The following is a 136,823-nucleotide window of genomic DNA, read 5'->3' on the forward strand; positions in this document are numbered from 1 at the left end:
AAAGCCCCAGTGCGTGTGTGAATTGGTGATTTGTTAAGCAATTTGCCGGCTTCGTCGTTATAGTGCAAAATTCAAATTCAAGTGTTCAAAATACCTTTTTTTATTTTTATTTATTTTTCCAATAAAATTCATGGGCTTGTATTCGATATGGTAAATGACAAATGAAAATCCTAAAATATAAAAATTACAGAGGTATCAAATTATAACGTTGAAGTAAGTATCTATGTTGTATGTATAATACTTGTGTTTAAGTAAATCAATATCATACATGCATTATGTTTCAGTTGCTCCATACCAGTTTCTCACGCAAATCACTACTGGAACGGTAAGAATATTTGGTTGGTGTAGAAATTGTACGGATGTGCATCGGGCGTGTCACTGAGCGTGGGTACGCGCATAAACTGATTTGGATCGAACCCATCTTAATTAATGATTACATCCAATTCATCCCACAATCTCTAACCACTACTACACAACTGAGAATCTTATACTCCGTTCCATCATTCACATTCATTACGAATGGAAATTCTCAGTGTCTAAATAAAATAATTATACTTAGTGAAATCATAATCCAGGCGTGCCGATCAAGACACGAGCCCCACAGGTCGTAAGTATACCTGCCCCGAACTGGAACCGAACCCAACACAATCCAATTGTGTTACAAGAATGGCGCCCGAACAGGGACTCGAACCCTGGACCGTACATGTAAAAAAAGTAGTGATTTATGTGTAGAAACGTAAAGGTATAAGGTATCTGACTCGTACTTAGAAATTTTCTGCAATTGTGAAAAATGGATGCAAGTAACGTTAAGTCACTTTTAGAAGCAATTAAAGCTGAAATGCAAACTTTGCACGAGTCGTTAGAAACTAAAAGTGTTGCTTCTAATAAAGAAATGCAAAATTTACGTGAATCGTTAGAAAATAAAATAGAAAAAGTTGTTGAAGAAACTAATAACGTACGTGAGTTTTTAGAAAACAAAATTGAAAAAGTTAACGAGTCTTTAGAAAGCAAAATTGTTGAGATCAATGATTCCTTAGAAAACAAGATGTTAGAAATTTCAGAGGCAACAAAACAGCAGATCGACGATAAACTTGAGGTGCAATTAGAAATATTCAAAAAAGAATGCGTAGGTAGATATGAACAAATATCCAAAGAAATAGATGAGAAATATGAAAAGGTTAATGATAAATGTGAGAAAATATGGGGAAAAACAGTTCAGAATTATCAGGAACTCGAGAACATTACGGTCGATTTGGGTAAATGTGAAGAAAAGGCGGACCGAGCTTTTGAGAAAATTGAAGCAATCGAGGGGTCAGTAAATAAGATTGAAGATAATTTAGAAAATAAAGAAAAAATGCTAGTGGGATTAAGTGATACGACCCACAAGTTAGAAAGAAATGTCGTTGTATTGCACAGTAGGGTTGACACTTTGTCACAGAACACTATCCCTCCCGGTATTGATATTGTTAGCATGAACCAAAATATTGCTTTGATAGGTGACAGGTTGTCAGGGTTAGAAATCAAGGTAGATGAAACCCAAACGAAGTTAAGCTCATTGACTGAACATGCTAGCAGAGAGGGGAGTGAACGTAACTGGCGTAGATTAAGTACATCCGGTGATGATAGGAGTAGCCATAAGTCAAAATACAGCAGTAAGGAAGAAATTAGTAGTGACAACCAAACAGATTGTAGTTCTTCGACAGCTAGTGAGACAACAAAACTAAAGAAGCGTATTAAAGTAAGAAAATCAGATAGGGGTGACGTAAAAAGGGCAAAACGACGAATATTGCGTCACGGTGACATCGAAATGTTCCCGAAATTTTCTGGTTTAGAAGATGACGAGTCACCAACTTCGTTTTTAGAGCAGTTTAAGATCGCAGCGCACGCTGTAGACGTACCTGAATCCCAATATTTAGATGTATTAGGGTTTATTTTTACCGGCAACGCTCGTGAGTGGTACAAGTCAAAATTAGGTACATTTCGTTCATTTAAAGATTTCACTAAAGAATTCAAAGCCCAGTTTGGTTCTGAACAAGTCATCGCAAGCAAACTCTCAGTGTTGCAATCGCAAGCGTTCAATCCGAAAACTGATGGTACGGTTACGGATTTCGTTCACAAAAGGTTCAATAAGATACGGGGTTTGTCACCTAATATACCGGATACTTTCATCGTAAATACGATTAAACAGTTGATCCCTATTTCTTACCGACGACAATTAGCGTTGTTCCCAAATTTAGATTTCAGTTCATTTTTGACAGCCATACAAAATCTTGAAGCACTGTATTATGACAGCAGAAATACTAACGATAGAAACAACTTTCATGGTAGAACTGTACGTGTCAATCAGGTAGACGAAGTGCAAGGGAATTACGAGAATTTTAATAAGAGGGGAAATTATGGTAATGGAAACCACAAAAACTCAGGTAAAGGTAAGTTTGACGGACCCAGAAGAAAGGGAACTCCGAACAAGAGAAAGTTCCATTGGAACAAAGGTAAAAATGATCACAGAAGGAATAATGATCGCAATGAAGGTCAGGGTAATAATCGTAGTAATTGCGAAGATGATCACGAGTATGAAAATTCAAATCAAAACGAAAGAGTGAGCTTTGTAAATAGTAACCATGATGAAGGTATGAACCGAACACAGCCAATGTCTACATATATTCAATCTGCACCACAATTTCCGTATTATAGCCCAAGAGCTATGTTTCCACAAAACAAAGATCAACATTTAAACTAAAGTTGCTCTCCAACGCGAGTGCGGTTGGCAGAGTTGGTAATGTAAATGGTAAGTTTGGTACTGAAAGTCAAAATGCACTCAATGATTCGCAATGCGAGCTTATTGTAATTGGAAAAAATGTAGTAAATGTAGTAAGCTGGGACACTGATTCATCTGAAAGTAGTGATGAAGAACAGAAATTTAATAGCCAAGCTAGGTCAGCTGAAATAAAAGTACATATTTTAAATCAACCGGTAGTAGCCTTGTGTGACTCTGGAGCTTCGGTTAGTATTTTGTCGTTAGAGACATGGAAACGTATAGCGTCAATCATATCACACCCTCACTTGCGACCAGCTCCACATATTTTGTTGGTGGATTTTTCAGGTAAGAAAAAGAAACAGGTGCAAGGTGAAACAATATTGTGTATTGAAATAGGGAAAGTTAGTTTTGACGTACGTGTGCTAGTTGTCTCTGATTTGAATACTGAATGCTTATTGGGTAGAAATTTTCTCACACAATCCAAGGCAAGGATAGATTTTGGTGATAATTCTATTACGGTTGAAAAGGAAGGAGAAATTGTTAACGTACCTATGCTAGGTGGTCAAGCTGACAACATAAAGGTTACAAAAATTCTGACTAAAGGTAATGTACAGAAGAAGGTAAATTTTGTATCCCAAGTTGGTATTGAAGCTAAAATGAATGTTACTAGCGACAGCGATGATGAATCAGAAATTTTATTTGAAATTGGAAAGATAAATGTAGAGTGTCCCATAGTAAATAATTTGGTCAGTGAAAAACAAAAATTAGAAAAAGAATGGGTTAATCATGTTGTTCTTTCTGATCAAGCTTATAATAAAGTTCGTAATTCTTGTAGTAATGAAAAAGAAATGAAAGTGTTAAATCTAGAAGTTGCTAACGAAGATAAATTTTTGTTTGATTACTATTCACAGCAAATTTCAGAAATAGACTGTGAGATCGAAAAATCGCATTGTAAATCGTTAGATAGAGCTGCAGTTTGTAATACATTTGATAGTAAAGTCGAAAGTGAATTTGTTCCAATTTCAGAAATACGGGAAAGGGTTATGGAAGCACAATTGTTTGATTGTGAGAAAGAGAAACTGTTCAAATTGTTGTTGAAACATAGGAAAATTTTTAAAAATATTCCCGGACGTTGTACCAAATTTGAATATGAAATTGAGGTAGACACTGATCAACCTTTGGTTAAAAGGCAGTATACATTACCATATAAATTTAAAGAGCATATTGATTCGCAAATCGATGAGTGGTTACAATGTGGCGTAATAGAATCTTGTGTGTCAATCCACTCACACCCAATCTTTTGCGTGCCAAAGAAAAACACTAGTAAAATGCGAGTAGTGGTAGATTTAACTGTTTTGAACAAGCATGTAAAAATAAAACACTTAAAGGTAAATAAAATTGATGATCTGTTGTTAAAGTTTCAAGGTGCTAAATACGTATCAAATATTGATTTAGTAGGAAGTTATACACAAGTTCCAATTTCTGAAAATTGTAGAGATTATACGGCATTCTCGTGGAATGGCAAAATGTATAGATTTACATCTATCCCTTTTGGATATGCAAATGGAGGTGTAGGATTAATGGCTTGTCTTTTGGTTGTTTTAGGTTATGCATTATTTGATAAATTAGTCACATACATCGATGACATTTCTGTACCAACATTTTCTTTTGATGAACAGTTAGAAATTTTAAATTTGTTGTTTACAAAATTAGAAGAAGCCAATATGACTGTAAATTTAAAGAAATCTTCATTTTGCAATACGAGTTTTCAATTTCTTGGTTTCGTAGTCACACCTGAAGGCGTGAAAAAGGATCCGTCGTATGTAGAAACAATTCGAACATTGCCTCGTCCCAAAAATGTAAAGGAACTTAAGCGAGTGTTAGGTTTGTTCGAGTGGTGTTCTAAATTTGTATATCATTTCGCTCATTTAGCCAATCCATTGTTTGAACTTCTGAAAAAGAATAAAAAATGGGTTTGGACTGACGAATGTGAGCAAAGTTTTACTCAGTTAAAAGCATCGTTAGCTGAAGAAGTGTTGTTAAATCATCCGCTGTTAGATCACGATTTTTGTTTAGTGACAGATAGTTCCTTGGTAGCAGTGGGGAGTATATTATTTCAGGAAGTTAACGGTGAAAAACACATACTTGGTTTCTACAGTAAAACTTTGAATAGTGCACAGCGAAATTTTACTATCACAGAATTAGAGGCGTATGCAATCGTTACAGCCGTACGTAAATGGGGACATTTATTATATGGCCATCATGTGAAAGTTTACACAGACCATAACTCATTAGTGTTTTTGAATAAAATTCGCCATTGGAACTCTCGTTTGGCTCGGTGGAGTCTTGAACTACAGGGATTTAATTTAGAAATAACGCACATTTCAGGTAGTGAAAATGTGGCTAGTGATGCATTGTCCAGGATAGTTTTAGCTCCTCCTAGTGAAATTTTGGACATAAACAATTTGGAAGTACTTCCATCATTCTTCAGAAATCTCACACCAGGAGAGTTAACCGAAAAACAAAAGGAACATCCTGAGTACAGTAAAATCATTAAATTCCTAGAGAAACCAAATGATCCCTATAGTAAGATGCAAAACAGAAATGTAGAAAAATTTTACAAACTAGAAAATGGTATATTGTTGTATAAGAACTTTCACTTTCCTAATAGTTGGAGAATTTGCATCCCGCCATCTTTAGTAAATCTGGTTATTGAAGAAATGCATAATAACCGTGGACATTTCGGGTGCGAAAGAACAGTAAGCTTCATCAGCGAGATCTGTTATTGGAAATCTATGCGGCGAGACGTGATGAACTATATAAACGATTGTCTCGAGTGTAAACGAACTAAAGTCGATACTCGACCCCCGGCGAGACCTTTAGAAACCATACAGGTGAAAGGCCCTAGGAGATTAATTTCGATTGACATTATCGGACCTCTTGTGCCATCTCCCTCAAAGTGTAAATTTATACTTTCAGTTCTGGACGTCTTTACTCGCTACCTTGTTCTTTATCCGATCCGGAACGCTACTACGAAGTGCGTAGTTAAATGTTTAGAGACATTGTACTTTGTGCACTTGGGAATACCTTCAGCTATATTGGCGGACAATGGTAGTTGTTTTATCTCTAAAAACTTCAAACAGAAAATGGAAGAATATGGTGTTAAGATATTTTATTCAACGCCTTACCATCCGGCGTCGAACGCAGTTGAGAGAATCCATCGGGAGACGAATAGGTTGTTTAGACTATTTTGTAAAGATGATCATGGTTCTTGGGAGAAATTTATACCACAAGTCGTTGTGTTGCTGAACTATTCTATATCTAGCAGTCTTGGCGCGAGTCCAGCTAGTTTACATTTGAACATACATTCTGAAAAACCTATCTTCGAACATTTTGGCATTTTTACGAATGATACGAACGAAAACGATAATGAAAGTTGGGACAATAAATTGGTAATGGCAGATTTTAAAAGAAAAGAAGTGATCCGAAAGCGAAATGAAAGGTATAACTCACAACAGGAGAGTAAACACAAAATACAGGTGAATGATTTGGTTTTTTTGAAACAGACAAACTTAAGTTCCGCAACAGACAAGAAAATTTCCAAATTTTTCAATGTGTTCAAAGGACCCTATCTTTGTGTTAACAAACCCTCCCATTCAGAAAAGGTGTTCGAATTGTTAGATCCTTTAACTGGTAAATCAATTGGTTCACATTCAGTGGATAGACTTAAGGTGTGGAAACCTACGAAACAAACTCGTAAAATCTGGTTAGATTTAGCAGTAAAACATAGTTCTGAGAAATACCATGATGTAATTTCAAACGAATTTAAAAATTCAGATCTAGAAAGCAGTGTTGAAACTGTTCTTTGCAATGCATTAACCACAACACCAGTATGTTTATCTCAAAGTGTTCAATCCAAAAGTAATAACCAACGAATACATAAAATATTGGAGAAATTGCTAGATATTGATAAGTATTTGAATTTTCTGTACTGTAAAAATTTATGCTCATCTGATGTATTGGAATTTGCGTTAGTAAATCTACAGAATCCTTATGTGGCACTAAATGAACAAGTGCAAGGAATGTAAAAAAAAAAAAAAAAGTCGTTTCATATGATATATGCAGGCATCTGTGACCCGCTATGCGACTTCCAGATGGCCGTTGATATTTCTTTTCCAAAGCAATGGAAAAATTAGCAAAGAAATATGCCAAGTCATGGAGATGAGGTCCCCCCCCCTTATATGTGTATTGGGTAATGTAACATGTTTTTAATGCTCGGAGTAAGCTATTTTGGTAAATCCCATTCTTTATTATTTTAAGTTTTTAACCTTGTATTCTTTAATTCGGCCTCATCTCGGGGAGGTAGAACAAATAATTTATTGTGGGTAGGTTCCTTCGAAATTTAGCCAGGCAGATCCCGTCGAGTGATCAGAGAGAGTCATAACTAAATTATTACGTTGTTAAAAATTTAGCTGTGAATCTTTAAGGCGCCGATAATTTTTATTAAATCTCGACAAAACGTATATTACTCAATATTGTGTGAAATAAAGTTTTTAATATGTAATATGTTTTAAAATTTTGTTTACGAATGAGAGATTTCATTTCATATATTCGTGTTATTGTATTATTGTATTGTGTTTAAAGTTAATTAACTAATTAATAGTGCTGTTTAAATGTTATATTTTAAAGGTTTGAAGAATGGAAGTATTATATTATTAGGAGTTATTCTGAGAATTAGTTATAAGGAAGCATATATTGATGAAAAGGTTATTTTTGCATTTCATGTGTCATTTTTCTCAAAATATTGAAAATTTCATGTGTTTAGTACGATAAGAATATTTAGTGTAAGATGTTAAAGTACGAGTCAGATACTTACAAAAAAAAAATTGAAAATTTTGATTTAAGTAATAGTGTAAGAAATATATTGGTTTGATGTTAATAAATAAAATATGAATAGGATATAATATAAAACGAAAATGTAATAGATAATCAATATTACTCAACTTATATTGAAATATTGTCTTATAAAAACAAATGTAATCTTATATTTACACACACACACAAAAAAAAAAGCCCATCTACGTTTGTGTAAAGTGTTAGTGAACCGTAATGAATCAAACCTTAATAACGGAAGAAAGAAGAGGAATAATAACCGGAAAAATAACTCTAAGAAGAGGAAACCTAAGGTCCCAGGGTTCTGATAATCTTCAAAGAAGATCATCGTCCATGTCGCACGCCATTTGTGAGCGTGTGGCCCCCCCTCACTCCTATTCCATTTTAAATTCTCCCAGTTTTCCTTGGCTGAATTGGAATGAGGCCGCATGGATTATACGTCGACGCAAACTTTGTGTTAGTTTTATCCTTTTTATGAGTTGGCAATGCTGTGAGCAGTAACTTGTACTTCCGGTTGACCGAACAAAAGGACGTGATGTGGTGATGTTCCAAAAAATAGTGCCGTAATTTCAAAAGCCATCCTAAGTTGTTTTTATTCATTTCAGAATTTTAAGTATAATATGTTAATGGCAAGATTATTTATCACCCGTGATCCATATTTTGGTTAACAATACTGCTTATAGATATTTTTTTTAAAATAATCCTTTGGTGTGATTGGAGTAAGCTAACCGACGCTAGAAGAAGAAGGCGGGAACGGGGTGCGCGAAAATGGATGCAGCCATGAATAGAAGAGGTACTTGGGACAGCGTCAAAATCCTAAGTTAATTCACCAATCCTTTGTGAAATCGCATCAAAATAAGTCGAAGTGAACTGCAGAAATTGTGTTATTTTATATTTCAAGTAAGTTTCAGTGAAATTCTACGAAAATAATACAAAATGCCTCAAATCAGCTCCAACTAAGTACGAGCACACCTTTTTAGTTTTGTGACAGCGTTGTTGTTCAGCTCTAAACAACAAATCAAATATTGAATTTCACTCATGTTATGATAAAGGAACATGGGTAAAACAAGAGATCAATATATTTTGTAAATTGTCAATCAGTGGAAACATAAGCCAGTACATTGCCAACTACGCAGCTGAATAATGAGAATAGAAACTATGTTGGAAAACAGGACATCCCTTCGAAGAAAAATGGGAAGAAGATTCTAGAAAACTGCCCTCCAATACATCTTTTGGCCTCCCCCTTCCTTTTTCAAAATCTCCAAAGCCCCAGTGCGTGTGTGAATTGGTGATTTGTTAAGCAATTTGCCGGCTTCGTCGTTATAGTGCAAAATTCAAATTCAAGTGTTCAAAATACCTTTTTTTATTTTTATTTATTTTTCCAATAAAATTCATGGGCTTGTATTCGATATGGTAAATGACAAATGAAAATCCTAAAATATAAAAATTACAGAGGTATCAAATTATAACGTTGAAGTAAGTATCTATGTTGTATGTATAATACTTGTGTTTAAGTAAATCAATATCATACATGCATTATGTTTCAGTTGCTCCATACCAGTTTCTCACGCAAATCACTACTGGAACGGTAAGAATATTTGGTTGGTGTAGAAATTGTACGGATGTGCATCGGGCGTGTCACTGAGCGTGGGTACGCGCATAAACTGATTTGGATCGAACCCATCTTAATTAATGATTACATCCAATTCATCCCACAATCTCTAACCACTACTACACAACTGAGAATCTTATACTCCGTTCCATCATTCACATTCATTACGAATGGAAATTCTCAGTGTCTAAATAAAATAATTATACTTAGTGAAATCATAATCCAGGCGTGCCGATCAAGACACGAGCCCCACAGGTCGTAAGTATACCTGCCCCGAACTGGAACCGAACCCAACACAATCCAATTGTGTTACACTAAGTGTTGGCTAAAGGATTAAACAGAAGCAAATGAATGCTTCGGAAGGAAGGAGGAAGTGTTAGGAATCGGTAGCTCCATGTTTCTTTGTGTTAGGAATAACGTGTGATGATATGTATTTCGTCACGGTACATTTCATGTTTTCCTATAAGCATGAAAGGAAACATTGCACCATGCGTTTTCCCGAGTACGAGAGACCGTGCTACTGACGATACTTAACACTTCCGAAATCGCGCTAAAGGATTCCGTGTTCATTGCTATCAATACTTATCGTTTGCCTACTTTGGACCAATCATAAAATCAGAGCATATCTCAAAATTTGGTTGATGGCATGTCTGGGAATTTCACCCTGCAGGGAATAATCCGTACACCCAATGAACATTAATGAAATATACATTTTTGGATTGCGTATGCGTGACTTCCTTTACGCTGATAAGGACCACCATTCACAGTTTCTCGAATTAGAAATAGGTCCTGTTGAAATTTGGCTTTTTCGCTCTTTTGGACAGCCCTAGCTCTGAAACTATGCACTTTTCCCCATAGGTCCATATGGACTTGTTCTCTTATTTTGATATGAGGAATCACCTCTTAAAGTTTGTCGGTATAGTTCATTAACACTCTGTATATCATATATATATATATATATATATATATATATATATATATATATATATATATATATATATGTGTGTGTGTGTGTGTGTGTGTGTGTGTGTGTGTGTGTGTGTGTTTGTTTGTTTGTTTGTTTGTTTTCATCATAATTCTATCCTGCCTGACCAGTGCTGTAGTACTAAAATTTTCAGAGGGTATATGCTGTTTTATGATCATCTATGATTGTCATAAAAGACATAGAAGGCATTTTTTAAAGGAAACGCATGTATTAATTCAATTAAAATATAAAGGATACATTACTGTTTTATAATCTAAAAGCATTTCATGTCATCTTCTTGATAACACTTCTAACTTAAATCACCACTTCCAAAGACTCTCATCAACCATTCACGGTACCATTCCATCCATTCCATGAGCTACACTCCTCCGTTCCATGGCTCCGGGTCCATGCGTCTTAAAACCACAAATCCATTTATCATAAACAAGCCATAGCAATGTTGGCATTTAAAAAAAAAAAAAAAAAAAAAAAAAAAAAAAAAAAAAAAAAAGCAGTCCACATCTAAGGTTTATTTTTCTACTGTGCTCAATCCCAGGTTTTAGATGCCGGGTAATTGGCCCGGCACAACCCCCAACCTGAAGGACCAGGCTGACTGCAGTTCCAAAGAAGTGGGCGATGGAGGCGCTACATTCCGACGCCAGGTTGTCATTGAAGTCATGGCCCAAATAAATAAATTTAAACGAAACAAAAGTAGAAAGTACTATACACTTTGAAGCAGAAGGTACACTCTAATGACTACGATTAAGCAGAGGGTATACGGCGTATACCGCTGTGTACCCTCGACTACAGCTCTGTGCCTGACAATGTTAAACGAACTTCCCACATATAGTACTTACAGTCTGAAAAAGAATACTGTTGGGGTAAGCTATTGGAAGTTAGAAGGGGATATATATATATATATATATATATATATATATATATATATATATATATATATATATATATATATATATATATATATATATATACAGTAAAAGTTCCTTTATGCCTAAGCGTATAGCGTACATGCTTTCGGCATCGGAGACCCAGGTTCGGCCCCCAGCGGGAGCTCATGTGTTTCGAATTCTACGTTAATTAGTAGGTCCACGTCTCACTGCTGGACAGGACGTTGAACTCAAAATCAACTCAATTGACCCAAACCCCATCGTCATAGCGGGCGATAAAGGATGAAAAATGTCTCAAGTAACTGAGATTAGTGTCTAACCCAGGGCGCCACTGCCGACTAGAAATTTAGAACTGGCGGCCAGTGTTCAGTAGGAACGGTTTCTGCCTAAACTCACGGAGCTGCGCAGTTTGTTTCGCGTGAAAATAATTGTCACTGAGTGAGAGAACACATGGAATGTGAAGTCTTCACACCGGACATCGAAAGTGAAGTCTTCACAATGTTGTAATTCGCCTCTCCTTTCCCACCCTCAATGGAAATGGTTTTGCTTCCTGGTGCGTCAACACGAGAGATGTAATCTCTTTCTTTGTCAAACCAAAGGCCGTGGAAAGGGGAGGGGACCTCTCATAATTTGTATGTGAGAGATACTGGCGACCATCATTTTTGGATTGGCGAGTGCGTCTGACTTTGAAATTTCGCGCCCTGGTCTAATTCATAGTTTGGTTTCGTCAAGCTATTACAATCGTAATGGCATCTAACGCCACGTTTTGGCATGACCGAGGATGTCACCTGGATTTTGAATTTACAGGGGCAGCATCGAAGGCGTTGCTCACACAGTTCTAAATATTATAATGTATGTATAAGTGTATATTCCAGCGAAACTCCGGAATGTCTGGAGCAACTTTTACCAAGCGTGGGAGACACATTACTCTCAATCTAAGAACAAAATATTGTAGTAGTCATATATCCCAAGGGATGGAAGTAGGTAGGAGTGACATGTAAAAATAATGTAAAACGACTGTTCGTAGAGTGTTATCCATAGTTTTCTGAATAATGATGTCCCAATGGTGTTTACATCCAAATTCCTCCCCATCTTCACAGGATGAGGAGCTGGGAGATCTGACAAATAAAATGTTAAAAATTGCTAAAATATTTGTCGAATTGATAGTTTTCGGGATCAGGAAAGTGTTTCTAATAACTTTGGAATGTAGTTTGTACCCACTTCAAGATAGGTTTTTTAATCGTATCAATTTCTTACCTTAAGAAGATATTACCATCTCAATTAATATATGTATTAAGCCAACCTTCGCAATCGAGAAAAAATTGTATAGATGTATGTTTCGTCTTTTAAATTATATAAGACATGTTAACATCAAGAATGGAGTGAATCGATGGGTCAAATGAGTCAAGATTTGTGAGTGGATCAGTGGATCGTGAGTCAACAAGACGTGTCCACTACGAAATATCACTCACCGTGATTCACATTGACCCATTATGCTCAGTGCATTGCAGACAGCATCTTCTGAACACTGGTGAATTTGTCTATGGTTTACCTTCAAGACTTCCATTTTCTTCTTCTTTCGTTTGGTTCTAATGAGAAAGGAAGTTCAGGCACTTTTGAACTTTAATATTTGCAATCGTAATAATAGCAATAGGATTTATTACTTTTCTTTTGAGATGCAGCCTGAGAGTTTTTAGAGGAGCTAACTACTGGAAAAAATTGCTTTATTACAGTATAATCTCTTTAGTCAGTGGAGAGGATGGTGTGAATCATGGGTCAGAGTTGATGATGATAGGTTTTAGTAGGTCGGAGTTGATCACAATGGTTCAGAGTGGTTTATAGTAGGTCACGGTGCGTAAATGGGCCACGTTGGTTGGTGGGCCATCGTGGATTACGGTGGGTCACGATGGTGGTGGGTCAGTGTGTTGTGAATCAAGTTTACATTGATCCACATCATCTCTGGTTAACATTGTACTAAAGAGGAGAAATTGCGAAGGTACGAGTCGGCCATTTTGCTCAAATTTTGTACATGGATAGTACCCCACCAGAAAGCAATAAATCTGAAACGGTTCACGATACCACTTCATACAGAAGTAGAACTTGAAATAGAGGGATTTGTCTGATTGGCTAAATTAAGACTCTCAATAATGTACCCTTCTACAAGGGAGGTTTTCTTCATCGTTTCCGTGGCGAAGTCGGAAGATTATGTGGCTAATAAACGTAAAGTTGAAAGTTGGCGCCTACCTCGGGGTACTTGCTTTATATAAAAAGAGAGAGAGGGTGTGTTTTGTAGACTCACTTGAACATAAACAAATCACGCATATAGACAATTTAATATATTTTGGGGGAGTAATTTTGTGGTTCGTTGACATTTCGCGTCTGTGCCGCTAGTGCTAAAATTTTCAAAATGGAACTGGTGCCACCGCGGATCGTCGCTGCAGAGCCACCAATTTTTGACGAGAGGTAGATAGTTGGTCCACCGACACTTACAGCTTGGGGTAGTGAACGATGTTTTGCCTTCTAGACTTCATGAATACCGCGGTGGGCAGTCGGTAGCTTTTAGTGTTCCGATACAAACCGTCTATCTTTTATGTTTATACACGGTGTTGTTATAATAATAATAAAATAAATTGTAGTAGTAATAGTAGTATCATTGATAAAGAATAATTATATTATCTATGTAGGTTACTTGAAACTACACACAGGATTTGGCTCATTTTGGTTCGACTCGACCCAAATCCGAGTCGAATTTCAAAGACAAGTCGCTCGTGTCCATTCCTATCAGTGGGAGCTTAATCGGAGTCAAGCGAAATCGAAAGTGACACGATTTACCTAAGCGACCCAGAAAACTATTTATTCGACGCTAACATCAATCAATTTCTAGCAATCTTATATGTATCATCCTCCCATTTAGCATAGCTAACCCGACAGTACTCTTTTTCAGACTAAGAAATATGGTTAAAATTACTTTAGGCATACATGAATTACAGATAAAAGAGAGAAAGAGAGAGAGAGAGAAATTAAGGCATTACCACTTCTATATACAAAAGCATATCAGAGTATTGAAGTGAAACTCTATGTAAAGAAGTTCCATTGTGGCTTGCTTTCAATCTCTTCACTTGAGCTTTACGGTTCATGAATTTCTTACGTGACAGTTTGGTGCTAGCTAGTTTTTTGTCTTGAACCACCATCCGATTTTGGATATGCTCTACGTCTCTAACCACATTTGAAGAACGTAAATCACATGCTGTAATGCCAATATTGAGAAGTTATCTGTGTATAAAAATAGCTGCGAATAAATACACTACATAACTTATTTATTGCTATTACACGATTTTCTTAATTTGTATTTAATATTCACATATAACATACCGACGTTCTGTCAATACCTCAGATGTTATATTTAAACATATTACTTATATCGTGAAATGTAATTATTTTACATTTTTTTCATGCATTGAGGAAAATAGAACATCATAAAGATTTGATTGAACGGGTATCGAACTCACGACCTCACGCATGAGTCACGCTCGTGGTTTACCACTGAGCTAACATAATCTCGCTTGAGAAGCTGTTTCTAGTGAAATATATCTGGGTTCATTTTTAAATGTTCTTTTCCGTATGGAAATCACAATGACGAAACGAGAGTGTGAATACATAGTTTTGATTGAATCATTAAGTATTTCAATCAATGTTACTTTTTTTCTACACTTAATACAGGGATGCAAATAACCACTCGCCCGGGGCGAGGGTTCATCGGTGTGGGCGAGTATTTAATATCATATCGAAGGTACTAAATGATTTCTATTGTGGTATGTGGTCTAGTAGCTTGTTTATTGGGCGAGTAGAAAGTTTGTTTCTTATTTGCATTCCTTACTTAATACCATTTTAACATGTCCCATTATATTGAACAGAAGAGAAAACATATCTGTACAATTTTTCCCGGTTGTTAAGGTTGGCTTGATGGTTCGAACAAGCAGCTTTAGTTTCCGGTTTTTCGAAGATACCCGAAATTGGATTTCAAGCTCCTCCATGGCTCGCTGCTGAATGGGGCGTTAAACTCAAAAATCACCTCACCTCACCGAGGTTGGATTTCGAAAGTGTTCGTCTCAAAACAGCAAACATCATATCGCTCAATCTGTTTGGATTATGGTATGTTTTTATACGTGTAAAGTCAGTATAACAATTCATTCTTTACTGTTTCGTATGTTTTAATATTCATTTATGAAAACTGTTTTTAACCCTACAATGGTTGGGCGGAAAAAGTTTGATAAACGGTCGGGCTGAGTCTGAGACACCCAAGAAAATAAAACTGCATAATTAATTTGTAAACGATATTTTAAAAATAAAAACACGATATTTTAAAATAAAACATATTTTTATATAATTACAAGTATTTCTAAAACAGAAATAAGCATTTCAGCTCAAAACTTGTGTTTTCGCTTATTTTTAAAAAAATATTTGTAATTGTTTACATATTTTTGTTAGTAAATTATATGAGCTTTTCTAGAAAATTATATAAAAAAGAATACTTGCTTAAATGTTGTTATAGATAAGTAATATTGTAGATTATATTAATACTTGTAAGTTTGTTTAACATAACCTAAGGCACCACCTATGTAGAAAGGTACTGAATGTCAGGGGGTAAAGTTTTTTTTTTTTTAGTTTTTATTGTTGGTAAGATGGCGGAGTGGGTGGAGTTTCCTTAGCAGCGGCAACAGATAACAATTCTTCACTCTTATCATCTTCTTCACCACACTCACTATTACGGTCACTAAATCAAAATCAGGATATGCATCGGAATCATCCAGTTCACTTTCATCATCATATAAAATTCTATGACTTTCATTCACAGAAACTGTTTCACGCTTCATTGTTTTCTTAAGTTGCTCAAAATACCAACTGAAATGTTGTTCGTATAGGTAATCTATTATATAAAAGAGAACGCACAAATCCTTTGTTAGCTCATCACGCTAATACGGCTGAACCAATTTCTTTCATTTTTGGGGGGTTATTAGGATTTGGACCCTAGATGGTTTTTATCATATCACTTTAATTTTTAATTACCAGTGTCTTGAGATAATTGACCATTCAAGTGTCCATAACGTACAAATCCTTTGTTAGTTCATCATAGGTATAAAAATAAACGTATTTATATGCAACCCGCATGACCGTGTCACTCGGCGGGTTAACATAAATGACAGGCGCTATAATGTTAACATTTACTGCAATTTGAAAGCGAAAAAGTAAAAATTATCTAAGTAACAAAGTTTATTGCGTTCCGGGGTGACCGCAGCGAAGCGGGGCGGGTTAACATAAATGACAGGCGATATAATGTTAACATTTACTGCAATCTTCTATGGTTTTTATCATATCACTTGAAAGCGAAAAAGTAAAAATTATCTAAGTAACAAAGTTTATTGCGTTCCGGGGTGACCGCAGCGAAGCGGGGTGAACGCTGCTAGTCACAACTAAAAAAGTAAACTTCCTGCAAAATTCTTGACACTAGCCAAAAAGGTACGTGAACGGTCGGGCTGTGTCTGACAGGCCCACTCGAGGTTCGGAGCTCTAGTAAAAGCAAACTAACAATAAATCAAACTGGTCTGCAACACAGCGTCTCTTAGCGTGCGTTTTAGGAAGGTATACGAAGTTACAACTCAAACCGATTTAAACTTTATTCAAACCGCTAACTTTATTTAAACTTTACTCAAACCGTTAACAGTTGAAAATTTTATTTAAAATATAAGTAGATGGATCTCACAGACCCGGCCCGACCGTTCTAGGGTTTATTTATTTATTTATTTATTTATTTATTATTATTATTATTATTATTATTATTATTATTATTATTATTATTATTATTATTATTATTATTATTATTATTATTATTATTATTATTATTATTATTATTTAGTGTTTAACCGCAGACGATAACGTCGTCTCTTCGGGAGCGATTCAGATAGACATTGGTTATGATTTATCACATATATGGGCTATGAGATTTAAACTAGGGTTTATATTATTATTATATTTCTCGCAAAATTTTAAGATTTCTTTCGCGAGTCGTTAACCAATTCGTTCCTCACAATAGGCGTGTCGTGCAAGTAACCAATCACATATCAGATACTAGCTTTTACCTATTGCTCCTTGCTCACAGCTCAGAGCATTGTTAACTATGGATATACGTACAGCAGTAATTTCTTTATGGGAGTTGGAAGGGTATTCTGCAACTGCAGCTAGCAGGCGTGTAGAGTATTCCTGCCTCTAGAGGAAGGCGATCGATTCGGCAATATGGTGCTACAGGTCAGACTGGTAATTACGCTCTCCTGGTCGTCCTCATGTGTCTACCGAAGCGGAAGATGCGAGATTATAAACGAAGCCCGGTTAGACCCACTAAAGGCGTCTAAACAGATAAGGGAAGCTTCTCTCTTTCCTGGTAGTAAGTAGACAGCTCTGCGAAGGCTTCGTCTTGCTGGGTTACGTGGCCGTGTTGCTGCTTGTGAAGGAAAAGCTCTCAGACGAACGCAAAATTTACCGTCTCGCGTTTGCATATGCGAATGAGAGTTGCAACTGGGAAAACGTAGTTTTCTCAGATGAATACATGTTCACATCATCAAATGAGGGACGCCGTTTTGTGTATCATCAGAGAGGCACCCGATATGACCCTGGATATGTGGCTGCTTGCAATCGCAGTGGCCATGTATCTATTTCATGTTGGGGTAGGATTTCCAGTTGCGGAACAGGAGAGTTTCACAGAATTGAAGGACATCTGCACAGTGCTCAGTACTTAGACACTACGAGTAATATCATGGTGCCATCTGTACGAGTACTTCAGCCTGATGGTGTAATTCAGTTCCATTAAGACCAGCCGCCAATACATACTTGCCGTGTGGTTCAAGAATGGTTCGAAGGACAACCTGAGATTGATTTAATTGACTGGCCTCTTCGTGGAGCAGACCTCAATCCCATGGAAAATATGTGGGCAGAAGTGAAGCGTGCTCTGACAGTTGGCCTGAGACAGATCCACCAAGAACTCGGGATGACCTGTGGGACCTTGTTTCCGAGACGTGGCTGGAGGTAGGGGAAGGAAATAGATTTGTCACCCATTTAATAGATTCCATGCCCAGAAGAATGGAGCGTCTAATAAATTCCATAATCTTGGACACAATATTATTGTCCCCACCTTAACTCCCGAAAACAGTCGTTTCGGGGCTACCTAATCGTTTCTGTAAATACTTCTAGGACTAAACTATTCCTTGTATCCGATTTTTGTGCGATTCTACTAGCAAAAAAATCACTACAAGCTTTGAACTCAAGACTTCATGATTGGCAATCCCGTACTCTACCAGTGAGCTAACATGAACACACAAACGGAATGTGAAGAAACACAACTTCGAATTTCCGGTGTTTGATGATACTGATACTCATATCCGTTGCAAATGTTGTATTAAACTTGGGATATTCTGCAACACACACACACACAAAGCGAGAGAGAGAGAGAGAGAGAGATGAATATACAAAAACATCAGAGTATTGAAATGAAACTCTATGTAAAGACCTTCCGTTCTAAAGACAATTTTCAGTTTCTTTACGTGACTTTACGGGGATTGGGAAAAGTTTTGTGTCTGGAATCCAACGGCTTACCACTGAGCTAACAAGTACTCTTTGCAACCTGATTCTAGCGATGTATAACGGGCTTTTCAAGGCAATGACATTCATATCCACTGCAAACGCTGTTTTTGTTCTACTTTGACTTTTATTTTACTACGCAGGCGAGAGTTGTTCTATGTCTTAACTTTCAGCATTCTTTTGCATATGAATAGGTTCTTTCACATATCTTTATTTTATTTTATTTTATTTTATTTTATTTTATTTTATTTATTTATTTTTTTTTTTTTTTTTACGTATAGAAAGCTAAATGACAAACAAGCATTGCTGAGATTAATACAAGATTTCGAAATAGTGTACCATTAAGTATTTCAATCAATGTTGCTTTTTTGTCCTACACTTGGTAACAAGTCTTATTATATTTAAAAGAAGAAGAATATATCTGCACAATTATTCCGGATTCCAAAGTTTTGCTTAGAGGTTCGAACCTGGTTTACTTTTTTCCGAAGATACCCGAAGTTGAACTTAGATTTTTTTTTTTTTTTTTTTTTTTTGCCTCAAAACAGCAATAAAGAGGGCGACAACTTTTATGAGATCTGTGTACATATTACAAAGATAAAATCTGTGGTGATTGGAATGAAGCGGTCGGTGTCAAATATAGAACTAGGAGGGAAGAAAGAATAGGTGACTAGTTTTCGACACCAAGTAATATTGTTAGTAATATGAAGTCCGAACGTGAGGTGGAAGCAAGGACAGGAATGGCAAAAGAGACCTTTAGGAAGAAGAAAAATCTATTTTGCAGGACATTGAATAAAAAGCTGAGGAAAAGACTACTAAAATGCTTCAAGTGGAGCAATGTATCGTGTGGGTCAGGAACATGCACATTACGCGAAAGTGATGATAAACGACTGAAAGCTTTCAAAATGTGGGTGTGGAGAAGAATGGAGATAATCAGCTGAGTTGAGCGGAAAACGAATAAGTAGGTGTTACAAACTGAGAAGGGAGAAAAGGACAATTTTATATATTACTTAAAGAGGAAGAGAAACTGGCTGGGACATTGCCTAAGGAGGAACTGTATCATGAAGGACGTGCCAGAGGGTATGGTGGCAGGAAAGAGAGGGAAAGGGTGAAGTTAACTAAATTGATGGACGGTATCAAAACAGAAAAATTGTACGTGTAAACTAAGAGATTAGCTGAAGACCGTGAAGTATAGAAGCTTCTTAGTTGAGCAAGTGACTTGCAATAATGGCAGAACATCCATGATGATGAATGACTTAAAAGTGAACAAGTTAATCATGTTGAGTGAATATTATATATCGGGTGTTAACCCTTAACAGGAAACGTAATTTTTTCTCGCTTACAGGAAATGTGTGTCTGTGGGACACGGACATGTATAAAGCAATATCTTTTTTAAAAAATCATATGTGTAATGTAGATTAATTAAACTTTATATTTTGTACTGCGAGGAAAATATATGATAAACAAGAATTACATACATTAATTCGGTTCTATTGGCATATAAATTCAGAAAATATTTCAATATCTAAATAAAAATAGTACATAAATTTAGAAAGTGACAAATTTTAAGTTAGTATAATTCTACACATTACTACCATGCAAATATGCTATTTGTCCACATGTAGCTACTCTGTCGAAATGTGCTATTTGTCCAAAAGAGCTTGGAAACGTTTGACGGGCATGGTAGCTCTAAATAGAGGTCGTCCGAAAGTGTCTTGAAAATGGTGAATACATGTCTTCGTATCCTGATTTACAAATAGAACAACATTAGGAGAGCAATAAGGGCTTTATTTTCAGATAAGTCAGTAGATCTATAGTTTGACTTTATTCTACTTCAAATTTCTTTCGACCTTCTTCCAACTTCATATTGAAATCTTTTCAATTATATCATCACATAAGGTAGACCAAATATCAACTTTGCTAGGATTTTTTCCCCAAATTTCTTACATGGGTGGCTATACCAGGCATCCCTCTTACTACGTTTTGATGAAGAACCCTTCGGTTTCTTAGTGGTTCATTTGAATTCCAAACAAACCTGTTTTTACATCTGTATCTAAGGCTTTCATTATCAAATGAAACTTGAGTAGGGCTGCTCACATTGACACTTCTGTTACTACTTGACCTCACACCTTGCACTGTATCAGAATTAGTATCGCCCTCACTGTCAGTAGGTAATTCTTGACTTTCGGTAAAAAATGAGGGATCTTAATCACAATCTACTGAAGACAGTAACATAAATTCCTCCTCCACTTTCAGCACTTTTGGAATTTTTGCCGTAGAATAACGATCTGCTGTATTTACAGTTTCTTTCTTACACTTGTTTCTCGAAGTACTAGGTCTATATTTTGCAAATACATAAAATCTCATACAAAGAGTATGTTTAAAGAGTTCTATAGATTCTCTTTCATGGTAAATAAAAGTCAACCACAAAACCTTTTGAAAGAAAAACTGTCTCTTCAGGAAGTGTGTGTCCAATAAACACGCAAAAATATAGACGATAACGGAAATGCGTGCCTCTCAGACACCGTAGGTTTTCTAAAATCATCTATAAATGTTCACTCAGACATTAACGCCAACAATGAACTACTGCAACACACGTACAACTAAATAATAGGAAGGTACTGAGAAAACCGATACATTGAGTGAATCAGTGTTGCCAATGTAATACAAAGAAGAACCATACGTGTCTGACAGACACATGTTTCCTGTTAAGGGTTAAATATATATTGGGTGTTTCAAAATAAGTGTTACAACTCTTGGGAGGTGACCCCTGCCAATGAGACAAGAATAAAAGTTCTTTTGAACTTTCGGCTATCAGACATAGTTTCGGATCTACTAGGTGCCGAAAGCTTGGGAAAATGACTTTCGGACGTCAATAGTTCGGAAACTATCCAACGTAAAGAGGGCGGGTAAAAAATTCACTGAAGAAATCATACCTGCATACCTGCTGTATTGAAATGAAATCTTTGAGTTTTACGTCCCACGGTTATGCCGGTTAGGCTAAAGGAGACTGTGATTATGCTGCTGTATTGAATTGTGCATGTTTCACAATCCTACCATAAACGTGCAAAGGATTTCTCAAAGGAACGTACAGAGTCCCGGATAATCTTCCAAATGAAAATTGGTCTAAATGGATATGAATTGATAGGGTTTGTACCAGGTAACAATAGTTCGTTTGTATTAAGTCAATATTTGGAACAAATACAAAATGGCGGACACCTTCATGCCTGTTGTGTGTGGTTGCATAATCACCGGGTATGGATGCTGGCCAACAGTGACGTTCTGAGCATTAAGTGTAGCGAATTTGTACTCAAATGCTCTAGAAAGTCATCTGGAATGTCGGTAAAGCACAACACATGAAGCAGGGTGATTCACATGTGTGGAAACGCGTAACGAAAAATGCGCAGAAATGCACTTATACCAGTAAGTACGCCAGAAATTTTTACTTAGGGGGGTGTTCAAAATAAAAGGGGGGGGTGCTCTCAGAATAGTGATATAATTTTTAAACAAATTCAAACAAGAAAACAGTATATCTCGTTACGCAACTATTGCATTATTATTATTATTATTATTATTATTATTATTATTATTATTATTATTATTATTATTATTATTATTATTATTATTATTATTACTAATAATAATAATAATATCAACTCTTTGCAGTGGTAGGTGCAATAAAGTAAGTTCACACATTTGAGCATTTAGTATTATTAAACTAAGTAATACAGTGAAACCTCTCAAAACGGACATCGGTGGAACCGATTATTTGTCCGTAAATGAGAGGTGTCCCTAAAAGGTAGGATTCTCTCTCATAACACCACATCACACATATTTATAGCATGGAAAAACAAGAAAGTTTGTTCTCTTACGAAGATATCCACTATTGAGAGATGCCCGTTAAAGTGGTTCCACTGTATTAGAAATTAACCTCCACTATTTTACCTAGTAATTACATATGAATTGATTACATACGAATTATTGTAGTCTAATTATTTCGCGAAATTCTGCTATTATTTCAATTGATTCATACCAGCACGTTTTGTGGGTGATTTTTTTTTCAAAAAAAAAAAATATATTAATTGGGAAAAAATTCCCTCGTCCCACGCTGAAATCACATTCGTTTAGTAATTAATACTGTACATAGTTCCAATTTCATTTGATTTAATACTCTAACCCTGTTGTTAACGTTAATTGTAATATTATTTGATCTCTTAATCTCCGTTCCTGTCCCTTCCTGGCTACGTTATTGGCTCTGAATATCTTTCATAAGAAATTTATTCATTGATTTAGTTGTTTTCCAGAAATCCAGTTTTTCAATTTATAAATATGTTGTATCTTTCTGTTTTGTCTTCTTTAATATATCCTAATTTTAATAATCCCAGGGCTCATAGTGATCTGATCTCTTGTAAATAGTTGAAAAGTGACCAAAAATGGCCAAAAGCACACAAAAAAAGTGACCAAAATCTCACTATGCCCCTTTTTCCCTTTGTCAATTTCTCCATCACCTTTCTCTTTGTTTGTCCGTTTGTTTCTTCTTTATTTCTTTTTGAGCTTTCTCCTTTCTTAGGTTTTCAAAGTATGCTTTGTAGTTACGGTAAGCAGACTTAGCAGATGTAAAAAGCTTCTGAGTAAGTGGAACCAGTTCTGGCCTATTTACGAATTTCTTCATCCCAGACATTATATTTTACTTCGCATTAAGAGGTCTCAAAAAAGTGAAATATTCAAATTCATCACCTACTATTAAGAAGAACATACAAGAAGCATACCACAAGACGAACATGATGAACCACACAAACACACACACAACGTTGAACGGAACGTTAACTATTACGAGAGAAAACTAAAAGATTATTATGATACAAGAAAAGAATACACACAGAAGAGTTCTTAACCCCACCTTGAGAGCTTAAGCATCCACCAACCGTCCACTGTGCTTTAGAAAGAACAAAAGCTGAAGTGAGAATAAAGCTGACTGTTTCACATGTGGCAGCAAGTTCTGAAGTTTTCAGAAGAGTAATGAGTAACAAATTTCTGCCTTTTTCCATTTTTTTATATTTTTCTTAGAAAACTGCCAATACAAAACATAAATCGCACGAAAAAGTCACTTTACCTCTCAAAAATGTAACTTTTAATGACAAATTTGAAAAAAAGTAACTTTTAGTGACCAACTTGAAAAAAGTAAATTTTAGTTTAAAAAGTGACTTGTTATAAGCCCTGTTTCGCTCAATGAATTTACCTGAATAAAAATATACTTTACAAAAATTAAGCTAGCGCCAAATGCGTTCCTGCATAACACGAGACTCAGTCTAAAAATATATATAATTCTTACTTCGATCGATCTCTTCGTTTCTAAAAACCTCTTGACTACACCCTTGTAACGTCCGTTCGTTGATACACCACTTGCAGAGCAGGCTCGAAACCAGCCACAGAGCTTTGGGGTCCATGAATATGTTAGTAGGAGTCAACTCATTAAAAATTCTCTTATAAACATCTAAATTGTGCTTTTGTATTGAGCTCTGGACTGGACATGAAACATTTAGGGAGGGCCAGGCCCTCCTTAGCCCCCTTCTGGTTACGAGCCTGTTCCAGAGTAGCACTTAACTGAATCTGGTGTAGCCTTATTACTATATTGTCACATTTTTCCTTATTGAGGAGGAGGTAGGTGAATGACCGCTCAAGACGTTGCCAATTTCAGTAATCTGCATCTGTCCATCAATCTCTTTTCTGTTTTGTCAATTGTTTCCAGCGGTCTGTTTTGTCAATTGTTTCCATCGAAACAGCGCCCGAAACAATGAGGTCATGTGGTTCTCGAAGCCGTACATGAGAACGAGGTCGCTTCGTATTTTGAATTGATATAAATAAATAAATAAGAATATTGCCTTCTTTCCTAAACGCTAAACCTTTTTTAACTTGATGTAATAAACAACCTATATGATACTGACTGATACAATTGGATTTGGGGGAGTATTCCTTTTCCATCCAGGGGTGTGTGTAAAGAAATTTGGAGGGGTGTTAGGGGGGTGTTGGGGGGGTGTAGATTACTCCTTGACTTATACTCAATAAACATGAGCTCAAAGCGTCGGAAATGTAAGGAATAGCATCAAGAACATGAAAGCCATTGCCAATTCACCAATAATATTCCCTCAAACCGATGCAATATGATGGGAACGGTTGCATACCAATAAGGATGCAACAATTGAGGCCAAGTTGAAATTGTGCAAGGGGACTCACAAAGAAACTGGGGAAATCAAAGGAATGTCACTAGTGGGATAGCATGATCGATATTGAAATGTGGCCAATGCATGTGTTGATATCGACATGTAGCTAATGGACAAATGTCAACATGTCCCACTACTGCTGGGACACCGTCCCACGTGCGAAAAATAGGAAAATAACTATTCGGGTCTTGAATATAAGGCCGTGGGCCCTCAGTAGGGTTGGAAATTAATAGTAATTACTGTGAAAATTAATTGCAATTGAATTATTTCTCAATTTTAATTGCAATTGAATGACTGAATTTAATTGTAATTATTTTCCACAGCAATTACTTTCAATCGATTGATTAATTACAATTGATTCTTTGCAATTAAATTTATAGATTAATTGTTAATTCAATTGAAATTTGCCCAACACTGAACCAAAACACACTATTTTATTTGGGTTGTTGGATTGGTGCCAGTCCTTTTCAGAAGCGAAGTTATACGAGACATAAACATACAAATTAAATTGGGATCCGAACCACATGAACTCCGCCTGGAATCGAACCTGGGTCTCCTCCGCAGAAGACACGTGCGCTAGCCATTTAGTCTCGAAGGAGTTGAATTGTTGTATTTGGTTTGATATTTAGAAATTGATAGCTCGCTTTTTTTTGTTTGATTTTTTAACTTCTCTTTTCACGTCATATCTACCACCTAGACATCCTTATTCCTATCGAGAATCGAATCTACTGCTAGCAGCTCTTGTTTCAAGTGTATACGTGCTTCTTTAAATGTGTATAATAATTTGACTCTTGAGAACACAAATTAGAACACCTACGTGATTAGAAAATAGATAAACAGTCCCCGAATACGCATGACGACATTGAATGAATGGAAAGAAGCAAGCAAAGAGAAGTAGAAAAGCCATGTACAACTTTTATTTTTAGCCACTGTTGTGCCTATTTCTCTCCGAGGAGCTCAACAGAGTAAGGGCATTAGTACGAGTACAGCTGACTGACTACTTGTGTTGCTGCCAATTTTACCGAAGAAACACGTGAAACCCAACAAAGGCAGTGAGTGATAATGGATAGCAGAAATGAAAGTGATGAGGTTTTAGAGCTTTTTCATGAAGGTAAGTGATAATTACTTGAAATTATTATTATTATTATTATTATTATTATTATTATTATTATTATTAAAATGACGGGTATTCAGACCGACTGAACAGTATGCAACCTGAACACAGTAGTGTTGTTTGGGGTGTGTAACTTTAGGGGCATCTCTGACACGCAGCCATGTATAACAGCCGGCCCGCCTAACTCTGTCTTGTGGCCCGCTGGTCAATTATTGAATATGATTAATAATAATAATAATAATAATAATAATAATAATAATAATAATAATAATAATAATAATAATAATAATAATTATTATTATTATTATTATTATTATTATTATTATTATTATTATTATTATTATTATTATTATTATTATTATTATTATTATTATGGATAGATTAATGACTAATTATACAAAAATATAACACGTCCGTCATTGTAAAATAAGAGCAATATTGAGTATCCACAAGTTAAGATTTGGTAATATTTTTGCTATTTAATATTGTAAGCACTTGATTTTCAAAGTTATAATCTCGCAAATTGATATTAGATGAATGCATTTTCGCACATAAATTGTTTAGTTTACGTGTACTGTACGATTGATGGGTTCGATTAAATCTTTTCTGTAGTTTAAAGAGCACAAATTTAAATTATATCCATATATTTATCCGTTATGAAATGCTTATGGAAAAGATAAGTGGGAATATATTCTTTCGTCCAAGAAAAAAAAAAGTTTGAAGCTCGTGTCCAAAGCTGAAAAGGTGACGTTTTACCTTGAGGCGAATCACAGGTGATTAAGAGTTTCCCTTGTCTTCATTATGAGGAAATAAAGAAGAAATGGTTATGTCTCACTTATTTCACGATGACAACAAACTATGTGTATCCGCCACTTGGTGTCAGCGTTAGAAAATACAAACAATGTTTTGGAACATCTGCTTTCATTTAAAAAAAAAAATCCAGAACATAATAAAATAATTCATATACGAGGTGCTACCCAAAATATCCGAGATTTTTTCCCGGTCAAACTAGTAGCAGTATGACATTCCGCCGTTAGATGTCTCGAAGCACTAGTATTAACTACTGCACCACGAAGTTGCGTCATCTTTGGCGCATTCAGTTCTGAGTTGTAGTTGTCCGTGTTAAGACGGTTTTCAGTCCTTCTGCGATTTGTCAAATTGCTGGCGTTAAAGAGCAACGTATTTGCATCAAGCTCTGTGTCAAGTTGAAGAAAACTGCAGCCGAAACCCACGGTATGCTGAAAGAGGCATTTAGTGAGAGTGTGCAGAGTCAAGTAGGAATATCTAAGTGGTTCAAGCGTTTCAAAGAATGCCGAGAATCTGTGGAAGATGACAAACATTCTGGTCGACTGTCAACATGCACAACACCGGAAATGATTACAAAAGTGCGTGATATGATTTGCAAAGACAGAAGGCAGACGATTCACGTCGTACGATACAAGTCAACGAATTCTATTCGATGAACTGAACATGAACTGCACCGAAATTTGTCCTTCGCTTTCTCAGCATCGACAAAAAAAAAAAAAAAAAACTCAGGGTTCAGACGTGCACTGAGCTGCAACAAAGAGTTCGAGAGTGTCCAAACGTCTTATCCAAAGTCATTACAGGTGATGAATCTTGGGTCTATGGTTATGACCCGGAAGCGAAGCAGCAATCATCAGAATGGAAGACGCCATCTTCTCCAAGGCCGAAAAAAGCTGGACAAGTTCGCAGCAGCATCAAGTCGATGCTGATAATTTTTTCGACATTCGAGGAATTGTGCATAAACAGTTTGTTCTACATGGCCAGAATGTCTATGGAAATTATACTGCGAGGTTTTGCAGAGACTGAGAGATGTCCGGCGCAAACGGCCACAGCTATGGCAAACGAAAGACTGATGCTGATAACAACGCGCCCGCGCACACCTCGCTCGTTGTGAGGGAGTTCCTGGCCAAAAACATGGCAACTGTTCGCCACTCTCCCTACTCACCTGATCTAGCCCCATGCAACTTCTACCTGTTCTCGAAGATAAAACTCTCGATAAAAGGGTGACATTTTAATTCCATTGAAGACATCCAAGTGGAATCGCAACCGGTCCTGAATACCTTTCACCCTGCGAACTTCCAGGAGATTCCAAAAGTAGGAACACGTGGGATCGTTGCATACATGCCAGAGGGGACAGCTTTGAAGGTGACGGAGGATATTAGGACGTAAATATAGTTTTCTGAGTTTTACAATGACATTGTCGGATATTTTGGGTAGCATCTCGTAATACTTAATTCTTGAGGAAAACAAAACATTTCACTTCTTATCAGTCGCAAATGAAAAGGTAGAAGGCTCTTTCTGTTCTAAGAGTGACTACTTCGAATCTTCAAACTAGTTCTACGAATAAAAGACTTTCCAAATGAGGAAAGCGAAAGGCAAAGAAACTTGCTATTTTGAGACCTAATAATGTATTCTCAAACCATGGTTATCGATCTCCAAATCGGATAAAATTTATTTTACCAACCCGAACTAAATTTCCTGGAAGAAGGCTTAATTATTTTCAAAACTACTTTTTACTGTTCACACCTTGGACACTGATAGAATCTACTTGTAAGTAGAAAATAAATATTTTCATATGTAAACTCATTGTAACAATAATTGGAATATGCAAAGAGGGTTTCCGAGTTTTAACCCTCCTTCAACAAGATATTATGTGAGGAATACATATTTGCCATCATGGGCGGCGATTAGGGGGGCAAGAGGGGGCAGTTGCCCCCCCACTTTTTTGAAGTGACGCCCTAATTTATATAGTTTTATTTGGAAATGTAAACAGGGTGTCCATACAATTTGGAGAAAGGATCTCTGACTTTTCCCTGGCTTTCCATGACGAAAGTTCCAGATTTTCCTGACCCCTGAATAACACAAAAATATAGAAAAAAAGAAAGAAACTCAAGCCTCCACACTCCCCATAGTTGGCCTTCTTCTCTTCCGCTTCTGTTTCTTTCTTTTTTTCAATTTCTTTCCAAAGGAATGTAAATTTACAAACATATGCATTAGGCCGATATTGATTAGGCCTAAATATTACACAAATTGTAAAGTTACAAACGAAAGTGTGCAGTATACAGAGTACTTAAGATATGAAAAAATACACATTATAATACCAATTACAATATTATAATATTGCCTATAGTAATAAACAGTTCATACATGATTTTACTGATTATTAAAAAAAAAAAAACATACACACACATTATGTAACACATACTTTTGCTGGTGCAGTTGTTAAATGCAACTCATTTAGAAATTTGTTTCCATCCTTTCTCGCATAGTTTTTTTCTCATTGATTTGAATATCCTTCTTGTTGTCTCCGCAGTTTAATTTTCGCTTCTTCTTCCTCCAACACCTTTAGTTGTTGCTGAATCTTCCGTTTCTCCCTCCTCTTCTCGTCTCCAGCTAGGGATGCGCACGAGACAACATTTATGGCTGTCTCGACTCGAAAATGTGCTATAAAAGTGATGTCTCGACTCGAAAAATATATATTTTTCTATTGGAAGAGCCGTGTCTCGACTCGAATTTTGTCAGGAAAATCCTGTCTCGACTCGTCTCGTGCACATCCCTATCTCCAGCATTTATTTCTCTTGTCTTTTCCAAATACACCTGATATTGTCTCATTGAACTTCTCACTGAATTTATCACACTTCTTGTAATGATTAATCCTGATGATCCACCTATTCTCATCACAGAATCATATATGATCCGTTGAGCCACCAGAGATTCTTCTTGTAAGTTGTCAACAATGAGAATTTTAATTATTGTGAGACCACTTTCAAAAAATGCGTTTCTGTGAAAGAAGATAAGACACAATTTCATTACTGACCGTAAGTCAACAAAGTTGTTCCCATTTCCTAAGACTTAGTAAAAAACTCATCAAGTCCAATACAATCTCTGTCGTTGGCTATGAATTCACTCGAGTGTTCCTTAAATTCTTAAGTCTGAGCTTTCACTGTGAGTTGTAGATACTATTTCTTCGCGTTCTCAGCCACTTGTCCAGATATCCTCTTGGCACCATGCAATTCTTCTAGAACAGCGTCTACCCTTTTGAGCAAATATGCCAGGATGCAGTTCGATGTGTTTCTCATAGAAAATTAGTCTCAACTACTATATCAGATAACACTGACTCCCTCAATATCATCATTGAGAACACTAGATTTTGCATCCATTAACAATAAAGAAATCAAATTTATTTTATAAATTCAGTAATTGAACAATGAACCTAAATCGATTTTTCCCTGACTTTCCCTGACCAATCTTCCATTTCCCTGACTTCACCTGATACATTTTTACTTCCTGACCTTTCCCTGACTTTCACTTATTTTCCAGAATGTGGACCCTGGTAAATGTTTTGTATGTATTACTCTTTCATAGAAAAAATTGTGAAATATATTTGCCGTTGCGTGAGTACATATTGGTTATTTGTCTTCCCGTGGAGTTAAGAAAGCTACAGGAATTGCGTTTTAATTATAATTCAAAGCAATTAATATTGCAATTGCATATTTCCTTAAATATCATAGCATATGCTTGCAGCACTTACTGTAATTCATTTTCTAAGAGTAAAAACATTCATTTAATGACATGCGTGGAATTAGAAGTATAAGTTGTTCATTAATTTCCAGTTTCAATATAACTTCTGCAAAACAAGCGTCATTATTCATTACTATGATTAATATTGTCCCTTCTATTTATTTGTTTTGCAAATTTATTAAATAATCTAATCACACAATTTTCCAGACAGAATTTTAAGATGTTCATGAACTAGAACTCAAATCTCTTCTTACACTTTCGTTGTTTAAGAGTATAAAGGGTTAATACCTACCTGTATTGCCATGGGCGGCGATTAGGGGGGGCAAGAGGGGGCAGTTGCCCCCCCCCCACTTTTTTGAAGTGACCACTTAACTCTTTTAAATTATATCATCTATTTTTCGGTGATAGGCTAGAATTTTCATTATTCGATTTAAGAAAGTACCAAAAAAGTTTTTTACTTGTTTTTTTCTGAAGCCTAGAGGCATTGTAGAACATGTTACATATGCTTTCACGCCTTTCTGCGTCGAGACTTAGTGTGATGACGTCATAACTAAAAATATTTTTATGATTTTTTAATTACTTTTTGCAGGGTTTACTTTTGCACTTAGAAGATTAAAATTTTGCACACACATTCAGTGCATCCCTTAATATTTTCCAGATTATTTTCAGATTTCTGCGATAAAACAGTGGGGTCCAGAGGGACAAAAAGGTAAAAAAAAAAAAGGATATATTTTTAACAAATCACTTTTTTCGCGATTTTTCCTCCTCAGATACATGATGGAGACATGTGAGTGGTACCGTTTGGAAGGCTGTTCTCTTCTAAAAAGAATGATGTACGAACCATGATCCTAGTATAAATAGGGATGTCTCAGGGAATTTTTACCTGAGATCCTTTTTTATACGGGAATCTGGATTATTGTAGAAATATTATTTTTGGCGGGCTTCTTTTGCAGCTAGAAGATTTAAATTTTGCACACACATTTAGTACACCCCTTAGTATTTTTCAGATTTGTTTCAGATCTCTGCGTTAAAACAGGGGGGTACAGAGGGGCAAAAAGGTAAAAAAAAAGGATATACTTTTAACAAATCACTTTTTTCGCGATTTTTCCTCCTCAGATACATGATGGAGACATGTGAGTGGTACCGTTTGGAAGGCTGTTCTCTTCTAAAAAGAATGATGTACGAACCATGATCCTAGTATAAATAGGGATGTCTCAGGGAATTTTTACCTGAGATCCTTTTTTATACGGAAATCTGGATTATTGTGGAAATATTATTTTTGGCGGGCTTCTTTTGCAGCTAGAAGATTTAAATTTTGCACACACATTTAGTACACCCCTTAGTATTTTTCAGATTTGTTTCAGATCTCTGCGTTAAAACAGGGGGTACAGAGGGGCAAAAAAGTACAAAGAAGGAATATTTTTTAAACAAATAATCCATTTTTTCATGATTTTCCCACCTCAGGTATATAATGGAGACATGTGAGTCGTATCGTTTGAAAGTATGTTCTATTCTGAAGGGAATGATGTACGAACAATGATCATAGTATAAATAGGGATGTCTCAGGAAAATTTTATATTACATACGGGTCATCTGGGGCATTGTGGGAATGTTCTTAGCTCATTGGTAAACATTTTCCCGCACTTAGTTTTCAAGATAGAAGCTTGAATTTTTTTATATACATTTAGTACACCCCTTCGTATTTTCCAGTTGATTTTGAGATCTGTGCGTTAACAAAGGGGGTCCAGAGGGAATCAAAGTATGAAAAAATCAGAAAAAATCCAGATTTTCCTCAAACTTTCCCGCCTTAGTGACATGATAGGAAAACGTAAATGAAACCGTTTGAAAGGTTGTTCTATTCTGAAGAGAATGAGGTACTAACCATGATCCTAGGATAGATAGGGATGATGCTGTAGCTGATTGACTGAAATTCAATAATTTACCTTTAAAAAGTCATAATTTAAAATGGTTAATGTATATAGTTGCATTTGGAAATGTAAAGTTTTTGCATATATTACTAGTTCATAGAAAAAATGGTACCATATAATATTTGTCGTTGCGTAAGAGTGTATTGGTTATTTGTCTTCCTTTGAGTTAAGAACAGCTACAGGAATTGCGTTTTAATTGCAATTCAAAGGAATTAATATTATAATTGCGTCGTAGCATATGCATGTAGTATTTACTGTCTTTCATTTTCTAAGAGTAATAACATAAATTTAATGGCAAGTGTGGAGTTAAAAATGTAAGTTGTTCATTAATCCCCAGTTTCAATATAACTTCTACAAAACAAGCCTTATTATTCATTAGTATGATTAATAATATCCTTTCTATTTATTTGTTTTACAAATGTTATTAAATAATCTGATCACACAATTTTCCAGACAGAATTTTAAGATGTTCATGAGCAAGGAATCGTGAGCAATTAAGTAAATTACTCTTGTCAATTTACTTAATTAAATATGAAACACGATATACGGTATTTTAACTGAAAAATATAGTATCCTATTAGTTATACAACTTTTCGTCATACAAAGTGTTAGAAACAACGAGGAACACTAACATTGATATACACATATTCAGATCATATCTTGCCCCCCCCCCCACTTTTAACGTCCAATCGCCGCCACTGTGTATTGCTCTTATGAATTTACTTAATAAAATAGAAATACGATATACGGTATTTTAAGTGAAAAAAGATAGTATCCTATTAGTTATACAACCTTTCATCAAACACTATTAGAAACAATCAGGAAATCTAACATTGATATACAATTGTTCAGATCATGTCTTGACCCCCCCCCCCCACTTTTACCGTCCAACCGCCGCCACTGTTTGCCAGATTAAGATAGGCATATTCCCACCGATTCAATGGGAACATCTTAAAAAGTGGAACTTACCAGATTAATTTGACATTGCATCATATTTCTCATTTAGAGATGCTCTGATGCGACGTGAAATAGAGAAAGTAAAAAGAGGAATATTACAACATTTTGCGTGCAGTGCATCATTCAGTTCCGTGAGAGAGGATGAAGAAATGTACACCAGATTCATATCTTCGAAATGGACCACACATGTTCAATTGTCTTCAGGTCCGGAATTGGGTGAGTTAGAAGAGGTTTTCAATTAAATCTTGATGTTCCTCAAACCACGCCCCAACAGTTCCAGCTGTGTGAATGATCACATTATCGTCTTAGAATATGATGTCATTGCCCAGAAACAACAATTGGACCATAGGATGCACATGGTTCCCAAAAGTGGCAATATACTTACAGGCAGTGATGCGATGGGTAAGTGTAATTATAGGGCCCATTAAGAAACCAGACTATTGTGGCTCACAGCATCACAGAGCCGCAATGCTTTATGGTTAGGCGAAAACACTGCAGTTCTTATGCTTCTGTCGGCGTTCGCCATTCATAAACACCGCCCATGAATTGAAATAAGGTGAGCGATGAGTCATTCGACCATATGATACGTGTCTAATCATTAACGGCCCATGTTGCATATTCGCGGCACCATTTGTGTTGTGTTAAAGCATGATGGTTCCTTATTAGCGGTTTTCCCCGTTCAATTCGACTCCCTATGTTCATGTCATGTAACTTGTGGCATTAATATATAAAGGTAACCAAAAAAGTTCTGACGCTTTTGCACCTTCGAACATCGATATGTCACCTAACACGTACTGGACAATCAAAAAATAGTTCCTCTCATCGACGACCTTCTGCCTACGTTCTAGAAGGCCATGGATTCCATCTAGTAGAACTTGGTGGGTAGTGAAGCGAAGAAGGTATCAAATGCATTTTGTACCTCTACTAGGGATTTGAACTAGCGTTCTCTAAAGTGATTGTCCAAGGAATGGAACAGGTGCTAATCAAACGTGCAATGTCCGGGAGTATGGCGGATGCAATACTGTTTCTCATCCAAGAAGCAGAATGGTGTCCCGGATCATCCTAGCCATGTGTGGCTTAGCGTTCCCTAACAGCACGATTACATAGCAAGCATATGCCTATCATGTTCCCTCAGATACACGGGAATGTGTCCAGTATGTGCCCTATGTACCTCTGAGAGAGATATCACATGGATGGCAAATGATACTCACAGTCTATGTCCTCCCCTAGGCACATGCCTGACATGTATCTGGGAAAATTGCCTAGTGTGTTCTAGGTATGTTCTTCATGCCGTAAGCGTCAATGAACCACAACATTACTCCCTTATAATATATTAAATCGCCTATATGCGTAATGTGTTTGCATTAAGGTGAGTCTAGAAAACACTTTAAACAAGTAAAAAAAAAATGTACCCGAGGATGAGCGCGAACTACTAACCTTTGGATTACTAGCCGCGTGCTCTTCCGACTTGGCCACGGAGACGATGAAGAGGACTTCGCTTGTAGAGGCATAAATTGTTGAGGTCCTATGAATTTGGCTAATCAGAGTGCTCCTTTAACCGCGTACATTCGACGATAACCGTTTGGGATCAGATGAAATCTGCTCGCCATGTAATTTTATAGCCAAATGACGAGTGTCTATTTGTTTTATTTCATGGTTCTTCCATATTCACTTTCAAATAATCGGCGACAGTTGCCATCTAATAAAGTTGGTGCGTTTGTTACTTCTAGTACACAATCACTTAGAATGTCCCAAGTGACAACATAAAAACAAATGATTGTTAGAATGCGAAACTGAGCCAAGTATATAAATGCTATATTTGTGGTATATAGCTGCTAATGTCAATTAGGTGTAACAAGCACCTAAAACTGTAGGTACCTGAAGTACATACTTAGCACATGAATATCATATGTGTCAAGTGTCGGGTACCTAAAAAGTAGCTGGGACACCTAAATGGCACATGCCTAGCACATCTTCTGCTGTTAGGGTTGTCCTATAACAGAAGGACCCTTTTGCGATTCAGAAATGGGGCTCCAGATTTTTGACTTTCTCTTGAATATTGCTCAACTGCTGACAGTACACAGTTGCATTAATGCTCTGACCAGCTGGTAGCAGTTCCTGATGCAAGATGCCGCGAGCAGTCCACCAAACACACAGGAGAACCTTCTGGTGCAATGCTGGTTTCAGCTTTTTGGAACCGGTACATTGGATGCTAACCAATGATGACGGCGCCGTGGAGCTTCATACAGAACCCACTTCTAATCATATGTCAACATCCTGTCCAGAAATGGATCCTTCCTCAAAGCAAAGAAACACAGGTGTCTGCTCTCATTGCCTTCTGACCTTGAGTCAAATCATGTGAGACCCATCGACCCAACTTGTAGCGTTTCCCAAGTTGATGGGGGTGCTGCTAAATTGTTTCTCCACTTACACTGAATTGTAGTCCCAGTTCCTCAATTGCTGCCTGAAGATATTCATTTTGTACTTGTGTTGGTCTTCCGGCACATGGTGTGTCTTTGAATGTTTCGTCACAGTCCTTAAATTTGTTAAAACACCGCTGCAATGTCCAAGTAGTCACGATACACTCACCAAAGGCTTGGCATATCTTCCACCCTGCTGCAGCGGCGTTAGACTCCACTTTGAACTCCTACAGCATACGCCCTTACGATGCACTGTGGAGGTCCCATGTTCACTCTGTCCTTACGCAAATTTGTGGTGTAACTGAACTGCCACAACCAGGTAGAATGTTGGATATACCCACACGAACAACTGACCTTCGCCTTGAGGGCCAATTGAACACATACCTTCATAAAAGTGATAGAACTTTCTTTGTTACCTTATAGTTTCAGGAGTTTTGTGTATACAGATCCTAATCAAAAGAAAACACCTGGAATTTGAAACATATCAGGTGTCTTTGTATCCAACAGTCAAGTGAAGTTCAGGGCTGTAGGTAGCGATGTATTAGGGCAAACTCCATACTTTATAAGGAGCAGTAGAACGATAGTGTATAGTAAATTATACAGACTCTGATTTCCAAAGAGGGCAAATGTTTGGAGCTCAGTTATGCCATGCAAACGTGACGAAAGTGGTAAGTGTGTTGGGTGTGTCGCAAGAGACAGTGTGCAAATTGATGACGACTTGCTAAACTCTTGGCAAAACAATATCGACGAAGTGGAACAATGGTGGGAAGAAAACCCTCAGTGACAGGTCTCGCCGAACATTAAAGCGGATTGTTAATCAGACCCTTCGTACGGTCTAAGTGATACGACGGTGTATCAGGAAAATGTTGCCACAGTTCCATAACATGGTTTGAAGAAACGTTTGGTCTCTGTCCTGACTCCTATCTTCACATTCTTGAACAATACAGGTTCACAGATGTTCAATTGCGTTCAAATCTGGGGATAGAGGGAACCATCCTATACAAATTAGCTCCAGATGTTCACTTAGACACTCTCGTGTTTGCCAAGAAGTGTGAACAGCACTGTTGTCATGCATAAATACATACTCTTCCTGTTCAGAGAACTTTACTTCTAAAGAAGGCAACAGGGGCGGCGATATGAGCTTCGCCCCCCCCCCCCGCAAAAACTGAACAAAAGGCCATGTGTAACTTGAACTTTATTTACAGTTTTTATACTATTGTACCATTTTACAATGTTAACACTATTACCAATATGATTACAATTACTACGAATAATAATAATAATAATAATAATAATAATAATAATAATAATAATAATAATAATAATAATAATAATAATATAACCACGGTTAACCGAACTAAAGCAGGGGAATTATTTCGGATAACATTTTTTTAAGTCATGGATATCTATTACGGGGCCATTTTTTATTCATCTGAAATGTTTTGAAGAACAAATAACCTGAAAACTCTCTTTGTAGGCTACACTTATGTTCTTTATTAAAGTTAAATTTAAGGAGCTCCATAGTCTAGTAGTTAAAGCGTTGGATTCATGTCCATATCATCCTGGGTTCTATCCTTGGCTGGAGTACTCCACATTTTTGGCGTCCGCCCAGCGTCGTGAGGAAAACTGGCAGGAGCGTGATGCAATGGGCTGACCACCTGTTCGTCACTTAGGTGGATGCAGGTCCACCAGTCGTTAACATATGGCGTTGAGGCCGGCTTAGGACTTAAGGTCTGTTACGGCAGTGGTTTTAGTTTTTAGTTTTTAAAAGTTAAATGAAAATTTTTAGGACTAAGTACATCTATATGTAGTTAGTACTGTAATAGTTTATCTTTATATAATATGAATTAACCATAGCCTAGTGCGCTCTCGTCCTCGCGATTATTCCCGTGCAGAAAAGTACATTTTTTTTGATTAGCTATTTCGGTTAATTCGGGTTTCGGTTAACCGGGATTATACTGTAACTACAGCCCACACAGAGGAAAATTAAAGTAGAATATTTTTGTGTACTCATATAAAATATAGTACAGGGTTTTCATAAAGTCTGGACGGATTTAATTTGCTTATAATTTTCATAAAAATGCTCATAATGAAATCAAATAAAGTGCAAACGGTAGCGGAAGGATTAAAATTTTAGTTGGCAACACTGTTAGATAAGCGGCAACTCTGAACACGTTGAGAGGGAGGGCAAGGGTCAGTTTCTTACCAAATTCCATCCATTGTTGTTTTCAATTGTTGTTGCCTCATTCCGGAACTGGAGGCACGTGGAATCCAGAACGACATTGTGTTCCAACAGGACGGGGCACCCTCTCACTATGCAATCAAGGTGAGACAGTTCCTTGACGAGAAATTCCCTAACCGATGGATTGGCCGCGGTGGCCCGACCGCTTGGCCGCCAAGATCACCCGACCTTACCCCCTGCGACTTCTGGCTTTGGGGTCATGTGAAAGCGGAAGTTTATGCAAAGAAGCCAAGTGGTTTGGAGAACTTAAAGGACAAAATCAGGGCGTCTGTGACTGGCATTTCGGATCAAACACGGAGGAACTCTGTGAGTGGATTCCAGCGCCGCCTACGCGAATGTGTGGACGTAAATGGCGCCCAGTTGGAGGTGTGGCGGTGAATGAACTGAGCTGATGCAGATTGCAGGTAAAAATTTAATCCTTCCGCTACCGTTTGCACTTTATTTGATTTCAATATGAGCATTTTTATGTAAATTATAAGCGAATTAAATCCGTCCATACTTTATGAAAACCCTGTACTCTCATTTCTAGAATAAAAGGGAAGCGAAACTCTTCTTGTATCGTCACACTGGAACACGCAACACACAAACATACATGATAAAACTAAGGAGCGGTGTTGTAAGCATCACTATCACTATATTTCACTTCCAATAGAACACAACATTTTTAAGAGTTGTTTACACGATAAGCCTTCGATTCTTCAGGAGTAAGAATTTGTCTATTATTGAGGTTTATTTTATTTTTTTAATGTTCGGTGCTCAAAATGGCAAATGAACGCAATCTACCTTTTGTCATGGTGCACTATAAATATAATTCTCGATAATTTTTAATTTTGAAAAACTTCTCTCTGCTGCAGCAGTTGTGACAGGAAGTGTGAGGTAGAGTTGAAAGGCAGTAGTCAAGTCCCACAAACTACTTAGTAAGCAACTGTTTTCTTCAATTAACAAAGCTGCCAATGTCTCGAATTGTTTCCTTGGTAGATATTTCCGACAAAAATAAGCAACGGAGTGTTAATACTTGATCTAAGAGATTCCCCGAAATATTGTCCTTATACTTGTCAAAGAAAGCTTGAGTTTTCTCTGCAATCTGATCACAAGTCAGTTCTTTCAAGCACTTGGGTGCCAAAAATGACAAATGTTCAAGTATGACATTCAGGCTACTGAATTTGTTTTTAATGTGACTCAGGAAAATATTAAGCACAATGTTGAAAACGGATTTTTTGAATATCTTTAATGGATCTTTAACAGTAGAGTAAGAAAAAATTTATAAAATGTTTTTACTTTTCGTACACGATTTTGTCTCATGTTACACTCTATATTTCAGGTCTTTGCAATTACACAAGCTTCATTCAAGAATTCTGAAAATTTTCTCATAAATATGTTAGATTGGCATGCTCTCGTTCCAAAAAAATGTGAGCTCTTTCAAGGTCAGCATTTTCACTTTGAAGTAGTTTCGATGTTATATTGATCTTTTCCATGATTTTACTTTGTAAGGTTAGCAATAAGATGAACTCAAAATGTTCTAGTTGTTTTCGTTGCTTGTTCTTGCTCTTGGATTTTCGACCTCCACAATTGTACTTTACTCAAACATTTCGTTACAGATTGAAAGTTATTTCTTATGGCAGTAGACAATCAAAGCGAGATGCCCATCTTGTAACACACAACTTCTTCAAAGCTATACACATTTTATTGTCTGCGGCTGTTTTATTCAATTCTTGCCAACGGGACAAACTTTCACTGACAAAAACGTATAATTCTTGAAGAATATCAAATCGCTGAACCTCAACAACATTTGACACACGGGCGGATCCAGGACGGACTTCTGAAGGGGGCGGTGGGTTGTAATACTGCTACTTAGCGCTACTTTTAAGAGCTCCAAACTCTGAAATGGGTTTTTATTTATATATATAAAATAAGGTTTCCTCTTCTGGCGGGGGGGATTGCCCCCTTGATCCGCCACTGATTTGACACAGAGTCATTCAAAACAAGATTTACATTGTGAGCAGCACAATGAGTAAACTCCGCTTTAGGAACTATTTTCTTTATTCTCATTTGTAGACCATTATATACCAGACATACTGTAATCGCTGCGCCATCGTAACTCCGGCCTCTGTACCTATTAATGCCTATTCCATTTTCTTCAAGAGTCGCTAACACTTTTGTTCAAATGTTCTACTATCGTGGGTTGCTACTTCCCAGAATCCTAAAAAAAAAGACTCTTTAATATGAAGTTTTAACGGCCCTTCCGGTAAGTTTTCAAACATAACAGACCTAATGACAATGCTTAAGGCCTACCGCTCACTGGCAACATTTTGTCGGGCAACTATCTTGTTGCTCTGGCTAAATGCATTAAGTCTTATGGGAGTCCGCTCACTGAGGCGACAGCGACAGAAAAGTTGCCGAGGTGTCGCCAAGCAGGGCGACAGCAGGGCAACAGCTCGGCGACGGAACAGTTGCGCAACATCTAAAAATGCATTGAGTCTTATGGGAGTCCGCTCACTGAGGCGACGGCGACAGAAAAGTTGCCGAGGTACCTCCAAATAGAAAGGTAAAAAATAAATGTTTTCTACAAGTTTTTTCACGTAACAGTTCGTTCCGCGTGTAGCGCGTGAAAAGAAGTGTTCGCAATGGAAACTAATACATTCTTTGATTAGTGACTAGCATGTCTTTAATTAGTGATAAGGACTATGAAAAATTAATTGAGGATATAGAGAAACGCTCAGCGTTAAAGAAGAAACATATATAAAGAAGAAATTATGGAAGGAAGTATGTTTCGCTGTTATACGAAACTAGAATGAGCTTTCCAGCCAAGAAAAAACAACACAGGTAGGTACATTTTTCGATAATGACATATCGCTGTCATACTACACACTACTACTTTCATTAATTTCCCACAACTAGAAAAAAATACATATAAAATTATCATTTTCAAGTTTCTTTCCATTTCAAATATAAAAAAGAAGAAAAAACTACTGTATAAAAATGGCCGATTTTAAAACGTGAAGAATACGCGGGAAGAACGAAGAAAGCCAATTTTTATTTTATGGCTATACGTAGAACATTGAGAGTACAGTTATTGTACAGTGTTGTCGGATTGCCGCTTTTGTTAGTTTCGCTCTGTTAGTTATTTCCAGTCGTTTTATATTTGCGTTATTCTTGTTATCTTTTGATTCGAATAATTGTTCCCGTTCGTATTAGCTTACACAATGCTGTTATTTTTGTCACTCATTGACGTTCAGGGACGTCATTTAGGGGGGGCAGGAGGTACAATTGCTCCCCAAGAGTTTGAGGAATACATATACAGTGTGTCTATAAAAGAACTCCGGGGTTTTGAGGCAAAATATTTTAATTAAGTAAAAAAACGTACATACATGTGTTATACATGATTGGAAAGCTTACATTTTCAAGTTTTGTTTTTAACCATTTAATAAAGTTCAATATGAGTCCTCCGGGGTTTTGATACAAAATAAGTTAAAAAAACGTACATACATGTGTTATACATGATTGGAAAGCTTACATTTTCACGTTTGTTTTAACCATTTAATAAAGTTCAATATGAGCCCCGTGAGTGGCACGGCACACATCGTAACGGTACTCTATCTCTTGCCATGTCCTGGCCACCATAGCGCAAAGCGCAATCCACACGGCACGGCACTGATTCACTAACTACCGCAGCCGCTACGTCGTCTCAAGGTCAACGCTCCGCAGCGCTGCCACCTGTTGATAAAAACATTTCCAATTAGTATGACTAAAATTTGTTGAGCTAGTCGTTTCAGAGAAATTAACTAAATTTTGCTCTCTTTTATCGTTAATAAGATATGAATTTTTAAAACCCCGGAGTTCTTTTATAAACACGCTGTACTTTAATCAATTGTCTACTAATATACTAGTACAAAACGTGTGAAAGTCTTATGTCTGTGGTGCTCTTGCCCCCCTCAAGTGAAGTCTGAAATAACGCCCCTGTTGACGCTACCTTCGAAAGTTTATTTAAATTTATTTATTTAACCATTGGAATGGGCGGTAGTTTTCTTTTATGTCCGAAACCAGCGATTATGTGAACTGTTCCGGTTGCCGATTATGTAAATTGTGATATCAAATGCTGGGCAACTTTTCTGTTGCCGTCGCCAGTGAGCGAGGGTATGGTAACAAAACTGTTTTGTCTCCGTGAAGTTGCTGACTGCAGGCGACAGCGACGAGATAGTTGCGCAACTGTTTTGTCGCCAGTGAGCGGTAGGCCTTACTGGTCCTTTTTAGAAATATCTTGTGTAATATCTACAATCACACACACACACACACACACACAAAAAAAAAAGGTTGTTAGGTTTATTTCTGCTGTTATTGCATTCAGTACAGATTCTGACAGCAGCTTTATGATCTGATTCTGAATATCGTGATGCAGATATTTAATTCGTGTTTTCTCGTTCGTTATATGAGCTGCTAGTAATGAGTCATATCTTGAAAGCAAATTAACAATGTTGAAAAATTTCCACTTAAAGATTCAACTGCGTGTTTGTTTTCTCCGTGATCCCGAAATGGAAACACACACAACGCCAAAGCCCGCAATATATCAACAATATGTGTTAACATGTCTCTCCATTTTCTCCGTTTATTCGAACATCAATTGTATCACTTTTCTTCCACGCAGTATATGTTACACTAGCTTCTGAGAATTCCTGCTTTCGTTAACTTTTTTTTTTACTCAGTCCTTTCCAGTCTCGAATAATACAATTTCCCCATTCACTCAAGTCATTAAAGAGCCAACAGGGTTCAGAGTAGATGGTATCTAAAGTAGGAGAATAACACAACCAGAGCCTTTCTTTATATTTTGTCCAGCTCTTGTTTTTAGTAAAGTAGTATTCTTCACGGAAGGATCGATGAGTATGCGGATTTCGCGGGAAAGGTCCTTTGGGTTTACATGGTACAAGAGCCAGAATAGTTCTTTTTTGTTTCTGGTGTAAGTGATTCTTGATATAAACATCTATCACTGCCGGTTAATCTATCCCTAGTAACAGGTTTCGAAAAACTTTTCATTTTCAAGACTTGCGCCTGAAATTGACGCACCACTCACACTATCATTTGCGGAAACACACACTTACTCGTTATTTCTGCAGCTTGAAGTCACTATATCTTCAGTATTTTGCTGCGAAGAATTACTAGAAGAAAACGCTTTACCACTGTCTGTCAATGTCGAAGTTTTTGTTGTTGGTAAGAAAACTGCATCGATTTTTCGTAATCGTTTGCTGGGCTCCTCCTCCTGATTAAGCTTACGTTTCTGAGCCCCGCTTAAATACTTGCGTTTTTCAGACATACTTGAATAAAACATTTTTGACAATTTCAAAATATATATTGTACTGTACAAAACAGTACAGGCAAAGTTCTGTTTCTGATGAAAATCTAAAAGACTCCGTTCAAAATTATGTAACAATACACTTCGAAAGTACAGCGGGGGACACTTCTAAATGGTACACCTTAGCCGTAAATCTCCATATGGCTGTACCATTTAGAAGTGTCCCCCGCTGTACAAGCCTCGATGAATGAGTCTCAATTGTTTCGCTGTTAATAACTGATAAAATTAAGTATCCGATTGCAAACGTCTGAGATAGAAAAAAAAGGCAATTTCTGAACTGTTTGAGAATTTGTGGCATCAACTTAAATTTTACAAATACAGCTTTGTTGAAGGCTCACGTTCTCTCTCCCTCCCTGTCCTCCTCCAGCTTAACAATCTAAAGTTGTTTTTGCCGCAGCTGATAAGATGGTTTGGAGGACTGGCAGCAAATGTATGAGTAAATCAGAGAGCCTGTTGTAAATTTTACAAGGGGTTGATGATGTTGCTAACTACACTACAATTTATTATAATACACGGTAATTGTAGTCTAAGATACACGATAACGAAAATATGGCATAATAGACTAATAAAAATGTTACACTGGAAAATAAAATCTTTGGAAAGTCGCAAAGAGCAACCTGGCATTCATGTTCAGTCATACCTCATTATTTAATTCTAATTATTACTTCATTATTTAATTTAGTGAAACTGTTAGAATTAGATATAGGCTGTGGAGAGACGCTTTCAAAATGCATTAAAATTACAAATGACATGTAAAAGGTGCCTTACTGAGCGTACTTTGTAGGGGCCCCCTCAGGTCCGCCCCCGCACCGCGGGGTCTGCAGGGCCCTTATCGCCACCACTGGAAGGCAATGACGTAATGTCGAGGATATTAACGTAAACACTGCTGTGCCTTCTTCCAGAAACTGTAACCAAATCTTCAGGACCAGTAACTGTCATACGTATATCCCCAGAATTTTGCTGATATTCGTCCTGAACATTAAGTTCTGATAATATTTTGTTCGGCATACCTGGCTCCGCATAATCTGTACAATATAACTCTGTCTTGCTGATTAGACTTGAGAACCTTCTCGTCGGTTCAGATGACTAAGTCCCAATATGATCGGGTTATGTTCTGTGCCCATTCCCTTGCTAATTTCAATGAGGATAGTCTTCATAGCGGGTTTTCAACAGTGTAGATTAGCCTCCTCCAATAATATTTTCCTTATTGTTTCGTGAGAACAATTATATTCCTAGGCTTTGTCCAAAAGGATAGACGTGTGGCGTAGAGGTCTATTTCTTACTTCTGTAACTAACGCTTGATTTTGAGCGACCGTTGTGACTTCAGGCCTCTCATTTCTTGGCCAAGATGTGAACCATTCACCACCTTCTTCATGTCGTTGAATCCATTTCTTGATTGTTTTCTCATCGCAGTCCAAATCCCTATCGCCCTATGATTTCACCTCGCACAGCAACAGACAGTTCACAATTCTTGAAGCAAGTAATTTTGACATCTTGTTAGAAATTAGTGTTGTGAATCGTATCAGAAACGTCAGTAAGGTGGATTTTTCTTTTTCTACTGTGCATCCACGATGAATTTTCATGAAAGATAATAAATAATCCTGATAATTTATATAATTATTTAAATAATTTAAATGAATGAATATTAATAGAACCTATAATAATAACATCGTCAAAGTAACGAATACCGTCACGCTGATTTCTAATCAAAATATTGCCTGTTGGAATGTCAGTTTTTAAATGTATTAAACGTTATTCCTTCCTATAATATATTGGCAACTTATACAACAGAAATAGTTGAAGCAGTATCATTTTATTATTTATAGGGAAATGGAAAGAAATACTAGAAATGTATAATGATGGATATTATGAAGTGAAATTCATATGGATTCGCCCGTCAGAAGAAAATTTGAAATATATAGAGAATCAAGTAAGGAAATGTAATCTTAACCATATAGTGAGCATTGGATGTGGCAGTGGTCTTTTTGAATGGCTTTTGCAGAAAGCTACAGGTAAATATATTACACTTCCTTTTCAGGTTGTTTTTGATTCTTTTTCCTCTCATAGCGAATTAAAACGTAAGTTGTGTCTAATTTACTGACCACGACATTTCTGTGGCCACCAATGAACCTATAAAAGCAACCAATACCAAATTTAACACAAATAAGTCCTTCATAATGTCCCCAATATACCTTCTAAATATCATGTTAATATCACCATATTTACTATATATTTTCACGAAAAAACATATACGATATGATATAAATTTGACCACCACTGAAACTAAACTGGCAACTAACAAATGATCAACACAAATAAGACATTCACCACCGTCAAAATATCCGCCGAATATCTTATAGCCTGTAATTATCATATTTATTATATCTTCACTATTCGAATAACAAATAATTGTTCAAGTCATTATTCGAAAATTATTCAAATCAGTTTTCGAATAACAAATATTTTAAATCAGATTTTGGATAATAAATAATTATTTAAACTTTTAACTTTAGAATTCAATCAAACGATTATATACACTAGCTTCCATATGCGTTAATGACCTTTTTCCATTTTTCTGATAGAGAGAGAAGCATCTACATATTGTATTTTCATCGACGGATTGGATGGTAAAATAATTTTCAGAATTGAAAAGAAAACTTATTGTCGGAAGACAATTTTAAATATCACTTTCAACTTGCTTCACTGCTATGAATTAGCAAGTTGGCGAGATTTTATTTAATTGTCCTGCGAGGATTCTTCTGAACTTAATTCCCTCTATCGAAGAAAAATCTTTAATTCCGTGGTATCTTTTTCTTTAATATACATAAAGCAGTTTACTTTCACCGTTGTTCATTGTTACTAATTAGCACCAACCACATATTGATTCAGAGTTCATTTTCGTGTGACGTTTCTTATAATCATGTTATTTTTCTGAAGAAATTATTTTCACTCTAGAAGTGATTGCATACATTTGAAGAGACTGTCTTCTTAGGAAAAACGTTAATTTTCCTAAAATATTAATGCTATTTTTTTGTTTGAATTTTATAAACAAACCAAAAGAAAAATATACTCGATTTTATACTGTCAATTAAAAAATTACATCGATTACATGAATCTGAACTTCAGTATCTCTACTTGTAATATGTTCCCAAGCGTCTAGAGCATCTACTGACATTCAGATGAATATAATGAAGCTAGATATGAGAATATCAAATGTGTGTGTACATTTGGGAAGCCCTATTTCTCGGCTTCCGAGCTTTTTTGAGCCTCACCCCAAAAATTGTATCCATGAGAAAATAGTGTCCGAAGTGACCACAACTTTTGAATACCTTTACAGTGTAAGGCAAAGTACACTCATGCTCATTAAATCTTGCCCGTATATTGTAGTTCACGATTTTTCGCATTTATTACATTTTTCCTCCCACTTTTGCCTAAGTTGAGGGCATAGTAAATGAAGATGATAGAAAGCATTATTGTGTGAAAATACTTTCAAAAGTATTAAAAAATAATAAAATTAATCTGAATTGAATGAATCCTGGCAATCGCGCTTTCGATGGATTTTCGTAGTAGAGAAAAGAAAGTCAGAATTTATATTAAAGAAAATGGGTAAGGGACGGAAAGGAGTAAAATGGTTTACTCCTATTGGTTTAAAACTAGTGTCTAGAATGTCTTCCAAACATATATTAGCTTCTGTAATCATTTCGTATGCAAAAATGGAAACATACAGAAAAACTTTTCTTTTGAGGCTCAGAGCGACGCGCTACGGTTAGAAAATCTAAACGTATGGCAGAAAGTAGGAAGCTCATTTAACGCAATCCCCGTGGGTAAGTGAATAGAGTGAAAGACTATAAACTCGCATAGTATTTTGGCAATACTCTGTATAATACTATAATAATAAAATAACTTTTGTTAAGTTCTTCTCTTAGTCTACGTATCTACTCAGCACAGACTTGTAACAGCTTTTGTATGCTTGCTTCTCCTGCCACCTCATTGCAACTTAGAATTCAGATAACCAGAGACAAAGAATGAGTCAGAAGCACAGGCACGACTCATTATACAAAACCACTTGCAAACTTAGTACCAAAGGTGTTATACAAACAATGCATAGAATAAATTGTCGTTTCCAAAGCAGCCGATGACAAATTACTGTAGTTAAGCTTTTAAAATTTTCAACATGTTAAAAAATCTTTCCTTGGGAAAGTATACTAAGCAAGAAGTGCGATCAGAATCACAAGTTTGGCTGAGGAGAAAAGCATGATTTATATGCTTAATACATAAATTTTCCAGGTTTAAGTGTGCGGAACAAGAGCACTTCGAAAGGATAGTAGAAATATGAGCTAGAACTATACTATTCTAAAACAGATAGCAGTGTGAAACATTGATATTAAAAGACTACAACAACATGTCATAAGCAACTTTTTCCCCCCCTAGTGTGATATATTCTCAACATTTCATTAAATTTCTTGGGTTATGGATTACAATATTTTCCGTATCTATTCTTTTTCTAAAATGTGTTTTTAAAATGCCTATTCGCAACATGCCTAAGAAAATCGAAACTGAAAACTTATGCCCCTCTGTGGCCAGCTGGCTAAAGTTTGTGACCGCGGAACCGATTCCCGATGGGAGCTAATTAATTTTGATCCAGCGTTAAGGTGTGAATATGATGTCGGGGAGAAAAAACCTAAATGAACTCAACCGAACTAAAAATGAAATGTTAAGGTATCGAAGATATGTTATTAATATTGGATTGGTGCGGCTAAAATGTCCAAATGACAAGTGTCACTTTCAAAGGTGAAAATTATGACTATTACGTTCCTCCGTAGCAGTTCGTTGTGAGACGCGGTGCACCTTGCTGGAGATCCGCTGCAAGCTTGCATCTACGTTTGGGTAGACGAACTTCGTGCTCCGATTTACGTATTAAGCTGTCACTCAGTGCAACTTCTCAGGACTTATTCACATTTCAGTCTAGTGCATATCAGTCTTTGTGTCCCTTTAGTTTCGTACCACTTTAAATGAATACTTTAGGTTAAAGTACCGTCATTTGATAAGATGTAATAAAATATCAGGCCAAGTGTCTCTAGGATCCAGGCTTGGTTAACTAACGAATTAAAATTACAAAATTAAGATATGCAACTATTGAACTCCACAATCACTGTAGCTTATCTTTTAAGTTTAAATGTCAAGATAACACGGGTACTTTTCTTCGTTAGCACCCAGAAACCATGAACTTTTAGCAGGAACATAGCAGCATAAGTACAGCTGTTCAGTGCTGTTATACACATATATCCGTGTTCACATTTTGGATCTTCCAGTGGAAATCATTAACGATGAACTCAGCGCAGTCATTCAACCACATGGGCAAGCGGTAAATATCACGGAAGAAATGTCCAATATGCTACCTTTTTCAGTTCAAAATGGCAATAGACTTATGTAAATGATTTTAGAGAAACATATTACCTCCAAAATTATAGTTCGTCGTTTCGTGCTAGTGTTATCTATCAAGGTCAACATCCTACGTGTTTTATTTGCCTGGCGCTTACCGGTGTTGCAGGCGCCTGTCCAAGGAAAGTTATACCCCAAGTAATTTCTACTTCTGCAGCCAATGAATTCATATAACTGAACTTTTCAGTGGTAGATGCCGACTTCCCCTAGTTACTGTTCTTCCTCATACGATTTACAATTATCAATAGTTTCTACTGCCTAACCAATGGTCTTAGAGAATCCTCCGTCAAATCCAGCTATTAATTTACAAGATGAGTCTTCACTAGCTGCTTATCAAAACTGGATCTCTTCAGTGAGCTGTAACCGATAAGCAGAGTAAAGAAGAGATCCCCCAATGACAGATCCAGGAAGTTTTCAGATACTTATAAACGGTCCTGACACCTGATTCCTCGCCCGACTGCTTGAAATTTAAAATTGTTAGCCCACAAGTAATTTCAAAATCACCTGTTGGCTCGAGCCTCAGTTACAGCCAGTGCAAAATGAAAACGTACAAAAGACGAAAATGAAAACTTTCAGTTCTATGTCCCACGGTTATCTCTACTGGCAAAAGGAGACAGTGATGAAAAATGAATGAAAATGGTGCAATGAATAAAGTGAGAGAAACGGAAGAACCCCAACAAAACTCAAGAACACGGTGTTTATCAACCTCAAAGCCCATTGACGCCAGCTATGATCGAACCAGGGACCCCACGCACCAGAGATGAACGCTCTACCAAAGCCATAGTGCTATAAAAAGAGGAAACCAAAAGTGTCTAAAGAACAGAACATAACAAGTGTTCTATCCGTGTGGTCTTCTAGTAGTGAATTCCCCCACTCCAGTGAATGTTGATAACGTAAGCCAGTTGAATTTGTAAGAAACCATGTTCCACATTATTATCTTCCCGCTATCTTACACATTACTGACACGAAACAACCAACACAAAGAATAGCTTTTGATCTTGTTTTCTTCTTTCAAGATTATAGGGTTCAAAGACTACTGTTAATTCTGAATCTATGGTAACATTTCCTTCATGGTGACGCCAATCGCACAACTTTATTATTTACATGGATAGCGATTGTTCTACTGCTTAAAATGATGTATTTGTGAGAAATTTTATAAGTTGTTGCTTTTCTTTGTATAACACTACAGCAACAGCGCTTTTGGTAGTTCAATTAAGTTCTCGCAATTACATAATTTTAAGCACTGTTGCAAACTTTACCACATTTTTTCATATCTCCGTAACGGTTAAAGTGATGTAAACGGCATTATGATCTTAAGACTATTGAAAACCATCGATGTAATTTGACGTGATAATTGTATAAACATTTTTTTTTTCGAAGTAAAACCTTTTGAAGAAGTCAAAATTTCAATTTATTGTGACTTTGGTCCTATTTACTTAATATCCTCATATCATGATCATACGAAGGTACTTTAGATGTGTAACGCAGAGGCCTCCAAAATTTTTGGTGTTTGTGATATTGTAGCATCCTTAGTTGTAACACTAATTAATAAATGTTGTAAGCTTTTAATTAAGATGTTGATTTGAAAAAATAATCTGATGTAGTGACATTTGAAAAAATACAGCTTTATGTTGGGTTGACAACACTGTTAGTCTGGTGGTGTTGCAGAGTATGTCAAATAGTCCCAGCTGATGATATTTGTGCCGTACAAAATATCGAGGTTTCTTATTTATTAGTTTAAAAATAAAAAGTTTATATATATATATATATATATATATATATATATATATATATATATATATATATATATATATATATATATATATATATAGAGAGAGAGAGAGAGAGAGAGAGAGAGAGAGAGAGAGATCAATATAAATAAAAGAGTTTGTGTCTGTGTGCGGCCTGGGGACCATACGAAGCCCCAGACCAAGACGAAGCGTTTTATTCAAAATTTGAACCAGGAATGTCTCAGAGTGGGTCGTTTACCGGGACATGTAAAAGTAGCAGAAAATGACCGATATTAGTGTCGAATTCATAGTTTTTGCGGTCGCTAAGATCAATGGTGAGACTCGGATCGCATTACCAAATTCACCCCATTCGGCTGCGGGCCGGGATCACCGGGGAGGGATAACGACAGGTAAAAGTAATCCAAAATGACCGATATTAGTGTCAAATCCATAGTTTTCGCGGTCGCTGACATCAATGGTGACACTTCCATTAACGATGACTTTCAAATTCAGCTACCATTGTATGGAGGTCACCGGTGGGGGGAGGGGGATACGATACATGTAAAAACAATTCAAAATGACCTATATTAGTGTCAAATACATAGTTTTCGCGGTAGCTGAGATGAATGCTGATACTCCTATATTCGTCGACTTCCGAATACTGCCTCCATCGGCTGGGGCCCAGAGGCATTTTCAAAATCCGAACCAGGGGGTATCAAGAGGGAGTTCAATGGGATATGTAATAGTAGAAAATGACCGATATTTTTTTCTTTCGTTGTTCAGTTTGTTTACATAGATATTTTATCTGACTCATGCGAAGAATGAATATTTCAGCTAATATACATACGAACCCTTAAGTTTCAAGAATAAGTTCCATGTTCGTTATTCGGAAGTGATAATCTTCTGCCTTCAACAATGAATTGCCACAATTTAGAAGTCGTTCGTTCACACTGTGTTTATTGATATTTGTTTTCAATATAACTGAAATACTTTCTTCTTGACAGGTCTCCGAGTAACAGGGGTAGAAGTTGACCCTGGCTGGTGGAATTCCAAATATGCTCCTCCTACATTTTTGCCACTTTACTTTGTTAATCGTGACGAAATAATGAATATCGAACAAGACTCTGCTCTCCTATTTTGTTACTTCAACAACGAACATGTGTTTAACAGATATCTGGAGCACTACCCAGGTTATTGTTTAATCATAATTGGACCAGGTGAGGGCAGAGGAACACACTGCAATCCAGAACCATTCCAAATTCAAGATCACCAGAACTGGGAACTCACTAGTTATCAAGAAATAAGGGAAACAAAAGACTTCATTGCAATATATAAAAAGAAGAACATTATGAAACACTAGTACAACAATTGCATTTAAAGCACCAAAAATAAACACAAAAAAGTGAATGAAATGTTAAAATTATTTCAGGAACTGGATTCTTACACCAAAACGAATGTCGAGAAAAGAAGTACAGAAACGTGGAAAAGTTAGCTCTTCCTAGTTCTACTAATATTTTGATAAATATTATGAGATCACTTACTTTTACATTCCTATTGGGTACGTCAATGTAAACTTACGTGGGAAATATTACTTACTATCATAGGAAATATTACCATCAAAAGAACAGATTATATTATAAACAACGAATACACCACCACTTACTTGAGTTCTTTTATTGCAAATTGATGGGTAACTCTTTCGTGTATTTCATTGTTCATTAGGAAGCACACAATAGATTCATTTAATGATCTGACATAGATTAAGTATCAGGACTTTATTAACCTGATAATTTGGTAAGAGAATTTGACTCAACAAAATGTACAAAATTGATCAAGAAAAAGCACAACTCCATAATTTCATAAATTTTATGTTAATTATTTGTTTTCGTTGATCAGAATTGAATAGTTTTATTATTTCTTTCAGTGTATATAAAATAAAAATACGGTTATGTCAACTCATGAACAGCAACAACAGAGGAGATAAAAATCTCTTGAATTTACACTAAGTTTCATTATGTATATGTAAAACAAGCTTGACATTTTGATGTTCATATTATATATATTTATTTACAGCATTGTCTGTGTATTCTGTTAGAAATATGTTGCCGCCCATTTATCTAGCATAGCTAGGCGGAACTATTTTACAAGTAGAGAAAGGACAGGAAGGCTAAAACCCCTTCTCACGTGAAAATGATACATGAAAAACTGGAAAAGAGTTGAAAAGGTTTGTTACACAGATATTCACTTGCATATTCCTCCGATACATTTCTCAGTGTCAGATGCCAGATCCTTCAGAAAAGTTACATTAACGATAAAGCCTGTCTCAGACGGGACTGAAGTAAGGCTGCGATTCACGATCTAAAATTCACCCTTACTTAACGATCGTGTGAGGAGTAACTGGCCCCTAGTTCAGGTTGAAATTTTCTGCTGTCTTTATTTAGATCCTGACTTGGAAGAAATAGAAGCAATTTCTATTTTCTTCTGGACTTGCATACAACTACCAATCAGAAAAGAGTAGCGCCTGACGACATTCAACTTCATTTCTCGCTGTAATTTCAAAAGAATGCTGCCTGGACAAGAGAAGCATTAGTAGTATTATTAATAGTCATACGAAAAATATGGTTTTTTGTATAACATGAAGCACGATTTATATTATTTTAAATAAATGCAAGAATAAAGACCTTAGAGAAGGTATGCAGTGAAGGTATCCGCCCGAACACTACAGGTGTGAACAAATGTAATTACATCTTTTAAAACAATAAAAATAAGTGAATTAAGTATATTGAGCAATTTGTATACCAAAGAAAATGTAACATGTAAAAAAGCGTGCGCACCACTCGAAATAATTGTTCAAAAAAATTAGAATTCTTTCACTAATTACCTTTTATTGTTTTCTAAATGATTTATGCTGGGCGACATGAAAATATCCACATGCATAGTTAAAATTCAAGGGGGTATCATAAGTAATTGTTGAAAAATTATAATTCTTTTACGATATAAATACAGCGTCCGGATGCATGCATAAAAGCCCAAAAAACACAAAACAACCTGCGCTCGGTCGCCACTAAAAAGCACGAATGCTATCTAACAGAGTCATAGCAGAGCGAAGCTGTAGGGCCAGAACGTTAGCGAAAGGTGTCTCTGAAGGGAACAGGCGCGTCAGCGAAGGTGGGTATCCGCGTAAGCGAGGGTAGTGAAAACGAGTGGGTTTTGTCAATGATACGAGTATCAATAGCATTTGTCATGGTTTCATACTAGTAGCGTTCCACTTGTAAACAAAATACAACTTTTGTAAACTGTGCAGAAATTCACCATCGGTGGAAAATAATTTCTATATACGCATCTTTCATATCAACTCACTTATTTTATCCATCGTAAAGCACTTGTAAACATAAAATTCAGATGTGATGCGCCAAAAACAGAAACAATGAGAGTTAATTGTCATCAGTGTTATGTGGCTTTCGTGAAATTTTAGGAAACAGTTCTACAATGCTGGCACAATACAAAAATTCCGGGTGTAGTGTATAAGATGGATTCCTGGCGCGGTATAAGTTTACTTTATGGACTATGTGGGCATTTTTTGTGGGTACTGAGCTGAGCAGATACACTCAGTACCTATACTAGAAGATTGCTCTTTCTTCTTTATTTTAGCTTTCCGCACCTGATAACTGGCCTCATTTACATATTTGGACAAGTAATTTGATTTTCAGTTCTACAATCTGATGGATCCAAGGATCTACAGACCATTTTTCAGCTGACACAGACTCCCCCATGTTCGTATCTCGCTGCTGAATTTTAGGAGTTACTAATTTCAATAGCGTATGGAATTCTGAAGAATCCATTCTGTAGATTTTTTTTTAAAGGAACGAGGATCTTCTGTAAGTAGTTCATTATTCACCATTGAAAATACGGTGCTTTTCTGTGCATTATTGCGGCGAAGAATTCACTCCCTGGTCCACCAGCTCCTCTTTACTCTCTCTCTCTCTTTCTCTCTTTTCTTTGGGGGAGGGGGATTTTGTGTCAGCAACAGAGCAGATATCGCTGCTATGGCTATTTCATCCTCTTCGGATGAACTCATATTGTGAAATAGAAAAACAATAATATTTACGATTACGACAGTTGATTGCCCTATGCATAACACATTTTTCGTCTGTTTAATACAGCGACTACGAGAGGCTCTGATAGTAAAACCTATTACTCGTCTACTAGTTTCTTGAGATTTCTTTTATGGTCAGATTTCCGAGAAAATCAAAAGGATATGAATAGAAATGTTTTCATTCAGTATCGCTTAACACTGTGTTGATGGTGCCGGCACGAGAATAAAATAGGGAAATGATATACATGGTATACTCTATGAAGGAAACGGGGGTGTTTGACGGCGAAAGATCTAGCTGAGGCACAAGGCCTGTTACTTTGTAGGAAGACGTCCTGGTAACCCTGTAAAGGAATACAGAAAACCATTCTTGCCTTCCCTCTCACCACCTCCTTCGCCCAGTGCCAAAACAAACACAACAGCAGCGCCACTACAAAACAAATGCACAGAAGGATCGTCTGAGACCCCTACATCACCTAAGTATAAAAGAAATTGCATGGAAGCTTGAGTTAAGCAACACCGTTAAGTTGTAGCCTGGGTTGAAGCCTTAGTTCAGATCCGTGTGAGACGGACTTAACGCTTATATAAAGCAACAAACTATACAAAATACTGTTTTGAATTTTATCTGTATAGTGAAACACAGAGCTTAAAATATTAAATACAGGGTGGCGCAGGGAAACAGGAAAATTTTAATTAATATTGGGTCCACGAATAAACTTGGTAAAAATGCAGAACATTTAATGATTAAATGTACTGTAAAAGATATACCATTTCTTATTGTAAGCAATGGTTAATTATGTCTTAAAAGTAACATCAAGACGGTATGTTATATATTCTAGCATACATTTATCGAGTATTTTACCATGGACTGTCGGTATTGTGTGACGTAGCTCCGTCCTGTTGGAACAACATAATTTCGATATTCACATATGAGAAGTTTTGGAACCTATTCTTTGCACGCTATAACAATTAACTGTAGCGATACTGCTCGTTATTGAAAAGAAGGAGAATGCTGTTGTCGATGACAAATAAAGTAACTTCTATAGTCTCTGGTCAGGGTTGGCTGGTTTAAACCAGCTGGTTTTTTCAAAAAAAAAAAAAAAAAAACCAACTGGTTTAAACCAAAAAACGAAAAATGTTCGTAAAAGTGTAAGTGTTTGTAAAATCTTGATGAACACACATTTGTGGGTTATCACGTTTCACTTCCGTATATTATTCGTATTATATTCAGACCTAAATTCCCCATTCATTACTCAAAAAGATTATACTACAAAAGCAACTTTTTTTTATATAAGTTTATAAATGTTTGTTCTGCGATTTTTTTGTAGTTATTGTTGTGTAATTGCAATCAAAGAAAAATTCTAAATATTGTTTCGTTTCAATGTTTACCATTGATAAAATACATCGAAATGCCGTACTTTTGTGTGTGTGTGTGGGGGGGGGGGGTCATACAGACCCCACGAGAGGCATTTAGTGGAATGAGAAGTATCTTTGGTATATATTTATGTATAAATGAGTCTGAGCCAAAGTGGACTCAAATAATTCGTATCTTTATACACTTTTCTTACTGATATGCAAATTAAGTCGTTGTATTTCTTTATTTTGGACCAATAAAAGTCGTTGTTAACTAACTTGAACTAAATTAGTTTTTCTGTACTCCGTAGTACTTTGAAATTGTCCATATGTAATTCTGTATAATGGTTTCACTTGTGCAACTGTGTATCTTTTTGTCCTTCTGAAATGACTCTTGACAGTTATATTAAGAAGCATGTAAAGATCAGTACAACGTATTTTTATCAGGATTCCTTCGTGAGTGAGTCGGCAGACGTATTGCATTTGTGGCCAATTAGTCCTGGTTCCGAGTTCAAATGGAGGACAATTTCTCTCGGATGTAACTCGAGAAGCAGTTTTTATTCCTCTTTAAGCTTATGTGACCCCTTCCAGCATAACCCGGCTGTTGCATAATAACATCAAGGCGAAACAAACTTATTTCTGTCCATATATGATATGAATATATAGAGCAAATTATTTAAACCAAATAAACCTGGTTTAAACAAAAAAACACTTGGTTTTAACCAAAAAAACCGTTTTTTTTTGGTTTTTTAAATAAAAACCATGGTTTTTGCCAACCCTGTCTCTGGTGCACAGGCTGTGCGCATAACACCCAAGGACGACTTCTATAAGACTGAATCGGTTTCTTCGAAATTACAAGAAATGACGTTCTATCCGATTGGTGCGAAATTCCCTTTGCGCAGCTCTCGCATTATTGCCATTCTTAAAGGATTTTACAGTGAACGCTCGTTCCGCACCACTCTTCAATGTTCCATTCTCACTAACTGTAGAGTTTTAATCAACATCACATCGTTACCAAACAACTGGTGGCGCGACAATGTTGGCAGGCTCTAGTTTCAAATTTTCGAGTTTTCCTGCGTCACTCTCTATATTTCTAGAAAAATTATTTCAGAGCTCTGGTTACATATGTGAATTATGCTCTGATATAGAACAATATACCTAAAATAAGTAACTAAGGATATTAGAATTGCTCCACAAAACAAAAATAATTAACTTCAAATTTCTTTGAAAGCAATTAACCTATTGAAACAACCAATAAATCAAAATAGTTGACAGAAAACTTTTTCCTTTGTAATTTAGTATTTTAGAAATATATTTTTCTCCTTTTTTTTAATTAATTCAACTATAATTTAAAACTTTCGACAATTATGTAAATAAGAAAAATATTCATATTCAAAGTCTAAAGTTGTCCGTTATATCAAAGTATATTTGTTCCATTGTTAAACCCTTCATTTAAGGATGGTATTTCAAACATTTTCCAACAATAAAGCTGATACTCATAATCACAACCTAGAAATTTTAGAGAAAATATTCTTTATTATTTTCCAATAGTTTACGTTGGATCCTTCTTTGCTCTGTTATATTTTAATTGTTTAAAACTGGAAATTGGAACACTGTGGACTATCGAATAAAGTTATTATTATTTTTTTTCAGATTAATATGGCATAATTTTACCTTTGCAACGTATTTCAATAGTCGTTATGAGTTTATGAAGAATAAATCTTTATTGCGTCGGAAGAAAGAAACATCACTTTAAAAAAAACTTTTTAATTTCACTGTAAACTATACAGTCGACACTACACTGTTTCACACATTTATTTCTATTTATTCATTTATTTTCACCGAAACTTGGGATACAGCTAAAGGAAACTGCAATGTATATAAGGCTGTTTATAATAAAAGTCTTTATTATTAACAACTGATGATCTGTGTTTTTGAATTCTCCATCTTCCGCCACTACTTCCTCTAAGACAATAAGTGAAGACTGTACAACATTTATAATAATATCCGTATTCTGCGTATACGCAAACAATGTCACATTTAACCACAAAGTAAGTCTTGAACACATCAAAGCAAATTGGTTCACTTAAGGAATACTGGTCATTGCTTTTCACGGATACCACAATGGTCATCTATTCTTGCCCACTTTCTTGGTTACCCTGATTTGTCGTAGCAGCTTGTGCCAAGAAGACTGGAGTTCCTCCACCTGATTGACTCGCCACCTGTAAATGAAATGCAACCCAATACTTTTCTTTTGCGTAACATATTTAAAACATCTAAACATACCACTATTAAACAAAGTTAAGAACAGTGATTCTGGAAGTTAAAAACTCTACAATATTATTAGTGTTTAATGGAAAAATATTTCTCTATAGATAAGATACATACCAAGCGATAGACTTTATTAACCCCTTGCGTCCCAGGTGTCATTTTCCTATGTGCGTGCTGTAAATATCAGGTTTTCATTTACTGTTAAAAACCTGTCTAGTCCGTTATATAGGCATAGTTATTGTGAACGCGTGAGGAGAGCATTCACATTACTGATAAAAAAAATTTAAAAAAATGCATTATGGAACACGCACTGAAAAAGGGAAATTTTGATGTTCTCAAGGGAATTTATGCTGCTTCGGGTTGGCAACAGAGACCGGAGATCAAAACAAAGTTTTCTTTTATTTTTCCGATCTCAAAGTTGCTAATTGATTATCGTCAAAACAAGCACATGTGTATTGCAACTGAATGCTCAATTAAGCCTACCATCTACTGACAAGGAACCCTAGGTATCTATCAGAGCCCGATTTTCACGAAACTTTGTATATGGAGAGAGTACCTCGGGAAACTCGCACAGCCAAAATTGTACCTGCAGAGTCCAAGACGTTGGGACACTAGGGTCCGAGAAAGATCAAAAGTGGAACCTCAGTACATTAAGGACATGGTGAGAAAATGCACGTTTTTCTTTAAAACTAACTATTGTAGCAACACGAAATGAGCATACATGGATACGAGATCGTCGATATGATCTGTTAAAAGTTATAAAAAGAATATCCGCCATCTTGAAACTGGTGTGATTGGTCTAAATGAGAAGAGGGTAATCCGATGCATTAATTTTAACGTAAATAGCCACAAAAACCTGTTGGTGAAGTATGTTGTTGGATTACAATATTCTTGTGCTTCTGGTCTGTTGCTGAAGTCTGTTGTGGTATTACATTATTCCTGTGCTTTAGGTACAAGATGAGCAAAGTGTATCTTATGACACTCAAGCAGATGCAGATTATGGAGCGCTATGAGTGGGATCAGTGGAACTAAAAAACCGATAGAAATATAATTTTAGCACTACATCATTTATGTCACAGTCACCATGTTGTGGATGTTGTGATATGACGGGTTCAATCTTCATAATAATGTCATGTTTGACATTAACTTGTAACTTTTTATTAGACTTGACTTAATTCGAACAGAAATCAGAACGTCATATCAGTTCACCTATAGCGCTCCACACCCTGCATCTGCTCGAGTGTTATGAGATACGCTTTGCTTCTCTGGTACCTAAACCAGAAGCACAGGAACAATGTAATCTCACAACAGACTTCACCAACAGGTTTTGTGACTATTTATGTTAAAATTAATGCGTTGGATGACTCTTCTCATTTACACCAATCACACCAGTTTCAACATGGCCTCTTTCAAGATGGCGGATATTCTTTCTATAACTTTTAACCGATCATATTGACCATCTCGTATCCATGTATGCTCATTTCTTGTCGCTACAATTATTAGTTTTAAAGAAAAACGTGCATTTTCTCACCATATCCTTAATGTACTGACGTTTCACTTTTGATCTTTCTCGGGCCCTAGTGTCCCAACGTCTTGGACTCTGCAGCTACAATTTTGGCTGTGCGAGTTTCCCGAGGTACTCTCTCTATATACAAAGTTTCGTGAAAATAGGGTTCTGATAGATACCTAGGGTTCCTTGTGAGACAAAACTTTATTTTTGTCTTTTCTGTCAGTAAGGTGCTGTCAAATAAGGAGAAACAGTTGAACTACCTCTTGTCTTGCATCCACTAAATAATTTCATCATCTCCAGAATTAATACGACTCTTAATAATGGATACGTTTTCATGACATTCTCATGGATGTCACTGGTACGCAAGAAGTTAAGCTGAACGAAATGATATACGTGAATGTAAAAGCTGATGCGTAGTTCTCGAGAAAATGGATCTTTTCGTAAACTTAAAAATCGATGCTGTACGATAACCATGTCACCTACTGAGATGAAAGTGATACTGACATATACACTCATTAAGTACTTCATTATGACACTAGCACGACGAGTGCACAGTAGGATAATGAGATATATCCTAAAACAATAATTAGCTTTTAAAATTTAATTTCTGTTTTACTAAACTAATCATATATCAATCGATAGACCACACCGAGCTCAACAAAATAACACGCTATCATACATATTATTGCTTGTCTTTTTTTAACGATGACACATATACTACTTGTAATCTTTTTCACAATATTTTCAATGTATCAAAAAGAACGCCTTCAAACTTGGGATAACTTTTAAATGAACAAGATTACCAGGAAGGGTACATATAAAGGAAAACGGATATCTACATGGTTTAGCAACAGAAAATAACCTATACAAAAACAAATGAATCCTGTCTAACGTTTTCGACCAGAAATTTCTCTTCAAGCAATCAAGAAAACAGAAAATTAATTGTAAAAGTAAATATCTATTCACGTGATGGTGATAATGCAAACCAACAATGACAGTCACAACAGCCAGACTAATACAGACGTTACAGAGGGGAAGAAAAAAAGGAAAAATTATGAATTGAGCGATTATGCTACTTTTCTTCCCCCACTCCCCTTCGGTTGGAAAAATCCTACGAGTGATAATCAACAAAGTTCATTTTCTTTTGTATATACTTCTCTTACTGCTGAAATATGCAAGTTATTTATTACGTTGTATTTTGTTTTGAGTGCCGAAAGGAAGTTAAGCTTGTGCTCAAAAGGTACAGTCTTGTTCAAAAACAAATCCTGACCACCACCTTGTTTAGAAGGCGATATTCTGACAATCGTAATAGAAAATTCTAATACTTTGGCTTTAAATAAAGAACTCAATTAGCCAAAGCAAATCCACGTTTGTTTCATTTGACTCCAACTGCAGGTAAGAGTATAGGGCATTTCAAAGAGAGAGATTGGTGGCCAGTTTTTTTTTTTTTTCTGTACTTTAGGCGCATACTTGGAATGTCTCTTTGAATACACATTTTTCTAAACACCGAATGTATTCCATAGTTAAAGAATTTACCTAACTTCAAAAACTGTACAAAAACTGTTAATCACAATAGTAATAATTAAATATCACAATTAAATAAATGTCACGACCACTAGAAAACTGTACATGAGCCCAGCTCTGGGATTTATGTTTTGTTCGCACGACTTATTCTTGAGGAAAGCGTTTACTGTTTTTAAAGTAAGCTTTACCGCGAGTTCATAATATCTAAAACAAATTTGCCTGAAAGTTACTAGTATTCTTCATCAATAACGAGACTACTGACCAAGTTTATAATGAGCGAGTGACATACAGGCATATTTCTCAATTATGAATATTTCAACACCAATTAGAAGTCAGAAAATTCTTTCTTTTCTTCTCTTTTTAAATAAATAAATAAACTTTTAAAAAGCTATAAAATGTCTTCTTTGATTATTGCAGTATTTTGAAAAATGTGAATAAGGGTAGGACTAACAAGTAACACTGCAAATGCATATACGATATATCCTGAGCGTATAGTAATAGTAAAGATTCATTTTGGAGTTTAAAAAGCAGCCCAAAATGCTCTTTAATGCGATCTGTGCTAGGAATTTACATCATTTAATGACTTAAAGACAAAATCTATGACGTTGTTTTCATAAGGTATTAAAACCAATATTTAAAGATATACATGAAAAACCTCAAATATATCTGAAAAATCAGATACGTTTATCCATAGACTAATCAGTATACATAAAAATATAATAAGGATTAACTCCACAATAACAATAAAAATATTTTCCTTATTATTAAGATAATTAATTTTCATACTCGTTTCGTCACGGTATCGGTAAATATTTTTATACACAAGTAAATTTACAATAACTATTACACAGGAATCTGCCCAGAGGTAATTAAATAACATCTACGTGAGTATATATATATATTTCTTTTTAATCTTCCTTTTACAAGAATTTCCTTCAGAAATATTCTACAAATTTCAAATTAATGAGATTTCATCCCACCGCTGCACAGTGGTACATTTTCCCAAATTCCTGGCCAAAACCTTAAAATCAAAATCATTAATTTAGCTTTCAATGTTATTATAAATTGAAGAGGAAGGATGTGGCTTTCAACTTTTATTATTATTATTATTATTATTATTATTATTATTATTATTATTATTATTATTATTATTATTATTATTATTATTATTATTATTATTATTATTATTATAGGAACATACGGAACCAGAATAACCTAAACATCCACTTCAGTCAGCTTGAAATAATCTTGTGAACGGTTATTCTGAAATTTTATTTTCCTAAAGTTGTAATATTTTAACGATTAGTGCTAGAAAAGAAAACCACAACATGGATTCAATTCCCGGAAGTTTGTAGAATACTTTAGTATGATATTTATTGAGAATTACTAATAACATTTAAATAAAAAAATAATCATTTACCTATATATGTGTATTATGCAATGATACATCTTGTTATTAATTTTCGCACAGCTTTAAAGTTACCGATCCTGCACGAGCGAGTAACACTGTGGCTCAAGTTTTATAGAATGGGTTTTGTTATTTATGATTGCAGTCAAAACTTCTGCTTTTAGCTGCCATTTTACGAGTAATTGTACATATTATTAGAAACTGTGCAGTTAGGTTTACGCCAGTGTGTGCTAATTATTTGAATAAATTGTGCAAGAAGTGCTTTTATATTTTATTTACTTCCACGATCAGAAGCAGACATACAACTCTAATAAGGAAAGAATTATTTTATGTTATGCAAGAAAAGACAGCACTAAAATTCAGAGGGAAATGCAAATTTTGAGGGAATATATAGTTAGGCTACCCGGGTCAGAACTGAAACACTCTAGAGACAAAAGTTGGGTTAAATCATTTGATATGCGATTTTAAAAGTAGACAGCAAAAGGCAAGAAGAAATACACAAACATTTCTTGACAAGAACCAACAATGGCTGCAAACGAGCTCCTTATCAACGTTGCTGAAAAGCATCAGAGAGGTGGGCGTCCAGCGACTGGGTTTGAGGAAAGTAGCGACCGTTCATAAAGGAGGAAAACAGTAACATTGCGAATAACAATAACTAAAAGTGAACTTGCATATGCAACGCAAATCATCGTATGAACTGCAGGAGAAACCGAGGTTGCAAATTAGTAAAGGGCATTATTTTTACAACTCCGAACAGAACTTCTAAGTTCAGAAAGTCATATAGAACATCGTCGGATTCCATAGTCCCATTAGCAGGTTAACCCTCGAGTAGTCGCGCCGCGGTCAAAAGCACCGCAGGGAAATTATTTTTTATCGTGTGCCCACTCTGTTTGTCCGACAGACTCCACCGTCTAGCTAATCTTACCCCTCACCTTCCCGAACATTCCTGTTCAATCACTCCCTTATCCGTTGTTTAGTTTAACTACTAGTGATTGTTTAATGACTCTGCGGTGCTTTCCACCGCGCGCGACTAACCGTGTAATGTTTTTTTCTCAGTGTTTCGCTCTGTACGTGACCTTTGCTTTAGAGATGTTTTAAGCTTTATAAACATAAATATTACTTTAATGGATGGAAGAGAAGTCAACAAAGTTAAGAAACTGATACCAAGTGTGGAAAAAGAGGAAATTAGAAATGAACAGCTTAAAAGAACGGAGGGAAATGTTAGGAATGGACTATTCGGATAAATTATCCGAGATGATCTAGTGTCTGAGGATCTAGGGTCTGAGGAAGATCATAACAAAAAAAGAAAAAATGTAGAAGTGAGGGAACACGAAAGTGGAAGTAAGGAGTCTGCGAGCGAGTCTGAAGATTAAAACGCACTCACTTTGGCGCATTTATTTAAACTAAACAATTCTGGCTATTTTAGCCACCCTTTTTAAAATATACTCAAAACTTTTAATTTACGATTTTAAAGTCTAAATTGTTCTAAGCGCAACGGTTATTTATCCAAATTTATAAATAAGTATTTTCCAGGAACTTGCAGCAGTGCCACTCCGAACAAGAAACCTCAGCGTATCTTACATACTATACTATTAAGTGAAAAAAATGCTTATATGTATATATATATTATTATATCTAGCTTATATTATTATTCGTTTAAATTGAAATAAAGCATATCTCTGAAAATCTATAGCTTTTGGCGTTTATTATCTTCAGATGTATGATGCAGCTTATAACAACGAACTTAATTAGCAAATTTATTACAAAATCTTATATATAAAAGAGAACGCACAAATCCTTTGTTCCCTCATCACGCTAATACGGCTGAACCAATTTCTTTCATTTTTGGGGGTTATTAGGATTTGGACCCTAGATGGTTTTTATCATATCACTTTAATTTTCAATTACCAGTGTCTTGAGATAATTGACCATTCAAGTGTCCATAACGTACAAATCCTTTGTTAGTTCATCATAGGTAAAAATAAACGTATTTATATGCAACCCGCATGACCGTGTCACTCGGCGGGTTAACATAAATGACAGGCGATATAATGTTAACATTTACTGCAATCTACTATGGTTTTTATCATATCACTTGAAAGCGAAAAAGTAAAAATTATCTAATTAACAAGGTTTATTGCGTTCCGGGGTGACCCCAGCGAAGCGGGGTGAACGCTGCTAGTTATGAATAATTTATACCCAGGTCCAAGATTACAAGATTGCATTAAACAGATTTATTATGAGTCATGTTAACATAATTTATCTAAGTTTCCAGTCATGTAGCCAATCTGTTCAATAAAACACCTTTCCTGCCTTCAATGCATGCTTATTCATTTATTTGTATGTTTATATATCCTATGTTGGAATCTATGCCTGTCTTTCTGCATTCAGTTAAATTTCTGAATCGAACAATAAGAAGCATCCCTTGCTAATTGATAACAACAACTTAATACGCCTTTCACATTACTTTCTTTATGAATTATAAAGATTTTAAAATAGTGAGCTCGATAACACAGAAATGTCTGTTTTTAGCTAGGAACAATTAATTCATATTCGTTCTAACATAAACAGAATCATTAACATTATTTTTATACATTTTTCTCTTTCTAAGGAGCAATATATTCATATTTACTTTCAAGCATTACAATTTTTTTTTTCACTTTAGTTATGTCTACATAACAATAGTACAGTTAATAATAAATAACGTACCTAACCTAATATACTATACCTAACCTAAATAATTTAACCTATCTAACTTAACCTATTCTTTTGTTATAAAACAAACAGACTTGGATCTATCACTTTTACATACAATAATCAAATGCTGCTCTTTGTATTGGTTTTTATATTTTTATCACAGTTAAGACCGGTCCTTAGCAAACAATTATTGATTGCATAACCAGTGCATAGATCACAGGCATCATGCATAGATAGCATAAAAGGGCAAATAAGAGAAGGTGATATTGCTGCGCTGACTTTTAATACTCAACTTTTCTTTGTCTCAATTCCTGATCAATGGAAACTACTCTATTGAGAACGAGCTGCAAATGTGAAATATCAATTCGACCTACAATGATCCGGTAAGTATCGTTACCCTACTTCAATAGTTTCGTTATGTAGTCTCTTGTGTGCCATTGTAATTTCTTTTATCGCTGGATTATATATACACATAATTTTGAACATGTCCCCCTTATAGTCTGATCAGATATGTGCGACCGCGAATGTAGCTTAATTAGCCATAGTAGCACCACATACTTCCTTTAAACTTGCAAAGGAACACATATAATGAAGAATATATATTGAAGAATTTCTAGTTCACTTTTAAGAAATTAAAATTTATAAGAAACAGGTTCTTTCAGAAACATTACCAAAGACGACGATCTTCATTTCTTATGACAAATCTAAATTTATATTACCTTCATCATCCACTTGACCCTTTTTAAAATGTCCAAAACACTGTTAATATCGAAATAACTTTTATCAGGTTGAGTTCAAATCCAAATATATTCTTTTTGAGGAAAAAGAATTAGATTTTCTGGGTCAGACGACGAACTATGTACGTTAATTTATATTCTTCATAACTGCACTTCTATTGTCACAAACAGTATAATTATGGTAATACGAAATCTCATGGAGTATAAATGGAGTATAAATAAATTCATTCAGTTGAAGCTATGGACTATTTACTCGACTTACATTATAAAATGTATATCAAATTTGTGTACATTCGCTTGAACATGTTAGCACTATACTTAGAATTTACTTTCTATGGCCACACAAAATAGCTTTATATATATCTGTATTTTTTATAGAATGCAACGGATATCTATGGATAATGTATACATACGTACGACACATTATCCATGCGACGCAGGTCAACACTAATGGCACACAAGTAAACATCTTTTTGGTTAGCACAGGTCAACATTATACACACACCAAATAAATAACATTAAGTGCAGGTCAAAATTAAACACGCCAAGATAAACGAACTCATACCTAACAATAAGCATATTTAAACTCATACCTAACAATAAGCATATTTAAACTCATACCTAACAATAAGCATATTTAAAATTGATTTCAATGATACGATTTGTTTTTACCAAAAGCAGATCGTAACAAGATCTCAAACCCAGAAATGACCAGCGATTCCCCGAATGTAGTTAGAGCAGGAGAGGACAAAATAAGCGCCGACGAAGTGTAAAACAGTGTAAATTTGAAGATAACCTAAAATAATTCAATGAAGTGCTGTATAGGTGAAGTTTGAAAATAATAGGACCGTAAAATAATTCAATGTAAATTTGATTTTATTTCAATTTAGCGCCCCTTTCAGCATCAAGGCTATGTAAGACGTAGACCTACTACTTAACGTGGGATCCGAAACACATGAGCTCCCACCGAGAATCGAACCCGGAAGTTCAACGCCAAAGGGGCGTATGCTAACCGCTTAGCTACGAGTGAGCTATAATTGAATGTAAAATGCGCTTTGAAGCTTTGTTTTATTGTTGTGTGTATATAGTATTTATTTTAGTAATTTACTATTGCATTTCTAATTTTAGACGAACCAAACAGTTGACAAAAAACAAAAGATCATCATCAGAATTAGAATTTTCAATAAAACCAGTGCGTAGATATCTATCTAAAGAAATATGTAACAAAAAACATTTTATTCTAAATAAATAAAAAAAAAAACAAAAACAGTATATGTCTAATAGTAGGCTCCACTAATAGTTACTACTGTAAAAGTTATTATAATAATAAATATTTTAATCCCTCTTAATCAGAAAATATACAAAATTACGTTTCTAATACAAGAAAAAAATGTTTAAAACGATATTTGCAACACATTATGTTCGTGCGGTCCTTTTGACCGCACGCGACTACTCGCGTTACTTTTTCAGCGCGACTTCTCGAGGGTTAAAAGGCATTGTCAGTTATTGTTGTCAATTCTATAAAACTTCCTTATAACCTACCCATGAAAGTACTAATATTATTGTTACAAAAATAGGATACATAGAAAAACAAATAGATGACCTAGAATCTTCAGTTATAAATTTTGATGGTGACCAAATTACTGTTACGCATAAACTTCTAATTACTTTTTAGTCATGTATTTTTTTAATTTTAAAACATTGGTTTTCTTTTGGTTTGATTTATTTTGCAACCCGCATATATTATTTCAAACAGTGATTTTATTGGTATATAATTATGTGTGTTAAATGTATATAAAATATATACGTGTATTTAGTATTTTGATAGTACATTATGACCATTTTCAGTTCATATTGAAACAGTACAACATTATTGATAGCTTTACCTGAAATTAAGCTCACACACTTATAGTTTCACATTACCTGGAAAAATTAATATCATCAGACTTATTCTACTACTCAACCAAACCACTACAACGATTTTAAGCTTTTTTTAATTATGTACTTAACAACTGAGTAGCAAAAATATGAAATTATATGCAATTAGAGGTTTTGGCCAGGGAATTGGGAAAATGTACCGCTGTGCGCTGTCTAAATTAGATGCTTTCAGGTATCAATGTTTTTACTGTTCAGTTGTACTAAAGATTAATGTTACAGATCTCAAGTGATAGTGCAAGTAAAGAGCAATTTAATTCTGTTGTTGAGTTTTAACTTCATTTCGGTATTTCTCACATCAATCTATCGTGTCGCTCTTTCAAACTTCTGACATATTTTGAATTTTGTTTTGTAACATGTCCTAGCGCATGTATCACTACCTGACTACATGCATGGATACTTAAGAATATCTTAAATACCGTAGACTTTACTGATATAATGTATCACATGTACGAAACAATTTCTCGATCATTCAACTGTTATGATCTTTTTTCAAGTGCAATAGATGCCTGTCTTATAATACAATGTATGCAGTTTTGATCTCGTAGTTGGTCTACCTTACTTGAAGTATTTTGAAAGCATGATGATCAAGCGGAGGACAATTCAGCGATAATTCTACATACTGGTGTTCAAAACGTACCTCTGCTCTGTAAAGTAACAATCTCACCTCAATATATTTACACTTCAACTTTTTAAGTAATTACTACTATACAAATGTACCAAATCAAGAAGACGTGTGTTCTGTTGATAAAGCAACAGTCAACATAAAAAGTTGATTCAAAAAATAAAGAATAATACAAACCCCTCCTTCCCAAATTAATCTCTCCACTTTGTGAGTTCCAGAATTGTCTCGTCCTTCGCCAAAATCCTACAAAGGGTGGAAAAGAAATGGGAAGAAAGCTAAGGTGAATACACATTCTGCTTAACAAAAATAAAAGATCGTTGGTAAACTGCTGTACAACACAATAATTTATTGGGTAATTAAGTTTTTGAAAATATAAAAAAATAATAATAATAAATTATGTAATTAATAATTTGTATATGAGCTGCATGCATATTATACTTTGTTGCGCATGATACTTGAAAAGCATGGTTGTAATCTATTTTATAGGTACAGAAGTTAACACTGTACAGCAGAATTACATGCCATGCGCTGAATAGTAAAATAAAAGACATAAAACAAAACAAAAATATCAATAAATAAAGTTATTTAGAAATTCCGAATCTTGTTTGCATTTTCTTGCATGCTTTCTACTGAAAATCGTGAGTAAGATTAAAATACCTACCACTACTATCAAAGAGCTATTTTGTTAAAGCTAAGCAAACACATGAGCTCAATTTACATAGCTAAATGTATTATAATAGCAAGTGCACAACGCAACAACACACACGCACACAAACAAATGAAATGCAAAGAAATACGAAAAATTTACTTACTGAATTAGATGACGTTGAAATTGCTATAAATTTAATTTAAATGTCCAACAATGATGATGGTAATGAACATTTTATAAATTCTTACTCATCTTTCCATAATATTGGATTCGTCAACGCTTCTATTTTATACTTAATTCAAATTTTAAAATAATTTTTAAAAAGCTATTTCCCAGCTAACCAACTCCAACAACATTCTCACTTATGGCTATAAGTTTTAAAGAACCTTCCCCATTTTTGTTAGGTACTGAGCTCAAACGTATCAAAGCAAACTTTTTAAACGAAAAAAAAAAAAAAAAAAAAATCGCTACAATGCAGATAGATATACTTTTAACAACTTTTGGTTCAGCCCCTATTGTTGTACTTTCATGAGTCTCATCTCCTTTGCAAAGTAATTGACTATTGATTTGTAAATACACACACCACTTTATATATATATATATATATATATATATATATATATATATATATATATATAATCGTTTAGCAAGAGTATGTTTTGATTCTTTCCTTTTCTGACTTTTATAATAGAATTGAAGTCAAACTGCTATTGAAATTAAGTTTATTGAACAGTCTATCAGATTATGCAATTTTGAACAGTGTCTAAATATTTTCTAAGTATGAAACAACTAGTAAGTCAAAAGTTTGATATCGTCCTTGCTTTTCTACTATTTTAACAATAACAATTATAATAATGAGACACTTTTATTTCTTTCGCTACATTATTCGTTTTCTACTTCCTTTTGAAGTATTCAAATTAGCAACTTGGTATTAAAATGCAGCTGCATTTCAGTAAAACAACAGAATTCATGATGCAGTAGATGCATACAATATTCCATGATAGTTTTTAGTTTCTGATGCCCCAGTATGGCCGACCAAAACTATTTAAAAAAAATGCAATTCCATATTACTTTTTTCTTCTTTTTCTTGTATGAAATACGTTCCGAAGCACTATTCTTCTCCCTCACACTAAAATTTTAAATTACTTGTATGGATGTTCTATCATAAGATAGGTTTTAGCCCATTTAACCAAATTAGGGACGCTAAGCCAATAGAACAATGACGATAATGACTAGTTCCTTTTCCTGCGATTCAGAATGGTAGACAGAACATTAGAAATTATGAAACAATGAAGGGGAAGGAATTTCGCAAGTACAGAACTAGAATTAGGGATATCACTTACACGAAAATTCAGTATGGCTTCATTGCATATGTAAATTAATATTCCTCTGATAAACAGCCTCTAATTTCCTGCGTATAATGTTCTTCATTAATACTTACCTGAATAATCTGTGGCTGTGACTGACTGGAAACGACAGTAGGCTGCTGAATAGCCTGAATGGGAGCTGTTTGAATTATTATTGGTTGGTTTGTTCCTCCTTGTATCTGCATCCTTATCATCTGCAACTGAGCTGGGGTTAGTTGTATCTAAAAATAATCAAAATTACATATACATGAGTTCTTCACAACTTAAATCTCTTGTTTAAAAAAAGTAAGAAACCTAATTGTTTCAGTATATTTAAATTGGTACAGTTAATAACGAGAAATTGCACTTCATATAAGAATTCTTCACTACAAAATCACATAAAGCTCTGTAGAAAAAGCAAAATGTTACATACAAGACTTAGTGAATATCATGGTTAAAAAGAACAGATTATTTCAGGTATGAGTAAAAATTAGTAACTTCTTTTAGAATAACAACAAACAATATTAGCCGACAATTAAGCAACTGGTTTTAGAATTCAATGATTGGCTCTAAGTAAGTAACTGCTGGTGTATCACGTAATGAAAATTTAACTTATTGAAAAAGATATATGAAAATGATTATAAAGAAAATATGCTTCAGAAGTTAAATAACACTGATATATTTTAGCAAATTCTATTGTTACAGGAAATCATTAAAAGGTTAACTATTAGTCGGAAGAATATTGGTTATTCTACCAAAAATTGTCCAAAAGTTTACTTATATTTAATAGATGTTTAATATTTGCCGCTAATTTACTATTTTTCGTAATCGATCAATTGCGTGTGTTCTTCGAATGTTCTAAGGTATATATAGTCAAATTGACAAGTACATTTTAGCCTACAAAAGGTAATAAAACCTTTGTTTTTGGCATGTTGTATGCACCTAGACATTAGTTAAAAACTCAAGCTTTCGACCTTCCAGACCAGGATAACTCCGGATGATCTGAAAACCCTACATTTTCTGACGTTAGTCAGCTTTTACGCTATAATTCTTTACCCTCAAGTCCTGCGAAAACAATTATTTTTACCTTTTTTATAAAGCATTACATTTACTATAATCTGCATGTTGTAAGGTTTTTCTAAACCTCTTAGATGTGGAAATACTGAAAAAATAAATACGCTAAATTGTGGTTTTCTAAACTCAGAGACTAAAAAGCGCACAATCTTCATATTTTACGATTATTGCACAAAATTCCTTCATTTTCTGATATGAAATAATGAGCAAAAATTGATGAAAAATTAACAGGGTTCATATGATATATCAACATTATGACTTTCTACAACAGCAGTGAAGTCTTTATTGTCTTCATCCCCTTGAGACAAAATTAGATTAAGTAGAGCAAACTGGATTGAGCCATTGGAGAAAATTACTGTTCACAGTGTCTGTCAGAAAAAATAGCGAGCAGTTGATTCTGGCTTACGTTCGTCGAGGAGGTAATATTAAGCACCCTCCCCAACCCTGAATTAATTCGATCACAAATTCCAAATTTGACTTCAAATGTGCTTCTTCTGTGAAACGGAGATTATTCAAGAACATGACAGGTAAAGTTGTCTGTTGCATGGCGTAACATTTTGTATAAAGTGATGATATGGAACAAATGATTTTGACAGGAAGTAGACAGAACTGCTGATTACCCACTAATAGTTAAACTTTTGGGTCGTTTGGGCTTTGTTATCCTTGAAACATCCATTTTCCTGTAGTTATTTTGGATAACGGTGCTTAAAAGTGCACGATTTGTTGATAAGAAGAAGAAATGTAGAATAATGTTGTTGATTTTATATTGATAATCAAATAATGTGAGTTGTTAAAAAGAAGATAGCTATTTTGCTTGGTTGCTTTGACAACAGAATAATAATTTTCATAAAGGTTTTAAGAATAAAAAGTTAATGGTGTTCTGCATTTGATGTCTGATCCTCAATGCATGCAATCAGTAGTTTATGCAAGTATAGGTAAATAAAATTAAGGTATTTATCCGTGTTGACTTATATTGCAATTCGGACCGTGGGCATATATAACGAAATATAAAATATAAACGTCATTTATCGTTAAAATATTCTCTCCGTATTTCTCCTGAAGACGATTTTTTTTTAGTTCTAACACCTGGTCGACTGTTTTCCACAACCTGTTCAAGTAACTGTCCTAGAGAAATCTGGTATTCTTCATTGTCATCTGTATAAAAGATATATATAATTTCCACTTTTTTATTGATACTTGTAGCTGGTGGGATATCCTCTTTCTTTCGAGTTGAAAGCATTTGGTAAAACGTTTGAATATACCATAGGTAGTACTGTACATTCAAAGTAAATAAATCTGTTTCAAAATACTTGAACTGTGTAATAGGATGTACCAGTTTGTTTCCCCATTCATCCTTGCACTTTCTACCTGCTGTGAAAATCAATTGTGCCATATTATTCACCATCTAATACAAAATGTTACTTTGGCGACACGTAACTTTACCTGTCTTTCAATACATTCTTGAGTAATCTGCTTTTCACAGAAAAAGCATTTACTGTTGAAGTCAAAATCTGGAATTTTGAATTGAATCGGTTTAGGAAAGAGAAGGGGTGAGAGGTAAGAGTGTCAAATACTCATTATTATAACTTTTGTAACAAGTACTGTGCAGGATCGCATTTTTATATTGTGTGCCCCCTGTGCTCTAAATAATTTTCCGCCCTTCCGCACAAACTTATGTGTCAAACAAGGAAACAAGCCGTGATTTTCAAACATATCAGCTCTTGTTGAGTAGCAGTTTAGGTATTTCAAGTTACAACGTTTAAGTTTATCCTTACCCTCTGGATTGGGGGTGGGAAAGGATGACTTTTAAAAATAATCAGATAAGCTAGCTAATTAGTAACTACTGTAATTAGAGCGAATTAACACATTTTCTCGCGCTCGCACGGGACTCTGCGTGTTGCTAGTCTTAAATATTATTTTATTGGGAATCTTTAAAAAGTTCCCAAGTTTTGCCGCCCCCTAAATTCCCTCTAGAGTGGTATGAAGAAGACAATTTCTTCGCAAATGTGTTCAATCCAATAGGCCTTCCTACAAAGGACGCTAGCTAAAAACATCCACCCTCTTCCCTCCTACCCGTTTTAAAACATCTTCGTTTGCTATTCTCTCCGATCGTTTTATCTTCTCCATCTTCCTCCAGCATACATTTCGAAGCTCTCTAAATATTTCTTCTCTAACTTCCGTAATGTAGAAGTCTCCGAACCGAACCAAAGTCCAATACTCCATATACAACACTTCATCAGCTTCTTTCTTTGTTAAGTTCTAGATAAGTTAAGTATGATCTCTTCGTGTTGAATGCTTCTTTGGCTACGTCAATGCTTGATCTGATCTCTTTGGTGCAGCAACCGTATCTTGTCAAAATACTTTCCAGGGATTTGAAATGATCGACTTCTTCAAGTTCTCTTTGTTCTACTCTGAAGGGCGTGTTTCCACGGGATAATTTCATAACTTTCGACTTTTCAACGTTGATTTCCATTCTATGTTGTTTTCCAGTATCAACTATGCTGTCCATCTTCTCGTGTAGTTCTTCGGTTCTAGCTACAATAACAGTATCATCCACATATTACATAATGATCAACCCTCAATCTTGAAATCTCCAGCTCCCTTTAATGCTTCCGTCCTTAAGCAACTGTGCATGTTAAATAATTGGGGTGACATATTACATTCTTGTCTGACTCCTACTCCGATCTTTATACTCCTTGATTAAAGCGAAATTTCACTCGTTTTCCTATACAGGTTGCGAATGAGTCGTTCCTCTCTCCTCGATTTCTTTAAGTATTTTCATAAGTTTGGTCCAATTGACCCCGCCGAAAGCTTTTCGCCAATTAATGAAGCACAAACACCACTCTTCCTTTACATCAAGAACTCGTTCTGATAATTTTCACCAACCCAATAGCACCTCTGGTGCCTTTTCCTTTCCGGAATCCAAATTGATCTTCCTCCAAAATCATCTTTATCTTAGTTTCCAGCTGCCTGTTCAGTATGCGCGCAATAATCCTTCCAATGTGGAAAATAAGGCTAATGGTTCTGATCATCGCATTTCTTTGCCTGCCTTTTCTTAGGTAATGCAATCGTTGTAACATCAAGAAAATCCTTTGGCCATTCTCCACTCAGGTAGATCTTGTTAATAAGTGAAGTCAGTACTTTCATTGCATTGTCTTCTAATCCCTTGAGCAAATCTACTGGTATGTCGTCCTCTTCACTGGCCTTTCTCCTTTGCATGTCTTTGATCGCTTGTACTCCTTCACATTTCAATATATTGAGTTCTTTTCCTTCGTCATTCACAAATTTCTCTGTTTCAATCATAATATATTTTGGGCGGTTCTTCTGGTCATATAGATTCTTTATGTATTCCTACCAGATTCCAAGCATTCTTCGATGATCAGTGACTACATGACCTTGTTGATCTTCGATTTCAAACGTATGTATACTTTTTTGTTACCTCTCCCTCCTAATTTTTGTGCTTTCTGATACATCAGATCACACTTTCCGTGCCGTTGAAGTCCCTTTATTTATTTATTTATTTATTTATTTATTTATTTACACATCCACGTACTTCTTTTTGGCTTTGTCAGACTCTCTTCTCAATTCATTATTTAGCCTTCTGTATCCTCTCATGTCTATCGTTTTCGCCTTTCTGCGTTCCTCGATCTTCTTAAGCATCGCTTCAGTTATCCATGGTTTACTCGGTACTTTTTACATCCTGTCAATGTTGTTGTGGAATGTGTCTAGCAGAATCTGTTTAACTTTTCTCTAGCTATTTTCCACATTGCCTACCATATCGCCCATTGCACAGATTTTTTTTCAATATCTTCTTTCACACCACTGTCTATACTTCTTAGTCGCTCTAAGTTCCATTTTCGATTTCCTCTCCCATTTTTCTTGATTGACTTTAACCAAGTTTGTACTTCTGCCACTGATTCTGATCCGAATCAATGTCCGCTTCCGGTAGCGTCTTCGCGTCTCTTATACTATTTTTTAAACGTTGCTTCACAAGAATGTATCGTGAATCTCCTACCTCTCCCTCCTAATGCAATATGTCACTAATCTCGTCATATGTTTCTTTTACTTTATTGTCATCATGGTTGGTTGTATTATCACAATATCCACTGGTTTTACACTTAGCTTTATGAACATCAAGTACTCATTGCAGCATTCTATTTTGGTTATGCTTACGTCTTTTGCTATTCCGTTCCTCATTGCTATTGCCTACCATTCTCGGCCTTAATGACACCATAATAGAATACTGTGTAATTTCCCGATTTTTTTCTGACCATCGCACTTTACTCAAGCTCATTATATTCACTTTACATTTATTCATTTCCACTTTTAAATTTTGAAGTTTACCCGCACGTCGTAAAGTTCGTACATTCCAGGTTACTATTCTGAAAAGAGAGTTATTATTATTGTTATTTTCTCATTTGATAATTCTTCCCGGAGACTTAAACGAGAGACTATTTTACCTTCGGAATGTTTTACCTCAGGAAAAACTATCACTGTATTTATTCTCCTACTACGTACCTCCTGGGAAAAAATACAATGTGGTGGTATTTCCATTTCCTTTCCTTTCCGTTCACCAACCACCTTGTGGTTTCTCCGCCTTTTAGGACAGTTTCCCCTCCTAAGGACAAGAAGCTGCCCTGAACTCTACTCGCTCATCTTCCTCTGAGGATGTCGTTGTTACCTGGTAGAGTTTGACTTCTTATTCCGGAAGTCAGTCAGTCAGAGTCGGTCCCCATTTACGTTGGCCGCCCAAGACGTTGCCTGCTTTTTCCCGCGTGGAAACGTAGGTTGGGATTTTGTTTTCTTTAGAATGAGACCCAAACGCTTCCTTCAACCTTACAAACTGTAACAAATTGAATGCTCTAAAACAAAGGTAAGAATGATGTTTTTTCGTAAAATCTGAGGGTAAAGGAATTACAGCACAAAAACTTCTTCTTGTTCACCTCAACCATAGGTTGGTTGGCAACATGGAAATTTTAACCCTTAACCAGGCGCGCTCTTTTATTCACCGTTAGTAGGCGCGTGGGGGTAAATTTTACCTTCAAAGTTATTTTACTTTTTTCATTAAAGTATTGTTTAGATTTATTGGCACACAAATTTATGGTATTACAGAGATTATTACCAGCCACCAGAAATAGGTTTTGATATAAAATATGAGATAATAACGAAATAAAAAAAATAAAAATAAAATTGCTGGCATTTTATCTCCTCCTCCGTATTTTATTGGATACATTTTTTTACGTTACAACAATAAAAAATAGGCAAATATTAAGATAACGAAATACGCTTTTTCATTGAATATACACTCTGATATTTGTTTAACTTTAACAGTAGTTCGATTTTAAAACCATAAAATACTTTTTTTTTATCACTCTTTTCTTTGAAAAAATCTAGTTTTTGTATATGCAGTTTATTACAATGTCTTGACTTTTAGGATTCCAATTGAGATTTTACCCTTTTTTTATTTTGCTTTATAGCAATAATTTCAGAGTGAATAAAATAAAATATTGTGAAGTGTATATAAAAATGAAATGTATATAAATTGAAGTGTATATAAAAATATTGCAAACATCTTCTACAAATAAATATTTTATTTCTTGTAGTTAATTGAATATTGACTAATCGATTTAAGTTTGTAATTAGACAGTAACAACTATTATAATATAATAAATCAATAGGTTTACAAATTGAATTGTTATCACTAATTCGTAAAGGAAAAATTGTTGCTTTGTCATCATCCACACCGTAAACATTAATTGATATTTGTTGATCTGTGAATATAATATATATATATATATATATATATATATATATATATATATATATATATATATATATATATACAATAGCACTACAGACACCAAAATATATGAAAATATTGTATGGGAATCTCTTAGTATAGTCAAAATTAAAATTAGAACTATTTTTCCAGAAAAGAGTGTGCCTACGTATGTTTATTCACCTTTTCAAACTCTGCAAGACATTATTTTCTGTTCTGAAACCAGTATGTGTTAAGCAGAAGGAACTTGGCTTCAGCTAAAATGTTCCTTTTTACTCTGGAGATTGACTACTAAGGCACTGATCACACACGGGTTTCATGTAAGCAGCACACATGTTGGCTCGACACTTGAAACAGAAACTTTTCACTTGCATGTCATAGGAATCTTTAGGCTGAGGGTGAGGGAGCTCAATTTTTGCAATCTTTGCTGCTTTTTCACGCAGACATCTTGGAATGTTTGTAGTAGCTGTTCTTTTCACAAGTTGCGATTTCACCAGGCTCATGCCGACTTCCCGCAAATAAGGACGCCTAGCACCATTCTTTTCTGGGTTATTGAATACGAATATTACTTGCCCATTTACTCCAGCTATGTCAAGCAGACGATAGAATAGAACAAGTGGCCATCTTCTGCATCGTCTTGCAACCGAGTACGTTGAGCACATCTCGTCCAGCGTGTTGACTCCCCCTTTCGTGCGATTATAGGTGATGATCATCTCTGGTTTCTTCTGGTCACCAGTCTCAGGATCGATTGCTCCATCGTAATGCATGGTGAACAAAATAACACTCTTCTTCTGGGTCGCTTTGTAAGAAACTATAATCATATTGGGCCTAAATCCAAATAGACTACTGCTCACTTCTCGAGTTTTCACATTGGTGAATTCTAAAGGAAGTTCTGGTTTATTTTTGCGCAAGATACCAACATACGTTGTCTTTCTTTGTAACAAGTTTTGTGCTAAGGGCACACTAGAAAACCAATTGTCAGCTGTTATATTTCGGCCAGTGTTCTCTATCGGTCTTACCAAGCGCAGAACTATCTCTTGAGGACGATTTGACTGCACATACGGTCCTTCAGGTTGACATCAAACATAGACTTCCATCGTTTTTGTATATACTGTTTTGGCATCAGCAAGAGTGAAGATTTTCAGACCATACTTAGCTGGCTTGTTGGCCATATATTATTGCCTGAAACTACAGCGACCTCTAAAGGGAACTAGCTGTTCGTCCAAAAATATAATATCTTTCACAATTTGCAACAAACACCTCAAACACTTCTCGGAAAGCTGCAAATTTGTCCACTTCACGTCGTTGCGCACGATCGTAAATGTCATCAAATCGTATACACCGTAGCAAGAACAAGAATCGCTTTAGACACAAAGTAGTGTAAAAGATTTCGATGCCAAAGCCGTTCTGGTCCCACAGATCTTCGAGATTTTGATGACCTCCACGGAGAGATCCAGCTAGAAGTAGCAAACCAAATACACTTCTTATTTCTTCAGAAGTTGACACGATGGCATCTCTTTCTGTCATATATACTCCCCGTAACTTTTCTATGAATTTGTTGGTATTTACTGTTACAATTCTCACAATAGAATAATCTATAAAAAGTGAAAATGTCTCAAGAGCAGATTTCGCGTTCTTAGCTTCTGCACATGGTCCAGGCAACCGTAGAACAATGTTTACACTTCTTGTCCTAACATTAGGGCCAGAATACGGGACTTTCTTCAATCGCGTAGACTTTTCTTTACCAACGTAATAGTTTCCATCTTCATTTACGAGAATATCGCTCTCAACATTGTCACTGGTCTCAGAGTTGGTATCGTGCTCTGATTCACTCACGTGGTCTTCTTCGTCGTGGTCAGATTTTTGATCAAAGTCTTCAGTTTCAAACACTACTGATGAATTTGGCTCTTCCTCATTCCACGTCGTCTCCAAAAGCTGCCGAATCCGGTCCTGTTCCTTTTCATAGGCCATAATTTCCACGATATCTTACACGAATAATTTCAGCTACAACATACCGCTATTCAACACAGACAATCACTGATGCAGCATAAGATAAGAAGTTCAGGGGATTAAACAAAAGATGTCACCATTCAACACTGATAAAAATAACTTATTGTTGCAACAATGAATGATAAAAGCAAAAATTCAGATAAGAGAAAAAAAGAAAATGACATACGTTACTAGGCGCGTAGGGGTATATTTTACCCCCAGTGACTTTGGAACGTATTTTCGTCACGATTCTTTTTCAACTACTGAGTTGAATGATTTTGAAGGCAAGCTTATACCTTTCTAGAAAGGTATAAACTTGCCTTCAAAATCATTCAACTAGAAAGGTACTAGGAGGGTCAGCAGTGTGGCCAACCAGCAAATATCTATATCACAAAATGCTCACACCTGGGGGTAAAATTTACCCCACGCGCCCAGTTACGGGTTAAAACTTTCTCTCGCTTAGGAGAGCTGTTTTATACTTTGATAAGGCCTCTTCTTCGTAATTGCATCTAAATGTTCCATCCTTGGTCTTCCTCCTGCCTTTCCCTCTATCAGCACAGTGATACAATCGGAGTGTCGAATAAGATGGTCAAGCATGCTGTTTCTTCTTTTTCCTATTATACGCATGATCTGTCGTCCTTCATTAGCTTCCTTTAGTACGTCTTCATTCATTTTCCTTTCGGTCCATGATATGCGCAGCATTCTGCTCCAACACCATGTTTCAAATATTTCCAGCTTGGATATTTCAGCTTTTCTCAATGTCCACGTCTCTGATTCGTACAGCGCCACGCTCCATACTAGTGTCTTCATAAATCGTTTACGAACGTCCAGTGACACATTTCTTGATGTTAGTAGTCCTCTTTTCCTATTGAATGCTTGTTTAGCCTGTGCTATTCTGGAACTTATGTCTTTTTCATTTCTTCCGTCCGAGAATATTAGACTTCCTAAATAGGGAAACGTCTTAACGTCTTCGATTTTCTCTCCATCTAGCCATACGTTTGCCCCTTCCAGTCCTGCTCTTGTGTACTTTATCACTTTCGTTTTCTTCTTATTTATCTTCATTTTGCATGTTTTTTCCAGTTGGTCGTTCAAGTTTGAAAGTGCTTCCTGCATGTCCTCATCGTTCTCCGCTATCAATGCAATGTCATCAGCAAACCTTATTGTGCTGAAAACCTGACAATTTACTTTTACCTTTCTCGTTTTTATCCAAGAATTCTTTCATAGCCTTTTCTATATAGACGTTGAACAGGAGAGGTGAAAATCCACATCCTTGCCTCACTCCTTTATTTATTCTTGCTTCCTTCTGATTTCTTCCTATAAGAGCTGTCTGGTTCCTATAAAGTTGGTATATTATTCTTCTGTCTCTGTAATCTACTCTCAGCTTCTTCAACGCTCTGAACATATTCCAATCTACGTTGTCAAAAGCTTCCTCTATATCTACAAAGCGCAAAAACTAGCTAGATCAAAAAATATAGCGTTTTCCGGATACCCTGGTGTTAGCACAAGGTCTGAAAAGTTAAAAACACGGGTTTTTAACTAGTGTCTAGATACATACATACAACATACCCAAAAAGAAAGTTTTTGACCTTTTGCAAGCTAACTCCCCTCTTTCAGTACCCGCTAACTGGACTATCAATGGTGTTCACAGTTACGTGAAAGAAGATAAGAGAGATAATTCTCTGGGTAGACACCATGCACCACAACCTCCACCTTTTATGGGTGCAGACATTGCTCGTAATAAAGATGAGAATTGTTTCGGAACCAGTATCTCGTATTCTGAGAGTTCACACACTTAAAGAGCTGGAATAACGCTTTATCACTGATAAACAAGAGAATTGTGTGCACATAACCGTCCACTATCATCTGATTAAACCAGTTGCAATATCTAACATGTTCTACCTTGACAAATGGCTTTATTCATGCATTATAGTTACATGATACGCCCGCATGTGCAACTGGTGAAGCACACTTCGACAAGTTTAGACGGAGGCACCAATTTATTGAGCCAGCTGTGTCAACTTTTCTGATGAAATAAAATATATATATATGAAATTTAATACAACCAATTTGATTTCATTTGTAATATTATATATACAAATGAACTTTAAAAAATCAATTCAAAAATTAGACTCGCGGCGAAACGAAAGAATGAAATGTTTTATGGACTCAAATTCATACCAAAATCGGTAGGGGACATACTCCAAGTGATTAGTACACAAAATATTGTCACACTCGAACCTTATGAAATCTTAACGTTTGGATTAACTTATTTTCGAGAGATTGTGAGTTAGTCTCTTCTGTAGATGATCTAACCAATTAATTTTTACTTTCCGATAGAAAAATGTCTACAGTTGGAAATCATGAAAAAATGGACGAATCTGGCACATCAAATTTCCGCTCAAACTTCTAATAAATCTATTATTATTAATATTACATTTCTCTCTTTGGAAAGCAATTATATAAGACCTATGAATAAAAAATGTTAATTAAACAAAATCATGTTGTTCTCCAAAAATAGTCCTATATGGAAAACAGAACATTTTTAAATGTTTGTAGTAAAATGACACCTGTTTAATTGAACGCTAAGTTATGTTATGTATATATATTCATATTTTTATATTTTTCCTTATAAACGAAAACATGTAAGTCCAAATAGTATGACAGACGAATCCAAAAGCTTTATAATGATATACGCAACACCAGAAGAAGAGGAAAGGACGACTACCACCACCACTACATCTTTCGTAAAAAATTTTACTAATCTATGTTCTAAGATTCTAGGGGAAAAAATCTAAAAGCATAAAGCATCTTCTGACCATACTAAAAATCAAATTACTTTCTTTACTACTATTGAAACAAAAAGAATTACCGGTATTTGCTGAATTTCTCCACTAGGTGTCACTATTTGCTGTACAATTTGAATACCCCCTTGTTGGGGTGCAGTCTGATTTTGAACCTGAGGTGCCTGCAACTGAATCACTTGTGCCTGATGCTGTTGAGCTGTCTGAGCAGCTACCGTCTGAGCTGAGGTTGCTGCTGCCTGAGTCTGATGTACAGCTACTGTTTGTGCTGTAGTAGCAGGCGCTGTTTGTGCCTGTTGAAGATTAAGGTTTTTAAGATGCAAAGTAATTATTTCAATAGAACTGTATATTCTGTTATAAATGAATATGAAATAATCAATATTATGTCATGCAATATGCAAGTTCTAAGGACATAAAATTTGAAACGAATTGTTCCTATTACCCTTATTACTTTAGTAGTTATTCTAAAAGGTCTCATTCTAAGTATGACTTGCTTATTATTTGTAAATTATTCTACCATTAATGAAAACATTCCCAAACATCACAATAGTTATCAATTTCATATGCTTCCAGTTTTATTTGCCCTCAATTTAGTCAACACTATATTAACTGACACGCAATCTTATTGACTTAAGTCTTTCATTTTCGAGTGAATGCCATATACTCAGCATTAAATCTAGAAATACATCATTATCTTTCATTCTACTACGTTACTAATAAAGTCCAATATATTTAGAAATTCATTTGCAGTTATAGTCCGCGTCACCCGAATTGGCGTATGCCATCAGTCAATAAGCTCGAAGTGCCTTGTTACTAAACCTTCAGGGAGGAATGTAATCATTCATAATTGATTTTGTTCGTATTTGTGGACAATTATGAATGATTAGATTCCTCCCTGAAGGTTTAGTCTGCGACCTTATTGACTGATTGCTGATTGATGCAGCTGTACCGATAGAAGTTTTATGAGTATATTAAAGTTATAACTGATTATATTAATAGTCAAAAATTTCATCATCTATTACATAAAAATCAGCTCACCTGCTCAGCATTCTGAACTTGAACTGCTGTTACTGGTGAATTTGAAGAGTTTCCTGAACCACTACTTGTTGGTACCACACTGATAGTTTGTACCTGTCCACCAGGTTGTACTATTTGAATGGTCGGTGTTGTACTCTGATTTGAGCTTGTACTAGGCTGTGATGATTGCTGCAAAGCAGCCTGATGTTGTTGGGCCAGTTGAAAATAATAATGTACCTACAACAAATAATTTTAAGTATTGCTTTAAACAATTTATTTTTCTTTCTTCCTTTTAAAGAAGTAATCATTTTCAATACAATCTTATCTGAATATTTAAATGAGTTATCACTATTTTTTTTTTCCGCTTTAACAATAGTCTGCTTTAACATGTTCCCAGAGGATGAGGACGATTATTTTTTGTTTTTTAAATAATTTGCTTCGAAAAGTTAGCAGTAGCTTGGAACGAAGTGAAGGTTCACCAATGTTAATTACAGACAGTAAAAGATTCATAAATAAACAGCAATAGCAACAATCAAACGTTCGACTGAGCTAAACGACTGTAAATCAGATCGAAATACGATGACACGAAATTTGTTTCTTCGTTGTTAACTGTAAACGCTGTAAACTACAGGTACGATTATGTACCTTCTTGTAATTCTTGTGTCCGATTTATCAAAACATTTACATACTTCAACAAAAAAAGGTAAAATTTTACACTAAATGCCAAGTGGGATCCTGATTGTTTTTCACGCCAAGATTGTTTATACGCTTTTATTTTAAATTTTACCCCCCCCAAAAAAAAAAAAAAAATAGAACCAATATATTACAAATCACGTGAACTTCATGGTGAAATTTCCTCATATTTCAAATCATCTAGAGGAGCTTTTCTTAGAAATTCTTTCAGAACATTTGTTACTGCTGTATGTTTCAGGAGACCAATAAATTCAAGGGAGAAAGGAGAAAACTTTCTCCACTGAATACAACTTTTCCAAAAATACATGAGGCGGTAGTTCTGTTTATTTCTTTTATGTCTATTACTCGCGAGTGCATAAATACATCGACACTACTAAGGCTTCATATTCTATACTGCAAATGTTTCGATTATAGTTTTGATTCGAGATAACTTTCTTTCTTCTAAAAGTTAGGCATTTTCAAAGGAATCAATGGTGGTTAACATAGGCATGTTTTGCTGTATCTCTAACATTGTTCGTCACTCTGTATCTCCTGCCTTTGTTTTACTTTTTTTTAAATCAAATTTTCTCAATATTTCTCCAAACATTTCGAACAGTTCGTGACGTTTGACGAATCTTTTCCGGAATTCTGCGTTCCATGCCTACTAAATGCACTTTTTAACATTCATATCCTTGCTTCTATTTTCTATTCACACCTGAAATCCTCACTAACAATGGTACATACAGCCTTCCCCGCTGGTCTAATGGCTAGCACGTATAATCTCGAGTTCAATTCCCGGTGGGAGAGCATAAAAAAATTAATTTCACAATAATTCACTTTCATTAACCATCCGTCTCATTTAGGCTAATCCATGGGTCGTTATACCAAAAAAATTCATAACAGTACCTAAGGACCTAAGACTAGTACTTGTACTTTCCTCCGACTGTCATACTTGACACACTACTTGACAGCTTTTCCAAAAATTTTCTAACATACATAATAGAAATTATGCCTAGTTTTTTGTTGAACAACTTCTATACTTTATAACTTTCGGAATTGTTCTGGTCCTAGCTCATGTGGTTCCAGAGGGAGCTCATGTGGTTCAGGTCCCACATTAAGTTGTAATCAACATCTCATAGCCTTGGTGCTGAAAAGGGACACATAATCCAACCATCTTTCCATTGATTTTAACAGTTGCGCATATTTTCCCTGACTTCTTATTCCTCTTTCTCTTCAAATTTACTTCTATAATACGTTGCTCTCATTTTATCGGTTTCCCTTCGATATTCGTAAATCATCTTTGCACATCATTCATATAGTCGGCATATAGCATCGTATACCTGGCATTAACTATATTCAACCTCCTTTTGTAATCATGTTATCTGAAGAGCAAACTAACTCAAGTCGAATTTAATTTTGAATACATATATCATCTCATCATAATTCTCCATTCTCTCATTCAGCCTTTCATGGATTTAATACTCATAAATAATGTATTTCTGAACGGAGTATCATATTATTATTTGTGGTTGCTTGATTGTCTAATCCCTGTGAAGTCAAAAGTATTAAAAAAAAAAAAAAAAAAAGAAAAGAAAAAAAAACCAAATAAACTTTCACAAAAGAGTGTAAGTACCATGTACTGTGTTTCAAATTAAAACTTACCTGATCGGGATTCATTGAAGCGGTCCTTACACTGGAATCATCTCGACTTTTGTTTGGTTTAATATCATCTCGAGGTACGATGTCTATAAGGAAGTCAAACTGGTCGAACTTAGTAATTGCCATCGCTATATCGTTTCTCTGAAAAGAGGAAAACAACTTCTTTCGTATTTGATTTTTTTTTTTTTTTTTTTTAACGCTCTCCCGACTGTTATATACTTCTACACTATAACGAATTGTAAAAAAATGTGAATTTCATGAAGGCATCATAAGTTCTCAGAACGTCACTAAATTTGCACTTAAATGTATTGGGAAAGAGAACAAATGAAGAATAAAAGAAGAGAGTTGTTACGTAATGCGTTTGCATTTTGAATGCAATTGTGGTACACGAGCAAATATCTGGAAAGGTTAAAGTATTTGTGTAGAAAGTGTATATTCTGTTTTCAAACAGGAAACAAGTTAGAAGTGTATCACGAGTAACTCTGTTACTTTGCTTTAAAACTTAAGAGAGTTGTTTAGAAAAATAAGCTTAAAAAGAGGAGTAATCCGGGAAATTACTGTATTAGGTCTAACTGATTTGCATATAATTTTTCCAACATCTAGGTTTCCTTTCTTAACAAATGAAAATTAAAAAAAAAAAAAAAAAAAAAAAATGGCACAGACTTGGAGTGAAATTTACACTTCCAACATGGCAGTTGTAGAAAGCCCCATATAACTTTTTTTTTTTTTTTTTTTTAACGAAACCTATCGTAGAACGTATTTCGTAAACGGAAATTGTAATGCGATAAAAAGTTATGAAACACATGCAATACTAATATATCTGCAAATATCTTATAAATGTATAGCCAGTAACATTCATTTATTTACTATAGCTACCAAATAACCATAATATACTTCCAATCAGTTAATATCTCCTTTAATTCTGATTACGGATACATGTTACATGTACCATACAGAAGTCACTATTCTTCTAGTACAATATGAATTCGACTTATAAGGCTCTCAAATCACTCTAAATATCACTTAAACAAACCTGTTAAGATATTATTGTTACAATTAAACCTAACACAGCACCCGATATATAATATAAATTTGTATCAGGGTTCAGTCCTACTTTCCTAAATTCTTTCCATCCACTTGATGATGATGAATAAAATGGTAGAATGAAGACAGTGGGAGAACCCCGAGAAAACCCATGCACACTGAGTTTTTCAATTACAAAATCCACTTGGTGCGACCTGGTACCCTACAAACCAGAGCTATCATGGCCCCGTAAAGATATCGAAAGTTTGAATCTCACGCGTTCTGAATTAAAGGCGAATGTGAATAAAGAGAACGATTCAGGGCAAAGCTGAATAAAAGAAGCAAGTTGTTCTTACGTAATGTGATAGTTCTCTTAGATGCTTTTACAGTTTGCTTTATTCAGGCGTAGCAAAATTTTATATTGTTGTATTAGTATTTATAATCTCTGCAATCTAAGAGAGACCAGGGAACATTTTCATTTCTTCATCTTATGTCTTTCTGAGTTTACGTTTCGGTATCTTTTCTTGTTTCATATTTTTGACAAAATTAGGCTCTACCTGCACTATTATAGGCAATGTAACAACTCGATAAATCAAAGCTAATACTAGCGGAGGACGAGACAGATCTAAGATCTACATCGATACAATATGTACGGATGAAAACTTAAAATTTAGCGAAAATTTCTTGTTGGGTGGAGGTTTTTTTTTTCTTTTTTGGTGGAGCACCAAAAATCCGAGCCCTAATTATTACTATTGTAATTAATAATAAAATATAGCACTCAGGACTTTTTTTTTCTGAGACAAGACAAGTGAAAGGTATTGAAAGAGATAGAGGAAATGAAATTGAGAGTAAAAAAACTATGTAAAACGATTAGCACTAAAGTAAACATAAAAGAGCTAAAAAATGTAGAAACAAGACAACTGTATATATATATATGTTACCTGTAACGTTCGTCGTTTATTATCTTCAGTGTGAACCCATGCACGTAACGTTAATTCATAAATAAATATTTCAGCAGCTTTTGCAAATAACACTGGAGCTTCAGCACTGATCATTTTAACATCTTCATCAAGTTTCATTATTTTCTTGATACGGGCCAACGGCAATTCCTGTGTTTTGAGATCCATCTGAAATCAAGACAAATCAACAAACAGCATTTAAATTCATCAAAACTCATGACAATCAATAACTGGAACTCCAAGATTAAAATCCAATAAATTCCATTCCCGGTGAGGCAGTTATTTGATACCAGGCCCTTGATATACACATATTTCACGTAGAATCCTAAAACGAAAAAAATTACATCAAACAATACATGCTAAATTTAATGGTGGTATTTTTAACTTCCAAAAAAGAGAGGAAGTCGAATTCTTTTTAAATGAAAAACAATAATTTTAATTATGCTTCGAAATGTGTCAGAAAATAAGGAACTTTCTTTCGAACATTTTTATTTTCTTTGAAACCTCATTTGGCTTAGAAATGACATTGGAAATAATTCAACAGTGACCTTTGTGTATTTTCTGTAGTAATGATGATTATCAACAATTTTTAACTTTCAATCTATATATATTTCTGACATACTACTCGAATGCTCTTCCTCAGGATGATTAATTACTAAATCGTAAAAATATTGGCTATTCATTTATAGGGTAGAGTGATTCAATAGCAAAAACTAAATTGTACAAATGAATATATTCTAGCACTTCAATCAATGCAATACTCTGCGAAAGTTTTATATAGCTATTTCCTATTTATTACTTAAGACCTAAAAGCGCAATTATTAAGCCTATATAAATTAATGATTTTTATTTTCGCCTAATATTATCGAATTTCTATGCAATCACCAAAAATGCGTTATTTATATCACCAAAACTACGTTAAACCACGTGTTTTCTTTTCCACATCAGAGAAATTATATGCATTTGAATGCGATATAGTCTTAGACCGTCAATGTTGCTATATCAAATTTGTATAAATTTTTGTATCTAGTTTTTGTACAAAATAAGAGATTATTACTGTTTTCCTTGTACGAAGTTCCTTACATTTATTTCGTTAATGGTAAAATCAATAAAATATGTATTTGAACTATCTATTTACAAAATTAAATCATAATCTGTATGTGTGTATTGCACAGAATTACAAGATGTATTTTCATATGTAAAAAGTGCTTAGTGAATTTTCAATTTTTGTAGCTTATTAAACATACTAAGGAAAGGCTTTTGAATAATTTCCTAGAAATATATAGATGGGAAGTTAAAATTTGATGATCATCATCACTACAGGAAAACACAAAGATTAATATCGTGTCAAATTTTCTAACCGTTTTCAATTAGCTGCTAACACATCACTGGCTGGCTATACGCATAGGACACCAGCCTTTTACTTCTTCTAAAGCTGAGAATAGTGAATTTCGTCTAAATATTAAATACTATGATAAGTAAATCTTAAAAACTCTGTTAACCTGAGAAAGTTTCAAATTCCGCAGCAGAACAGAAATCGACTTTTTGAATAGAATTAAGTAATTCTTTCTTAAACAGTATTCGGAATGTACGGAAGAAACAGTGAAACCTCCCTAAAGCGGACAGCCGTGCGGAATCAAAAATTGTCTGCTATAGAAAGGTGTCCGCCTTACAGAGGTTTCAATATTTTCTTACGTAAATTAATAAACAAGGTAATATGCAATTAGAAAAAAAAAAATATTTTTGCATGAATCACGTATTTATGAATATTACCAAAATGTTACTGTACCTGCATTATCTTGCGCCATCCAATTCGAGGCACAACATGGGAATAAGATTTATAGTCCTCTGCACTTTACACTTATCGCTACTTACTACGTTTTCGGTGTGTTGCTTTAATTTGTGAGTTAACTGCAGTCCACCAATGAATTTTTTAAAAGACAATATGCGTACCCGTGGTCAAAAATACCAAACTTGTCTTCTGTTTGGTTAGAGATTCCAGCGGGACAGTAGAATGATGTGTCATTCCAAACAGTGGGCAACTGTCAATCACTTTTGTTTCTGAAGCAGGTTGGATGGGAGTGGAATGCAAGCAAAGAATATAAGGGTGTTGTGAAACAGAGACCCTTCCTCTGGGTTGCTGAACAGACAGTTGAGGAGGCAAAATGTTGTCACACCCACATGTTCTTCCTTGGTGACATACGTATGAATTACTAAAAGTGTATTTTTACTGCACTTTCCAACTTGTTTCTAGAGAAAGTGTCCGAAATACGGAGGTAAATAATACCTATATAAAAAAAGGAAAGACTGTCCGTGTCCGTACTAGAGTGTGCCCGCTTTAGAGAGGTTTGCCAATATGTTTTTTCCTATTACAGTGTTTGGGGATTACAAAATATGTCCGTTATGGGAAGTGTCCGTTAGTAGAGGTTTCACTGTTTTTTCTTTGGTCTTAAAACAGCACTGAGAATTAGTCCTTTATAACAAACTGTTCTCGTCACATTTTCGACGCCGATTTCGGAAAAAAGTACGTGAAACGAAGTTCGTTTTCTTCCTATTACTCCCATCTAAATAAATAATTCTCGATTCTTCTACATTTTCTGAAATTTTCCCTGATGCAATTAGCTACATAGTCTTTCCCATGTTGACGGAAAAACAAGACAAAGAAAACATGACAACGATGATAAGTAAGTAATATACTTTTTCCTAATCCACTAGTGAATAATGAATATAAAAAGAATTACAACGCATCTTACTATGAAATTAAATTACAGACCTAATAAAAATTCCTGCACAAAGCAAGAAATTAAACATCTTACCTGAAATTTTAATCTGTAACTTTAGTTAAATTTCATTCAGAAGTTAGAAAATTTCATCACATATGAAAGAAAAAAGTCAAGATAGGACATTCCTCGAAAAAGGGTGGATGTATGTACATAAAACTGGCTGCGTTATGCAGAAGGATGATCCGTCTGTGTGTGTGTCCGATTTTGACGTCTCATCTATCTTAGGAAAAACCACGGGACCACTATCGGTTGCCACCATGTGTTTTGGCAATAGCACTGCACTCTAAATTCCACTGTAGGAGGCTCCATTGAAGTACAGGAACGCGAATCTTGAGTCACTCCTCCTGTGGGCTTTCCAGAGATCATGGACAATGGTGACAAGACGAGATGCAAGTGCTCTCTTTAATAGACGAAACCCGGAAAAAATCCATGAGATTATCATCACGTGATTTCACTTGTATATCCTGGAAGGGAATAGTCTGCATGCCGGTGTCTGTCGCCATCTGTTGCAAAAATCTCTGTGTACAATGGGATGTATGTAATGAGACCTTATCCATATACACACAGACTTGATTTATTGCATTTCCATACAAACGGGGCAGATCTTCCGTATAAATTGTTATGACGGTATGTTGTTCATAAAATGCTAAGTAAATTTTGCAGTTTTAGCCACCTCCCGGTCGTTAACTTGCCTTCATTGTAGTATCCCGCGACAATCAGAAATCCCTTCGACAAACTTGCTTTGCACTGACGAATAAAGTCAAAACGAGTTTTTGCGTCTTGTAGGGATACGTTACGGCTCAAATTTGGCCACAATCTGATAGATGCGGGCTAAGGAAAGATTGGCTAATCTCTAGAGAAAATGACTGCCCCAGGTAGATTGTCTACTCTGTACTTGAAAAATTACGGTTTCAGAAAGATTTTCTTCTCCGCAAATAAAACACGACTCAGAACAATTCAAAGTTTCAGTTATGATAGCATACCGATAAATTTGAGAGGCGCGGGATGTAATGTGGGGATTTCTTAATTGGTTACTTATTCAGTTATACAGTCCTATAAGCTCCCAGTATATTTCTCCATAAATAATAAAAAAAAGTTTAGAAAAATAAAAATGCAAAAGATCTTTTTTTCTTTCTTTCTTTTTTTTTTATGGGCATCAAAATTTCGTTACAATTTTACTACATGACATTACTAAAATGCCTGCAGAAAGTATTTGCGTTTTTTATAAGTCGTCGCAGAAAGTTGAAAAACGTCGTGCTTTGGGGTATTATATAAAACAGCTTCAGAACTTTTGTTGCTGTCATGTCTGAGAGATTTCATACACTTCTGCGAGCTATGAATCAGGTTTTAAAAAAAGGGAATCAAGAGAACAACGAAAGGAACAAGAGAAGGAGTACCTGTTCCAAACTTTTAGGCACTGGCCGCTTCAAAGGCATATTGAAGCTAAATACAAACAATCCAGTTGTGTTGCAATATATTTCACGCGAATGAAACATCAAAACGGAATTACTTTGTAAAAACTGATTTGGTGACAAAGTAAATAGTGCTAAGTTATGTACATTACATATCGTTTTATAATAAAACATCTATAGTGTATTTTGTTACTTTTTTCAATAACAGCGAAAAGTAGAACCTGGCGAACAAGAACAAGAGAAAGCATCTCTAAAACGTTTGTGAAATGTGGAAAAAGGGTGCGACCTAAAATTACTAAGTTTCGAAGCATATTAAAGAGAAAATGTTAGGTTAGAAAATATCTAACACCTACCAATTGAGGTATTTCGGGTAGTGCGACTGATCCAGGATTAATGAAACATTTTCTAGTGAAATACGAACAGAATTATAAGACGTTTCCAGAAAACTTTGCCCACAGAAAACTCACCTTCAAAAGTAAATTACTCCGTGTAGATTTTTCGATAAGAGATAATTTACGTCATATGTTAGGGCTATTAATGAAATATCTGATTATAAAATATCAAAAAACTTGCATGAGTCATATTCACAAAACTATAAAAAAAAAAAAAGTAAACTACTCCTCGTGATATTCTCATGAAAGTGACTTAAGAAACATTATAGGAATAATAATTAAATATTTCATTATAAAATATGAACAAAATCGCCTGAATAATTTTTGAGAAACTACTCTGAAAAGAAACTTACCCCTAAGAGCAGTGTTCGAAGTGTGAGGGGCATGGAGAAGGTTTGCCCCTGCCCCCAATTTTCTGCGAATAATAATAATAATAAAATCCCCTTATGTTGCATTATAGAGAATCATACACGAAAATGCTCTGAAACTGATTTTTTTATACTATCAACTTTTAAACATCTTCCCGCGGGTAAACTCCCGAACCCCCCCACTCGACTGAAGGGTATTCCAAATCCCCGGAAAGTAGTTATCAAATTATTAGAAAGATGCAAAAGTACGCTTTAATAAAAGTATATAAGCTCCATCAATTTAATCTTAACACAACACCTAATGAACGAACAGTTGAGCAAACTAACATTTTTTTTTTTTTTTTAATCGCATAAACTATATTTTCCTCATGAATACTGGAATCATGTATTTCTTTATCTTTGTAGACACAAAAGAAGTTCCCGGTGAACCCACAACAGTACTTTCCGATTTCAGTTTAAACGAGTCCCCTCAATATACTGCCTTTTGTTTGGATTGGGCTTATGAATGATTTCTTTCTGTCATGTTACCCTTATAGGCAACTAACATATTCAACACGAGCTCTTGCGTAGAAGCAAGAGGTGAACTTCTTTGTAGACATCTTATTTTAAAAACAAAAGGTAGGAAAAATATAACAAAAATGTTGGTGTTGCCAACTTGAAAATTATTTCTACTTAAGTAATAAAATCTTTGATGTGCATAGCAATTCAATTACCGTGTATAAGAATGGATTTATTAAACATGTATTAGCATCCACTTTCCATTCAGTCTTGATCACTGAAAAACCAGAGTTGGTATGTCTTCATCACTGAGAAACCAGAGGCGGTATAGCATACCACCGCATACCGTCTCACTTCTACCACTGCCTAAGAGTGAACCCTTTATGAATATTTTTGTAAGAAGTAATTTACCCAACATCATAGAGTTATTAATGAAATATTTATTTATGAAATATGAACAAAATTGCATGAGTCGTTTTGAAGAAAAACATTCCGAGAAACTCATCCCAAGAATAAACTACCCTCATAAATTTTCTTCAGGACAAATGAGTTATGCAATAATGTCAGGTTATTAATGAAATAAAGGGTGCGGCAGAAACAGTTATACGATTTAAACTCAGTGGGAAAGACAAGTCGCAATAGTTAGCGTGTTGTTTCGTCGTTGGAACAACGTCATGCGCAGTCACTTGAAGTTTCTCACACACATAGTCAATAGCTATGGACTATTGGTCTCATGAACACCGTGTTTGCTGTTGAACGTTTTTTAAAGAACAAGGACTCTGCAACAACGACGCAGTGAAGTTCAGGCGTAGTTTTAACACTGGGAGAAATTGAAAAGTGCCAACGGGAAAAAGTATTCTGAACTGGGTGAAGAATTTCCGAGCCACTGCATCAACCAAAACAAAATAAAAATAACCAGCTCGCCCACGTTCTGTGCGTACAAAGTCCCAGGCGTTCTGCGTGTCGCCATATTCGCCATGTCAGACAGAGGTGTACGAAAAATTATTACACCAGAATTTACACTTCCACTCATACGAAATTCAATTGGTTCACCAGTTACGTCTTCAAGAATACAACGCACACATTCAATTTTGCCCCAGGTTGATGGGACTAACGTAAGACGACTCAAACTTTCAGCATAAATTAATAATGTCTTATGAGACACACTTCCAAATCAATCGGTGTGATAAGCATAATTGTCGTTACTGGATACCCGAAAACCCACGGTTGATTCATAGCTTAAAAGTAATGGTGTAGTGTGCTGCCTGCTGGAATGGACCTATTGAGAAAAAAACTGAATGTCACGTCCGCTCGGTATCTGTCCATTTTCTAATGTCACAACTGAGAAGGTTCTGTCTTAGGCAAGTTTGTTTCAATACGATGGAGCCACATCGCACACAGCCAATGCAACCATGATGACTCTTCGGAGAATGTTTCCAGAAAGAATTATTCCTCGTAACGGTGATGATATATGGCTTCACACTCTCCAGATTTATCTACGTGCGATTTCTTTTAGTTGGGATATTTAAAACAAAATGTCTTCTGACAAGACCTGCAACCTTGCATGCTTTGCGTGATTCTATTCGACATGCAATCCAACAAACTGGACATGGTGAGAAAAACAATGAATGTTGTACATCGACGTGCAAAGATGTGTTTGGGACTCAATGATGTACACCTCAGTGACATTATTTTTAAGACGTAACCACTATATATTTCGCTCTTGTATGTACTTCCTAGAAGTGTAATAATTTCTGCAATAAAGGTAACTTATAATTAACATTTTTCCACATAAACATCGTTTAAATACTTCTGCCGCACCTCTATTGGGTGATATCAATAAAAATAAGTAACTACTCCTGAGAAGTCCTGCTCGAGAATCGGAGTAACTACGCCTGGAGTAATCTCCTCCCTCAATTTCGTATCAATAAAACAAGCCACTACTCAGGTCTAGTCTGCTCCAGATTTATGAACGTTTACTCGCGCTTCCTCTGCACGTAGCACTGAGTCGTATCAATAAAAGAAGTGATTACTCATTTCTCCCATTCATCGCGCAGTCATTTCGTTGTTTTTAACCTATGGCGTAGTATCTTAAAAGCCATGAAACGGGCAAGTAGCAACGATAGCTTCAACCAAAGTGCATTTGTGGATATTTTAAAAGAGTTTCCAGTGGTACTTTCAAAGTCACAGCTACCAGAAAGTAAACGAAGGAAAGCCGAAACTTTGAAGGTAATTACAGTGAAATGCAACGAAATATCAAATACATCTACGACTGAGACACAAATTCAATAGAGAATCTTTAATATTCGAGCGAGAATAAAACAAAAATAAAAAAGAAGAAAAAATAAAAAAAAAAGGGGAAAGAAGAAAGTAATACTGAAACCATGGGAATGAACCTATTTGAGCTGATGGATGTTGATTGGAATCCAGCAATATCAAGATTAACACGACAAGCACATATCACGTGTTGTCCAAGGTCTTTGTAGATTGTTTGGCTTTAAGAACGAAATCAGACACTTGGCTCCTTTGTTTTCTTTTTTTAAAAAGTCCAGCCACCCACGTCATAAATCACGTCTATCTGATTGCATTTTTCACACCATACGTGTCCCCTTTCGCCTTGACATCAACAAAATACATTCTCATGTATACACCCTTTCTATCAACGTTGAGTTGAGTTGATTATTAGTTTAACGTCCTTTTCAGTAGCGTGCCTATATGAGACAGAACCCACTGATTAACGTGGAATCCAAACCACATGAGCTCCTGCCGGGAATCGAACGCGGGTCTCCTATGCCAAAGGCATGTACGCTAACCGCTTAGCCACGAAATAGCTCTTCCTATTAACGTATTACTCTCCAAAATACTAGGTTTCTTTAATGCCACTTGTATATAGTCAAGTGCTCCGATAGCACCCGGAAATGTATATTGTTCTTGCCACTCTGCCTTTGCTGTTTGTATAGATATTACGCACACTTCCGGAAACAATCCATTTTCAGGTAGTCATAGACAGTACTTTGAGCCACACCAGAATCCCCTGACATTCCGACCTGGAATCCCGGATCACTCACGTAACGCAAGAAAACCAAGGGCACCGATTTCTCTGTAAATTTGCGGGGAGAGGGCATTCAGATGCAGAAGGTATATATATCGGGATTTTAAGACAAATTGCACTCTAATTATGCCAAATATTGTATATTCATAAATACAATAGGGGGCCCACATGAGCTTTGGGGGACCCGGGCCCCCACAGGATCGGCGCCCTTGAAGAAAACCCGCATCTTTTCATCATTACGTAGTCCACCACCCCGAATTTCGGTTGATTCTCCTTAAAAAAATGTTGTGCTAATCACTACATTTTCTTTCATAAACTTATAATGCTTTTTGTAATCTCCATTTCCAACATTTCTATGCAGTTTATAAATTTTTCTACGTAGTAAAACAATCATATACTCTGCCATATTTCGCATGGAGTCACCTATTTAGCTTGCTCCACAAATTTGGAGAAGTTACTAGCATCACAGAGGAGTCTTTGATTTTTATTGATATCAAACGCGTAGTAGTTACTCGGCTCGAGAATAGAGGTGTGGTTACTTCAAAAGGGCGGGGCTTCTCCGAGGTCAGCCGAGACGACTAGTGCTCAGTTCTCTTTTTATTGATACCAATGCGAGTAACTACTTCAAAATTGGGCGTAATGAGTAACTTCTCCGTTTTATTGATATCACCCATTGACTTATGAAATATAAACAGAATCGCCTGAATCTGAGATATAAACAAAAGCGTCCGAAAAAAAAAAAAAAAAAAACACTCCCAAGAATAAACTACTACTTCTCGATTCTCCCCGATAAAACTTTTACCATAATATAGGGTTATTAATGAAATACAAATAAAATCGATAGAACAGTTTTCGAGAGGATCGAAATCTTTTATTTTCATCTTTCAGTAGACTACCCTTATTTTTAGGGGTAGGAAAAAATCGAAAACCTGGAGATCACATAAAAAATCTTCAATTTAAACTTTGGTTTAGATACGTTGAACTGTATGGTCTCTAGGCAAGTATACATCAGGACAAATGGATGAAGAGATGGACAAATGTTGAAAAATCATGTTTTCAGTATCTATGGGCCATGAAACATGTACATCCGTTGAAATCTCGAATTCGACTTTTTTTTTTTTAAATTTCACGATAACCATCTTTCTTCAATCCTGTCGTTGCTAGAAAGAAAAAAAATCATATAGTAGTTAGTATGCACTTCATCGCTTCTGATTGCCTTTCTATAAAGCAATATACTGTCGAAAATAAAAGCCTGTTGTTGACGATTGGATAAAATATATTTCTTTAGCCATATACGCTGCCTCAATCCCTGACATCAAATCAACTTGCATTTACTACCTCCTTTTCTTTCCAACACAGCCAGTTTTTATGTTTAATCTAGGTGTTTAAGCATTGTTTAAGTTTCTAACATAAGAAATGAAAATGATGAACTAAAACTAGATTGCGCGCTTAATACACGATAATAAAACGTATACACTTATTGTCAAGTTGCTATTTACTCAACTGAAATTTCTTGCAATATTATCTTTATTACTTTGTTTTAACGATTAGAGTCGCACATTTGGATATTTACGAAATACTATTTTCCAGCAACGAATACTATAGCGAAACTAAACTAAATTCCGACGCCAGAAAGTGAGCAGAGAACAACTAATTCTTGGGAAAAGTAAAATCGTGTCCCGGGACATTATTTACACAGGTGAAGAAAGAAAGAAAAAAAATTGCAAATTCGTAGTTTTACAATTTCCGAAGGCACCTTACGGCTATTGACAGGCGAAAACTCGCTGTTTAGCATTTATACTTCACATTAAATCATTAGTTTAATCTCCTACAAATCAGATAGTAATTACTGAGTTAATAATATAAGAACGACAGAAATGTCAATAGGGGGAAGAAAACCCGTTCACCCACAATTTATTTACCACAAAACGCATATCGCACACTTACGGTTTGAACGCTGGGAGTATGGCGCCAGAACTGAACACTCTACCAACTACAACACTTAATTTGTGTTCAAGTTAGTATGAACATACGAAAATATTTCAAACCCATATAACATCTAAACATGACTGATCCCTTAAATCAGCTTCCTTCATTCAGTGTAACACATGGTAATGATTTTTTTTTTTTTTATTATTTTTAATTTTTAACTGTTTGCTTCCCTACTTACAAAACAAAGATTTTGGCGAAAAACAATAACAGCAATATACGAACATGCTGGAGATCGCATTTACGATTTTTTTCCTCCACAGTGAAGGGATGAACATGTCAATATTAAAACAGGAATTCCACATTATGAAACTTCGCTACTTCCACAGTATACGAGAAACAAATTAATATTATTTTACGATAATTTGAATCACAAATTCTCCGATCTGTTACGGATGCCCATCATCTGGTATATGTTATGTTTTCGTTTCAAGATTATATGCGCAATACGAGCCAAGTTAAGGACCTCATAAGAGAGAATTTAACAGAATTTACCTAAGGACAACAGTAGACTAGATAACTAATGATGATGAAAATGACATGGTTGCGCTTAATTGAAATAACGAGTTGAGGAATGAAGAATACCGAAGAAATAATACGGATACATGATTATAACTATTAACTTAAACTCAGGAATGCATCAAAATATTTATTAATGCCGATATTTTCAATGGAATCCCACACCTTCGTCAGCGCATTATTTATTTACGTAAATACATACATACGTACTTCCAAAGTTGAATTGGTGTAAATAAAAGAAAGCAAATTTCTGAGACTAAAATAATAAGTGCTGAAAAGTGTATATACGTTGGTATTTACACAAAACATCAAATGAATAATAATTCGTTACGTTGCACAATGGTACATTTTCCCAATTTCCTGGCCAAAACCTCTATTGCATGTAATTTCAAATTCTGGCTGCTCAGTTGTTAATTACATAAGTAAAACAGGCTTAAAATCGTCGTAGTGTCGTGGTTGAGTAGTCAAATGACTCTTATGATCTTAATTTTGCCATTTAAAGTATCATGTTTTATGATTCTTTATTTATGCAATTTGTAAGTTTGTGAGCATAATTTCAGAGAAAACTATCAATAATGATGAACAGCAGGGTTGGCAAAAACTATGGTTTTTATTGAAAAAACCAAAAAGCAAGGATTTTTTTTTTTTTTTTTTTGGTTTAAACCAGGTTTTTATGGTTTAAATAATTTACTCTATGTATTTATGTTGGTTATGGACAGAAATTAGTTTGTTTCGCCTTAGTGTTATTATGCAAGGATTTTTTTGGTTTAAACCAGGTTTTTATGGTTTAAATAATTTACTCTATGTATTTATGTTGGTTATGGACAGAAATTAGTTTGTTTCGCCTTAGTGTTATTATGCAACCACAAGGTTACGCTGGAAGAGGTCACATAAGCTTAAAGCGGAATCCAAACCGCTTCTCGGCTACATCCAAGAAAAATTGTCCATTTCGACTCGAAACCGGGACTAATTGGTTACAAATGCGATTGCCGACTCAGTCACGAAGGACTCCTGATAAAAATATGTTGTACTGATCTTTACATAGGCCTAGTTGTTAATATAATTGTCAAGAGTCATTTCAGAAGGACAAAAAGATACAGTTACACAAGTAAAAACAGTATACAATTGTATATAAATCGGGAAACTTCCGCCTTAGCCATTGGGAAAATCCTGTTATTACTTTAAATGTATTTGTATATAACATTTTAAGGTCAACGTATCATAATCACCACGCTAAAACTGAGGTATTAAATTACAAATTTGGTATGCAGATATCATTCAATAAAATTAAAACAAAGTCAAATCAAACTGATGTTGAAAGCTGCGTAGGCAGTTGATAAATTTTGCCAATTCTTATCAATATATTTAAGCAACCTTGGCTTCTTTATAAAACAACAGGCATTCAGACAAATAGAAATATATAATCTGGTTTCGTTTCGTATGTTTAGGCTCAACATCCTTATGAAATACCAAGGTTATCACGGAGAAGACTTTCGCTTAAAGGGACACCTCGAATCGCTACTTGGTTTACACTTGAAAGATAGGTTGTGGTTCAACCGAGAATTGAACACGGGACCCCTTGATTAAAAGGTGAAAAGTACATAAACGTAATTCAGATGGTTTCATATGTGGAGACGTCACCATGAAGTTCACACGATTTAAAGCATTTTTCGTTCTTTTTTTGTTTGGTTTAAACCTGCCAACTCTGATGAACATTTTCAAAATGAAATGAAAATGCACGCGCAAAAGTACTAAATAAACATAGCCAATTACATTTTACATACATTTAACACACATAATTATATACCAATAAAATTACTGTTTGAAATGTTATATGCTGTTGCAAAATAAATTAAACAAAAAGAAAATTAAAACAAATAAATTAAAATAATAAGGATACTGTGCAATTCTCAAAAAATCACCGAGCTGTATTCCCATTGTTGCTATTTTTGTAACTTTGCTTTGAGCGATCCAGAATAAGCCCTAATTTCTTCTATAACCCCAAAGCAATTTTTGCTTTTCTTTCATGGAAAACAATTCTGTCAGCTAAATATCTTACTTGCTACTTCTGAATACTCAATTGGTAAGACAAGTGAAAACATTCAAACAAACATATCCATACGTGTAATGTAGAGAAACTACATTTATATCTTTACGAAACTTTTTTTCTACGTTACTGAACTTTTTGGATGTGACTCCACATAGATGACACTTTTGTATGAGTTCAATACTTGCCCTTTCTTTCGGATTGAGGGTTCAATACTCACCCTCTTAACTATGTGGTTTAAAATTCCTTGCAATGTTGTTTCTGCAGCTTTATCAGAAATTCCAGTTTCTGTCTCATCAGTGTAGTACTTCCTTTTTGCTTGTAGGATAGTTCTGTATTCGAGGAAAATATTACTATTGGCATCATTTGCAGCTGATCTCATGACATTATATTGCGATTTTGTTACCTTGGCTTCAACAGTAAGTGACCCACCTTAATGGAACTATGGGATTCGACGATGCTACATATGCTTTCTGTACTTGGAAGCTCTGGTCAGAGTTGTAAAAATCATGTTCTTTACTACTCTGACAACCTCGGTTTCTCCTGCAGCCCGTAGGCTCATTTGCGTTGCATAGATATGCAAGTTCACTTTTAGTTATTGTTGCTCGCAATGTTTCTGTTTTTCTTCTTTTTAAACGGTCTCTACTTTCCTCAAACCCAGTCACTGGACGCCAACTTCTCTGATGCGTTTCAGCGGCATTGACAAGAAAATTGATGCTCTTTTGCAGTCACTGTTAGTTCTAGTCAATAAATATTTGTGTATTTCTTCTTGCCTTTTGCCATCTACTTTTAAAGCCGCATATTAAGTGATTCAAAGTAACTTTTAAATCTCTAAAAGTGTTTCAGTTTTGACGAGTTAGCCTAACTATATATTCCCTCAAAAATTTACATTTCCCTTGAAATTTTAGTGGTGTCTTTTCTTACATAATATTAAATAATCCCTTCCTCGTTAGAGTTATATGTCTGCTTCCTGATCCTGAAGGTAAATTAAAGAAAAAGAACTTTTTGTTCAATTTATTCCAAGAATTAGCAAACACTGACGTAAATCTAACTGCGCAGTTTCTGCTAATATATACATTTAGGCGTAAAATGGCAGCTAAAAGCACCAGTTTTCACTGCAGTCATAAATAACAATATCCCTTCTATGAAACTTGAGCCACAGTGTTGCTCGATCGCGCAGGATCGGTAACTTTAAAGCTATGAGAAAATAAATAACAAAATACATCATTGAATACTACACATATATAGGTAAATTATTTACTTTATTTAAATGTTATTAGTAATTCTCAATAAATATCGCACTAAAATATTCTACAAGCCTCCGAGAATTGAACCCATGTTGTAAGTTTCTTTTCTAATATGAATCTTTACAATATTATAACTTTAGAAAGATAGAATTTCAGAATCACCGTTTACAAGATTCTCTCAAGCTGATTGAAGTGGATGTTTAGATTATTATTCTGGCTCCGTATATTCCTCAAAAAAGATAAGATAAACAAGAGTTGAAAACCCCACCCTTCCTCTTCAACTTATAATAACATTGAAAGCTAAATTGACTATTTCGATTTTAGGGTTTTGGCCAGGAATTTGGGAAAATATACGACTGTGCGTCGTAGTGATTTAAATATTTTACTTTCTAATCAAAAGGTTTCATTAAAGACGCAGTACATCTCTATATTTCTGACAAAACTATAAATGGATTCAAGTGAATTCAACATGTGCTGTGGACCATAGCATTAAGACGACTATGGTTTTAGGAATCTTGACAGATTAAAAGGTTTAAAGCAGAGTATAATTTTTATTTCGAACTACTAGTGAAAGTGAAAAGTCAGCTATGTCAGGGTTCCCACTTATTTGACGACCATGAATTCCCTGACTTTTCCAGATTTTCCAGGTCACGATCAAATCTTTAGGTCTATATATAACGGAAATAAGCAACTACATTTTTCCCACCAGGGGCTTCTTTATATACTGTGTATGTATATACTGTATGTAGGTAGAGCAGTTTTGCAAAACAAACTAACTTATTTCACGAAATATCCCCTACCAGATAACCGGGTAAGGCAAAAAGAGAAACGAGTTCTGAGAAGTAAAAATTCGTATTTAAATTCCCTGACTATTCCAGTTGTATTTATTTTTCTCAGCTTTTCATGAAATTCCCTGGCTTTACCCGGACTTTTTACGAGTATCAACCTGAATTCCTTGAGGTTGATTAGAGTACTGTGTGTATTTAAAGCTTCTTTTAGTTACTATATTTTTTCCCCATTAATTAGTATTTTCAACATGTAACCGGCAAGCATAGCTATACTGGTATTAATATATATTGAAGCCCCAATACGACACTGGACACGAACATTAGTGTATTCGAAGGCAGGGTTGGCAAAAACCATGGTTTTTATTGAAAAAAACCAAAAAACAAGTTTTTTTTGGGGTTTAAACCTTTTTTTTTTTGTTTTGTTTTGTTTAAACAATGTTTTTTTGGTTTAAATAATTTGCTCTATGTGCTTATATCACATATGGACAGAAATAAGTTTGTTTCGCCTTGGTGTTATTATACAACTGGGTTATGCTGGAAGGGGTTACATAAGCTTAAAGTGAAATCCAAACCGCTTCTCGGCTTACATCCGAGAGAAATTGTCCTCCATCCATCTGAACTCGAAACCGAGGTTAACTGGCGATACGTCTGCCAACTCACTCACGAAGGACTCCTGATAAAAATACGTTGTACTGATCTTTACATACTTGTTAATATATAATCAAGAGCATTTCAGAAGGACAAAAAGATAAACAGTTGCACAAGTGAAACCATTATATAGAATTACATATGGACAATTTCAAAATACTGCAGAGTACAGAATAACTAATTTAGTCCAAGTTAGTTTACTACGACTCTTATTAGTACAAGTTAAAAAAAAAAAAAAAAAATACAACGACTTAATTTGCATATCAGTAAGAAAAGTGAATAAATATACGAATTATTTGAGTCCACTTCGGTTCTGACCCATTTATACATAAATAGATGCCAAAAATACTTCTGATTAAATGCCTGTCGTGGTTCCGCCCCCCCCCCCCCCTCAAAAAAAAGTACAGCACTTCGATGTATTTTACCAAAAGTAATCATCATAACGAAACAATATTTAAAATTTTTCTTTGATTGCAAATGCATAACAATAATAACTATAAAAAAACACACACACAAAAGAAACATTCATAAACTTATAAAAAGAACAAAAATTGCATTTGTAGCATAATCTCTTTGAGCACTGAATGGAGAATTTAGGTCTGAATATAATACAAATAATATATGGGAGTGAACGTGATAACCAACAAATGTGTGTTCATCAAGATTTTACGAACCCTTACACTTTTACGTACATTTTTCGTTTTTGGTTTAAACCAACCAACCCTGTTCGAAGGTGTTATATTTGTTACAAACTGTCCATCATAAGGCTTAAATTATCTTGTTTTCAGAATGTTAATGTAAAGCTATGAGATGTTGATTACAATAGCAATGAGTGTTTTTGTAAATAAATCAGCTGTTAATTAAAAAAGGGGGAGTTTCCACTGAAAACTTCGGTATGAATGAATATTTGGACGCATTCTTGAGTTGTTCAAGTTAATAGTAATAGAAGGACGATAAATCTAAGGAAGTAACGGAACAATTTCCAGACATTTGGACAGATATTAATGCGAGGTACGCTATTGTCGCCCATACAAAGAATGTTTAATTCATATTCTCGTTCTGCTTCTGCACCAATATCTTCTTGGCGAATCTACGAGAATTTAACCTGCTTAGCTTTGTTCCTCAAGAAAAAGAATAAGTTTATTACTTACTATCGACATATTTCGAATGTCTTCTGTAATTCTTGGCCAAAATCCGGAGAGCAGAGATTGCGCTTCCGACTGGCCCTGAGTGACAGTAGTTGATGTACTCGTAGCTTCGGCTTCCACTTCGCCATCAGCTCTACATTAAAATAATAAGAAAAAAGTATATTAAATACTATTCCCTACTTACAAGTTGTAATAACAATAACAGAACCAAGGAAAAAGTTTTAGTAAACGTAATAAACATCGTAATACCAAATACAACAAACCTGTAGAAAGGATATAGAGAGAAAAAAAAAAAAAAACGAAAAATAAACACAACTAGCCCAAAACGTTAGAGAACAATGAAAAAGCAAAAATGTAAAAAATATTAATAGTAACATCGGATATTGGAGTAGTCTACGAAACGTTGAAAAAGGCATTGGAGATTATTGGCATTCATGATGAAAACAAAAAAATGTTACAGAAGAGCGTAATACTGGACACATGTAGAATTGTAAAACTTCTAGCAAACTCAGAATAAAGGAAAAAAAGTACAGAGAAACAGTAATATACTTGGATGCCCCGTATATTAGTATATTATCCACTCAGATGGAAGTAGAAAGAATGCAAAGTAAAAATAAGGTGGTGTTAAAATAATTACGTAAACTGATTCGTACTTCATTAAGAATATTAAGACGTCGAATATTTTCACATCTGTAGATACACGGGAAGCACCAAGACTGCGATATATAAAAGAAGCACAAAACATTTTTACTTTGTTTCGATTATAAGTATTGCTTAGAAGCATGGAATTTATCAGAATGCTTTCAACATGTGTCTAAGGGTTCATACAACCTGGTAGACAACACCTAGAACGAAAGAATGGAAGTGGATGTCTATAAAACAGTGTGCCCTTGTATGTAGAGAGGAATCATATCTCCGAAACAACAATTGAAGTAACATCTGTTAATTATGAAAACTGTCCGGTAACATTATTGACACCGTGTGTCAGTCACAGTAAATCTATCACAAAATTATTTTCTTGAAAGCCACTGTGCCATCATATACCATGCGTCTTCAAAATTACTAAAATAAAAATTTCATTTTATATTCATCACGCACATATACATAAAATGAACACCCAACGGCATCGAGCCACGCTAAGTGAAATAAAACTAGACGGGAATATCCTCTCTCTGAGGTATGACACTGAAATTAATTCCCACTTCGCAACACACACAATGAACATGCAGCGCCACGACGCTAGCAAAGAATGTTTCCTTGTAGACACATGTGGAGAGCTGTTCGTAAGTTTTTATGTCACCTCTGACAGGTTGTGGTAACATGTACTAAGAGTGCAGAATTTATTTAAGGTAACAAGGACATGAATATTTGCGAAGATTGTTTGGTACGTTCGTGACAATGAGATTAAAGAATTTTGTTCATATTGAAAATCAATTTATTTTCCGAGGTATTATCCTCTAAGCTCGATTCACTTTGTCCAACGTTTTCCCAACATTTTTAGGCTTTCCAAAAATAAGGTTTATCAAATGCTACAAAATAGGAGTTTGTGTCTAGCACGATCTCCACCAAATCTGGAGAATATGGTGGATTAGGTAGTAGTTCATAGTTTAATTCGACAGTTTTGACGATGGCAATTGCAGAGGAATGAGCCTCGGCAATGTCCCGGTAAAAGATGTACTAAATGTGTTTCCCAATTCTTTGTGAAAACGATCTAATATGGAGGCATAGTACTGACGTGTACTAATTTTACCCTTTTCCAGGCAGCCAACGAAAATGACGCCATGGAAACCGAAATAGGAAGAAAGAAAGGAAAAAAAAAACTTTACCATAATCTTGCCAGCGATTGAATAGCATGAGATAGTTCTTGACTTCTTTGGAGCACGTTCTCCTGCTGAAATCCACTGCTTTAACTTCTTTGTTTTCCGGTTCGTAGTATTGTATGCGAATTTTAGCAACAATGACGTAACTCCTCAAAAACTCATTTGCTTGGTTGGTTGAATTGGAGTTTTAACGTCTTTTTCAGACAAAGGCTATGTAAGAAATCTACATCTTAACATGGGGATTTGAGTTATATGAACTTTCATCGAGGATCAAATTCGGATATTCTGCATCGCAGGCGCTTCCACATGTCCAAACACTGTCTTGGAATGTTCACGCGAGTTCGCTTTGGGTCAAAGGCGAGCAATTGACAATTTCACACGTTGGACTGAGATGTTTATTACTTTAGTATCTGGGAACCTTCATTCGATGATCTTTCAACTAAGTATCATAAATTTTATTTACCATTTCCTCATATGTGACCTTGTTTGGACTCCTCGAAAGGTTAGCATTGTCCGTGCTCATGCGACAACGGAATCCCGTGAACAACTTTTTTTCTTTTTCTTCCTTTTAACTATTCTTTAAGAACAGAGTCTCCATAATATCTTTCAATCTTTTCTTATGTTCCCTTAAGTTTCTCCTCACAAAATGTAGTGCTTAACCAGCACAAGAAATTCACTCTATTTTCTATTTCAAATACTACACACGCATTTATCTGGTTTAGAACGCTGTCAACAATAGTTTAACAAACAAGGACAATCGAAATTATCAGTTTATTTACTAAAGATGGTCAGCTTCAAATATAAAATAAAACGTGCGATCAGAGTGTTGTCTCGTGAAAAGTCATAGACTTATCGAACTCTCCTCGTATATTTAACCTAAATTAGTATTGTTAAAAAACTAACAGCGTTGACAGTTGAATAAAACATATGCGTTTGAGCCACTGCTCCAAATGCTCTGCAATAACAGAAACCGCGGTTCTAGCAACAAAGTTAGAACGTTTAACAAGTTATAATTCTTAATCGCAAATCTGCCTAGATGTTTTGTACCGAACAATTTCCAAATTACGAGAATAATAATTCTTGGAATATTTGATAGAAGATTCAACATTCAACATTATTGGCAACACCGCAGGTAATGACCTCGGTTGCCTGGAAACAGCGTGAAAGAATACTGTAGTGGATAGCTAACAACCTTCCTCTTCGTTTTGTTTATAGCATGTGCAGTTATGTGACAAGCCTTCAGAAGAGTGGATTTTCCTACCATGAAATAGCTGTAAACAACAACAACATAAAGGGAACGTCTATATGTACTGTATGACAACTGTCAGCGATGGTCCCAAGAGGATATTTCTGCGAGAAAATCAGGGGAGAGGGAAGATATATATGTATATAGGTTGATTTGAAAATCCTATTAGCAATGTTTGACGATTGAATCTATGCATGAAATAAGGGATTTTGGAGATTCCGTTCGTGTAAGGTATGACGATATTTCCTACAGACGAAGCATGGTAACGAGTTACATTATACATACTTCCAACAGTACTTAGTGGCATGCACGTTGAAAACTTGAAAATTACTATTATATGTTTTTAATAAACCAGAAATAAATGTCACAGCTCAGCAAAATAAGGATTACTCCTAGCGTAAACATTTCAAATATTGGATCTTTTGTGGTTATATGGTTACAATACACGAGTTCAACGCGGGAGATCCACATCCGGTTGCCGGAGCGAGCTCACGTGGTTCGGATCCCTCGTTAAGCTGTAGATCCATGTCTAATATGGTCACGGCTCTGAATCGAACTCTGAACTCCAATCATAGCCAACAATGACACAAATCGGTGCAATACAAGCCGAGAAAAAAATATAACTTATGTTACTTTCTGACCTCTTTGTACAAAAGTGCAATAAGGTGACATACACTTTCACGGTTCTAGTCACCTTCTTTTATCACATAGGACCAAGAGTTATATATCATTGGAAATCTTAAGAAACGTAAATTCGAACGAGGTAACACTTATACTAATCAAGCCTAATTTGTGGAAGAAGCGAAAACTCAAAATTTCGGGACAGAACGTCATTTTCGCATAAATTCTTTAAAACTTGCAACACTGACAATTATCGTATGTTAACAAAACTCAGCCACCGTTTTCACTATCATCATTATTAATTTACTTTTAAAATGGCGTACGTTTTTCCCAATGGAGTAAGCTTTTATGACACATAGTTTTACATCAGTTATATATAGCACAACAATTATTTATTGACAGCATTAGAATGTAGCAGAAATTGGTAGTCTCCTATTTATAGGAAAATCGTAAATCACACACTTAAAATCACTCTCAACTACAATAGTCATTTGAATGTAATTTTTTAAAAAAATATATTGTTTATAACTAGAATGCAATTTTTCTCCTAGTATTCTTCAAATCAACTTAATATTTACATTAGACGTTAGTATGTACTTTGAGAACATTTTTGTAATCCGTCCATTCGGACTTATTTTATTAGAAATCAATGAGGTTATCATTATCTCGTTCATCTTTATGCTCTTCATCATTTGGTTTTGCATTCATACATCCAATTCCTCGACAGTGATACAAATTAAGCACAAAATTCCTGGTTTCCGATAACCGTACATACTTTCACAGCCCTTTTTACAGTTACAGGATATTACACGGAGCAGGTTCCTTGGTCATTGTTGCTGGTACGAGAATACCTCCTAATGTTGTCCATTCATATTCAGTCACTCGCATATCATGGAGCAATACCTGGGCTCAAAAAATGTACACTGTCAAAGAATGAATGGAATATACCACTTTTAACGTACACACGCAAAGGTAATGAATGGCCTTTCGGATTTAATCATTGAAGATATAAGATACCTTCGTGTTCTGAATATCCAAACTGAAATCCTCCTCCTGTACGATGTAACATGGATGATTCTCAAGTGGTTGAAGACACCAACTTGCCCGAATTGGAATGAATTTATGCAGCTGGTGACAAGCAACAACCATAAGTACCAAACATATCAAGTAGTAATTCAACCTTTCATCAATCTCCAGCCAATAAGCATGGATGCTGTATACTCGACGCTTATGTTTGCCAGCAAAGAATGTGCAGAAAATAAGCAAAAAAGCGTGCTTAGTCACGTTGGTTCAACCTTTGTACTCTAATGCATGTGACATTGTAGCAGCATGTAGAAATTCTGGTGAATTACCGTCAGTAGTTGTTAGACTTGGGGGTTTTCCACACTATAATGTCATTTATGGAAACAGTTGCATATATAATGAAAGGTAGTGGCTTTGAAGAACTTTGGTCTTGTGTGTATGCTAGTAACTACATGCCACAGACGAGCATTCTTATTGCTCGTGCTTTGCGAGCTCATTTTTTTTTAACATAGTTAGCAATTGCAATATATACTGTATATTTAATGAATCAGACGCCACTGAGGAGTTTGTGCGTCAATTGCGAGATGTTTGTATTCCTCTAATGACTGAAGAAGATATCGATACTGATGTATTTCATTCAAACATAGTCAATCAAGACTGCAAATGACCTGAAGTTAATTGACGCTGCTGCAGAAACAAGCCGTATCTCTAAGTTATTCGCTCTGTACTTTCAGCTTGTAGAAATTATGCGTCTTTTAATTCGAAAGAACTCGAGACTTGAATCTTCATCTTCACTGCATGTGAGAAATGGCAGCTGGGCATCTTTTGTATGTCAAATACGCACATCTGTACTTACAAGAAATGTTGCAGTTGGAGGATGAAATGGATCTTCATGAGTTCCAGCTATTTACAGGAGACGGTTACTGTATTCGCTAGACACTATTCGTAGAAAAGATATATTTTGGAGTGGTACAGGGTCTGATATGACGATTGAGCAGGTTTTAGCGAGAGCAATGAAGAGTAGCGGTGGACTGACCCATGGCAGAGGCATGACTGAAAAGATAATATCTAGGTGTGTGTCAAGTATGCCAGCAGCGTGCCACTTACGAGAATGTCTTGAAAAATTATTAAACAAAGATAGGCATGAACTTCACACTGGTCGGCATGTGGACCTGTATGAAAGCAGTCAATCGCATGATATATTACATCTAAAGAAATTCTTGCGTTGGTTTTGCCAGCATTCTCCATTGCCTTCATATCCGGAGCTCGCGTCCCTAAGCACTGGCATGGTAGGTAATGAAATGGTCAACTGATAAATCTAAGGAAATCGGATTGGCTGCTATGGAAGGAATGTTTGGACAGACTTTTGGAAATGTGAAATTTAAACAAAAAGTTAAAGTCATCTCACTATCCGTAATGCACAATGTAGTGCGTATCCGTGATGAGCTACAGGCTGTAAACACCATACTTCAACTGAATCATACGAGTAGAAGTCCGAAAAAGAACTCCAGCAGTATTTTGCTTACGAGCTTGCACCCTATTCACTTTCTCTCTTCACAGAAATGTCCATGAGAAAAACGAAAAAGTCCGCTTTGTACGACATGTTTAAATATCGGACAAATTTTAAAACTCAAATTGAAAACATTGTGTATGTTATAGATGGAGGCTGGCTTCTACATCATGTTGTTTGGCCACAACATGGAACATACCTTGACGTGCACAACTCGTATGTGTCCTATGTACTCACAAACTCAGGAACGAAAGCAAAAATTATTTTTTTATGGGTATTGCACTGAAAACTGTACAAAAGCCTCTGAGCGGGAGCGACGTGAGTCAAAGGTTCAACCAACTTTGGTGTTATTCACAAATTAAACATTTTGACAAAAAAAGATAATTTCTTAGGGAATTTCAAAAATAAGGATTGTTTAGCCCATGAGTTGATGGTTCATTTGACACAAGCTGAAATTCAAACCCAGCAAGCAAGAAGTGATGCTGGCGCTCTTACTGTATAGCTGAAACTGCTGTAGCCAAGTCTTTAAATACTTGTAGGCACGTTGTAGTAATTGGCGAAGATGTTGACATTTTAATTATTTTGCTTGAACAAGGTAACAATCAGTACGACATCATATTTCGAAAGCTTGGACGTGAACAAGACGTGAGTATAGAATTTAGTACTAAGAAGTTGTAAGATACACAGACAAATATACTAACTGTTTTGCTCAGTTATCATGTTTTAACTGGATGCGACACATCATGTGGTTTGTATCGACAGGAAAAGAAAAAGCCATTGCGATTACTTCAAAAATGGGAAGATTTATGCCGATCACTTGAAGTTTTGAACCATGATAATGCTAATGTACAATCCATGAAGCTGGCACATCATTTCTACTAACACACTACGATTCTCCAGCAATAGTAACTTTACTGGATGAATTCCAGTATCATTCATACATCCTTGCAGTAAGTCGCTCCCCATTCAGAACGAAATACAATTGGCAAAATTGCCACCCACCAGTGATGCTGCGAAACACCATATTATCACGTTCAATTGTACCGTGGAAATGATTTGCGAGCGACTGAATATGGATGGAAAACATTAGGAAGTATTCTCGTACCAGCAACAATGACCAAGGAACCTGCTCCGTGTAGTATCCTGTAACTGTAAAAAGGGCTGTGAAAGTATGTACGGTTATCGGAAACCAGGAATTTTGTGCTTAATTTGTATCACTGTCGAGGAATTGGATGTATGAATGCAAAACCAAATGATGAAGAGCATAAAGATGAACGAGATAATGATAACCTCATTGATTTCTAATAAAATAAGTCCGAATGGACGGATTACAAAAATGTTCTCAAAGTGCATACTAACGTCTAATGTAAATATTAAGTTGATTTGAAGAATACTAGGAGGAAAATTACATTCTAGTTATAAACAATATATTTTTTAAGAATTACATTCAAATGACTATTGTAGTTGAGAGTGATTTTAAGTGTGTGATTTACGATTTTCCTATAAATAGGAGACTACCAATTTCTGCTACATTCTAATGCTGTCAATAAATAATTGTTGTGCTATATATAACTGATGTAAAACTGTGTGTCATAAAAGCTTACTCCATTGGGAAAAACGTACGCCATTTTAAAAGTAAATTAATAATGATGATAGTGAAAACGATGGCTGAGTTTTGTTAACATACGATAATTGTCAGTGTTGCAAGTTTTAAAGAATTTATGCGAAAATCATGTTCTGTCCCGAAATTTTGGGTTTTGCGCTTCTTCCACAAATTAGGCTTGATTAGTATAAGTGTTGCCTCGTTCGAATTTACGTTTCTTAAGATTTCCAATGATATATAACTCTTGGTCCTATGTGATAAAAGATGACTAGAACCGTGAAAGTGTATGTCACCTTATTGCACTTTTGTACAAAGAGGTCAGAAAGTAACATAAGTTATATTTTTTTCTCGGCTTGTATTGCACCGATTTGTGTCATTGTTGGCTATGATTGAGTTAAATATCAAGGACATCTGTTAGTGTTGTTTCGTTGGTGTTCAATAACCGTCAGTGTTGCAAACTTCTCATGATTTATGAAAATACATCTTTTTCAAATAAAAAAGCTGTTTTCTTCTTCCTCTTCTTCTGGAAATTTAGCACGATGGGCATATATGTTGTTATGCACCATATCAACTTCCAATCTCTGGTTGGAAGTTGCCAAATTACACGGTAATACCATAATGCACTGTTTTATAAGATGTTAAATATTGATTTTAGCTGGATAGGAACCTCTGTATTAACTGTTAAACGTTGTCGTGTTTTGCAAGTAGACGTCTATAAGGTGTTAGTTTGGGTCCCAACTTTCTTGCAATTCAATAACTTCGAAACAGATCCTAGGTTCTCTTCTGATTGAAACAGCTTCCTTTTTAATTAGCGCAGTCCTACGATGAAACTTTCGAGATTCCTTCGTGAGAACTGAGCTAAGCTTTGGCCCGATGCAACGGAGTCGCCACCCTCGCTCAAAATGGCTTAGGGAAATTGAAACTTAGAAGATGAACAGATTCTAGGGGACATGAGAGTTAACGTTTGTGAAAGTATGAATAGTGTAGTATCAAAGTATATAAAATGTATTAATGAGTTACATTAATGTACAATCTATAATTATAATAGTTATAATTAAAACTAAAGTAACGTAATTACGTTTAAATCTGTTTATCATCAATGATAAGATACAAATTCTACTGTATCAACAAAATTTAAGAATTTAATTGGATTCTTCTCCGTATTTATTATCATGCATCCTTCTTCTCAACAGTAAGGAGAACGGACTTTCACAGACTCAGTTAGATACAGATTAAATACTCTTATATTTTCTTCGATTTGCAAGAAAACCATTAATGCTTTAAACATAGGTATGTTTCGGAAGCAAAGGAAGTACGCGGTTATTACTATTATTCACTATTCTTCATTCGACCGATCGTTATATATATTTTCTTTCTTTTTTATTAGTAACTTCTTATTCTTCTTTACTTAATAACACAATTACCATTTTATTAATACATTCATAATAACTCATTTAGCAAATAATTCGTTTTCCTTTATACGTTAATAAATACCAAATCATATTTTATTTTTTGAAATAAAATATACCGACGTACATATACTACGAAGCTTCCATATCTACCACTTTAAGCAAACATTATCTACTTTGAGTCAATTGGTCCGTAAATTGTACAGTGATCATTAAGTTTAAAGATATTCCAATTCTGTTTCTGCATGCTCCGATAGACAGTTATATACTAGTAAATAAATGATATTGCATAATTTATTAGAGAACTTCTAAATTGACATTTCAAATAGTCGTAGAATTTAACAGTACACATGAAATTTGCAATTACTTGGTTATATTTTTATATTCCAGAATAAATCATTTGGAAGATAATATGGTGGCAAATGATGATAGGGGAGAGAGAAGAATCTCTCCCATATAGTTTAAACTTTAGCAATTCATTTTATTAATTATTCCTTTCTTCTCAATAAAATTTTATAATTATTTACTCTGTTTTACCTGATATGTTATTTTAATTTCAAACCCGGCTTTCGAAGGTTAATACGATATTTTCCAAAAATAAGCACCAACTTCTAAATCACTATGTTAATACATATATATATATCTTCTTCTAGGTACATGTATATTTTAGTGGCGCATTACAATGTTATTTACTTAGATTTTCTGTCTTTCAAGCTTTCCAACCATATATGATTCATGGCTTTGTGATAATTACAACGGTGGCTAGAGGAATAAACATAAAGGGTGACAATTTACATAAATCCTTTGTCGTCGTCTAAAGATGGCGGACATTTTTCAAAATTGCGGGAAAAGCTACAGTGGGATTTTAGGGGACTTTTAGTATGTTGTTCCTAACATATTCCCCTACTTCCATACCAATTTTCAGCTTGTTATTAATTTGTTCCTTTCTTGGCAGAAAAATGGGCTATCTTTACTGGACTAAATAGCGCTACTTAAAGTTGAGTCCTAAGTACTACTCAAGTTTATACTGTTCAAATTTTTAACTGCCACCAGAATTACAATCTAGAGCTACGCGCATTGAAAACTAGTGCTGGTATCTCTCAGCTACAGAAGAACACGCTATATTATTCCTTCTATATTCAAATAATACTAAGAAATATAATTTAAATACAAGTAACGTTGAAATGAAACAACTCATTTTACGCTCAAATTCTTCCAAAATGAAACCAGCAGTACACGAGTAAAACGGTAAGTCTTACAGAAAAGGATAAAAACATGAAGCGGAGCCTACTGTTCAAAGTGGGATCTAAATTAGTTTTGTATTCAAGAATTCCACTTCACCGTCTGGAATGGTATGCAAACCGAGGATCAAACTCAAGAAACTACTTTAAAATAAATTTAACCAAAGAGAAAGATATTCTGAAACCGTTATTTATGCATCTTTTCTTACTTAAATACAGTACTTGAATATTTTACTATGGTGGAACAATTTGTTTCATTTTCATTGGCTAGTTATTATACATAAACGAAACTATGACAGTCTTTTGAGTGATACCATACGCACTACTTGAGCCATAAATCTAGACTCTAACAAATCGAACACGTACATTCCAATATTCGTTTCGAGTATTTCTATTATAGTGTTATTCCACGATACAGTCCACTTTTATTCCTAATGCATATCTGTAAATTTGCTCTAGCAATGATTTACCAAAACTAAGTTTTCCTCTTTCGACAAGAAGCCCGTCAGAAACCGGCAGGATATCTAGAAAATGCATTGTATATTTAAAAAATAAATCTTTATTCAATAACTATGCATCGATGCATCTTGCACTACCTGAGCCTTCTCTGGTTACGCCAATGTTGGAAATGGTAATCATTTTGCTAAACTATGATATTACCTCCGATTTATAACAACCATTGGATGTACGCAAGAATGCGACACATTTAGTGCATAATGTAACCCTCTAGTATCTTTCGTCTGTAGGAAATATCGACATAACTTACACGAAGCACATTCCCTTGGTGGTAAATTCTTCCATAAGGCTTCTTCAGACCTACCTTTCCTTGATAGTAGAATTTCTAGGAATCTCTTATTTCTCTTGTGAAACTCCACGGAAACTGTCCCAGAGCCTTAAGCGAAAACTAGACGTATGACTTTCTGTGTAAATTTCAAGACAAGTCTTTCCTATCATTACTAGCATTTCCGCTATTCGGTTTCAAAGTTTAGTTTTGCAAGATTCCTAGTTTTCATAACGCTGAAAGGGAGTCACTTCCGGTGTTTGAGAACAAACTTTTTTTTTTAAAAAAAAAAATCATAAAGGCTAGTACAAAAGTCGTCACCCTAATGTAAGACGCCCGTTTCTATTGGTAAATAGCTGTTATTTAAGAATTAATCAATTTATTTTTATGCTTCAAAGATCCATAATACACGTGGATGAGCAATGGCTTGCTATATTCGCCACGAATACGGAATAATTGTCGTGTTTGAGAAACAATGAATCGGTGATTTTGGTTCAGCGTGAATTTCTCGTCGATTTTCTGGGCGTACGGCACCAACTGGTCAAACACTGCGACGTCTAGTTGCTAGATTCGAGAGAACTGGCACAAGGCGGGACAATAGACAATATCGTCCGCCCGGCCGAGAACATAGCTGCTGTAACTGCAGATGGTGCAGTGAACACTCAAACATCAACCAGACGACGGCCACGCAATTGGACATCAACAGACGGTCGTTACAGCAAATTTTGTGCAAGACTTACAAAGTGTTCCCATACAAAGTGCAACTAGCCAGCTATTACCTGCAGACCGCCAGGTACGTGTGCAGTTTAGCCAAGCGTTCTTAAACCTCGCCCGCGAAAATGAGAATTTTCCATTAAAAATCATCATGAGAGACGAAGTGCATTTTCAACTATGCGGTATGTGAATAAACAAAATTCTTGTTTCTGGAACACTGATAATCGGCGTGCAATTGACGAAAAGCCATACATCCTCTCAGTGTTACATCCTCTACTTGGCGCGGTGTTTACGGACTAAAAATTACTTTTCCCGGTAAGTATTACAGCACCTGAACGATTCTCTAACTGGCTCTACTTGCTTCAGCGGAGAGAAAAAACTGGTAATAAAAATGTTAAATTAATTCAAAATGAGGAGTACATACTGAGAAAAAATGAAAATAAAATATGTAAAAAAAAGAAAAAAAGCCTCTTTTAATGTGCATAACCACTACTGCTAACATATAGATTTTGCAAACACAACACCAAACGGGTAATTTGTTTGTCTCGCTCTCCCTGGAACCAGACTGTATTCAAACCAGCTTGCTTCAGCAACCTTTTATGTTAGTCTACTGCATACGAGTTAGCGGTTTATTTCCTAAATTTAACTTATATCAGGTGGCTGGTATATTGCATTTGTAACTGAAAAGGTGTAATACGGGCTAGAGAGATAATCTGTTCCAACTCAGAATTTTAATGCAACGTGAGTGTGACACACCTAAATATGCCGTACATGTAATGCACTTAAAGAACAATATCCAAAATGATTGTCACATATCTATAATTGTCTTCTTGTACGAATATAATTTGATAATGATTTCGCAGGGTACTTTTAATACTGATACTATGTGTATCATCGGGAAATATATATTTGTGGTAAATTTCATAGGAAAAGAACTATAAATACGAAAATAAGAATGAATAAAACAAAATGTTGCTAAATGTGCAAGAAAATTTTATTTTAGTTTTGTTGTTCTTATTTACTGCTCTTTTGGCATGAAATTTACCACATACATGTCTTTGTGGATTATACACATTCTAACATTATAAGAAATACCGGGCGAATTTGTTATCAAATTATATTCCTACAACATTTATAAACATGCGTCAATAATTTTGGACATGAGTGTACATGTAATGCACATTGTTTTAAGATCATTCATTAAATGTAAAAGTAATTATGCTGTTACTGACGACGTAACTGATGTAAATACTTTGAGGGTAGAGAAGTGAAAAATGTCTCTCTTTTACTTCTACTTTAATTTCCTATGAATTGGAATTCCTTGGGCTTTGCCAGTCTTGCAAGAATTTTGCTCGCATCATGTCTCCGTTCCTGCATAAATAACTAATTTATATACGAGACATATTTATCAGGTCAGTAGTAACGAAGAACTCAACAAAACTGAACATAGTCCACTATATGTATTTAACTTTTTTTTTTTTTTTTTTTGTCTTTGCAGATGCTTTTCAATTTATAAGGTAAAATGTATTAATTTGTAAAACACGTACAATATTATAGAGGAAGTTATATATGAATGCACCAAACATGTAAGGATTCAAAAGTGTTCTTCAGTGCTATTTAAAAAAAAAAAAAAAAAAAAAAAAAAAAATTGCTTGCAGGAATAAACTTTTAAAACGCTTGCTCTCGTTGATATCCTTATGCAGACAAAAGAATTCCACTCAATTAATTTTAAGAAAATGGGTCCAAATTTCCCTAATTCTAAGCTAACCCGACCTTATTCTACTCTATTTTTCCCTACCTTAGTCTACTATATGCTCTTAAAGCGGTCTTATTTATCGATTAGCCGCTGAAGCGTGTATAGTAAAGCTTAACCGCTTGCAGCAACTACCTAGCACATATTGATGCGTTTATCACATGTGTCTTCGTTCACGCACATACCCATCGTTGCAGTTGCACATATTGATGCGTTTATCACATGTCTCTTCGTTCACGCACATACCCATCGTTGCAGTTGCGCCTCTATGTGCGGACGCACTCCTATCTCATCGTGTCGGAATACCAGCTCCGCATTTCCCTGAATGAGAATTTGGTGCTATTTCATTTATGGTGGGATGTATTTGTAACATCTACGGAAGAAATATATTTCTCGAATTCACAAAAGAATTGTATAAGTAATCAAAACATATCGTGATCTTACCTCTCACATACATAAGAACGTAGAAATACAAAACGCAGAATGTGATTTTACCATGTAATACCTCATAAGGAAGACATAAAGTGAAGTGGTATATAACGGCAATGTATAAAGTGATCATAGAAGCATCACAAGGTATAAGTTACAACACTATATGAAGTGTTTTCACTCTCTTGTCTATGCATATACCCACCGTCACCTACGTGCCTATAGTCTACAGACGCCAGCGGGAGAGCCCAACCACTGTGCTCTTGTCCTGACTCGGCTAGATAGCATTTGTGCTTTTTAGTGGCCCGCAGTACAAACTGTTTTGTGTTATATGCACTATAGCTTTTATGCCACATGTCTATACGTTGTACTTATACTTACCCCTCCTACAGTCAATCTCGACTCATTAATACAATTTCTCCCACAAGAAACACTTTCTATGGCAATAAGAATGCACTTCCTGCTAAGAGAAGTTCATATTTCATTAATATAAATATACCCCATAAAATTTATTTCTTCATTCTCATCCCTAGAATAATTTCAACAATTATCAAACAATCATTTATAAACATTCATAGGTAACTGTTTAGAGATGGGGGCCAAAACTAACAAAAAAGCAGGATGACTTACAGAAGAAGTGAGTTGAAAGTGGTGACTGGCAATTGATGTTTCCTACCTTCATCACGATTTAGACAAAAATAAGATACTCGGTTCTGGAGCTATGAAACGAGTTCGGGGAGCTGATGAAACTTTGGCTGACATTTAGTATCTCCCCCAATCTTGCACATATAAGATTTACACTATGTTACTTACTTTACAAAATATAGCTGAGCTAGGGACAGCTAGCGAAGGGAGTTAGAAGCATCCAGGGCACTTGTACTTCTACCTTTATCACAATTTAGACAAAACCAAGGTACTCGGTTCTGGAACCATGAAACGAGTTGGAGGAGATACTAAATGCCATCCGAAACTTATAACAAATTGAGCGCTCGATTACCGATTGTGAACTTCATACTGATTTATGTGGCAAAAGTAACGGACAATGTTTAGCAGAAGGGATCCAGCTAGTTTTTCTGAAAAATGTTACAATTTCGATAATTTCTGTTCACATTAGGTTAGTTTCGGGTAGGTTAGGTTACTTTATGTTAGATTAAATTAGCGTAGGGGACCGACATAATTTTCGAAAAAAAAAAAAAAAAAAGATAGAATTTCGCTTATTTTTATTAATATTAGGTTAGTTTAGGTTACTTCAGGTTAATTTGGGTTATGTTTGATCTAAGTAAATGCTTCTTCCATTTCTCCAATAAATTCTACATTTTTAGATACATCTGGACCCCGTCTCCTAAACATTCACCCATAAAACAACCGAATCTGAGTAGAATATCGCAAAAAAGTAAGTGAAAAATCCCCCCCCCCCCCCATCGCTGCTAAACAAAGTCTTGCAGTTATCTGTATATTACTTTTGGCAAATGTATATTAATGGGGGGGCCAACACTAATGAAGCCAGAAAACAGAGTTCCCTGCAGGGCTCTAACCGCTAACGAACCTGGCAAACCAAAGCTAAACAATTGCCTTTTTTCCGGTAATAGTACACATGAGAACCCACTGATCTGAGTTTCTTCTGTGTTCTATTACCACTTCTACATGAAATACCATAAATTTTCTACGTAGTGCAATAGTAAGAAAGACACAAGACATGCGTAGTATGCACAAGACATGCGCATAAATAAAGTACAAGGGCACTACACATGCAGATATAAAGTACAGGTACGTTCTTTTTTATTTTCGTATCAGTCGATAAGTAAATAAAAGTAGCTTTGTTACCCCCTTTGTAAGTTCATACATATTCAATGAATAATCGCTAAAAGTATGTGCGTCCTGCTCCTTCGGGAACTGATGCAGCTTCATGTATAGTATATCCTTCACTCCTTTCAAACAAACAAACAAAAAAAAAAAAAAAAAAGCCATAAAATGGGATAATACGGAAAATTACTTCTTACAATGATCATCTGCTACAGGTTGCGTATTTGAAGTGAATAAGTTTATTTTTCAAGGCAGTTTGTATGTAATTGTTTGTTGAAATGCCCTACGTATAGTGTGAACGGCAATACCCTTCTAAATTAAACCTGCACCAGGCAAGACAAAAAGGAATCATTGAGAATAGTAAGAGATCATATGAAAAAGGCAGGGTGTAATAATGATTTTCTACTGGGGCCCCTACTGTAATATTTACATTCGACCCGCTAATGATTATATTACAATAATGACTACCTTGACTTTTGTCTTTACAGCAACCACGAACAGCCTTATTGCACTTAGATGTTTGACACAAAGCATTTCAGTTTGTGGGATCATAACTAACTTATATTGACTAGCAACTGAATTGTGTTACAATGAAGATATACGTATTATACAAACTTCCTTGCACTTAAATTTTATAGAGGAAAATTTGATGATGAAACATATATGGAACAAATGACTACAAAGAAGTACAGAAGAGTACACGTACGTGTTAACAAAAAACAACGACATTTTTAATACTTTCTTGATATTCTTCTCACAAATAAAATCCCTTTAACTTCTCACGTGTAAATTGGCATGTTTCTTCCCATCGTAAACACAATCATTGGCCAATCATCGTTTCTATCACTTGTCCTCCAATCACTACATAACATAATCACAAACAAACTCTGTGACTGGTCTAGGACGAGAATGATCTGAGGGATATGCGCGATTCGGAATCGAAAGATCACTAATCGAACTCTCCTTCGATTATGTAACTAGGAATTTTTGTTGAGGAAGGTACTGAAGAGCCCAAGAAGAATGTGGATTCTGGAGATGTTCAGTAACGTTTTGCGTCGTTACCACTTAAGATTTGCAATTTTGTTTGCCGTAACCGACATAGCAGTTATAATGATTATCCTATTTTTTGCGTTGCATTAATCTACACAGAATTTTGCGAAGCCTTATACAAATAACCCACCCAATCCTGAAACCGATAGCGTTAACGCACGCAAAATCGGCGTTTTATTTCGCTATAATTGTATAGCAGTTGCATGTTTGTTGCGTTAAGCGATGCAATTTTTGCTAAAGTTTTTATGGAATAAAAGGTGCAGTAGTCAAAACGAATCGGTAAATTCAATACCAGATTTGTGTTATGTCCATTGAGATCATTCAGTTCCAGTCCTCACAATATTACGCGTTTTGCAAAGCAACACAAAAAATGCATAATGTAATTATAACTGCTAAGGCAATTATCGAACATTTAGCGTTGCTTTGACCTAAAACATTACGGAATGTGCCCATATGAATTATAATGCATTTAGAAAAAATTCTAGTCACACCAAAACAATACCAGAGTTAACACTTGTGTCATTGTTTTGCCCAGCAGTGTAATGCTATCATTTTTTAATTATTATACCATCGAGGAAAGAGAAATCCATCAATAAACAGAGGCACCTGAACACACAGCATGAAATATTTAAATTTTGTATCGACACTAGCGGCATCTTGTGGCCGAAGCTGGTTTTTTAATCCATCTCAGTTTTTATCCATCTTTCACATAATGGGCTTTCTCCAGAATCATTTCGACGTATGATACGCGACATACTAAACGCAGGAAACGACTGACTACTGCACGAAACATATGTTAGCCCAACTCTTTAGTATGACACTAATCACTCATCAGAACGAATCTGCATAAGGCCTAATAAGTTTGTCTCTGGTCATGATACCAAAAGAGTGCGAAGGTCGACTTCGTGAAGTGTGTGCGTTTAAGTATTTTTACATGGTGTTCCCCTTTTCATCTAATCCTAACAAAGAATATTAACACAATTAATTAAATCACCACCAACAATTATCTAACACAACCAAAACCAACAAAACTTATTATCGAAAAGAAAGATGTTTATTGAAAATTAACAATTTCAAGATAATAAAACAAGGACTATCAAGCAGAGACATGCACGGGCCGACCCTGTTATTTCTTTGGGCCGGGCCGGGGTTGGGCGGGACGACACTGATTTCTCTTTAGCTCGGGCCGGGATGAGGCCGATTAATTGCAATTCTTTAATAATTATTGACTTTCGTTAAACGATAATTAGAATAAAGGCAAATGTTGAAGAAGTGTGGCCGAGAAAAATGTTACAAAATGAAACTTAAAATTTATCGGGCCCGGGCCGTGCTTGGTCCAAGAATTTTAAACAACTTGTCGGGCCGAAAATGTCCAAAATTTTCGGGCCCGGGCTGGGCCGGGACTAGGTACATTCGGGCTGGATTGGGCTCGGGCCGAAAAATTCGGCCCGTGCAGGTCTTTACTATGAAGACCAGTGCGTACTCAAGGACATTTCGGAGTTTTAACTTTTCCATTTGAAAAAAATGGTACACAAAAATGAACATTTATCATATGAAGATATATATCAGGTGAGCCAACATTTTGAACTGTCATAGAAAATGTATTTTCCAACCTACAAGGTTAAATTTCTGGAAAAAAAGTCATGTTTTCTTAACAGGTGGTAGCAGAATATTCGGTCTAGCTAAGCAACCCAGCTATTGACAAGAGACTAACTTCAATGTAGCGGACGGCTGTTTGAGCTTTGAGGAGGGGAAGTAAAGTTATTAAGTGATACTGGAAGTTTGAGAATAATGCTGTGGTTCAAAGACAGTAGGTGCGTGAGTATGGGACCAGTGGCGCAAATGTCTTCAACATTGAGGAGGAACGGGACGGGTAAGAGCGTTACCATAATATTTTTTTAAAATGATGTTCAAAACAATTGTGAAATTGAAAAACAATGTTGTGGAAGATCAGGGGAGCAGAGTTGTCTTCAACATTGGGAGGCGGGCAGATTTGAGGCTTATTCTGGGGAGAAATGAATTTCATCTCATTTTCCTTTGTGGCAATCGGAGACAAATCATCACATTTCTCGTCAAAAAGAGAAAAACACATTTCAAATCGGATTATTGAGGGGGACAGTCTCCCCAATTCCAATATTGGAGGGGACATGTCCCCCTCATCCCCTGAGATTTGCGCCAGTGTTTCTAAGATGGAAATATTTGTGGATGTACACGATTTAGGCGCATGTAAGAGTGAGATAAATACATGCTACAGCTAAACCTCCAAATTGTGGGCTGAGACCACTAGAACAGTTAGGAAATCCGTCTACTGAAACATGGCGAGGCGATAACCACATGCCGATGCGCTTTCACAGAATTATTCCTATAAGGCTACCACGTCGTCAGGAAGAAAGACCGCCATCTAGATGGTGGCACGCCTTTCTAGAGTAGAATAAAAATGACCGATCTTGGACACTTTATCAAATTTTTAGAGATTTTTTTAGAACCAGATCTAGTAAGTTTTTGTAGTCTTTTATGACTCCTTTTTCAATGAGAGTGTACTCTTTCCCTTTTATGACCACTTTTTTAACCCCTATATAACAGCAGAGATTACACAACAAAGGCTACAAGCATTTTTTAACATAGCATAGAATACATAAGGGGAGATCTTAAGTTGACAAAACCAGAGCACCACACAACATGACGTCACTAAATGTGATAGTAAGTTGAGCAGTGTTTGCAACTGATTTGGTGTCAACTTATTAATTTTATACTAGAGTAACAGACCGGTAAAGAAAATATGTTTAAAAATGATTATCTGTTAATGAAGTAATATACTTAGAGATATTTGTTTATTTGTATGAAAACATAGCATCTCCACACGCGAAATTTGATGATGTGCTCCGCGAAAGATTTGTTGTCACAAAAAATTTGGAGATCCACAATATATATAACTGACTTAAAAATTAATGATAGGTCTACATCATATTAGTATGTGACAGGCCCGTATCCATGGGGTCTAGGGGGCTGGCCCCCTCTAAATTTTTACTGGTCCTCTAAAATTTTCACAGTACGCTTGCAAATGAACTATAACTGGGTACAAAATTTCAAAGTCAGACGCACTCGCCAATCCAAAAATAATGGTCGCCAGTATCTCTCACGTACAAATTATGAGACGTCCCCTCCCAAACGGCCTTTGGTTTGACAAAGAAAGACTTCACATTCCGTGTTTTCTCTCACTCAGTGACAATTATTTTTCACGAAACAGAAAATGCGCTGCCCTGTGAGTTCAGGCAGAAACCATTCCTACTAAACACTGGTCGCCAGCTCTAAATTTCTAGTCGTCAATGGCGACTTGGCGACCGGAAAATTTCTGCGCTGAGCTATAATATGATGTTTAACTACATATATTACGTTTGGATCGGGACCCCCTCCCAAACTTCTACCGGGCTTCCCCTAGATTTTTGGGCTGGCTACCAGCCTAGTATGTGATAAGTGACAGGGCCGTAACTTGAGGAGGCAGGGGGCAAATGCTTCCCGAAGGAAGATCCCCGCCGTTCGAGGGGACCCATTTTAAGACAAAATTTTCTTACTCCGTATACGATACAAACATGAAATTATAAATGAGGCATCGAATATGTCCACTGTATTACATAAACAAAACAACACATAAAAGGTAAATAAAACAAAAATGAGTCGTGGGCCCATTTCAATAAAAAAGTTTACTATTAAGGGCCCTTGTTCCCTTAATTTATTTTTCATGTATGGAACGGGCCAAAGGTGTAACTAACGACCCGGGCCCATAAAGAGTAAGAGAAAGATGGAAAGAGGGAGCCCAAGAATTAGAGAAACAACTTTTTTCTAGGAGCACCAAATACGCGTATTAATGCTTACCCCCCTCCCAAGAAAAAAATCTAAGTTGCGGCGCTGGATAAATTGATGCAGATGTAGAATACATGAACATAAAAATAGTAATTTATGATTAAAATGAATGACTGCGTGTGAAAGAGGACTGTACTACTACTTTTTAAAAATTATATAACGTTTGTAGAAAACGATGGTGCAGTCCTATTTTATGAGTTTGAATTTGCAAAATTTACGAAAGAAGTATGTAATATATTTCTCGGGTTCTGTAGGATTACGGGGGACCAAAACTACGTAAAAACACAATGTTTATAGGTGGAATGAGTTCATGTTGCGGGAAGATAATTGATATTGATATGTGAGTAATTTGTGAACTGACAAGTAAACCTTACGTTTGGGTGAATCGAGTTGCTGACTGAGACACATATGAGAAAGTAGTACTAAATGTGGTCAGTATTTCAGTGAAGTTTTAGGTGCGAAGCTCCAGGGGTTTAGGAGATACAGCTACCAGAACATCACATGGAAGTACAGAATAGTCTTTATACAATTGGAGGTAAAAGCTCTGTAAGACCTCTTGTAACGACAAAAGGTAAATAACAAATATATGGGTACATATTAGGACTAGGGAGAAGTCATATAGTAAGGATATACCTGACGGCGGCCATCTTGAAATCCGCCATTTTGAATTAAGGTTAAGTTTTTGAAATAGGAATAGGGTCATGTGATACATGATTTAAGGCGCAAATTCAATCAGAAGAACAATGGTGATGTTAATTTTGATTTACGCGCAATTGGTAAAAAGTTACAGGGAAATTAAATATTATTGCAGCATATGTATTAGTCCTTTACCCCACCTTGTAAATTTTGTGTTAATGATAATAATTAAATAAAAAGCAGGTGGATAAATATTAGGTCTATGGTAAACGTTGCCTTGATGGCGGCCATATTCAAATCCGCCATTTTGAATCAGACAAAAGTTTTAAACAAAACGCATAACAGTGACACCTTATTAATAGCAAATTTTTACCATAACTCAAACGGTATAACCATTTTTGTTTTATCATTAACCAGCACAAAATTAAATGGATCGCTCCTTACGCCTACTGCTTTGATGAAATTGTTAACGACAAATGTGTCAAGTGTAACTGAATTGCCTTTGCCAGGTGTGCTTACTGTGAGCAGAGCATTTGTGCAAGTCATGCACTCTTTTCTGAACTACATACTGATTGTACTAATTGAGGACTTTCTGGAAGAAAGACCCAAGTTCAATTATGACTCAATTCCACTTTGGTCATTTTTCCTTAAATTAGCAACTTGTTTATGCGATAACAAATGCTGGTTAATGATAAAGCAAAAATGATTATACCGTTGGAGTTATGGTAAAATTTGCTATTAATAAGGTGTCACTGTTATGCATTTTGTTTAAAACTTTTGTCTGATTCAAAATGGCGGATTTGAACATGGCCGCCATCAAGGCAACGTTTACCATAGACCTAATATTTATCCACCTGCTTTTTATTTAATTATTATCATTAACACAAAATTTACAAGGTGGGGTAAAGGACTAATACATATACTGCAATAATATTTAATTTCCCTGTAACTTTTTACCAATTGCGCGTAAATCAAAATTAACGTCACCATTGTTCTGCTGATTAAATTTGCGCCTTAAATCATGTGTCACATGACCCTATTCCTATTTTAAAAACTTAACCTTAATTCAAAATGGCGGATTTCAAGATGGCCGCCGTCAGGTATACCCTTACTATATGACTTCCCCCTAATCCTAATATGTACCCATATATTTGTTATTCACCTTTTGTCGTTACAAGAGGTCTTACAGAGCTTTTACCTCCAACTTTATGAAGACTATTCTGTACTTCCATGTGATGTTCTGGTAGCTGTATCTCCTAAACCCCTGGAGCTTCGCACCTAAAACTTCACTGAAATACTGACCATATTTAGTACTACTTTCTCATATGTGTCTCAGTCAGCAACTCGATTCACCCAAACGTAAGGTTTACTTGTGAGTAGACTGGAAATGCCGTGTGCGGAATGGAAAATTTTGCAATTACTATTTGCTATTAATTAGAATGGACGAATACAACGTGCATTGCGGCGTTCTAATCCGACTTCGCTTGCTAGCAGAGCCGTAGCTAGAGATTTCGGCGCCCGGGGCGAAGCAGAATTCGTCGCCCCCCTACACTCAACTTACCAACTTACCAATATATATATATATATATATATATATATATATATATATATATATATATATATATATATATATATATATATATATATATATATATAAATATATATATATATAAGCAAAACAGCTTTTGTTGTTATGCTATGTTGTTGAATTTTTATTAATCTTCTTGGAAAGACCATTGCAAGAACCAAACGCGATCATTATGTACCTTTTTCAAATAAGAGCTGTTTTCAAGAGTGTTATTTTGGACTTTTTTGTTAAACTTGTTAAAACTACCTTTGGTTCTATACAAATTCACTAGAAGAACAGTTATCGAAAGTTACTACTATTTACAACGCTTCGTACTAACGATAAGAAATGAAATTTCAATACATTTAGAATATGTTCTTTTAATTGTTCGAAATGAGTGACAGTATTAATTGCCAGTAATAATTGTAAACTATTTAATTTTATTCTGTATGTGACGACATCAATAGCATTTTAATTTCGATCTTTTTACGGTAAAAAATATTTTGTGAAATGTAATGGAAATTCAGAAGGAGTCTTCTTTGTGAATTTCTAAATATTGATCGATATAGGTGAAGAATATGTTCAATGTTTGTACTTAAAATCCAAAATACAGGGTTTTCATAAAGTCTGGACGGATTTAATTTGCTTATAATTTTCATAAAAATGCTCATAATGAAATCAAATAAAGTGCAAACGGTAGCGGAGGGATTAAATTTTTAGTTGGCAACACTGTTAGATAAGCGGCAACTCTGAACACGTTGAGAGAGGGAGAGGGAGAGGGAGAGCAAGGGTCAGTTTCTTACCAAATTCCATCCATTGTTGTTTTCATTGTTGTTTCAATGTTGACTGTTAAAAGTAAGTTGTAAGCTGTATTGGTGTGTGTGTCTTTTAAAGAAATAAATGAAAAACTCCTCTGAGATGACTATTTTTTTTACCGTATCAATGTGTGGACGTAAATGTACCGTAATATGTGGACGTAAATGGCGCCCAGTTGGAGATGTGGCGGTGAATGAACTGAGATGGTGCAGATTACAGGTAAAAATTTAATCCTTCCGCTACCGTTAGCACTTTATTTGATTCATATGAGAAAATTATAAGCAAATTAAATCCGTCCAGACTTTATGAAAACCCTGTATATATTTGACTACTACATATACCTGAAATTAAAGTAATTATTTAGTACTTAATTTCTTAATGAATGAAATTTCCGAATTTAAGGTACTTATTATTAATTGACATATTAAAATACACTAACACGTACATATATAAAGAATGTGTGTATGTAGATAGATAAAAACATCACACAACTAGACACGTATGCACAAAATAATATGCTGGCCATACAAAAAGTTGATGAAAAAATGACCCCAATAAATTCCTCCAAATTGGAAGCATTTGATATGTCAATGGAATTTTAAAATAAATCATAGGTAGTGACTAGTGTCTGAAAAAGTCGAACTTCGTTGGGCTAAGTTCTGATCCCTTAAGCCCCTATTCTACAACTGCTTGAAGTTCGAAAATGTTATTGTTCCCCTTGTTTACCTTTATTTTTAATACTCCACGCAAACAGCATCTTGAATGTCCCTTCACTCTTCTCACTTTCATACCTTCATTCTCACCGTTGCACCAAAGTGGGTCCAAACGCGGTAATTCTGAGCAAAAACTCGAAAAATGAAGTAAAAGATTGACTCGATATGATTTGTTATAATGAAAGCTTAATAGTGTACACATAAGATAGTGTGCAGGAAAAAAATTGATAGCAGTTTACAATGAACTCATGGGACGTGTATATGTGGTTATCCGCCGAAGCCGGAGATGCGCTGCTTAGCGACAGAAGATAGGAAATTGACTTTGAATGCGACTATTCCTACATTGCGTGTAGATATTCAGTGGCCGGTAAACATGGTGACACGACCGACATGTATGTATCGTTTTGTATATTTAGAATGTTGATGTGATGTGTAGTCAATAGTCATATTTGCAATGATGCTAATATCATCATCATATCCGTATGATAATCCCCTACTTAATATCATATTTGGAAAATGCTGTGATACTGAAAGAATATAAACTATGGTCAAACGATAGAATGGCATTTTAGTAGAAAATATGGCATAATAAGTCTGTGATTTTTTAATATGTCGTAGCGGAAACATTGTTCTTACTGTATGCAAAGAGAAAACCTGCACATATTCGCACTTTTGGGAAGTATAGCACATGAAAATGTTTGAAGAAAATCGCATTCTGGATGCAATGCTGCTTTTGAATTTAGCTGGGATGAATGTGAGAGTAAGTGTTAGATTATTAGACGTGTGATCCCCATGCACGCAGTGACGAAGTTGAATATAGGTCGATTCTGAGAATTTTGCCCCCAGACCTCGTTGGGGGTTTCGCCTCCAGGACCCATCTTGTTTCCAACATCTAGTCATACTTCTCTGGCATTCACCAACAGAACTAAACTCTAGTCAAATATATTTGATTAATTGTGGTGACATTTTGAAACGCCAATGCTAAACAATCTATGGACCATAACGCAGAACCATATTAAAAATGGTGTTGATCAATTTAGTATTGTGTTTTTTGTGATGCGTGCACAGAAGTGACATTGGAATCAACTGTAATGAGCCTCCGCTCGCTCCAGCTGAGAATGTTCCAATCAAACCCTGAAATGAGCTCACGTAATGCACGATACAATATATAAAACAACCTGGACAGGTTACTGATGCTTGTAAATCATATGTTTAATATATCTGATAATACTGTATATTCATATCGAGAACTTCTGATGAGATAATTTTTATGTATTGAAGCCTCCTTGCATCTTCATTGTCGTAACGAATCCTCCACAACTTTGAAATAATTTTGAGAAGCAAGAACTTTTCTTCAATTTTATTACTCTTCAGTTGTAAAATGAATAAGTACACTTTTTCCTTTCATGCGTAAGAATATAAGCCAATCATAAATTGCCAAATGAAAGCATATTGCCCACGCGTTTCTTTATGCCAATCACATAATCTGTTATATAATTTAGGCGCGAATATAAGGAATAGACCTATTTCATTTTATGATGTAAAACTCTATGCTTTTGATGAAATAATGTCCAAATAACTTTATTGTAGCCACTGCACACACCAAACTAATTTGTTTTCTTTCAGTTTTCTGCTTCATATTGCGAATTCTTATTTTTGCCAAGAATTCAGTGCTTTGGCCCCACTGTGCGTCGTGATTAATCCGATTGGGTAGATAAAAAAAAAAAAAAAAAAAAAACGTTTTGAACTAAGCAAACTCATCACTGTTAAAACGCCAACTTTGATCGTTTCTGATTTTAAAAACGCTCCTGCATCAGTGGCGTATTTAAGGGGGCTTCGGGGCTTAACCCCCCCCCCGAAATCTTACTTGCTATAGTAAAGTATCTGAAATATCTTGCAGAATTTTCACATTTTCAGACAAAGCCCCCCCTCCCCCCGAAAGTTAGCAAAGCCCCTCCCGAAACAAAATCGTAAATACGCCACTATCCTGCATACACTATAAGTCATTACTCGGGACCTTGTATACCACATGTCATTAAGAAATCATCTATAATAAACTCTTTAAGTAATAAGTAAAAACTTGTTGTGACTTATTTAAACTCTTGGATTGCGAGAGAAGCGAGCAAGAAAATTTTTAAGAAATCTGCGTATTTCATTGATCTAATAGGGCGCCAATACTTTCTGGGGGCGACTCGTATTTTACTCATGTCCAATACCACTTTTTCTTTCTCCTTGCTCGTTCGGCGCCCCCTTGCTATCAGCGCCCGGGGCGGGCGCCCCGCTGGCCCCCCCTTAGCTACGGCTCTGCTTGCTAGCGCTCGCTCGTCAATATTTATTTATTGATACAAGTCATGGCCATTACCGGCATCTATGGCCTTAAGCAAGTTACGTTGGAGGGATCACATCCTCAGCGAGTACACAATCAAGGTACGGGGGAGGGATATAAGGAACGGATAAGGAAAGAAGCGGCCTGAGGCCTGTAAATTAGATACCATCCCGGCATTTACCTGGTGTGAATGAGGAAATCCCAGGAAAAACCTCATTTAGGATAGCTAGCCTGAAAAAGCAGTTACACCTTTTCGACCGACTGACCCTGCCGGAAATCGAGCCCAGGATCAAAGGCGAGAGCATTAGCGACTACTCATGCTCAGCAATACTGTCTGAAACTCTTTAGTTAGTGGTATATTTGGCTTTCGGTAGATTAACCTCAAAAACATTTAAGAAAACAGCAATGATTTTCTACAAAAAATGCTTTCTCCCCGTAATCCGACATATGACTAGTTTTCAAAGGACATACTGAGAAAAAAAATTGTAGGTAGCCTACTTAAAACGGTAGGTTACATGCGTAATTCCTGTAGTTTTTGGATTTAACTTACACCAAACGTATAACTGAAATCGCATGTTTTATAATACTTTCCGTATGTGTTCCATCTATACGTACTTTCCCTATGAAACGATATAGGCGGTCAGGATCTCACATACAAATCGACGCAGAATGTCCATAGTAGAATAGAATATAGCTGCAGAATGTAACATAGGTGATATACGGAAAACTGTTAGATGTCAGACATCCTGCAATGGCATGATGTAACATCTAAGGGCAGTGCGTATGTTATGCTCCATACTGATTTCTGTAGTAAGCAAGAGGATTTCGTATATTTGTACAATATACCGCTGTCCGTAGAACGGATTTTCTTAGTGTGCAGTTCATAAGCAAGGGCGCCCATGTTGTGGTTTCCAAGGAGGGCAAGTATAAGCAACGTTTCAAATATAGTTTCAAATTTTGCTGTAAGTAATGTAAAAATTCTATTGGGTTTTCAATACTCCCAAGTACAATTTCCTCTTAGGGGGGCGAACGCCCCACCTTGCCCCCCTGATGGGAGCCCTTGTTCATAAGTAATGCAGTTATGTGGGTGCTGAACCTGTGGGTTCAGTATTTCTTGATAAATCCATTAAATGTTGTGCGTGTAATCCACAACGCACACTTACAGATATAGGCGGGAATTCATGTCAGTGTTAATATGCATCAGTGCTAATATGCATCCTTAAATTGGGATAGAGCAGTTCCCGCAGATCAGATCAACAATACGTGGACAAATTCATATTACTTTGAAACTCACATTTCTTGATGAAAATAGTGTCATCACGCCTTCTAGACTGTACATGTGGTGGCGCATGTCAGTGATCCACCAGGAACAGGTAAAATTCAGGGGCGCTACAAGAGATAATTGTTCAAAAATTACACTTTTCTAAAAATTTATGGGTGCACACTTAGTAGTAGTAATAGTAGTAATATAGTATAGTAGTAGTAAGGCAGTAGTAGTAGGGTAGTAGTTTAGTAGTAGCCAGGCCCGCAACCAGAGGGGGGCTAGGGGGCAGGTTTCCCTAAACTTTTTGTGGCCCCTCCAGACTTCAATACAAAATTTTATTATTAATACAAAAAACACAATTTAGATATTTATAAGATAATTTTAATGACTTGGCCCCCCGTAACATATTCACGACCCTCCCAAACCTTTGTAGCTGGTTTCGGCCCTGGTAGTAGCAATGATAGTATAATAATAGGCTAGTAGCAGTAGTAGTAGTAGTATAGTAAGGCAGTAATGGTAGTAGTTGAGTAGTAGTAGTAATAATAGTATACTAGTAGTAGTAGAGTAGCAGTAGTTCGGGTTAGGTTAGGGTAGGTTCAGGCAGCGAAATAGTCATATTACAAGTCCCTTGTACATTAGTTTGCAGCCCTGGAATAACGCCCTTACGGAGAGTTTCATAGAAATGAAAGCAACATCTTATTGCTGTATCTATGTTCACAGATGACTTACATATTCTGCGCCTTCATAAATAAATTCTCTAAACATTTGTCTTTTGTTCTGAATTAACACCTTTTACTTGTAAATTGTAATTTTAAAAATGTCCACGTATTCTTAATCCCATTGCTGCCACTCCAACACACTTACTAAACCTACAAAAGTTCATTTGGTTCTAAAAGAAATTGATATATCATGAATGTCAGTACACTTATAAAATAGAACATAACTGAGGAAACCTGAAATTTCAATCTTGATACACGTATCAGTGCGCAGCACGAAATGAGATTTTTTAAATCCCGGCGTTCTTCCCGCCTTTGATGGGACGAGCCGCAATTATTTACGCATTATTCAGTGCATTGTTTGTGTATAATCTTGTTCGTTTGTTGAATGTAAGACGCAACTCACACAACCGCTGTAACAACATAATGTGTTTTTTATTGTCCACCAGTACACGAACAAATTCCAGGTATGTCTTAAATTATAATCCACCTTGGCATATTATCTCAGCCGTAATGCTGTCAACAGAGCTGCCTTGCTTATGGATACACTGCGCATGAAGTGCTCCAGGGTAGTGACGACATTAAGTGACGTCATGTCCCGTTGCTCTGGTTGTGTCAACTTAAGAACTCCCAATACATAAGACTATGAACACATAGCAGAGAATAATGGGGTGTAATCGTTCTCTTTTACGACCACTTTTTTCAACCCTCATTTTCACATAGCAGAGCTAATAAAAGAGCATGACACCTTTTTTAAACCCTTATGTAACATAGCAAAAAACATAAGAATATGAACACATATTCCAATCAGAAATTACACAGAGACTATGAACACAACTATGGCATATTTTTACAACCCCTATTTAACATAGCAGAGAATACATAAGACTATGAACACATTTTCAATCCCTATTTTAACATAGCAGAGCTAATAAAAGAGTATGGCTTATTATTCAACCCCCTATTTAACACAGCAGAGAATGAACCAATAGCAGGGGAGTACTAGTTAAATTTTATGGTACCTTTTATCAACTCCTATGTAACATAGCAGAAATTACACAAGAAAGGCTACATAGCAAAGACTATAAACAAAACTATGGCATACCGCAACCCTGATTTAAATTAGTAGTTATTACACAAGAAAGTTTACGACATAGCATTGGACTATGAATACATTTTCCAACCCGTATTTAACATAGCAGAGATTTGACCAGATATAGTAAACTCTTTATGACACATTTTAAGGGTGTAATCGTTCTCTTTTATGACTCCGTTCCTTTTATGTCGATAGAATCTACGTAAGAAGGCTATGATCACATTTCAACCCCTTACATGCAGAATTTCACAACTTCTATTTAACATAGCAGAGATTATAAAAGACTATGACGGTTTTTTTAACCCATAGAAGAATATACATAGAACTACGAACACATATTCCAAACCCTATTTAACATAGTGAAGCTTACACAAGAAAGTATACGACATAGCATTAGACTATAAACACATATTCCAACTCCTAATTAACATAGCAAAGATTATAAAAGACTATGTCCTTTTTTTGTAATCCTTATTTTGAAAATGCTGATTATGAATATTAGTTTACGTGGGATATGCCCTTTTAACTGATTTGCATAAGACTCGGTATAAAGGAGTTTTAGAACATGCAGATTACGAATATAATATTTATTTTTATCTAGGTCTTTTAGTTTATGTGGAATACGCCCTTTTATGTCAATTTTAGCCGATTTAGATGAAACTCGGTATGTTGGGATTTTGGAACATGCTGATTACGAATATAAAATTCATTTTTACCTAGGCCTTATAGTTTGTGGGATACGTCCTTTTATGTCGATTCTAGCCGATTTAGAAACTTGGTATACGTAGGTTTTCAAACATGCTGATGACGAGTATAATATTTATTTTGACGAAGTTCCTATAGTTTATGTGGGATACGCCCTTTTATGTCAATTTCAAGCGATTTACATGAAACTTGGTATACGTAGGTTTTCGAACATGCTGATTACGAATATAGTATTTGTTTTTGCCTAGGTCTTTTAGTTTATGTGAGATACGCCCTTTTATTGACTACAACTTGTAATGTCGAGGCCAACCATGTATAACTCGTGAACGGAATAAGATATTAAAATAATGTTTTTACATTTAGCAATAGAGCATTGAATACTACGAATTAAAAAGCAGTCACCTTGAGGTGAAAAGTCAACCATGCGTAACTCATAAAAACGGTACAACATATTGAAATTCTGTTTGCAGATATTGGTATAAGGACACCAAATAAATTATGCGAAGAATGCTTAACCCTTATAAGAGAATGGCACCTCTGTCTAATCCTATTTAACATAGCAGAAAAGGTAAGTGAGGTCGCATGAACGGCCTTAGTCTTTTTAAGGTCGGTCGCTTTTTATTATTATAGTAGAAGTTACACAAGAAAGACTAGGACCATTCTAACGGCCCCTATGTAACATACCAAAAAATTATATAACGAATTTTAATTACCATATGTCCTCTTTTTTTTATTAAATCCTACAAAATAAATTCTCGTAAACGGTACAATAAATATATAAATATTCTACTTTTATATTTGGTATGAGGGTATTAAAAAGTGATGACTAGGGCCCGGAAGTTGAGGAAAAATCCTCTTTTTTACGAGTGCCCGAAGACGAGACTTAACATAATATATGTTCATTTCGGATCATTGTAGGCTAGAAAATGGTGGATTTTATTTGTCCTTTTTTGCTTTTTTTCGGCTTATTTTTCTTTATTGGTCTTTTTAAAAGCTTTTCATAGATCTTAACGTCATTTTTTGCTCTTCATCTTTGGAAAATAAATTTACTGGTCATTAACTCGAATCACCACCACCTCTTAAACATCTCTTTAGCTAAGAAACTTCAAAAGATAAGACTAGATCTGCAACAATCACAAGTCAGATAAGCAGGCGTAACAATGTCCTTCAACAAGGGGGAGTGAGGGTGGGGAAGTTTTCATATTTTAGTTTGTATTTCAGTTTGTGAAGAAAGACCGTTAACCTACCAGAAGCTATATTTCTTGAGCATTATATTCATTAAGTATGTAATTCTAATGAAATTGGGTCTTATTTTTATGTCCTTCTTTTAAGTTTTTAGGTCCTCTTTTAGATATTTTTGTCTTTTTATAGATCCTTTTTAGGCAATTTTTAGGTCTTCAACTTCCG

At 35.5% G+C, this 136,823-nt stretch overlaps 2 protein-coding genes across 3 annotated transcripts; one reads left to right on the plus strand and one right to left on the minus strand.

Annotated features, from left to right (window-relative positions):
- The first annotated feature begins 25,911 nt into the window (after positions 1–25,911).
- On the plus strand, positions 25,912–52,981 carry LOC145675092 (uncharacterized). The gene is made up of 3 exons (XM_081745463.1): positions 25,912–26,090; positions 45,356–45,541; positions 51,706–52,981. Exons 1-3 carry the CDS (start codon positions 26,042–26,044, stop codon positions 52,059–52,061), a joined length of 591 nt encoding a protein of 196 aa, XP_081601589.1. The 5' UTR covers positions 25,912–26,041; the 3' UTR covers positions 52,062–52,981.
- A 4,917-nt stretch (positions 52,982–57,898) lies between these two features.
- Nf-YC (nuclear factor Y-box C) lies at positions 57,899–121,596 on the minus strand. 2 transcript variants are annotated; one of them, XM_081745453.1, is made up of 9 exons: positions 121,373–121,594; positions 104,717–104,846; positions 87,805–87,990; positions 85,844–85,981; positions 83,531–83,746; positions 82,561–82,785; positions 70,945–71,091; positions 69,032–69,097; positions 57,899–58,369 (listed from the first exon to the last, which is right to left on the minus strand). In XM_081745453.1, exons 1-9 carry the CDS (start codon positions 121,393–121,395, stop codon positions 58,280–58,282), a joined length of 1,221 nt encoding a protein of 406 aa, XP_081601579.1. In that variant the 5' UTR covers positions 121,396–121,594; the 3' UTR covers positions 57,899–58,279. The 2 variants fall into 2 exon arrangements, with proteins under 2 accessions (XP_081601579.1, XP_081601584.1); XM_081745458.1 differs by lacking the exon at positions 69,032–69,097 and having other exon boundaries at positions 121,373–121,596.
- Positions 121,597–136,823: the final 15,227 nt, after the last annotated feature.

This window comes from Thermobia domestica, chromosome 2, assembly GCF_964235325.1.
Source record: "Thermobia domestica chromosome 2, izTheDome1.hap1.1, whole genome shotgun sequence".
Taxonomy (NCBI): domain Eukaryota; kingdom Metazoa; phylum Arthropoda; class Insecta; order Zygentoma; family Lepismatidae; genus Thermobia; species Thermobia domestica.

What these genes read in the sequence shown, in the direction of transcription:
- LOC145675092 (XM_081745463.1), top strand. Translation starts at nt 26,042, where the DNA reads ATGGATAGCAGAAATGAAAGTGATGAGGTTTTAGAGCTTTTTCATGAA. An exon ending in TTTAGAGCTTTTTCATGAAG is followed by an intron (nt 26,091 to 45,355) that starts GTAAGTGATAAT and finishes TATTATTTATAG; the next exon opens with GGAAATGGAAAGAAATACTA. An exon ending in GCTTTTGCAGAAAGCTACAG is followed by an intron (nt 45,542 to 51,705) that starts GTAAATATATTA and finishes TCTTCTTGACAG; the next exon opens with GTCTCCGAGTAACAGGGGTA.
- Nf-YC (XM_081745453.1), bottom strand. Translation starts at nt 121,395, where the DNA reads ATGTCGTTGTTTTTTGTTAACAC. An exon ending in ATAAACGACGAACGTTACAG is followed by an intron (nt 85,982 to 87,804) that starts GTAACATATATA and finishes TCCTCTTTTCAG; the next exon opens with AGAAACGATATAGCGATGGC. An exon ending in GATTAATTTGGGAAGGAGGG is followed by an intron (nt 58,370 to 69,031) that starts GTTTGTATTATT and finishes TTTCATTTACAG; the next exon opens with GTGGCGAGTCAATCAGGTGG.